The sequence below is a fragment of the Protopterus annectens genome, chromosome 3.part1, assembly GCF_019279795.1.
Source record: "Protopterus annectens isolate FY-2018-M chromosome 3.part1, PAN1.0, whole genome shotgun sequence".
Taxonomy (NCBI): domain Eukaryota; kingdom Metazoa; phylum Chordata; order Ceratodontiformes; family Protopteridae; genus Protopterus; species Protopterus annectens.
Window position 1 is genome coordinate 1818475989 of NC_056732.1, and position 144179 is coordinate 1818620167.

The 144179-nt window shown below is 41.4% G+C and overlaps 1 protein-coding gene across 1 annotated transcript; it reads left to right on the top strand.

Moving 5' to 3' along the window:
* The first annotated feature begins 1670 nt into the window (after positions 1–1670).
* On the top strand, positions 1671–116707 carry LOC122798699 (zinc finger protein 883-like). The gene is made up of 4 exons (XM_044067794.1): positions 1671–1835; positions 29052–29178; positions 67565–67687; positions 114986–116707. The coding sequence occupies exons 1-4, from the start codon at positions 1824–1826 to the stop codon at positions 116641–116643; spliced, it is 1920 nt and encodes a 639-aa protein (XP_043923729.1). The 5' UTR covers positions 1671–1823; the 3' UTR covers positions 116644–116707.
* Positions 116708–144179: the final 27472 nt, after the last annotated feature.

A 144179-nucleotide genomic window follows, 5' to 3' on the forward strand; every position in this document is an offset into this window, starting at 1 on the left:
AACTGAGAAAAGAGATAGAAGGGAAGATAGTGGAACAGGTAAACAGCTTCAAGTATCTGGGAGGGGTAGGTGAGGAGAAGGGCAGTCTGAATGAAGAGGTCAAAGCTAGAATCAGAGGGGCTGCAGCCAACTGCCATAGAGTATCAGGTGTAGTGTATGATCGGAGAATGCCAAAGAAGCTGAAAAGTAAGGTGTACAAGACAGTGGTGTGACCAAGTACTACTGTATGGTGCAGAAACCTGGGCAGTAAAGGCAGAACAGTTGAAGAAGCTAGAGGTGATGGAAATGAAGTGCCTGAGAAAGGTGGTAGGGTGTACACTGTGGGACAGACAAAGAATTGAAGACATAAGAGCAGAAGCCAAAGTAGCTCCAATTGCAGAAAAGATCAAAGAGAACAGATTACGGTGGTTTGGGCACTTGTGTAGAAAAGCAGAAGACAATCTGGTGAGGAAGATTTGGGACAGACAGGAACAAGGTAAGAGGAAGTGAGGATGTCAAGCAAAGAGGTGGATGGATTGTATGAAAGAAGATCTGCGACAGTCAGTCATGAGTGTTGAAGAAGGCAGGAGTGTGGCACTGAATCGAGAGAGTTGGTGACAGTTAACACAATACCATGACCCCATGTAGAAAAATGGGAAAAGGGGGGGCTGCTGCTGCTGATGATGATGATAATCTTTCCCTACATATATCTAGTATCTATATCTATGTCTATCTAGCTATATTCATAGAGCCTATCTGTATATACTTATCTGTGTCCATATATACATACATGTATATCTGTATCTATCTGTATAGTCATAGCTATATACATTCTATGTATTTGGAATTTTATATATATATATATATATATATATATATATATATATATATATATATATATATAAGTATGTATGCATGCACACAAATATGTATGTTTGCATGTGAATATGTGAGTAGTCATTCCGCCAGTATTGATGGATGGGTGGTGAATTACTGGAGCAGTCTTCTTGCAGAATTGATAGTGTCTGAAATACTGGCATAATACAGGAAAGCGTGAAACAGGTGTAAAGCAATGCTTATATGGGATAAATAAAATGATTAATCTGCAGGACAGAGTGAAGGAAAAGACAATGTTCTTAATGCCTGCCTAAATCTAATGTGTCTCTATGATCAGCAGTATTTTATTTTATTTTGAATGCGTTAACCAGGGTAGAACACTAATCCAACTGCAAATGTCTAAGAGAACTTATCCTAAAGTTGCAACTCTTTAATTTTTTTTTTTTTAACCATGGAATATGAAAACAGAACAGGACTCCTCACACATGTTTGTAAACCGTATCTACATTATGACTTTGTGGCACCTAATCAAACTGATTCTAACCTTGTAAAACACCAGAAGCAGAGGTATTAAAAGGCACAACTCTGTGATAAAATAAATGACATAATGGATGCTTGAAAGAAAATGTAAATATGCAGAACACAGACTGTTCTAAACTGTGCGCAGCAGAAACACAGATTCCCTCCCAGTGTGGGAAGAAAGCCTGGTGTTCCAACCTATCTTATAAAATATTTAAATTAACCCCGCCTCCTTTTACTTCTTTTCAGCATTATGTTATGAATATTAATCAGTGAGAATGTTGTCGGGACTCATTTGAGAGATGAACAGGAAGTAAGTGTCAGGTTACTTTGAAGGCAGGCCTGTATGCATATTTGAGAAGATTCAGGGCAACTTGGATTTCTTTGTTTTATTTCTCTGGTTCTTATCCTCAAAATACAGACACTGTCTGTGCAAAAGATTTCAGGATCAGGAATATTTGGATACTTGGAGGCAGAAACTAGTAATTATGAAACTGGAGGTAAGAATGTGTTCTGATGATAAACTTGCTTTCTTTGGAGAGGCATTCTTTGTTCTTCTAATTCAAAACTCTGAGAGATAGTTGGGCTTTTTGTTTTAAATGATGCAGGTTTGTGATGATGAGGGTGGTGTGGAACAGAAACAGGAGAGCATGAAGTTGCACATAAGGAATTTTGAGCTATATGACCCTGCAGAAAGTTTGTGGGAAATAATATTCGTAGTTCTTATAGTCCTGAAGACCTGAAGTATAAAAGACAGCATGCTCTTGTGTTTGTGAATTCTAAAGTTTGTACTGGTGGGGAAAGAACCAGGATTATGAAGTTAAAAGTAAGGTATGCAGCATGCACTGTGAGTTTTAGTTTTAAATGCTTTTCTGTGAATTATTAAGTTATATACTTAGTTTAAGACAGGAGCACAAGGTAATTTAAAACTAAAACTGAACTGTAAAAGTTATGTTCCTGCCGTGTAATATTTAGTGATACCAGAACCATCGCTAGGTCATCTTCAAAGAAGCTTCTCTCTGGTGTAATATACTGCACAACAAACTAAATTCACCTCATGCTAATAACTTCAGCTAAATCTTAAATGATGAAATGTCATATCAGAATTCATTTAATAAATGCTGATACTGCACTCCTGCACCATTAGACATCAGTACTTGCTGATTATTTGTGGCCAGGGGCAGCTGCTCCCTTTAGCTCATCCTAATTACGGCTCTATTTGTTGCACACTGTGTGCACATGTGTATTTACATATATATATATATATATATATATATATATATATATATATATATATATATATAAAGACACACGTGTGTGTGCACCGACAATGGTGTAAACTGTGTGTGGTTGACATCTATTTAGTTAACAACATTTTGTCACCTATACAGTTAGTACGTGTGTGAGATCCTGCAATTCATGAGATTGGGGAATATGCATATTTCCTGATAACTGGATGATGCCAGAGTTGACATGTATATTTATCAGGGAGTGTAGGTAGTGCAGGGTACTTTACTCCCTGCAAAAGATAATGTATATTTTTTTGGGGTTTATATCACATAATCGAAATCCCAAAATATCGAGCACCATAAGCTCGAACTTGGAATTTCGAAATGTGATATAAACGAAAGCTCAGAACAGCAAATTTTGTCCCAGGGAAAAAAAAAATTGCTATTCCAAGAAACACACACAACACAAGCACAACAAAAAATAGCAATCCACACATATACACTTAAAATCCTACTTCTAACCCTACACTAAACCTTACATACATTACTATCTATCCACTTACCTTAACCCAAACCCTAACCCAAGGTCTGTAACTATCGCACACTCACCTTACCCGCTCCCTAACATCTGTAACTATTGCACACTCACCTTACCCACTCCCTTACCCTAAGGTCCGTAACTATCGCACACTCACCTTACCTGCTCCTTAACCCTAAAGTCCCTAACTATCACACACTCATCTTACCCACTCCCTAACGTCCCTAACTATTGCACACTCACCTTACCCGCGCCCTAACGTCCCTAACTATCCCATTCCCACACTCACCTTAACCCGGTCCGTTCGCACACTTACCTTAACCCGGTCAGTAAACTTCGCACCACAGTGGAGAAAATAGCGAAGCGGCAGAAACAGCCCACCAAATTCTTTCCCTAGGAAAGAATTTGATGTTCTGCAGCTTCGCTATTTTCAGCGTTTGCTGTTCTGGGTTTGCTATTATAACATTCGATGATTTACTACTTCGGTGTTATGATATAAATCCATTTTTTTTTTAGTTTAAATTTTGCATGCACTGGGGTTTCTTGGTGCATGTGCAATAATGTGTCAATGTGATGTTTGGTTATATTGACAAAAGTAATTACACCTGCATATATTACAGACACACATATATATATATATATATATATATATATATATATATATATACACACATGCACATAGACACACACACACACACACACACACACACACACATATATACAGAGAGAGAGAAAAAGAGAGAGAGTTTATATATGTGTGTATATATATATATATATATATATATATATATATATATATATATATATATGTGTGTGTGTGTGTGCACATAAAATAATCCAAACATCATAAATATCTACACTTAAAAATATTTATTACAAAAAAAAAATCGAAACTCAAAAATATTGATTGCAAAAAACATGTAAGCACAAATATTGACAAAGTCTAACCACATCCAAATGCAATATTTTTGCAGCTGAGCAAGCCAACTATGCCACCTCCGAGTTTGCACAACAGTGGGGGAAGAGTGTAAACCCTTCCCTGGTGTGAGTTTAATTTTGTATGCTTTGTGTTTAGATAATTTTTTCTGTTGATATTTTTTAGTTTAGATATTTTTGCTGTTGTTAGTATGCTGTTTAGATTAAATAGACCTATTACACCTTATATATGTGTGTGTGTGTATATATATATATATATATATATATATATATATATATATTTTATTTAACATTTGTTTATCAGGAAAGTCCGATTTGGACGGAGCCAGTTTTCAATAGAGGCTCGGGTAGAAATGCTCCAGAAGCTTGTCTTTGGAATGTGGGAAGAAACCGGAGTACCAGGAGAAAACTTATACAAATGCAGGGAGAACATGCAGACTCAACACGAAAGGCACCCCATCTGAGAATCTATCCAGAGAACCTCTTACTGTGAGGTGACAATGCAAATTGCTACACCACTGCACATTCCAATATTTTTTCAATCTGTGAAACTATTACCAGCAGTCAGGATCAAACCTTGTACCTTGTATGTATATGGGTAACTTGTCAAATTCTGTGTATTTTTCAGTTGAAAAGTGATCGAAAGTACGGATGGTGAAGTATGAATGTGTGCAGGTGTGAAGTGATCTATTGAATGATGTTTTAGTTTTTAGTGTGTATGTGATAATTGGTATATATGCACGTGGTATTGTTTGTATTTGGTTAGTATGGCGTGGTGGATGTAAGTTTGATTTGTATTGTCAAAGGAAAAAACTTCAAAGACCAATTCATGTAAGGTTTAAGCATGGCACCCTTTATTAACTTGCAGCAAGGAGACAAAGCATGCAGGCAGAATGATTTGTCTAAATTACTAGTGAGCAGTATGCTACTTTTATACAGTTCTATGAAATGTTACTATTTTATTGTTGACGTAGTTAGACACGGCTTTCTGTATTACTCTACAGAAAATGTTACTTAGATTTTCTGCTGACATGTTTAGATTTAAAACTCACTATGTGTTACATAGAAAATGTTACTTAGATTTCCTGCTGACATAACTGGATTATTGTTGATTTACAAAAACATTTGAGAAAAACAACCCGGCCCACCACAATTTTTTAATTCTTCAATTGTGCAGTTCTAATATATATGTGTTACATTTTGCCTAGATTCAAGGTACATTTCTAGCTTAGGTACAAGTAATGCTGACTACAGTTTATACTTTTAAGCAGCCTTTGTTTTCATTATCAATAGCTTCAGCGCTGTGTACTTTCTCATGGCATAAGCAAAAAATAAATAACTCTTTGTTAAGTCTCATGACACTAGTAGAAATGAAACGCTTCTTATTATTTTCATGACATTAGCAGAAATCAAATGCTTATTGTTAATTTCCATGGCATAAGCAGATCATAGCTGCGCATATTTTCATGACATAAACAGGATTGGAATGTCTCTAGTAGCTGTGCAGATTCATGCAGTGTGAACAGAATAAATGTATTAACCCTTTTAAACCTCAAATGCACTAAGCATGCATATTACTAATACTTATTTTTCTAACATTTCCCCCCTTTTAATACTTTTATTCTACTTTCAAAATAAGCATAAACAGTTTTTTTTTCTTCCCCTAACCTCTTCCTACTCAGGATTTGCAGTTAAGAGAGTCATTCAGTTTAAACTTATGAAAGCATTTTCAATTTTTTAACAATTCTTCAAGTTCAGCACCTTGGTATAAGGTTTCTGAAACTGACATGTCTATAAAATCTTTAATCAGTCTTTTCATGCAGGGGATGTAGCAGCACTCACATACCACCAGCAGGATTATTCCTACACAAATGGTAATCAGAATGTTTATTAGGATACTGCCCCACCCCCCAAACAATCTGTGGAAAAAGTCCGTCAATGGATTTGGACCTGGCTTGATCATAGCCGACACTTGCTGAATTACCTCAAGGTGATTGTCTATCTCGTGTTTGTGGTCAGGAATATATGAACAGCACTCCTCCTGGATTAAAGTGCAAGTACCTCCTCTCGCCACTAGGGTGAAGTCAAGAGCCATGCGGTTTTGAAGCACTACAGTTCTCATGGCAGTCAGTTCATCAGTCACCAATTCTAGAGTGGAAAAGGTTGCATTGCTCATTATTTCAAGAAGTTTAGACAGTTTTCTCAGTTCCCAGATTGATTTTGTTGCTCTATATGCTGGCAGTACACCTGCCCAAGAGATGATGGTATCACTCAAGTCCATATGTGACAGTCCATTTTTCCCTAGGCACACAGCATGATGGTTTTTCCAGCCTGCATTGATTTGCCCCACTGGGTTGACAGGTTTTTTAATTTCTCGTCGAACATTCCGAATTTTCCCCTAAGGTAAAACTACTGTGTGTCGTATGTCCGGAACCAGGTACCCCAAATAACAACTGCCGGACCAATTCTCAGGTAACCACTTATATGCTTTCCTACCACATACAAAGTAGCAATTTTCTACATTGGTAGTAACTTTACTATGTCCTGGCTCTGGATGAAACATTTTTTGCCTTTTAGAAATGCATTCTTTAACTGCTGTTTATATGGGGAATCTTGTGTTTGATCTTCAGGAACCTGCATCCCACAGTGGTTATTAAAACATTTTAATAGTATGGCATAATACCGGTCAGTAGTTTCACCTTTTTGTTGGATGCATTGATTAATTCAAGTCCAGTCTGCCCTAGGCTTCCATTTTTCAGAGATGCGGTCTGTAAGACCTTTTACTCTGTTGTCTAATTTTGCGCTGCTATGTGGGAGGGGTCTTTGTGCAGAGTCACGGGGATTCCAGTTGCCACTAATCATGTGCCAATCTGACCCCACAATTTGTCTAACTACTTTTTCTACCTCTTCTCCATTTAGGTTATAACTCAGCCTCATTCCTTGCAAATCTTCTGAGAATTTTCTAAGATTAACTTTTGGATGGGGAATTTCCTCAGTGGCTTTCCAGATATCTTTTGGAGTCCAAGGTCTATACACTAAAATAGTTGGGTCCTGATTGTCCTGACCTGCCTGAGGGTTGGGTACTTCTATAAGTGGACATATTTCTTCTTCACTCATAGATCGTGAATTTTTAACCATTTGATATAACTCAATGCCTTTATTTGAGTTACCTGCCCTTGTTCGAGACCTGGTCCCGATGGGATCTCTAATAAATGGTTTTATTTTTATAATGCCTCTTTCTTCAGTGACAACAGGATATCGTGGGGGTGGACTACCTTTTCACTTGCTTCATATTCTGGTAAGGGAGGCGGAGGGGCTGATGCTATTACTAAGTTATTGTCCTCCTTATCTAAAAACATTGTTTTTGAATTGTTGTTCTTTTGTTCCCTACGGTTAACTTCCTCAATTCACGTGTGCCTGAGGAGTTCCTAATTTGCGTTGCTTTTTTACCCGACCTTTGGAATCGGTTTTGAGCTGTTTGATAAGTTTGATAAGCAAGGATTTTTTAAATTTTCCGTCAAATTCATATTTATTAACCCATTTTGAATAATATTTAATATTGTCGGCACGCTGCGACTGCATGTATTTTGCGTCTTCTGTTAACGGCGGATTTTGGGGTCTTTTTGTGCAATTATTACCCATTTTGTTCTACCCTTTTGATCGTTACGTAACTTCTTAAAGTGGTACCACTGATTTTGTTATAGTCCCTTCAGAATGACTGCCTACTTATTCTGTTTCTCCTGATCTATGACAAGACAGTAATCTTTTCTGTCCCTGACTTGTAAGCAAAAATCCAGTCTTGACAAAAACAATACAAATCTGGTCCCTGATCTAAAACAGAAAACAGAGAAAAGTAGATTCACCTTACCTGAGCCTACGTGATTGATCACCAATTCGGAGACCCGTCCTTCAGTCGCAGATCAGAAAGTGACTGGCCTCTTTTGTACAACAATTCAGTCCGAGGGCTTTTCAAATAAGAAGAACCGATTTCTTTTTTTCCCCGTACGGTTTCAACCACCTGGCCCATCTGATCCGAGGTGAAGAGAGGGTTCCGGTCCGAAGGACCAGTCTGTCAAAGGAAAAAACTTCAAAGACCAATTCACGTAAGGTTCAAGCATGGCACCCTTTATTAACTTGCATCAAGGAGACAAAGCATGCAGGCAGAATGATTTGTCTAAATTACTAGTGAGCAGTATGCTACTTTTATACAGTTCTATGAAATGTTACTATTTTATTGTTGACGTAGTTAGACACAGCTTTCTGTATTACTCTACAGAAAATGTTACTTAGATTTTCTGCTGACATGTTTAGATTTAAAACTCACTATGTGTTACATAGAAAATGTTACTTAGATTTCCTGCTGACATGACTGGATTATTGTTGATTTACAAAAACATTTGAGAAAAACAACCTGGCCTTGGGGCTTATTTTTAGCCCACCACAATCTTTTAATTCTTCAGCTGTGCAGTTCTAATATATATGTGTTACATTTTGCCTAGATTGAAGGTACATTTCTAGCTTAGGTACAAGTAATGCTGACTACAGTTTATACTTTTAAGCAGCCTTTGTTTTCATTATCAATAGCTTCAGCGCTGTGTACTTTCTCATGGCATAAGCAAAAAATCAATAACTCTTTGTTAAGTCTCATGACACTAGCAGAAATGAAACACTTCTTATTATTTTCATGACATTAGCAGAAATCAAATGCTTCTTGTTAATTTCCATGGCATAAGCAGATCATAGCTGTGCATATTTTCATGACATAAACAGGATTGGAATGTCTCTAGTAGCTGTGCAGATTCATGCAGTGTGAACAGAATAAATGTATTAACCCTTTTAAACCTCAAATACACTAAGCATGCATATTACTTATACATATTTTTCTAACATGTATGTTTATGTTTCTGTGTTTGTTGTGAATGGTCATCATGAGTAGTTGTTTTGCCTGATTGCTGTTTGCAGTGTATTTTGTATTCATGGGACTTTGAAGTTAATTTACATAAGTATGGTAGGAGTTTAGCATAATGGTTAAAGTGTTTACCTTACAAACACAAGGTGCAGGGTTTGATTCTCACATAGGGTAATTGACTAAACTTAAAATGGCCCACAAGGGCAGTTAGCCTAGTACTAATCTAGGCTTGTTTGTACTGAGCTGAACTGAGGTGGGCTACCAGCCACAGTTCTGAGCTGAAATGTTTTAAAGCCATCTGTTCTGCTTGTTCTGGTTTTCCCGCCATGCGGTGTTTAAATAACTGATCTGTTAACTGTTTAAAATATTCTTTAGAGCCTCCTGGCTGGTTGTCTGCTGTTTTAAATGTGTTTTAGTGTCTCACTGCTATTTTCTGCTATGTTGAACATTCTCTAGTGTTTCCTGTTGAAACTAGGGTAGCTAGTAGCTGTAGCATACTCCAGATACAGGCCAATTGTAGTGATTTATTTGTTCTGAGCATGTTTTGCAGGCCATCTTGGATCGGAAGGGGCCTATATGCACTTTTGTGAGAGAATTGTGCTGATTGAGATCTGTCTGATAAAGGGAAGTGAATCTAGGACTTGGAATAATCATCCTCATTAGTCCATTTCAATATTTTTAGATTTCTCTTTTCAGGTTTTTAGCATCTGGTATTTAGGCCCTGCATTTCAGCAGGTTTCTGCTTATTTGCTCATCATGCTGCACCGAGCACTGCCATTGTGTGCCAAAGCCGGCCAATTAAATTCAATACATTTTCTGTAAAACCCAGGTAGAAATATCCATCCACTGAGCTCCTCCATGATCGATTTTGAAAAGCTACTCCTAGAGGCAACAGTCTTCAAGCTAGTATTATGGACAGTTGGACTACATTTGTTTCTTCTGCCAACCTTGTTAACATGGGTCTCTTGAGGCAGTGTAGCAATTGCCACATGTACACAGACAAGCCCCTGCTAATAACACACTCTAGTACAGAGAGCAAGAGATGTATTTATACCAAGAATATAGAATCCATGCTCATTCTCACTCAAAACAGTAACACGGAGAAGGTCAACTCACCCATCACTTCATATGCACATAGTACCACTTCTCATACACATACCACTACTCCTACACATAATACACATCAGACACATAAATCCACATAGGCAGAGGTTCTTTCAAAAAACTTAACAAAACACCAGAGCCCTCTAAAACATGCTGCAACTAACACAGTCCCCACAGCACCCATGATATATAGCAACACCAATGTCTCACCCACCAACCAGTAAGGCTTAACACTCAAAAAACAAGTTTTCTTGTCTTTGGAGACTCAATAGTGAGACACACGGTTGTCCCACTCATCAGATTGGACAAAGAGAAAGTCACGGCCAACTGCCTGTCCAGTGCCAGTATTCTTCAAGTCACCCATACACTCGGGTGTCTCAGCAACAAGTACTGTTATGACTCTGTCATAGTTCATGTTGGTGTGAATGACCTGAGACGTACCTCACTAGATTATATGAAGAGAGACATGATTCAGCTGTCTATGTGTCCCTGGCAGATATATCCCTAGCCTTGAGCAGGATACTACTCTCACCTAGAATGATGCCACAGTATAAAAACAAATGATTGATTTCAATAATTGGCTCAGTTTTTGATGTCATTCAAAGGAGATCCAGTTCCTGTCAGCCTGGGAAGCCACGGTCAACAAACCTCGCTGCTTTGTCAGAGACGGTTTGAACCTGGCACCTCTAGGCTTTCGGCTGCTGGCAAACGCTCTTGTCTCCCCCATAGTGCCTTTTTTAGGCAAGGTCTCAAAAACAACATTACCGATGTGTAATTAACCAATCAGAACAAAATAAAGGGTCTTGTTGCTAAATGCTAGGAGCTTAAACCAAAAACTGCACTACCTAGAAGCATTATCACTACAAGATGTAGATGTCTGTGCAATCACAGAAACCTGGTTCAAGGCCTCATTCTTCATCATTCCCTTTGGCACAAACAATGTCCCTTCAAACTATCAAATCAACAACAATACCCTAAGTACCCATGGAGTGGTAAGGGATCTGAGATCGCAAGTTGACTGTGACCTTAACTTTGACCACAATGTGTCCACTGTAGAAAGGAAAGCTTTCTACGTAGCACACTTGATTAGTAAAGTCATCACCTCGAGAGCAAAAGAAGTTATAACACCTTATACTCAGCACTTATATGTACCATAATTGAGTATAATGCCCCATTCAACATGTACCATACTAAGCACCTGCAGCAATTAGAGAGACCTCAGAGGTTTCTAACAAAGAAGATGAAGGGGCTCCAGCTTGTGCCTTACACAGATTGATTAAAGTCTCTGTCGTCATACTCCGTATCATATAGACTTCTTAGGGGAGAATTATGCCTGGCGTACTGAGCAATTCAAGACCCAAACCTAATGAAATTGCTGCATATCCATAAATCAAATGATACTAGGGCTACCCATTCCAGAGACCTAAATATGGCCTGCAACTAAAATAGAACATGCTGGAGGGACAGATTCATCTCCCAGTGACTGCCATATCTTTGGAACAGGCTATCAATTCATGTGAAACAGAGCACTTCTATAACACTGTTTAAGAGGAACCTGGATGAGTGGATGGGGCACCTTAAAGTGTTATGGAGGATAGCACCCACAACCCTCCTGGACATGGGCAGTCATCACTGAATGCAGTCTTGGGTGTTGACTAGCATTTCTATAACCAAAAAAGAGAAATATCCACTGTAAACCATGTAGCACCAAACTGAAGTCAAATACTTTAATATGGAACTTTGTAGTTTCATATACAAACTTCCTCATGCACATAAACATTTAAAACAGTTACTGCAGCCATTTAAGTAGATAAAATGTTATATGATAAGTTACATGATGAAAGTCACATAATGTAATTACACACTGTGATGTAATTCTCTCAAATAGGACTTTAAAGATACAACTTCATTTAAGCCTGGCAATGTACGCGCCCTATGTTCCAAAATCTATCTATATTCCTCTACTTCAGTACGTTGAACAATATCATTTCCATTTAGGGATTCAATAATTTGAAATAAAATCGTACATTTAAAACAGCGTGTGTTGCCTCTTTTATAAATACGCCTATATAATGCATTTGTGTTTGTTTCCTATTAATTTCGGAGAGATGATTACGAATACAATCTTTCAACCTTCTCTTGGTTTTTCCCACATAATATGCATCACATAACTGGCAAGTAGCTTAAGTATATAATGTTCCTAGAAGCACAATTTCCAAGCACTAGTACATTAAATATTTTGCCAGTGACTGGATGGGTAAAACTTTTCAGTATTAATGCTGGTACTGTGCATGCATTTGCTACATCTATGTGTTCTACTTTATTGGTCTTAAAATATATAATATTTTGAGGTTATTCTTTATAACATAGTTTATTCTTTAAATTAGGACATCTTTTGTAGCCAAAGGTTGGTTTATCACCTGTAGAATTCTTAATCTCTGGTACTAGACAAAATGGACCAGTATTTGTTAATGCTGGCTTTAACAGCCTTTGTATCTTGATTATAAGTTAGCATGCATCTTCTAACTTTATTAACATCATTACTTTGCTGAACTATACCTATATTGTGGGTCTGTTTACAGAAAATTGGTATGATGTCAGCATCACGTTCTTGAATTGTATTATAACCCCTACATATAAAATCATGAGCTGTATTTAATTGTAACAGCATGTTGACCTTTGCCTCTTATCTCTGCAGTAGTGCAATCTCGGAGTTGGTATATTTCCCCCACATAGGTAGGTTTTCTTTGCTTCGGTTTTAGTTTGTTTGCAGGGTTGGCCAAACGGTTACTTGCCTGTAGTGAAATGTCAGTGTTCTGAGCGGTTGGTTTTCTGTCGTTTCATTTTTTTTCATCTCTGTCTTTTGAAAGTCGGTTAAGTGAGCTTTCAGGTTTCTGAAGTAGACCCAAGTAAATACCTTCAGCCACGGTTTGCATAATCACATATAGAGCCTACAGAAAATAAAATTTCAAGTAGAGCAGTATTTTAGCCACTGAACGTCTACCGAACCTGGTAGGATTTATTCTGTGATCGAAAGCAGGAACATTTGTTATTCCTCCTGTGCTATGAACTTACATTTTTAATCTTTTGGCTTTACTCCAAACTCATTTTACCCCCATTATGACTTCTCTAGTTTTTTCCGCTTTCCTCTTTCCTTATTCTCACTGTCTGATCCTCCGTAATTCTCCTTGTTAGTTCCATTACTTACCTTCTGTTACTTACCTTCCATGTTGTCTCTCCATCCCATGAATGATCTGGGGTCCATCCTAAGATCCAGAGTTTAGCTACCAATGTAGAAATCTCATTTTGGCTATATTTCTTGGTGGCATTCATAGCCTCCTTTTAGGCACGGCTTCTCAGCTGATTCATCACAAGTTGTAGCAGATGAAGTTGGTATTTTCTTTTCCTTATTAGCATAGGTTCATAGGAGTGTACTAGGCCAACCACGACTTCTACAGCCCTTGTAAGCCTAGCTGTGCAACTCAAATGTGACCCATAAATCTGATTTATATGAGGTGATTTACCAACTGCCTCTATCCATTTGAGACATAAGTGCCAGACCTCTCTGCTTGAAAGGTGAGCAACATAAAACAATTTTCTTACTACCTTGGATGCATGTTGGTCAAAGGCTAGGCTACTGTCTACATGAGTTCCCAGATCCTGATTAGTGAGCTAAATTTTAGGGATGTTTTATTGATGACTTGGTTACCTGGGGTAGTTTCCAAAATGTACTGGAATGCATTTCTTGGTATTGGGTTTAAGCCATGGCTTTGGCATGAAGCATTTGTCTACATTACACCTTCCTATAGGGTGTTCTCATCTTGGGGGATTCAGTGACTGCTCTCAGTTTGCAAACATCTGTAAACTTGGTTAGCCAGAGTCGATTGTAATCTCCTGGGTCCTATCAGAGAGCCAAATAGCTATCCAGAGTGTTATAAACAGGTTTATTCCTAGTCCCATAAGTATTTCGACAGTGCTTGAGTGAAGTATTTCTTCAAATGTTTTAGCCAGATCTAGGTAGGCAGTTTTCACCATTTTTCCGTCATCCATTGCCTTAGTGACCTTTTCAAAGAAGTCCGCCAGATTCACTAAGCATGACTTTCCTTTGACAAAGCCAAACTGGGATGGATCCAGTGTCTGCAGGTCTCCTATTTCCTTGTTGATAAATTCCATGATAATTCTTTCCATGGGTTTGCAAATAGGAGTAGACAGACTAATGGGTCTGTAGTTTCCAAGATCTGTTAAAGGCCCTCCCTTCCCCTTGAAGGGGGATGACAGTCACAGTCATCCATTCATGTGACACAAAGCCTGTTTTAAGATTGTAGTTAAATGACTCCAAGGGTCCTGATAAATCATATTTTAGACTGTTCAGGAAGCATCCTTGGATGCTTTTGGGATCCATTGAGGCTGCATTCTTGGCTTTAGCAAGTGCAGCCAGTACATACTCTCTTGTTATAGTTGGAGGGGTTAAGTTTCAGTGTATTCCTTGGGAGATGGCCGTGGGTGGGGGTGGGGGGTAAATTTCCAACTAAATTTGTCTGCTAATGGGTTTGCAATATTGCCAAGCTCGGTGAATGTGTCACCATTAACCATAAGTTTCACATGCTGCTGTGAGCTTCCATTGAGGTTTTTGACATGTTGAAAAAGGCCTTATGGTTATCCTTCACCAGGGAGGCTATATTACCCTCAGTTTTGACTTTGCTTGACCTAATTAGCCATCTTAGTTGCCTATTTAGTTTGATTAGAGAGTTTTTATCCTTATGGAAATTAGTTTTTATCTTTATGGGAGTTTCTAAGACAAGTTCAGCATAGGCTGCTGTGTTGTCTGTATTTGGAGGGTCATTGAATTTTGACAGTCACTTAATAAAATGCAATTTGTCTTGGAATAGTTCCTGTTACTGGTTTTAGTGGGATTGCAGAGTTGATTTTGATTTTGAAGGAGACAGCTTTATTGTTGGACCTTATCAGGGAAGACGAGACACTTGGGGGGGTCAGCATTCTCGCTTATCTGTGAGCACAAGGTCCAGTATGTTGGAGCCTCTAGTGGGAGTATTCACTGTTTAGTCAAGGGTGTTTGTATTTATGAAGTCCAAGAAACTCCTTCTCTGTAGATTTGAGGCCATATAGGATTCCCAGTCTATAGGGGGTTAATTAAAGTCTCCCATGAGTAGGGTGTCAGTTTGGAGGGTAAGTGCTTAATCCACATCTTAGTACTGAACATCATTTCTCTACTGATTCACCAGATTACACAGCAGGCGGCTTTTCTTCTCCTCTTCCTCGGTGTTGCTGTCTACCAATGACTCTCTCATTGCTTTACTTTTATTCTCAGCAACCATCTTCCATCCAGCACGTTTACTAAATTCTGTGTTTCTTTTTTATTTTGATCAGCAGCACTCTTCTTTATTTCAGCCTTGTTGTCAGTTTCATTTTCTGCCACAGGCAACACAGGATTTTCTGTTTTCATTTTCTGCATTCAGTTTAACAAATCGTAATTCACTGTGTTTCCTTATGACAGGCAGCATCGTTTATAGAATACACCTGGATTCTGCCATTTTTATAAGCCTCTGATAGTAATAAGAAAGATCTTCCAATGTTCTTTACAGTCTTTTTCTCACTTTGTGACTGCAAAAAATGTTCAGTTTAGCATCAGTTATGATGATCAAATCGTATGAAGTTTCCTGTCCTGTGCATTAATTATGCTTGCATATTCTACTTTCAGACCCTTTCCTTCTGTATAAACCGTAACCACTTTTCTGCTACATGCAGACACTGATATTCTTTATCACACTGAGGATTGCTTTTCACTGGAAACATCAAACTTATGGTGTCTGACTCCATCTGTGTTCACCAAAGATGAACCTTCCACATCTCTGTTCACAGGACTGTTTGCATGATTGTCCCACTTCTGCAGTAACTGGATTTCACATGCAGTATGATCTATTGCTTCAGATGAAAAACTTCTAGAGGAAGTTGCCTGTGTAAGTATTCCATCCATTTTAGTATCGTTTCCACTAACGTATCATCCCTGCCATTTCCATTTAAAACTGTAACTTCCAACTTCATTTTTAGAAGTATTGCCGGACTGTGCCTGTACCCTTCATCATCGCTGATGTGGTCAGCATTGCCCATGTCTGTGCCACTCATTGTACTCCCTGATGTCAGCGCTGTCCGTGTCTGTGCCACTGATCATTATCCCTGATGTGGTTAGCACTGCCCATGTCTGTGCCACTTATCGTCCCTGATGTGGTCAGCACTGCCCGTGTCTGTGCCACTCATCATGATCCACAGAGGTCCTCACTGTGCCTGTGTCCTTCATCACCATCCTCTAATATTGCCAACACTGCCTGTGACCGTCACTCATCATGACCTCCCCAAGGTCATCACTGTGTCTGTGCCCCTCATCTTCATCTCTGATATTGTCAGCATTGCCTGTGTCTGTGTCACTTATCACGATCCACATAGGTCATCAGTGTATCTATGTCCTTCATCACCATCCCCCAGCGTTGTCAACACCATCTGTGTCTGTGTCGATCATCATGATCCCCAGATGTTATCACTGTCTGCCCTTCATTATCATTTTCCAATGTTGTCAGCACCGCCTGTGTCTGTTTCACTTGTCATGATCCACAGAGTTCATCACTGTGCCTTTCATCATCTTCCCTCATGTTGTCAGCACCACCAGTGTCTGTGTCACTCATCACCATTATCCCCTGATGTCAACACTGTCCACATCTGTGCACTTCATTATTATTATCAATGTTGTCAACACTACCTGTGTCTGCGACCTTCATCATCATCCTTGATGTTGTTATCACCACCTGTGTCTGTACCATTTGTCATCATTCCCTGATGTTGTCAGGACCACCAGTGTCTGTGGCACTCATCACCATCCCATGATGTTGTCAGCACCGCCTGTGTCTGTGCCCTTCATTATCATCCTGCAGGGTTGTTAGCACCATCTATGTCTGTATCAATCATCATCCCATGATGTCAGCACCGCCCAGTGTCTGTGTCACTTGTCATCATCTCTTAATGTCAGCATTAGCTGTTTGTGTCCTTCATTGTCTCCTGGTGTTGCAAACACTGCCCATATCTGTGCCCTTCATCATCACCCTTGATGTCAGCACTTAAATTAAATCAAGTAAATAAATATGGTGCAAGTTTATTTTAGTGAATAGTAAGAGGGTGTAAAGTGAGATAAGGGTTGTGTAATATTACACGTTCAAAGTATAAGTATTACTGATGTCAGCACTGAAGTGAATATTATAGTACAGGTTCATAGTCAATACGGATGCACATCTACATCTGCAAAAACAAAAACATCAGAACTACTAGATCTAAAGACCTAAATTTTCTTTGCAACATAAGTAGAGCATGCTGAGGAGACAGATTTGTATCGTGGAAAATTCCCATTCTTTGATCTAGGCTCCCAATTCATGTGAAACAAAGTCCCTCCATAACCCTTTTTTCAGTGTAACTTTGAGCATTGGATGGAAAATCGAAACTTCACTGCTGGTCTGGTGCTTATGTCTCTAATGGACAGAGACAATCAGTAAATCCCGTCATGACCAACAATCACCACTTATATAAGTGTTTAAAAACCTATAACTTGTGGGTCACCTTTGGATTGCACAACTAGACTTATAAAGGCCCTCTTGGTCATTAGCCTAGTAAACAGTAATGAACCTGTGATAGAGACACTGCTTTATAGGCTGTGACTAACAACTTCATGCTACAAGTGGTTAGGAGACAGTGTGGCAGGGACAAGTTCATAACATTTGTGACATCGGTGGTAAACAGTAACAGTATTGCCATACAGGTGTCCAGAGGTATAACGGGTCATTAGCAGTCACTTCATCAGATCTTTATTAAGTGATCATTAGGATTTGTCTTCATGGATTTAACATAACCTGCTATAGACTACTGCAGCCAAAATGGGAGGGTCTCCTAGCCTGTTCTTTCCTGCTAGGATGATAAACTTTTTTGCAGTAGGCTGGATGTTCAACAAGTATTGCATCTTCTTACATTTACTTGCCAGCTGCCACTGAATTCTGCTTTAAGAAATGTTTATATGGCCTCTCACATGTCTATAGTTGTGAGATAGTGCTGGAGTGGGTGAAGCTTTATAATGACACCAATTAAAGGTGCAAGTGGTTGGGAGCCAGTACTATGAGGATGACCTCTATAACATTTCAGATTCATGTAGGTGGTAGGGGTGTTGCAGTGTGGTAGAAGCCTTACATTAGTATAGTTTTGTACAGATTCATGTAGGTGGTAGGGGTGTTACATTGTGGTAGAATCCTTGCATTTTAGCATAGGTTTGTACAGCTTCATGTAGGTGGTAGGGTGTTACATTGTAGTAGAATGTTTGTATTAGTATAGGTATGTGGTATACATGACAGGCTGCTAGTGCTGTGACTGTGGCCTCTGTAGCACTATAGGTTCATAGTATAGGTGGTAGGAAGGTAGTGCGTTATAGAGCCTATGTTATAAAGCAGTTTTTATAGTACAGTTTGTTGGAGTGACCTATCCGATCACCTGTATAGCAAACATTCCAGGTTCATGATACACATGATCGGGAGTTAGTGCTGTGAAAGGTGTCTGTGTCATTTGTGGTTGTTGATCAGGTGGCACAAAAGTAGTAGAATATAGAGAACTGTGAAACCGTACACATGGTAGGGAGGTTGTAAGGGAGCGATGCTATGAAGGGCAGTTTTATATCATTACAGGTTCATGTCGTAAGTAGTAGGAAGTTGTTTACCACAGAAACCTGCATAACATTGTAGATTGATACAACTAGTGATATGGATAAGGTGCTGTGAAGTTGGCTGGTGTAAAATAATAGATGAATTTTACAGGTGGTGGGAGACAGTGTGTGATACAGAGCTTGTTTCACAGTACAGTTTCATGGTATGGATAGAAGGGAGACAAAGTGCTGTAGGGCATGTAAAACAATGCAGGATCATGATACAGGAGGTAGAAAGGTAGTGCAGGGGGTAAGAGCATGGAGATGTGATTGGCATAATGGTTAAGGTTTTAGACTCAAAAACGCAAGGTACAGGTTTTGATTGCAACCTCAAGTTATTGTCTAGGCTTGTAACCATCTGCAAACTGATTGCCTAGTATTTACCCATGAACTTATGGTTGGTTGTGGTTCAGTTGCTAAGGGTATTACATTATCAGGACTTGTATTATATTAGGGGTGGTAATGTGGTGGGGACTTGTTTAACAGTACAGTGTCATGGTACAGGTGTTAGGACAATAATATGATAGTGGACATTTGTATAATTCTGGCTTATGGTACAGTTTGTAGGGTAATAACGTGTTGTGTGTAACAGTACAGGCTCATGGTACAGGTGTTAGGAGAATAATATGATGGGGGGACATTTGTAGAATTCTGGCTCATGGTACAGCTTGTAGGGTAATAACATTGTGTGTGTAACAGTACATGATTATTGTACAGATTCTAATGAGGTAGTGTATTAGGGTGGTCCTTTGTAATGTGTCTGGTTCATGGTGCAAATTATAGGGAGGTAATGTTGTGGAGGATTTTGGAAGAGTATGGGTAGTAAGGGGGTGTTAATAGTTTGGGAGGATCTTTATAATAGTACAGGTTCATTGTGTAGGTGTTGAGGGAATTACATTAAGGGGATCCTAGTAATATAAGGGGAGGTAATGTGGGAAGGCTTGTGTAATGCAAGATCATGCTACAGGTGGTAGAGTAGTAATATGGTGAGAAGCTTATGTAACACTGCAGGGTTGTGGTCAGGAGTAGTATACTGCAGGGTTGTGGTCAGGAGTAGTATAGTGTGGAGGATCCTATCTAGCACTGCAGGGTGGTGGTACAGGTACTCAGAAGTACTATGGTATAGTATAATGTGGAAGATCCTGTGTAATATTGCAGGGTTGTGGTAGTGTAGTATAGAGCTGTGTAACACTACAGGGTTGTGGTGCAGGTGCTCAGAAGTTGTAGGTATAACATTGAAGACCTGTTCTCTAGTAATAGTAGGGAGGAGTTATATTTAATGGTATTTCTTGAGGGGAGGTTGCAGAGAGAGATGGTGTACACCAGTACAGGTACATAGTGCGGGTAGCAGAGACTGCATAAGGTGACTGTGTAACTGTCTGTTCATGGTTTAGGTGATAGTTTACAGCAGTAAGGTACACAGTACAAGCAATATTATACAGCTGTACAGGTACATGGTATATGTGATAGTGTGCAACATTACTGTTACATGGTGGAGATGGCACAGATTTAGTGCAGTAGGGGACGTGTGTAACACTGTTTAAGGTACTGGTGTCAGTATACAGTAGTACAAGTCCATAGAATGGTGATAATGTACACAATACAGGTACATGGTATAGGTGATAGTGTACAGCAGTACAGGTGCATGATATTTGTGATATTGTACAGCAGTATTGGTATATGTTGCAAGTGACACATAGTTTAGTATGGAACCTGTGTGATACAGGTGACAGTCTTCAGCAGTATGGGTGCATGTTACAAGTGCACAGATTAGTGCTTGTGGAAACCTGTGTAACAGTACTAGTTTATGGGCCAGGTGACAGTGTACAGCAGTACAGGTATATGGAACAGGAGATAGGGTACATCAGCACAGATACATGGTGTAGGTGTCAGCGCAGTAGGGAACTTGTTTAACAGTGTTTGTGCATGATACTTGTGACAGTGTACACCAGTACAGATACTTGGTGAGGTAATAGTGTACAGCAGTGAAAGTGCACAGTGCAGATGGTAGACAGCTAGTGCAGTAGGAAACCTGTGTACTAGTGTTTGTTCATGGTACAGGTGCTGATGTACAGCAGTACAGGATGACTTTATATGTGTCACATTGCTAGTGTAATAGGAAAACTCTACAGTAGTGTCTGCTCATGGTACAAGTGATAGGTCTTTGCAGCAGTACATTTACATGGTACAGGTGATAATGTACAGCAGTTCAAGTGCAGAGTATGGGTGGCTGAGTGTACAGAAGGTAAAGTGTAACAGAGTCAGCTCATGGTTCACAGAGTACAGTACAGGTATACAATACAGCTGTTAGTATACAGAAGTACATGCACATGTTACAGGTAATAGTGTACAAGATTGCAGGTATGTGATGGCAGTGCAGTAAGAAGCCTGTATAACTGTTCATAGTACAGGTAATATTGAGGCTTTTTAAGTAGTACAGTTATATGGTGAAGTTGCTTGTGTACCGCAGTACAGGTACAGAGTACAGGTGGCAGTGAGTGCAGTGGGGAGCTTGTGTAACAGAGTCTGTTCATGGTGCAGGTGATGAATTAAATTGAGTCTGTCTGCCCATCCAAAACTGCTTGAGTCATCATAGGCCAAAATCTGAAATATTACCATCACATCACCTACATGCACTGGTGAACTATCCCAGTAAACAAATGCAAGTAAAATAAATAGGTAGTGTACAGCAGTATGGGTACACAATGCAGGTGGTAAAGTTTGTAGCTGCAAATCTGTGTAACAGTGTATGTTTACAGTACAGGGGATAGTGTACAGCTGTACATGTACAGTATATGTTACATGTAAGTGTACAGTAGTACAAATTCTACAGACTTGGTGCAGTAGGGAACCTGTGTAAAAACGTCTGTTCTTGGTACAGGTAATAATGTACAGCAATACAGGCAAATGGTACAGGTGATAGTGCATCATATTACAGGTACATGATGAAGGTGATAGTGTACAGCAGTAGATGTACATGGTGTAGGTGACAGTGCAGTAGGCAGCCTGTGTAATGGTGTTTGATCATGGTACAGGTGATAGTGTACAGTATTATAGGGACATGATGCAAGTGATGGGCAGCAGTACAGCTATGTGATACAGGTGGTAGTGCATTAGGGAACCTGTGTAACAGTTTTTGTTCATGCTAGAGGTGATAGTCTACAGTAGTACAGGTTCATGGTGCTAATGGTATTGTATAGCAGTACAGATAAACAGTGCAGGTGATATGGTACAGATGATAGTGTACAGTAGTAGATGGTCATGGTACAGGTGGAAGTGTATAGTGGTACAGATAGAGTACAGGTGATAAAATAGAGCAGTACAGGTACAAGCTGCATATGGCAGGCAGCACATTAAGGAATATGTGCAATAGTGTTTGGTCATGAGACAGGTGATTATGTACAGCTACATACCTCAGGTGGCAAAGCAGTACAGAATGTCTGTAATAGTGTTTGATCATGATACAAGCAATAGTGTGTCATAGTACAGGTTCATGGAACAGGTAACAGTGTGCTGTAGTGCATGAATGTGATGCAAGTGATAGCACATACACAGTACAGATGGTGCCTTACAGCAGTACAGTTACATAGTGCAGGAGGCAGAGTGTGCAGTAAGAGACCTATTTAACAGTGTCTGTTCAAATCACAAGTGATTGTGTAAGGGTATAGATACAAGGTGGAGGTGGGAAATAACATCATAGGAAGTCATTGTACCACTACAGGTCATTGTACCACTACAGGTTTATTTCACATATGGAAATGGTTTATTGTGCTGTGATATAGCTTTGCAATAGTGTAGCTTCATACTGCAGGTGACAGGGAATACAGTATAAGTGAAATCTTTGAAACAATGTATCTTTATGGTATAGACTATAGGGAGGTAGTGAGACCACTGCAGTAGTACATGCTCATAGTACAGCTGATAGACCCTTGTAGTAGTACAGGTACATGGTACAGGTGTTTATGTTCATCAATACAGATGGAGAATACAAGTGGAGGAGAGTGAATTAAGGAACCTATGCAACCGTGTCTGTGGTGCAAATGATAATGTACAACAGTCCAGGTAATAGGGTACAACACTACAGGTGTACAGTACTGGTGATGGTGTACTGTGTACTTTAGTACATGAACATAGTGCAGTTGATAGTGTGCAACAAGTGCTGATACAAGAGGTAGTGTACAGCAGCACAGGAATATGGTAAGGTGGCACAGTGCACTAAGAGCCTGTGTAATGTTGTCCATGGTGCAGACAATAGTGCAGAGCAATACATGTACCTGGTACAGTAGACTGTGTACAGCAGTATGGGTACATGGTACAAGAAGTAGTGTATAGTAATATAGGTGCATGGCACAGGTGGCAGACTTTGCAGTAGACAGCTTGTAACACTGTGTGTGTGTGTGTGTGTGTGTTCATAGTACAGGTGGTAGTGTACAGCAGTACTAGTACATGGTATAGTCAGCAGTGTACAATGCTATAGACCCATGGTACAGCTGATAGTGTACAGCACTACATGCCCATGGCACAGGAGGTAGTGTGTAGAAGTAAACATACACAATATAGGTGATGGAGAGCAACACTGTAGGTATGTGGTAAAGACAACAGAATTTACACTAGTAAACATAGGTGGCCATTTGTTTTCATGATATAGTTGACCATGTCCAGTATTATAGGTACAGCAGTGTGGTTACATTTGACAGTGTACAGTAGTATAGGTATACGGCACAGGTAGAATGTACTACAGTAGGGCAAGTGTGTAACAGTATTTGTTCATAGTACAGGTGATTGGTCTTTAAAGCAGTAGAGGTACATGGTGGAGGTGGAAGTCAACAGTACATGGTGGAGGTGGAAGTCAACAGTACATGGTGGAGGTGGAAGTCAACAGTACATGGTGGAGGTGGAAGTGAACAGTAATACTGATCTAGATTACACATGGTAGGGATGTAATGAAGTAGGGAACCTGCTTAATAGTGTCTGCTCATGGTATTGGTGATGTTATAGAGCAGAACAGTTACATGGTGCATATGTCATAGACTGCGAATGTGCAATAGTGCAAGTAAATCCATGTTGGTGATTGTGTGTGGCTGTTCATGATGCAGGTGACACAGATGCGATCAATAGTAATAGTGTACAACAGTCCAGGTACATGGTGCAGGTGCCAGATAATGCAGTAGGGGAAACTGTGTAAATGTGTCCATACATGGTACAGAAGATGGTGTACAACAGTGCAGGTACATAGTGCAGGTGGCAGGCAGTAAAGTATGCAACAGGTAGTAGTGCACAATGGTACAGGTAGTAGTCTATATTATTAGGTGTGCAGGTGGCACTGAGTGCAGTAAGAAACCCATACAGGTGGCACAGAGTGGTACGTAGCAGCACTGTTTCATTTTACAGGTACAACAGTACAGGTCCATGGTGCAGGTGTCAGATAATGCAGTAGAGAAGCTGTGTAACAGTGTCTGTTCATGGTACAGGTGATGGTGTACAGCAGTAAAGTTACATGGCACAGGTGGTAATGCACAGTAGTACAGGTACGTGAGACAGATAGGATAGAGCTAGTGCAGTAGGAAGCTTCTGTAACAGTGTTCATAGTATAGCTTATATTATCCAGCAGTACAAGTACATGTTACAGGTGGTAGTGAACAGCACTGCAGGTGCATTGCACAGATGGTAATGTACAGCAGTGTAAATTCATGATGCAGGTGGCAGAGAGTACAGTTGGAAGTCTGTGTAGCAATGTCTGCTTATGGTACAAGTGATTGTTTCCATCTGTACAGGTGCATGATGTAGCTTGATAACATACAGCAGTACAAGTGCATGGTGCAGGTAGCAGAGAGTGCAGTAGTGGCCCTGTGTAACAGTGTGTATTTATGATGCAGTATACAGCAGTACAGGTGTATGTTATATGTTATGATGTGCAACAGCACAGCTACATGGGGAACAGGTGGCACATTGTTAGCACAGTATGAAACCTGTGTATCAGTGTTCAACAGAAGTGCAGTTAGCTATTCTTGCATCTGATTCTTTCCCAAATCCTGAAGCCCCTCTAAACTTTAACTTTAGGAGGAAAAAAAAAACAAACAAAATCTCCTACAGTTTATGGTGCACAAAGACCACCACAATGTTTCAGTTTTAATCACAGATGTAATAACAGCATTCAGGGAGTTGTTGACTGCACACCCTAATACTTTGTGCCCAGGGAGGCTGCTTCATTCACTCCACCCTTGCTATGTATCTGGTGTTCATGATTCAGGTGATGTATCACAGTACAGAAACATAGTACAGGTGATAGTGTGTTGTACTATAGCTATGAGTTGCAGGTGTTAGCGTTTATGCACTTTAGCACCCATGTCCATCACTGATAGGGGCAACAAGTAAATTTTGCAAAGCTTCCTTGTTCTCTCCATCTCTGTTGTTCATATGCAAAATATAAGGGGTAAACTGTACCATAGGAATGTAAGGCTAGGCTTCTTAAGATCCTCAGAGATGAATAGTCTAGTAACCTATACACTATTAGTATCTGTGTTTGTTCATAGTACAGATGGTGGTGTACTGCAGTGCAGGTGCATGGTACAGGTGATGTACTGCAGTGCAGGTGCATGATACAAGTGGTGATGTACTGTAGTGCAGGTTCATGGTACAGGTGATGGTGTACTGCAGTGCAGGTACAGGTGATGGTGTACTGCAGTGCAGATGCATGGTATAGGTGATGGTGTACTGCAGTGCAGGTGCATGGTACAGGTGATGGTGTACTGCAGTGCAGGTACAGGTGATGTACTGCAGTGCAGATTGATGGTGTACGGCAGTGCAGGTGCATGGTACAGGTGATGGTGTACTGCAGTGCAGATGCATGGTACAGGTGATGATGTACTGCAGCGCAGGTATGTGGTACAAGTAATGGTGTACTATAGTGCAGGTGCATGGTGGTGATGTTGTACTGAAATGCAGGTGCATGGTACAGGTGATTGTATACAGCCGTGCAGGTCCATGATACAGGTGGTGCAGAGTTAATGGAGTAATAAACCTATATAATGTTGTCTGTTCATGGTACTGCTGACAGCTATACAGATACATGATAGGTTATATTATAGGAGATCTTTATATTACCACAGATGGATGGCACAAATGAAAGGGGGGTTGTGGATCCTGTAACAGTGCAGCTTTATTGTACATTTGGTGGAGTATAGTATAGTAGATTACAACTTCTGTAACAGTTCAGTTTCATGACTGATACGTAGTGCAGTGGGGCCTTTTCAAGATTTCTGGGTTTTGGTAGGTTGTAATAGTACAGGTAAGGGAAGGTTGCTTTTTGGGGATGCTAAGTAAGGCTAATGTTGGTAGTAATAATGCTAGTGAGGTACTGTAATGGGGGTCCTGCGTAACAGTATAGACTTAAGACAGTTGGAGAAACATTTTGGTGGGCCTTTTTTACCCTTGCAGGTTGTGGGTAAGTTGTTAGGTAGAACTGTCAGGAGGCCTAATTACTGACTAGGGAATGTGGATTAGAATGATGTAGCAGTAGAGATTAAGGTGAGAGTATTAGGACCCCAACATATGTGCTACTCATCATTTGTCTAATGGAGTATTCTGAATTGGTGAACTTTGGTAGGTGGCAGTTTGGAGGGAGGGGATGCTTCTCTTGGCTGCTGTGGATATAAAGCTGCAGTAGTTGTATAAACTGAGGGTTAGCTGGAAGGTAAATTCTCATAAGAAGTATATACTATGAGTTTGTTTCAGGGTCCTCTCTGAGAGGAAGAATAGTTGGTGTTGTAAGTAGCTGAGGATTTAGTTTGTAATCATGTTTCTTATTACTTTGTAGATCCCAGGCAGTGGACAGCAAATGAATATCAGGTAGACAGATCATGACTTAACTCATCTTAGCATTGTATTTATTTATTTTAATTTACCTCCTGTTTATGGCAGTGAAAATGTGTGCAGGCTGAGAATTATGGGAAAGTAACTGCCAAGTTTAGCAATGGGGAACATTATTAAAAAGAGTTTTGTTGGGAAAGAAAGAAAAAGAAAATATGAAGTTTTGTATGGAGGGCCGAGTGCTTATTGCAAGATTTAATAAAATGTAGAACCAGTTTAAGTAGAAACTATGGACTGCTTTCCTTATGTGAGCTTTTATATTTAAAATTGCAATTGTAATTCAGAATAATTTACCCATAGAAAAACGGGTCTACTTTATTCCCGCAAAAGCCGAATTGCTCGAATACAACTCGCACGAATCATAACGAGCCAAACGCATATACGTCGAACACAGTGAACCGTGAAATTCGAAATCTCGATCTCTCATAATTGGCCAACCCCACCGCCTGCAAAATACTACCTACCAAAACACAGTAAAAAACAACACATACACACACTAACCAAAACCCTACTTCTAACTCTAAAGTAAAGCACCAAAATCCTACTTCTAACCCTACACTAAACCTTACATACATTACTATCTATGCACTTACCTTAACCTGCACCCTAACATCCGTAACTATCGCACACTTACCCTACAGAGATATACCAAAGCAAATTAAATAATCCACACACATACATTTAACAAAACCCTAATTCTAATCCTACACTAAACCCTACATACACAATTATCTATGCACTATCCTTAACCCCTCCCAAACCCTAAGGTCCATAACTACCACACACTTACCCTACTGAGCTATACCCAAACAAACTAAATATTACACACACATACACTTAACAAAACCCTACACTAAACTTTACATACATTACCTATCTATTCACTTACCTTAACCCGCACTCTAACCCTAAGGTCCGTAACTATCGCACACTTACCTTAGGGAGCCATTCAGCAGATGGGCCAACTATGTGAATTCGATATTTCCACTTCCGCGGGTTTAATGCATTCGATGTACTCGTGTTTTGGTCATTATGTGTCACGCGAATTGTATTCGAGCGATTTGGCTTTTGCGAGAATGAAGTGGACCCAGAAAAACAACTCCCAGAAATGCTTCCAGAAATTCAAACTTGTATATCCGGTCTAAATACATTTTAATGTGGTGCCAGAAAAGCTCCCAAATTTTTAGAATCTTTGTTGTAAGATGCTGATATTTACATATTATTTTATTTGTGTATATCTAAGCTAGTTAAGTGAACTGGTCTTTCTGTGACATTTTCAACTATATCCCATGCCATGAAAGCAAGTGTAAATACATGCAATATATATGGACAGTTTGTAGAGTTATATTACCTGCCCATCAATAATTACTTTTCTGTTCATTTTAAGCGCATTAGTAATGACTGATCATGTGATCATCTTGGCTGCTAATCCATTATGGAATAAAGTTGATGCTGACCAGGAAGAGTGAGCTATAGTGCTCAGTGGTTGCAATTATTGCAGTGGATTTCTGTGGTTCATTTCCTAGCTGGATTGCTCCCTGTGTGGGATCTGCAGGTTTTCCCTGTGTGTATATTGATCTGGTTTGTCATTTCCCTCCACATTATAAAGTTATGTTCACAGGATAACTGGTGATCCTAGATTGCCTGTAAATATGTGCATGTCTGCATTTAGGAGTTGACTGGCATCCCTTTCAGCACTGTTTGTCTGTCATAAGAGTGTTGCTGCTCCCCTGTGAACCTCAATGAGATAAAGTGGGTGTCAGAATGAATTAATGAAATTGGAAATGAAGAGGACCTGCATTGCGTTTTAGTTTATTGTATTCTTATTTTAAACATTTCCGATTTTGTTGTTTTGTGCAGTGTAACCAGTGTCCCACCAATGAACACATTATTACCACTTCATTGTGTTTTTTGTTCTGTAGAGCACACCTTGCTGCATATCTATAAACACCTCATCATATCACCCTACAGACCCACTTCTCTTTCTTCCAAATACTCAAAACCAATCCTCTGTCTTCATATCTTTACCTAATGTACATACTGTACACGCACTGATTTTTCATATTTTTGTTTTAATATTAACCACATCTTTTCTGTCAGTTTATTTTTTTATTTCTTGCATGCCAAATACTGTCAGTTTCAAATATTCATTGCAGTTCTAATGAATGTTGTAAACATTGTCATTTCAAATTTTTTGTACTTCTAATCAGTGTTGTAAAAGTTGTCAGATTCAAATTTTTATTTACGTTTACTGTACTGAGTAAATATTCTTGGGCTGGGTTTGAAAATGGTCCACTGAGATCAGTAATCTGCATAAGTTAACAAATGTAAACAAATAAGGATGTAATAAAACATTAAATAAGCAAAAAAAATGTCTGCTTTCAGTTGCCAGAAAGATTTGAAGATGTTGCTGTTGAGTTCTCAAGAGAGGAGTGGAACCTACTGAGTGACCAGGAGAAAAATCTACACAAAGAGGTGATGGTACAGAACTACAAAAACATGATTTCTGTAGGTAAGGAGGGTTAGGTGCTGTCATTGTCTGAGGATATAGGTATTTTCATAGTTGCAAAAATACTGGTGTGTGTAAGGAAACTGATTCTGTTGTTTCACTTTTGTTCCTTTCTCTAAGTACAATAAATTCAGTTGATCTTTGTGTCTGCTTCTATTTATCTAGTATTTCATAATGAACAGAGATCCGCGCTTCACACATGCTTTTAGCAAAGTGGTTTAGGAGGTTTAATTTTGTTAACCAACCTGCTCCTAACCAACCATTTTGCTAGTGCTTGTTTGTGAGAGTTAAAATGTTATAGATTCATAGGTTAAACCTCTAATTTGACACCCACGTTGCCAAAGTGGTTAGAAAAACATTCTACCTTGCACACCTCATCATGAAGGGATTCACATCCAGATCCAAGGATGTCATTGTACCCCTATATTCCTCCCTCATCAGACCCATGATTGAGTACAATGCCCCATTTGGTATGTACCTCACCCGGCATTTGCAACAGCTGGAGAGACCACAAAAGTACCTCACCAAGAGGATCAAGGGTCTCCAACATATGTCTTATTCTGCCAGACTAAAGAAACTTCAGCTCTATTCAGTAGCATACCACCTGCTCAGAGGTGATCTCTGCCTGATGTACAAGGCCATGTCCAATCAGGATCTGATGGACATGCTCCACCTCAAAAAATCCAAATCCATCAGGACCATGAGAGCTAAAGACTTAAACCTCAGCACAAGTATGAATAGGATATGCTGGAGGGATAGATTCATAACCCAGAGGCTTGTCATGCTTTGGAACAAGATCCCAGTTCAGATTAGGCAGAGCCCTCACTGACTCTCTTCAAGAGAAATCTTGATGAGTGGATGGGAGATCGTAAGTTTACCCCAGGGGTCACATCTGTGTCACTGCTAGACAGGGGCACAGTAAACTAATTCTATTATATAAGGGGACCTTCATTGTGTCACTTCTAGACAGAGGCACAGTATTCTAAATTTATTCTGTACATTTTTTGTACCATTTCATGGGGTGGCAAAAGCCACATCACTATGGCTAGGCTTACAAATGTCCCAGGGCAGATAGCCTAGTACTATACTATGAAACTATGTGATTTAATGGGTTTACTACGAATAATTATGTCTTGTTCAAGCCATGCATGATTATTTGACCTCAAAATATATAAAACATTTGGAGGTCACACCTTAAAGCTGGGACAGTGAGCTCTTAAAACACAAAAGTCTTGCTAGCTTGGGTACCACTGCAGATTGGTTGCCTGTTTTTGATTTGCTGGATTCTGCGGGAGTGTAAGCTGGATTTTGACTCGTGAGAATAAGGCCTTAAATTCATTAAATAATTGGAGAGTTGCTGAGTCTCATGCATCAACATGGAGCAGCGTAAATAATATTGGGTAGGCAGTGCAAGGTATATAAATGCCACTTCCTTCCCTGTTCCAGGCTAGTTGCACTGTTGTAAGTGATTTTATTAGCCTTAGCAGTTGAACCAGATTTGCATGTTTATTGCTTTATGACCTGAACCCCACTTTTAATACTGGGATTATTTATTGGGATGTATGTTGTTTTTTTTAGAAGATAGCGCATTAAGAAAGCAGCAAGTCCAGATGGGGTTTCACCCTCCTGTTTAAAAATGTGTGTTGATCAACTGGCTCCTGTTTTTTTACCCAGATTTTTAATAAATCATTAGAGCTGTGTGAAGTTCCCTTATGTTTCAAACAAGCCACAATCATTCCAGTAATGAAAAAATCCAGTATAACAGGACTGAATGACTACAGGCCTGTTGCTTTGACATCGATGGTCATAAAGACTTTTGAGAGGCTGATGTTAGCTAACTGGAAGGATATTACAGCTCCCTTGTTGGACCCCTTTCAGTTTGATTATCGAGAGAACTGTTCAATGGGTGATTCAGTTAATATGGGTCTGCACTGTATCTTACAACATCTTGACAACCCAGGGACATATGCAAGGATTCTGTTTGTGGACTTCAGCTCTGCATTTAATACAATATTCCAGAACTTCTTCACTTGAAACTCTCCCAGCTTTCCATTCATGCCTCCACCTGTCAGTGGATTACAAATTTTCTGACCAATAGGAAACAGCAGGTGAAACTGGGGAAATTTATATCTAGCTATTGTATGATCAATACAGATGACCCCAGAGATGTGTGTTCTCCCCACTGCTATTCTCCCTCTACACTAATGACTGCTTCTCTAAGGACCCCACTGTCAAACTTATTAAATATGTGGACGATACAACCATTATTGGGCTCATCAGGAATGGTAATGAGTCTGCATACAGTTGGGAGGTTTATCAGCTGGCCCTTTTGGTGTAGTCAGAATAATCTGGAGCTGAACACTCTTAAAACTGTGGAGATGACAGTGGATTTCAGGAGTAGTACTACAATATTATCCCCCTCTTTATATTTAATACTGCTGTGTCAGTTGTGCAACTTTCATGTTTTTGGGATCTAAAATCTCCCGGGACTTGAAGTTGGAGACCAATGTAGGGTCCACTGTAAAAAAAGGCACAACAGTGAATAAACTTCCTCAGCTGTCACAGAAAGTACAACCTCAACAGGAGCTGTTGATTCAGTTCTACACAGCAGTCATCGAGTCTGTTCTCAGCTCATCCATAAACGGTGTGGCTAGGATCTGTGTCTAAACATGACAAAAATAGGTTACATCAAATAGTCAGGTCTGCTGAAAATGTCACTGGTGCTAGTTTGCCCTCCTACAAAACATGTACTGTTACAGAATTATGAAAAGGCAGGAAAGTCATCACCAACCCTTCACATCCAGACCATCATCTTTTTGAACTGTTGCCATCGGCCAGGTTTTGTAGATTAATATGCATCAAAACAAGCAGCTATATGAAGAGGTTTTTTTTTTTCCTAGGTCATCAGCCTCATAAACGGTTAACTCAGCTTATCAGGCTGGGTATTCTTTTTCCCAAGCCTCTGAGGGTTCTGTAATATTGTTTTTGCATTGCTAATACTTGTTTCTTTCAAAGTTTATTTCAGTATTTTTTGCACTGAGTTGCACTTTGCACCTTGCACATATATGTATATTTACATTTTTGTCTTGTTCTTAATGTATCTCATTTCTCTTGCTTTAATAGCTGTGTGTGTGTCGCTTATTGTAATTCATACTTGTCACTGAAATCAGAGTCAGATTCCTTGTATGTGCGCGCACTTGGCCAATAAATGTGATTCCAATTCTGATTTAGAAAAACTGCGTTTGTTGCTCTAGTGTATTCTGGTGAAACTTGTCCTTTATCGCTATTATGACTAGCTGCACTGAAGCTTGCATCTCAGATAGTATAAATTGTCATATGTTGTTTATTGAGAAGCTACCCTTAAGCTATCTCCAGATACAGCCCTTAACAGGATTTGTTTCTTTTAATTTGGAAGGCTTCCCTTGGAGAATTTGTCTCAAGATGTATTGCTGGGATTAGGCATACAAAGTCATTATTGTGATGTTTGCTTTGGACTTTGAGCAGTATTCCAGTGTACTGTCACCTGAACTGAGACATTGTAGCACATTCTACTCCCACATGGTGGATTTGACCAATCCCTGTTTTTATTTGTAGTGTTTACCAAATCCTCCTTGGACAAGCCTTGTATTACTGTCAAAGTAACTTTCCTCTACACAATCTCCTGTTCATCCCCACAGCAAGTAGAAGCTGTGCCTAGCCACTGTTCTTAAAACAGGATAACCAGCATGTCTGGTTTGCAGAATGGAATGGATGTAACATTTCCTGTCCACTCCACTGCAATAACTTGCCATCCTACCAGTTTACCCGCTGACTGCAGAAAATACTCAGTCATCCTTAACTTCTAGAAGACACCGACTAGAGATAAAGAAAACACAGTATCTCCACATTAGCAGCACTGAGGTCATGGCAAAGTAGCAAACTCTGGCAGGATGTCTACAGAAATGCTGACTTGGCCTAACCTCTGGAAGACACCCGCTACAAGCAAAGAAATAAGAGTGTCTTGCAGGTACCAGAACTGAAGTTGTAGAAAAGTGGCAAACATTGGCCCGTCACCAGCAGTAAGTATAGGTTCTATAGCTCATGATAGCCGGTTTTGGAAATTCATGTTTAATGGCTTCTGTCTTAGTAATGTAAGGCTAGAACAGATGTCTCAACTTCCTCTGAAGCCCATGGATACTCAAGCGATGGTCACAGTACAGTAACATAGTGGATTAAGGTTTCTTTATTTCAGAAATGGGAAGTTGTTGTTCCTGCTTTCATAGCCTCTGTCTACATCAGTAATAAGTTAATGCACTGAAAAACCTACTGACCATCTAGTTCACAGATAGTTTCTCCAAGTGCTGTGTCTTTCCCTGCACAGCAAGTAGGAGACGTTGTACCTGGGTACCATTTTTAAAACAAGATAAATAGACATCCTTGGTTGCACATGCACCATTTCCTCTCCCATTCACTGGGCGTGCCTTCGTTGAAGATTGGACATCGAGCTGGCACCTCGGCATTCTGAAAAATCTAATGTCAATCATTAGCGGACCGGAGTTCCGCTGTGGCGACCCCTAACCGGGAAAAGCCGAAAGACAACAACAACATGAATTGCAATATGTGCTCTTAAACTGACTAGTTCACAGTGTTTTTCTATAATTTTTGGAATCAGCTGGAAGTAATTATAGTTTTATTTTGCCGACAGAACAGTGACTGACATTAATGGTGCATGGCACGCTGTCACTCTTCTGCCGACTTTGAATTGTAAATATTGCTTTAATTTATAATTAGACTGGCCCTGCTGGGTAATATTAGTGTCACTAACTGTATTTTTTAGAAAGACTCTTCAAAGAAGAATGTACAAGGTGAAATCTATTAGCTGCCCTATGTGATAACTTTACGATGACTAGTTTACTCTTTATGTAGGTGATTTTCCCCTACGTAAGGAATTGCAACTACTACCTTGATGATATGTTTAGCATTCTGCTTACAGTATCCCGGAGAGAGTGGCAAGTGCTGTGAGGGAAACTATGTATCATCTGCATGTTTCAACTTGTTAGTATTATCTGGAAGCTGGTTTTCTCCCTATTCTGCTGATTAGCTCAGTAAGTGTATACATTACTAGTTCTATGTTAAACTCTCTTCTAAGAACCTCAGTTTCTTTCACCTTTTTCCTTATAATCACTCACTTATGTAATCCTGCATCCTATTCCACTCTCCTTCCAGTGCCATTCTACCACTTTACCCGCTGACTACAAAAATACTCACTTGTCTCTAACTTCTAAAAGTCACCAACTACAGGTAAAGCACAGTATCTTTGCATTACCATCACTGAGGTCAAGGCAACATAGCAAACTTTGGCCAGCTGCCTACACTGTCTATGTTCTATAGCTCGCGATAGCTGTTTAGGAATTTCCTATCTCCTGCTTTTCCTCTATGGCTCAGGGATACTAAAACTCCATAGCCTGCACCCAGTACAATAACCTAATGGATTAAGATTTTCTTTTCCATATTTCAATAGCAGGACAATCTTGTCCCTACCTTCACAGCCTCTGCCTATACACTGTTGTATTGAAAATTTACTGGTCACCTAGGGAACAGATTTTCTCCAAGTGCTAGGTTTTCGCTTACACAGGGAAAGCCCTGTTCTGTTCTTCCTCTCTGTGCTCAGTCTCACTTTGTTCTTCTACTGTACCCCTGTTCCTGCCCATGACCACTCTAAATGTTCAAACAGGCTGTCTCCACTTTTCACTATTTACCAAACAAATCAGCATACACCAGATTACTTCCCCTGCCCATCTTCCAAAACCTAGACACATTCCGTCACTTTCTTAGCCTAGCAAAAAATTTAACAGGCTTGTATACATAACAAAATGCCAGTTTTTTTGGCTTCCCTTGACTGATGGCCATCTGGCTAATCACTATTTCCCTTGACCATTTCTTCATTATGGGGGAGAGCTAATCATGGCATCACCATGATGCACACATGTACTGGGGAGTAAACACTTCAGGGCTTGTGATAGAATGGGTGTAGCATGTTGCAGCACTAATACTGTTAAGTGATACAATTCCTTTGCCTATGCTGCCTTCTCATTTGATCAGATTTCTTCCATTGGCTGTCCTTTCTCCACTGAGGATGACTTTTTTGGGGGAAATTTTCCTGTGCATCTTGCCCCTCAACCTTTCCCTTGTGGGAAGTGAGGAGCCATTCCCTCTTTACTCCACTCCCTCCGTGGCTGGTTTATCCAGTACCTGGACCAGTTCTTGAACCTGGGTCAACTGGACATAGTCAGGGTTTCATCTAGTAACAGCAGAGAGTCAGTCCCAGGTGTCCCATTTAAAATCCATGCTCCTCTCCATCGTCATCAGCTACCTCCCTTCGGTATTTTCCAAACTCTCATTACTATTCTTTGGGCTGATGCTTTACTTGTTCTTAAATAAACCTCTCCCTCCAAGATATAGTACCTGATTTAAAAACTGGCATCACACAGCTCTGCTCATGCTCCAGACTTGTATACAAATTTGAAAAACAAATTCCATTGTGTTTAGGATTGTGTTTAGGACCCACTAAAAACGTTTCTATTGCTGTTTTCGTGACATCTTTTTTCACCAATGTAATGCTGTCCTAGAATAAACAAGTTAAAATGTATGGGTGTAAGTCTTGTCATTCTCTCTCCTAATCACACTAGCCTAAGGGTCAGTTGCTTAAAAGTCTGGAGATTCATGAAACATTTGAATCCATTGCTTTGAAGATCCTAATCCCTTGAACTCAAATGTCCCCTCCTCTGATATCTCTTTCTCAACTAGAAAATACCTTCTTTCAAATAAATACTAAGAAAAATCTGTCCATTCATTAACCTAGCTGATCCAAAAAACATATCATTGTACCTTCTACAGTACCAGATAATGCAGCTGATGCAATTAGTGCATGAAATAATATGGTTTTATTAAGCAGAAAAAAAGTGATGTTGCAGACTCCTCTTTAGCACAGGTAAAACAACAAAAGTTTTACAGTGTGTCATACCATTTCTTTCACAACACCAGGGTGATTTCACACAGATTTCCTCTGACTGTTTCCTTAGTAAAAAATCGGTAAGCTGCTTTAGGTTCTTCTGGTCTACCTCTCTCATTTGTAGTACCATATGTCAGAACCACAGTTTGAGGCACAAGCTCCCCCTGCATTGAGGGGACCATTTTCTCTCATTACCAGAGCCAGAGTCCTCTTTTTGTGTAACAGAAAAATAGGATAATTTGCTTGTTAACTCTCCATGGGGAGCTTTCTGACTAAAATGGCATTTACATCACTTTGGGTAATCTTAGGTTGAGAACCATTCTTCTGTGTTACATTTGATCCCCCCTCCCAGCTTGAAACCTTCAGTTTCGGGCCCACTAAATGTCTGTGAGTCCTAGACATATCATCTGCTTTGTAGTGGATCAAGTATGACCAATGTTTTACAGTAAATTTAAATGGTTGCAAGGAGGGCACCCACCTACAAATTTAGCGTTTCCATCTTGTCCCTTATGTAGCCACGTTAGGCGGCATGATCTGTGACCAGTGCTAGTCTGTGCCAAGGATGTAGTATTTTTAGTGATGACAATACTCTCCTTGGTCACCAAGCATTCTCTCTCAGTAGTGGAATATGAGGTTTCCGCTCTAACTAGATTGGGATTTAAAAAAAATGTATACATGTCCTTCCCCATCCACGGCCTGTGAAAACACTGCTAATTGTATCCCTGATGTATCAGTATAACCTGTGAAGAATCTGCTGAAATTGGGGCATGCTAAGACAAGTTGTGAGCATAATGCTTTTTTTCAACTGCTTAAAGGCATTGTCTGCCCCTAGTCTCCATTTTGCCTTACTTTAAGGGAATCTTCCCTTTTCTCAAGTCTCTTAACAGGGTATATTATTGTACTGTTAATGCAAAATGGGGAACAATCTTGATAATACCCACCTAACCTGGGCTAATTTCTTATTGCTTACAGCTTTTTCTTTCTGGAGCAAAAAAAAAATTCCGCTACCTGTTGCATGTCCTAAATATTTTAGGTCAATGATGCCTAACTTATTCTTGGAGGGATTGACTGTGGATGTTGCATGCCTCAGTGGCTCTAATGCAGCCTGTACCTTAGCAGGATGGGAGCTCCAATCCTCAAGATTGTATTATGATGTCATCTTAGTAACTAGCAACATATTTGTATGTTATAACATTATTTTAGTAATTGGCAGCACATTTGACATGGGGCTTTTTAATACTCTTCCCATTCATTTTTAAAGGGTTGTAGCGACACCATGTAGTCCAAAAGGAGAATATGCTGGAATAAATCCTGTTCCACTGAAAATGCTGTATTTTCATTGACTTAAGCTGTTTGAGTGATTTTCCAGTACCCCTTAGTAATATCAAATATGATTAAGAATCTTACCTTTCCATACCTCTCAACTTCCTAGTGCAAGTAATATGGACAAACCCAAAAAAGACGGTGAAACAAAGGTTCAGAATCAGGAACAGATTTTAATTATTGCTGTTATAAACTCACAAAAGTTGCTGTAAAAGTATTTGTGCTCTCTACACAACATTTGTGTCGGATTGTGGTGTTCTCTCTCTACATAACATTTGTGTCTGAGTGTGGTGTTCGCTCTGTACACAACATTTGTGTCTGATTGTGGTATTCTATAAGATTTTAAATTACCTTATCTTGGAGAAGAGTGTTGAACCAGATTTGCTGTGCAAGGTAGTTCTGAAAACATATTTTTGTTTCTTACAGAAACTCCCTTGTTAACTTTTTTTTTCCTGTGGCTTAGATAATGCAGTATATCTGACTGCAGACACAGAGATCAGTTTTGTTTCTCCACAAGTTCTGTTCTGTCAGCTTTGTTGTTGCACTAACTGTGAAAATCTGCATTTCTTGCATAGTACAGCTCTGTAATTTACAAAATTCACCTTATCCATTATTTTAAGTGGATCCTGGCATTTAGCCACAAATGTGTTTTCTGCAGTGAGAACCAAAACTTACATCTAGTCGCCAGCTCTGAATTCCCTGTTCTTTGCATTTCTGTTGTGCACCTCTTATTGAATAGCTAGAACCATTCCTTGTGTTTCCATACGATGGGGATCAGCATTTTGTGTTACTTGTAGTTTGGTCAAGTGATCTTTTACACTTGTAAACTAGTTTTTTCTTTTTTCCCAAGTTTCTCTCACAACATCCAACAATCCACAAACTTGCTTGCCACATACCTCAAAATGACTGTACCCTGTGCATGCCTAACCATATACAAATTTTATTAGAGACACTGAAAACGTTTTTGCTGCCCTTTTCAACATAGTTGCCGGAAGCTGTTGAAGACTGGGGGCGGAGGGTGAGAGGGGCACTTAGTGATCTAAAAAGGGAAATTTTTTTATAACTATTTACTGTCACAACATAGGTTCACTTGGAGGAATTTTTAAGCTTAGCAAATTCCCTTTTGGTGCTTGATTCTTGAATTAACATTTTCTGATTGGTCTTACCTATCCCATGGCTGATAATTGTATATTATACCATAGCAATCTCCTCTGCTTTTTTTTAGTGTCTCGCCATGTTAAATGAGTTAAACACCATTGATTTTATTATTTAAGAAAAGTAGTTTAAGTAATAGTTTATAATATCAAGCATTAAATACGCTTGGTATCTGGGTGGTTTTGCGCTCGGTTTTTTTTTGGGCTATCGCTTCCTCTCGACCAAAACCACGCCAACCGTGGGTAAATTTAGCATTACCCACACCCAGGCGTGGGTTATTGCTATATTAGCCCTAGTGAGAATAACTGTGATCATTCCATAGATAATTTGAGGGGACCCATATAAGGGATGCAGCGTTTAAGAACTGCCTCTATCCATTAGTGGCAATGAGGGGCAATACTGGAGCACATTTTTTACAGCCCATCCTTAAATCCAAGTTGCATTTCTGGATTTTATTTTGTTACATTTTATAGCACAATGCACAAACACTAACAGATATCTGTTAAACAAAGCAATACTGTCTCACAATGAAAATAGACTTCATTAAAACTTCTCTGCCCTTGAAATTCCCATTCATTGAAACGGCATTAAAACCCACACCACATCCAAAGAAAATGCATCTGGCCAGCGGTGGATAAAGATTACCTTTGGGCTGTTTTCAAATCAGATGCCCCTTGCGCACAAAAAAACAAGAAACATGCATGCGTTCTTTGATACACCTTCCTGACTTTATTAAATTATATTCCTTGTATAATACAGCACACTTGTTAGACTTAAGTTAGAGTGTATTTTAAATTTTTATTGTATGAACATTTTTCCAGTAGGCAATGAAGCAAAATGCATGCACCAAGAACGATAAAACTGCCCTATTCAGAACATTTCCATGTAACAGTCTACTTTTACACACAATATATGTATATATATATATATATATATATATATATCTATATCTATATATAAAAATACATAATCACAGTAGTGTAAGCCGTAGGCATGTTGCACAGCTTCTTGCACTTATTTTCAATTGGGGGGGGGGGGGCAAAAGGCCAAACATCAGGGACACATTTCAAACATTGCTTGTATAATTTTGGAAAGTTGCTTGCATAAAATGTTATGTTACCACTGTACATTTCACTGCCAAGTCTTGAACCCAAACCCTGTGCACTACAGTCAGAGCAACATACCACTAAGCTAAATCAGTAGTTTCCTGAACGACAGGAAGAAAAACTTAAATGGTTATCATTTACTGAAATTCGGTTCTCACTTATCACCATAGCTCTCAACCTCCTAGCACAAAAATACAGAACAAAGCTAATAATGGGGGAATACAGCCCCAAAATAGGGACACATTTCAAATACTGATCTTATAAACTTTGAAAATTGCTAGCATAAAAGATTTTGTTTTACTGCTCCTGAAAACCAGAGATTTAATGAGAAAAAGAACAAAACAAAAATGTGAGGCATACATTCACAAGTGATGGTGGCTAGGGACTTTAGGCTCTTTTTTACCTGCATCCAAGGTGCAGGGTTTGAGACTGTATACCTCTAGCCACCAGATGTATCCTGTTGGGGGTGTTTTCTCTCTCACACACACACAGCCCTGTCAGTCAAACTTCAGTTCACGTTACTACTTATAATCTGATCTGTGGAGTTTTATCTTTAGAGCAGTTCAGTTTCAGCAAGTAGCAGGGAATGAGTAAAGAAAACGAAAGAAAAAGAAATGAAAAGTTTTCCGTTTACTAATTTCATGGGTCTTGGTTTAAAATGGATTAGAGGAGCACACACATGAATCTGTAGCTCTTTCCTTACACAGTAGAGCCTGTTATAGTATGCAATTCAGTTGCTTACTTTTATAACTTGTAGCTTTGCTTGTTTCAACTTTTTGACTATCACAGCCATCAGGAAGCTAGCCAAGAGCAGGAACGGTGATATAAAAATGCAAATTAGTTTTGTCAAGCATCACTTCAGTTTGAAAATAAAAAGTGTATTCACTAGAGGTTAACTTTGGGTTGGGCAGAACTAGGTAGATTACTGTCACAGGACACCTTCAGCTTTTTGCTGACAAGTTGTTTGACACTAAGACCATCATGACTAAAAGATTGTCAACATCTTGTAATGATAATTTGACTCCTACAAGAGGGAAAGTTGAGTGCTGCCATAAAGAAATTACCTTCAGCTCGGACGGCGGTACGAAGGAATCTGAATCTGTGGATCTGCAGTTAAAGGAGAAAATAAATCCTTCTGCCATAAAGAAGCCTGCCCAAACGGAGAAAATAAATCCTTCTGCCATAAAGAAGCCCGTCCGAATGGTAAATCCTCCTGCAAACATCCTGTATTTAAACAGGTGCGTGGCATGCTGATGCAATTGCTCACGTTATGAGTTATTTGGGATGTTGCAAGTGCTGCAAAAGTGTGGGGGGGTGCCCCTCTCTCTATGGTTCCGGCGCCCATGCTTTTCAAGCACTTTCATGCTCACCTCCCAAATCAAGCAGGGACATACATGATAACCCATCCAAACATCAAGACAAACTTTAAAGATGGCCAAAGTAGTTCTTTGTTTGACCTGTAGTAGTAATTGTCCTGTTGGTGAGAATACCGTGAGTTAGGATTCTGTCCCTCCAGTTAGTTTAATAGTTGGTGTATATTTAGATCCATAGTGTAAGAGTTTGCAGAGTTACTAGATTTGTAAGGAAATAGGAGGCCAAATATGACTGGTTCTTTCTTGACTTGAAAAGCAAGACATAGGTCACCTTGGAGCACCTGACAGGCATAGGTCACCTTGGAGCACCTGATAGGCTACCGAGTAAAAGGAGAATGTTCATCATATATGGCCACTGTTGTAGTAGCCTTAGATATATGGGTTATATCCTACCAAGGGTAACACATCTGACCAGCTTTCAAAGCTTCAGGGCACCTTCCAAGTGCTCATGCTGAAATGGCAGCTCGAGCTGAGCTGATTACAAAGACAGGTTTGAGCACCAAGCCCCTCAGAGCTTTCCTGTCATTGACGAGAACACTGCTTTGTGAGTTTTCGAGGACTGACAGTCCGCTTATGCTGTACCTTTGCTAGGCAGATAAGTTACCTTTTGGGAAGAACCTTCCACATTTAAAAAAACAGTTGTTGCTTTATTGTACTTTCCTGTTTTGGAAAGTTATTTTTAAGCTAGGAGTTGTGTTTTAAAGGATGGTCGTGAGACTTAATTGTACTTTTAAACAGGAGCTCACTTTATCCTGTCAGTTTAAAAGTTGTTTAAAGTAACTGAAAACCATTTTTTTCCTGTGAGCAAATTGTGTTGATTTCACTTTTTGGAGCTGAAAAAATTGTTTTAAAGTGCTTTTTACTGTATTTTACATAAAAAAAGTGACTTTTAAAGACTTTAAATTTTTACTGGCTTATTCTGCTGGTTTCTCTGGGAAAGAGGCACCATTTTCAGCTTGACCACAGAACAAACTACCAGTACCATGGTCAGTCTATCTTCCAGCCACAAAATGAAACAGATAAGCAAACAGCCTTTGTCACCACAGCAGGTTAGCAGTTTGCCTCAGCCACAGGTGGGTGACTCTGCTGTGGCCATAGATTGTTCCTCAGACCAATCATCTTTTACCACGGATCCCTCTGGTGTAGCACCTACAACCACTATTGACCAGGAGTTAGCCACTTGCTTTGTGACTGTTGAGGTCCCCTCAATGGGGAATGGAGAGACACTTTTGTCCGTCATAGGAGACGGAATAGGGATGACTTCCCTGTTTGGTCAAAATGTTGTGCCCATCCCTGGGGAAGCTGGTGCTGATACTGCCATTAATAACACTGTTGGCCCCATTTTTCCTTTCGAAAAGAAACAGAAAACTAAACCTGCATCTACTCCTCCTCAAATTTCCTTAGACATGAGTCAGTTTACTGAGTAGGTGGGAGGTTGGCATAATGGTTAAGGTGTTTTTACCTTGCAGACACAAGGCACAGGGTTTGATTCTCACATGGGGCAATTGGCTAGGCTTAAAATGGCCCATAAGGGCAGTTGGCTTATTACTAATATATGGACCATACTATGGACTGGCTCAGGGTTTATTTCAAGCTATTGATCCTTCTTATAAGGTGGTTTCTGCTAAAAGAAAGAGGTATACTTCTTTTCCTGAAGACATTCACGATTATGAATCTGGACAGGAAGAGGAATTGTTAGATACAAGGTTTTCTGCTCAATTTTCTGATTCCACTCAGACGAGAACTTAGTTTCTGATTCTATCTGTGGTGGTTTCTTTTTCTCTGAGAACATTTCCAGAATGTGCCAGTGCTTTCAGTGGGAGAACACAGAGGTTTCTCAGTCACTTAGAAAATGCTATGAACTGTTACAAAAGTAATTTCCAGAACCTTCACTCATTCCTCTTTCAGCTTTGGAGGATGTGTGTGTCACTGCTTGTATTTTTCCTGATCTTCAGCTTGCTATCCCTAAAAAGTCAAATAGAATGTTTAAAGTTCCTTAGTCTTTTAAATGGTTATACATTCTTCACAAACCTGACCTAGCAGCTATAGCTTTAGATAATCCTACTGCTGCTAAACACTTAGTTAATTCTAATATTACTGTTTCTGACAAGGATGGAAGATTATTCAGTAGTATGGAAAAAAGTGTATGCTTCTGCAACTTTGATTTTCAGAATTTTGAGTTGTCAGGCTCATATGTTAAAGTTTATTCTGATTAGTTGTGAAAATGTGAAATTATGATAATTGTTTTGTCTGCAGCTTCTTCTTGTGAGGAAAAATCTGCTTTAAGTCACAGTTCATTGTTGTACAGAGTTTATATGACTCTGATACCTTTCCATGGCTATGGCCTCTGGTGCTGTTTTGAGGAGGTTTGCCTGGCTGCCTTCTCAGAACCTCCTAGATGATTAAAAATGAGATTTTAAATTCTCCTTTTGTATAGGGATTTAGATTTAGGTTCTTCAACTGCACAAGTTATCAAAAAGTGTGATGAAAAGGGTAAGTTGATATAGGGAATCTCTAAGACGTTTCAGGCCTCTTTTTCCAAATTTTCTAAGGGATTCTGTAACTCCTCATCCAGTTTTGGAAAAAAAACAAAGTAGTGTCTCAACAAAATGCTGCTGGTAAACAGACATTTAAGAAGAAATGGCAGAGGGGTACCGAAAATAATTCAGGAACCTCCCTATACCAAGAACAGTCTAACAAGTTAGAATGACTATTTAAGGGACCTTGTTCCCACCCCCACTAGCAGTCACTTTTCCATTGCAGAAAGTCTGAATCTCCACTTTTCTCTTTGGCAACATTCTCAGCCAAATGGATTCTGACGATCATTCATCAAGGTTACAAAGGGCAGTGGGAGGAAATCCCTCCTTTCCAGAGGGTAATTCTTCATCCACTAGACCAGATTCTCTTATTTCCACTTGCCCTTTCATCTTATGCTATCCCAGTGTGTGATGGAACTAGTTCCTCTTTCACAGTTTAGGAAAGGTTTTTATTCAGGAATGTTTTTAGTGCTAAAGAAATAAGATGCTAGGAGACCATATCTGGAGCTTTATTTCATAAACTTGCTTATAATAGTGCCAGATTTCAAAATGTTGTAACTTCACAATCTGTTACCATTTCTTCTTCATTTACGTTTATCTGTTTATCCAGGCTTCAGACATTTCTTAAGGTTTTGTGTGCCTGGATCACATTTCTCTGATGTACCTCTTGGACTATCTATTGCGCCAAGAGTGTTTGCAAAGTGTCTAGCCCCACTTACAGCTTATTGTTCCTTATTTAGACAACTTGCTCACCTTTGCAGAGTCGTTAAGTGTCAGGAATCTCTCACTTAGGTACAAGACCTCTTACACATGTTGAGACTCAAGACAGCATGTGCAAAGGGAGTCAAAAAAGGCTTCTGAATGTTGTCTTGAGTCGCAGCATGTGAGACCCATAATTGTGAAATATTCTATCACAGTGTCCAAATTCTGAATGGAGAACCTTCAGAATGGATCTAGATGTAGATCTACTTTTTCCATGGAAGAAAAGCTCTTTGAAGTGAGGTATCTAGCTGGCAACCCAGGGTTGCTCCTGTTTCTGCCTGAAAATCCTGATATTTTATGACTTTGTGTGTCTGTGTGCGCAAGACACTGTAGTCACTGGGTATGGCAATTTTCAATGATCAATGCTACTTCTGTCTTCTTTCTTGGACCACTATATCCAGTTTTCTAGCATCTATCTTTTCAGCTGTTGGTAATGGATGATCCCATGTGATATAGACTTCATCATTTTCTATGACGCTTTGTGGCTAATGTTTCCAGTGTTTTTCAGCCACTTAATACATTAATGTTTGCACAATCTCCAGTGCAACAGTCTTGCCACATTGTTATGCCTTTCAGTATACAGTCCTCCTGCCATCTGTATGTCGCAACCAGCAGTAGGGTGTGCAACTGTTTCCAATTCTGTTTTACAAAGCCTAAATTTGTCTGTTTCTCCCACATGTTCAATGGACTTTGTAAACCAACATGTACATAGCCCACTGTCTTGTGCTGCCAATATTAACCTTTCATCTCATGGTTTGAATTCACCTCTCCTTAACCATTCCTGCATTCATTCCTGCTACATGAGGTTCTTCCAGAAGTTTCCTGTACTTGCAACTATATTTATGCATTTTCCACATTTCTTGCCTTCTCATGTGGTCCTTCGCCCTTATATTCTTTCTTTTGTTTTTTGGCACATTCAGTTGCTGCCTGATTTTTATCTACTTCTGGTTTGATTTCCATTCCTGCTTGATGCTGATATGCTTCTGGTAGACTAAGCAGGGAAGTCATCTTAGATTTATTCTCCTCCTGTTTTTAAACTTTCACTACATTTGGGTCTTGTGAGGTCAGCAGATATGTGTGGAGTCCCACGATTGCAGATCAGCATATGTAATCAATTTCAAGGAGGTCCATCCCTCCTTCAGAGCGGGGAATATGTAATCTTGGCATGCACTGATTTTTATAAATCATTTGGTGAGCATGAAGCATCCTTCTTGTTTTTCTATCTAACCTATCCAAGACATTTTGGGGCCAGTCAGTCACTCCAAAACTCTAAGTTAGGACAGGAAGAGCAAATTGGTTTATAACTTGGATTTTGTTCCTAGATGTCAGTGCTGTTTTCAGGATTAATTTAAGTCTTCTAAAGTACTCCTTACTAAGTTTTATTCACAACTGTTCATGTTTTATTGTTGATCCTTCATCAGTCCAAAAATATTTATATAATCTCTCATGCACAAGTTCTTTTATATGACATTCTTGTCCCAAACTGATGTTTTCTTGGTGCTGCAGTTTTTCTGCTTTAAAGGTTGCTTTTGCACATTTATCAAGACCAAATGACATTCTTTTATCATCTTAAAAAGTTTTGACAACTTGCATTTGTGCTTTCAGTTCCTCATCTGATGAGCTATACATTTTTAAATCATTGACAAAGAGAAGGTGAGAAATGTTTACACTATGTTGTTTTCTAGAAGCCAAATTACAGCCATGGCCTAAGCTGTTAAGTAGATAGCTTAATGGGTTAAGGGCAAGGCAGAATAGCAGTGGTGATAGTCACCCTGGAATATCCCCCTTTGAATTTTTATCCCTGGAATAATAATTTGTCCTTTATCATGTCTTAATTGCAAAGTGGTCCGCCACTATTTCATGGTTACTGTAATGTAGTCAATCAGTGTAGGGGTGTTTCTTATACATTTTTAAGTACTCTTTTAGGGTTTATATTATAACATCGAAGTAGTAAAATATCGAATGTTATAATATAGAACCCAAAACAGCGAACGCTGAAAATAGCAAAGCTGCGGAACATCAAATTCTTTCCTAGGGAAAGAATTCAGTGGGCTGTTTCTGCCGCTTCACTATTTCTCCACTGTGGTGCGAAGGTTACGGACCAGGTTAAGGTGAGTATGGGAATGGGATAGTTAGGGGCCTTAGGGTTAGGGAGCAGGTAAGGTGAGTGTGCGATAGTTATGGACCTTAGGGTTAGGGTTTGGGTTAAGGTAAGTGGATAGATAGTAGTGTATGTACGGTTTAGTGTAGGGTTAGAAGTAGGATTTTAAGTGTATATGTGTGGATTACTTTTTTTGGTGTGCTTGTGTTGTGCGTGTGTTTCTCGGATCAGCAAATTTTTTCCCTTGGAAAGAATTCGCTGTTCTGAGATTTCAATTATATCACATTTCGACATTCCAAGTTCGAGCTTATGGTGTTCGATATTTTGGGATTTCAATTATGTGGTATACACTCCTCTTTTATCCATGAATTTGGAATACTATCATGCTTTTTTGTAGTCTATCCATGCCATACTTAAATTCTTCCCCTTTTTACAGTTCTTCAGTAAGACTTTAACAACAAATGATCCTTTGTCCCATATGACTTTCTTTTATTGCCCTTTTGTTCTATTGCCATAATTGAGTTTTTATCTAAATGACTATAACCTATGTCGGCATCAATTCCTGTCTATAGTCTGTACGTCGTCAGAAGGCAAGTTATTGGCCTATAATTTTTAGGGTAACTTGCAGGTTCACTCTTAAGTAGGAGCATTGTGTTTCCTGTTAGCCAGGTTGATGTCTGTTCAGGGTGCACATAAGTAGTTCTTACTCATGGCTAAATCTTTGTGCAAAGATGCTAATACTTTTCATCAGAAGTTAGGTACTGCATCTGGGCCTGGGGTTTTCCAATTAGAGGCTTTTCTTAACTTTGTTTCATTCTCTCTGGCTGTTACTTCATCCCATTTCATATCTTTAAACTTCTTCTGTCGATTTAACATCTTTGTTATGTTTTACAAGATCTTCATAGATAGATACATTTTGGATTTTGGAGAACTATCTGTTCTTTTTTTGGTGGTCTTTCAATTCCTTTTACTTTGTTTCCCAATTCTCTATAAAACTTTTTTGGGTCATCAGTAAATTGCTTATTTTGTACTTTTCCTTTATATTTATCTGCATATTTTATAAGTTTTTCCGCCTGTGCTGAGATTTTTAGTTTATTTGCGATAGTGCATGATAAATCCTGGTCTGTTCTAATACTGTGCTTTACTTTTATCACATCTATCTTTGTTGATCTGTTCCCTCTTCTCTACTCTTCTGGCAGTGACACTTCTTGTCTTAGTTGCTTTATAGTTTTCTCTATTCGATACTTCCATGATGGTATTCGATTCTTCCCCTTTCTCTCTCTCACTACTCTGTGTTCTTGTGGTAGAACTTTATCCGTTATTAATTTAGCTGCACAGTAATATATCCTGTTTACTTCTGTTATATTGCATGGATCTCTGTGAACAGTCCTAATTGCTGTGTTCATTTGTTTTATCAAACGTCTGACTTTTTGGGTTTGCTGACCTTATGCAGTCTCTTTATTGATCTTAATATGTCTATTTAGCTCTATTAAGTCAAGCAACTCTTCTCTTAGCCCGTTTTCTTCTAAACTGAGTGTATATTTTTGTTTTCCATTTCCTGCAGGCATTCTATAGAAAGTTCTGTTGCATCTTCCTGTGGCACATTCTCTTCAATTTCATCCTGTGCCATCCGTTGCTCTGTCATATGAGAAGTCACTGGGTCTATCACTCGTCAACATTAACTGGGTCAGAGTTTCCAGTTTCCTGTTCCTTCCATTGCTGTCTAGCTTCAAGTGAACATTTATGCTGGTTTCCTATGGAGGGCTCCAAAATATCTTCATATGGCACCTGACCAATTGCTTCCCATTCCAGTGGTTTCCCCTTAGTTTGGAGGTCCATTGCTCTAGCCTGTTGTGGTGCTTTCTGAATTCGATTTTCTACACTGAACCCTTCACTTTGCAGGTATTCCATAACTTCACTTTCTATTTCTTTAACTTCTGCATTACTAATCTCCTTTTTCTCTTTGTCTTCTTATTTTTGTATTGTAAAGTTGCCCATGTCTGGATTCCTTTGCCTGTATTTCTCATCAAGTATCTTTGGTGCTGCTCTTTTTGCATTGGTTAGTTTTGCTTTCTCCTTTGCATAAATATTACACCATATTTAATCTCTTTTTCTTTCCCATGTCCATATTTCTTCTTCAGATGTCTCCTGATCTTCTGCTTTTTCCTTATTTGGGGACTCACTCCATCATGCTGTGATGTAACCTGTGTTAGACCTTCTACAGCAAATCCTTCACTTCGCAGGCACTTTATAACTTCAACTTCTATTTTTAACTTCTACTTTACTAATCTTCTTTTCTACATTCCCTCTTTGTGATATTTTTTTATTGTGAAATTTTCCATGTCTGGATGCCTTTGCCTGTATTTCTCTATATCTTTGGGGCTGCCTTCTTTATGTCGATTAATTTGACTTTCGCCTTTGCATAAATATTGCACCATATCAAATCTCTCTTTGTCTCCCATGTCCATATTTCTTTTTTAAACTTTTCAAAAATATCTAGATTTTGTTTATATTTTCACACTTCCTCAGATGCTTCTTTTTCCAAACAGATCAAAGTTTCGTGTTCTATGTACTGTTTTTCACAAATCTGTTATATTAATGACCACAGATTTTTTATTTGAAGCTTCTGACAGTTTTTCTTGTGGAAGTATTTTTCTTTCCTCTGATTTCTCTCATAATCTTTTTGTATATCGTGTATCTGGAAATTTTGGGCTTTTTGCATAATAGTGACAATACATCATTTCTTTCTTATCCTCAATAGTCCACTCTATCGTCTTTATGGCTCTTCTTTGGCCTATCAGTTTTTGTGGACTACTCCTCCCTTCTACAATAGGGGTGCCATCATACCCCTGGCAAGACTCCACATGAGAAAGATGCAATGCATCTGAAGTCTCTTTGGTTTCAACACCAACATCCTTTGTCTTTTCAAATGCTAATGTTGGGTTTTGTCAGAAGAGAAAACACTTGGTGGAGACAGCAAATGTCCCTAAATTCAGGTCTTCCCTTGTCCCTCCCTGCTCCAATGCAGTCAGTCACCACAGATATCTCGGACTTTGCTTGGGGAGCAGTTTCAGGAGGAATTAAGTGCAAGATGTGTGGAACCCAAAAGACAGATGCAAGCACAGAAATATTAAAGAGATGCTTACCCTGATCCCTCCCCCTCTTGTTTTTTGTTGTGTTTTTTATGCCAGGGCATGAATAACCTTTCTTTGTTGTTCCTAGCACTATCCTTTCAGAGCTCAGTCTCCCTGTCTCTCTCTCTCTCTCTCTCTGTTGGCACCCAAACCTGTCTAATGCTGACTGATCACATGGAAGGTGCCCTGATGCTTTGGAAGCGGGGTGGCTGTTATATCCCTGGCTAAGGCTACTGCCGCAGTGATCATTGAAACATCTACTGTTATGGTAAGTTTACTTCTACAGCTGTACTCTAATGCCCTCATTATTACCCAGAGTAATCACTCGGGGCACACACTTACCACCAGAGTACATGCTTCATCTTAGCTGGGCAGTGAGGTTGTATACAGGCTAAAACCCAAGCTGTATGTATACGTCCTAAAACATATTTTGTATCTGCCTTCTCACCCCTCCGTTTTAAAGAACTCCAGCTCCATTTATACAACCTTTAGCATATATATATATTCAGTCTTTCATTCTGGAATAGGATTTCACTAGATTGGAAATCTGCAGGTGTAATCCTTCTATCCAAATCGAATAATCTTTTCCTCCTCAATCATTTTAACAAGGTTCTGAAATTCTCGCCACTTGCTAAAACATTTGAAAAGTTTCTATACAAACACATTCTGAGTTTCCCTACGGATTTCAAGATCCCTTCTTCACACCGACATGGTTCCAGACCAGGGTATGACACATAAGCTATCACCTGAAGAACAGTAGCTACACTCCGGCATGGTTCCAGACCAGGGTATGACACATAAGCTATCACATGAAGAACAGTAGCTACACTCCGGCATGGTTCCAGACCAGGGTATGACACACAAGCTATCACCTGAAGAACAGTAGCTACACTCTGGCATGGTTCCAGACCAGGGTATGACACATTTAGCTACTGTTCTTCAGGTGATAGCTTCACTCCGGCATGGTTCCAGACCAGGGTGTGACACATTAGCTACAGGGTATGACACATTAGCTACTGTTCTTCAGGTGATAGCTTCACTCCGGCATGGTTCCAGACCAGTGTATAACACATTAGCTACTGTTCTACAGGTGATAGCTTCACTCTGGCATGGTTCCAGACCAGGGTATAACACATTAGCTACTGTTCTACAGGTGATAGCTTCACTCCGTCATAGTTCCAGACCAGGGTATGACACATTAGCTACTGTTCTTCAGGTGATAGCTTCACTCTGTCATGGTTCCAGACCAGGGTATAACACATTAGCTACTGTTCTACAGGTGATAGCTTCACTCCGGCATGGTTCCAGACCAGGGTATGACACATTAGCTACTGTTCTTCAGGTGATAGCTTCACTCCGGCATGGTTCCAGACCAGGGTATAACACATTAGCTACTGTTCTACAGGTGATAGCTTCACTCCGGCATGGTTCCAGACCAGGGTATAACACATTAGCTACTGTTCTACAGGTGATAGCTTCACTCCGGCATAGTTCCAGACCAAGGTATGACACATTAGCTACTGTTCTTCAGGTGATAGCTTCACTCCGGCATGGTTTCAGACCAGGGTATGACACATTAGCTACTGTTCTTCAGGTTATAGCTTCACTCCGGCATGGTTCCAGATAAGGGTATGACACATTAGTTACTGTTTTTCAGGTGATAGCTTCACTCTGGCATGGTTCCAGACCAGGATATGACACATTATCTACTGTTCTTCAGGTGATAGCTATTATATACAAAACTATGTCTGGTGGTTACTAAACAGGGAGACTGTTTATTTGTATAAATAGTTCCAGTAATATACTTGATCAGTCTTTATTTCTCGACTAACTGCATACCACTGGATTGTTTAAAATCTCTTTTGTGGATTTTTAACAAGGTTACACACCAAAAACCCTAGCCCAGTTTTTTTGTCCTCCCATGATTGTTACCCATTTGGCCAGATTGCCACAGCCCTTACCCATTTCTTCCTTATGTGGAAGAGTTGCTTACAGCATGGACTTAATGCAGGCACCTCACAGGGATGTTTTGTTGACCATTCTAACCCTACATATTACTTACAGCATATCCTTCGTCCAGGCACCTCACAGGAATGTTTGCGCTGTGACCGTACTGACCCTATGTGTTACATACCGCATGGCCTTCATCAAGCACCTGCAAACAGGAAAATAACAAGTGAGTACTGACTGGATGTCCAGGTGAAAACCAAACTTCAGAAGTTTGGTTTTCATCAAGCACCTCACAGGAACGTTTCAGCTGCATGTTACTTAATCCATGGCTTTCATCTGGGCACTTCATGCAGATGTCAGTGCTGTGACCATACTAATCCCTACATGTTGTGCGAACACTTGAAGTGTAGAAATACATTGGGTTCCGCATGGTGCCATCACTCACTTTTGTAAGTGAATACAGTCCATTTAGTGACCCTGCCCCTTCCCTGTTGATTGATCAGATCACTTACACTAGCTTTCCTGTCTTATAGGGATCAGTTAGTGGGATCAGTTAGTGGGAGATGCAATGTGCCCCTGAACATCTGTCTCCCTGGTAGAGGTGAGCAGGCATCAAGTTTTCACTCTATTCTCTCCTTGGCCTGCACACCCAATACCTGCACCATTACTTGGTCAAGTCATGTACTCATAGTTAAGGCCCCATTCAACCACTCCTTAGTAAGGTCCAGTTTTCTAGTACACACACACACACACACACACACACACACACACACACACACACACACACACACACACACACACACACACACACACACACTCACTCACACACTCTGTGTGTGTGTGTGTGTGTGTGTGTGTGTGTGTGTGTGTGTGTGTCTCTCTCTCTCTCTCTCTCTCTAGTCACATTTTTCTCATAAGTCCATTTTAGGACATGCACACTTCTCAATCTTCACCAGCAACGTCCTTTCAGACTTCCACAGTCATTGCCAGTCTCTGTGCTGATAATTTACATGGAGACATGGTCAACCATGAACGTCTCATTCTTTCACTAAACTCTATTTCCCTCAACAAGCCTGCTATCCAGTGGTTCCAGTCCTACCTGACTGGTAGACAGCAGGCGGTACTATGGCAGGGCAAACTCTCCAGCCAGTTACCTCTCACACTTGGTGTCCCTCAAGGGTCCATACTAGGTCCACTACTCTTCTCTATTTTTATCAACAACCTCCACACTGCTATCCCTAAAGCCACCTGCATCCAATATGCAGATGATTCCACTCTCATCTGCTCAGCCACCTCCCCATCTAACTTGCAAATCGTAACCCAAAATACATTTAACACTATTGAGAACTGGCTCACCAATCAATGCCTACTTCTGAACCCCAATAAAACTAAACTTCTACTCTTCTCTGCCACTAGTAGATCCACCACACTTTCATTCTCTGTCACATCTAACAATGGTACCATTATTTCCCCAGATAATCACACCAAACTACTAGGGGTTATCATAGACAATAATCTCAAATTTGACCTACAGGTCAACAAAACCATACAGACCATCAATAAGAAGCTTGGATCACTGTATAGAAATAAGACATTTTTAACCCCACTGGCTAGGACTGCAATCGCCCGATCACACCTACTCTCTTATATGCCTCGCCTGTACTCTCAAACCTCAACAGATCCAAACTAGGTAAGCTGTCCCATAGCTACAATCATATTGCCAGATTCGCCACTGGCTCCACCTATAGAACCCACCACTGCCAGAACCTTAAACAACTAGAGTGGCTAGAACTGCTCAGCTTAATTCAATTCAGTCAACTCTTAATAGCGCACAAAATTTTGTACCACCCTGAGGATACCCCCTCACTTAAAAATATTATTAAGCCATATAGCAATCTAAGATCCCTACGGTCAGCCGATAAACTACTGGTCCAAACCCGCAAAGCTAATAACTCTGCTGGTGAGTCCCTGTTTGCCAACTTCATTGGCAAAACCTGGAATTCGTTGCCAAACTGTATAACCCTACAATCCTCCAAAAGTCTCTTCAAAAAAAAAACTCTAAACAGTATCTCAAAGTGAATTGGCTATGCCCATGTACCAACCTTGATTAAGCATATTTTGCAATTATCATAACTTGTAACTACATCACCAAGCTCTGCTTCCAATCTGATGTATCTTACTTTTAATTGTCTGTCCATGACAATTGTGAGTCCCTACTAGGGAACACTACTAACCCATTGTATATAATCACTTTGTTTTTATAATTGTTTGCTAACTTCTGTGTAATCTATGTAAGTTTTTTCTTTGTGGAGCTTTTCTCCCCGGGCCTCCACTGAAAATGGACATGTATCCAGTCAGACTATCCCAGTAAACAAATGTAAAATAAATAAATAAATACATAAGCAACTGGTACACTCTGGGGCATGTGTACCAGCTGTGAAATACTGTGCCCCAGTAAAAAAAAAAAAAATCCAGTGATTTTACGATATGTTTATTTCCCCTGATCATAGTAATAGGACAAGGGTTGTCAACCCCGTCCTGCTACTAGCAATCTAAATAACTGAGATTGGTTGCCCTTAGCAACCTATACTTTTGCACAATACTACAAAATAATACCAATGTGCAAGGACAGAGCTACAACTCCTGACATTTGCCGTATTACTGCTGTGGGGCAACATTGTCCTTAGTATAATAAAGAAGGGATTATTGATGCACAGCCACCATGGGGGAGGGGGCTGCATAAAAAGGCTATTGTTGTCCTTGCTGCATAATTGACAACACTTAGGGCTGCAAAGTGCTACAACTTACCAAGCTACAATTTGGCTTGTGCTTTAAAAAGTTCTAGAATTGTAGTCCTTAGAAGTGACAAAGAAAGTCTGCATTCACATATTTCATATAAAAGAATGAAGTGTATCCCTTTGCATGGCGCTCAACATCAGAGTGCAGAATAAGGTGTGCAGATCTTGGCTTTAGTAACACAACGGTAACGTGTTTTGCCAGTGTACCTCTGTCTATGTGAGCTGCATTCAGAACTTTATTTGCTTTACCGTACATCTGTACATTTGATTTGTTACTGTTTTAACTTTCTGGTGCGTTGAGCAAGGGAGGAAAGCATCTGACCAATGTGTTTTTGTGATGACTTCTGGGACAGTAAAGGCTTTTACATTTATCATTTATTGCATGCATACATCTCCTTCTGACCACTATATACCCCACGTGATATGAAATAGATGTACTGTACAAATGGAGAGGTAGCCTTAAACTTGTCTTCACTGCAAGTGCATAATTTTCTGGCACCCTCAAGATTAATATGTGATACACTTATTTTGATGTATTGTTTTTGCTGGCAGAATACTTTTTCCCAAAACAGGTGGCATAATAACCATTGGGTGACAAAAATGTTAAGAAATTCTACACCTGAACAGGTTTTCTGTCTGATGACCTAGCTCATGTTTTTTTTTTTTTTTTTTTTTTTTTTTTTACTGGTGTGACAAAGTTTTGTTTAGGGGTAATCATGTACTGTATAACAGTCAAATCTAAACAGCATGAATAATGTGTTACAGAAACAGGTAGACAGAAAAGGGCTCCCTGGCACATCTAGCTTTTCAGATATTTTTAATTTGTATTTACAGACTTTTAAGGATACCTAGTGACTGTGTGACTGACTAAATCTATCACGCATCTGTGTTATGGGGTTGATTCCTACATTCCTTTTTGTGTAACAACTGCCATGGTCGGTGTATAACAACCGCCATGGTCGGTTTTCATGATGCCATCGCCACTTCTTCATTACCTTCAGTCTGCAGTTCTGCTTTTCCTTTAAAAAAGTTCATGCCATCATGTCGGTATTGCAGTCTCTGAAAAGCTTGTACGTTTCTGTACTGCCTCCTCCTTTGTACATGCCATCATGTCGGTATTGCCCTCTCTGAAAAGCTTGTACGTTTCTGTACTGCCTCCTCCTTTGTACATGCCATCATGTCGGTAGTGCCCTCTCTGAAAAGCTTGTGTGTTTTTGTACTGCCTCCTCCTTTGTACATGCCATCATGTCGGTATTGCCCTCTCTGAAAAGCTTGTATGTTTCTGTACTGCCTCCTCCTTTACTACCTCCTCCTTTGTACATGCCATCATGTCGGTACTGCCCTCTCTGAAAAGCTTGTATGTTTCTGTACTGCCTCCTCCTTTACTGCCTCCTCCTTTGTACATGCCATCATGTCGGTATTTCCCTCTCTGAAAAGCTTGTACGTTTCTGTACTGCCTCCTCCTTTGTACATGCCATCATGTCGGTATTTCCCTCTCTGAAAAGCTTGTACATTTCTGTACTGCCTCCTCCTTTGTACATGCCATCATGTCGGTATTGCCCTCTCTGAAAAGCTTGTACATTTCTGTACTGCCTCTTCCTTTGTTTTCCTTTGTGAGACACTTTGTGGTAGTTAGCATGCTTTCAATATATTAGGTCAATTAAACTTTACAGCATGAAGATGATGTCACCGTACAAATATACTTTGGCAAATAAGAAAAACACAAGAAATGGTAAAAGGTGTTTTCCCAAAAGTTACCCTAAGCATGTGAAGTTGAATATTTGCTGTTCTAAATTGCACTTTTTACGACCATGTTTATATTGTTTGCCTTGAATAGGCTGGTTTAAAATGAAACAATGCATATTTTTTCCACAGGGTTTGAATCTTTTCACCTTCACTTGCCTACTGTGGGACCTTAAATAAGTTACTTAACAAGACTGTGGTTTGGAGCAATTTGGAATTTAGGATAGGCTACTAAATGGTCTCCTCTACTGCATGCTTAGTAACTACATATGAAACTATGAATGCGTTTTACCTTTATGTGTGATCTCTAGCTGTTAGGACATTGTGTTTTGATATTTATTAAGTGTTCATGACATTAATACCTCTACATAAGGTTCATAGGTTGATACTAGGCTATCAGCCCTAGAGCCTATACAAGCCTAGCCATAACAGTTCCCTGGCTATTTCTTCTCACACTATTTACTTCCCTGGACCCCTGTCTAGCAGGGCGACTGACATGATCCCCAGGGTGAATTTCCTTTCTCCCATCCAATTGTCAAGGTTCCTTTTGAAGAGGGCCAAAGAGGCACTCTGCTTGACATGTATGGGCAATCTATTCCAGAGTCTGGGGAGTCTCTGAGTCAGGAACCTATCCCTCCAGCATGTTTTGTTTATTGTGATAACAAGGTTTAGATCCCTGGAGTGTGTGGCTCTGAGGGATTGGGATTTCTTTTAAGTGTAGCATGTCCAACAGCTCTGGGTTTGACATGGCCTTGTATGTTAAGCAGAGATCGCCTCTGAGTAGACGATATGCGACAGAGTATAGCTGGAGTTTTTTAAAGCAGTCATCGTAGGGCTTCTGCTTTAGGCCTGTGATTCTTTTAGTGAGGTATTTCTGTGGCCTTTCCAGTTGTTGCAGAAGTCTTGAGAGGTACATACCAAATGGGGCGTTGTATTCTATAATGGTTCTAATGAGGGATGAGTACAGTGGGACAATGACCTCCTTTTTTCTGGATGAAAAGCCCTTAGTGATGAGGTGTGCCACATAGAAGGATTTCCTGACTGTTGTGGCGATGTGGTTATTGAAGGTGAGACCACTGTCCACCTGCGTCCCTTAGTCTCTTATCACACTTTTGGTGTTTAGTGTACTGCCACCTATATGGTAATTCACGGGTACATAATAAACAGCTTCAAAGAACTGGATTCACGAAACGGAACCAACACGAATATAATAAGATGAAGCAAGTACTAGTTTAATTAAATGAAACGCTTTTCGTCGCCTTCATAAGGCAACTTCCTCAGATAATACACATCTACAAAACACTCTTTAAATAGTAAGATACTGGTCACATGACTATGTCTAGCCAGTACATTGGTGCTACAGGCGACAGGATATTTTATTACAAAAATAAACTTTTTGAGCACATAAAACAAGTGTAGTCTCTATTGTTATACTTTAGATTAAAGAATAATTCCACCTCTATTCAAAAAATGTTAAGTTAAAACAAATATTAAGAAGTGAACTAAAATATGATTAATGCTTATGTATACAAAAATATATATAAATTAAAAACTGTTCTGTTATAACAGTGTATCTAAAATGTACATCGATAGTAAAACATATAAATAGTTTACAGATTTATCTTCTGTCTAAGCTTTTTAGTTTCAACAAACAAGTTATGTTACAGTGGTCGTTTAAACCAGGTGAAACAAAAGCATTTGTTCTGATTTGCCATGATAACTCTCTGTTGTCTAATAGCAAGCTATAAGGACCACCTCGAATACTAGATTGAATAAAATCAATTACTTTAAAAGTGCATGTCATTTTTACCTGTATTGATGGCATAAATATGTTTGTAAATCGGCAATCAAAGAACAGTAAACAAACCAAAACCCCACTATATTCATACAATAGGGAATGTCAAGAAAATTCAATTTGCAAGTTTTGTTTGGAAACTCTGAACATTTTGTCTCTTCCTTTCGTGTATCCAGTACATACAACCCCCCACTTCACCCACTGTTAAACATGTTCGAAAATATTACTGAATTAGACTTAAGGTTTTTCTATAACTCTAACGAGTTATTTAGAAACAAGTTTTGTACCTCTAATACTACACATGATGAGGATGTAGCTTTTAACTTGCTTAAATCTTTACATGTGAGATCAATCAAACCAGATAAGGGGGAGGTTTAGCTGTATTTGATACTAGTGACTATAGTACTAGAGTACACAAATTGCTTGACTGTGAAGCATATGATAAAGCTTCAATTAACGAAGTCAATATTGCTTATCAGCGTATAAAAGGCTACATAAATGATTTGTTCATAGAAGCAAAAATCGACATGAACTTATATAATTATATGACCACATTATGGCCGCGAATCCCGATTTTATTCGCAGTCCCAAAAATTCACAAAAGTTTAACAAACCCACCTTTTAGACCATTAATTGATGGACGAGGGTCAATCACATATCCCTGTGCTAAGGTTGTAGATAGCATTTTGAAAAAATATTTGTCGAGTGAAACCCAAGTCTGTAAAGACTCTTGGGCATTCCTACACAACATTAATGAGTTACAGTTTGATGTTTATAACAACTTCTTGACTATAGATGTGAAAGAGTTATACACATCAATTCCTCACTTGGAAGGTATGGAATGGGTTAGTTTATTTTTACATGATAAAAGAGCTGCTAGCCAAGAAATATATTTAGTGGAAATATTATTGGACATTATTTTAACTAACAACTATTTTGCTTTCCAAAATGACTTATATTTACAAAAACAAGGGGTGGCCATGGGCTCCCCCTGTGGTGCCAGCTTTGCTAATACTGTGATGGTTTATTGGGAGAAAAATTACATCTTCAACAATACCACTTACATGCCAAGTATTAAGTTTTACACCCGATTCTTGGACAATATTTTTATTTTGTTTAAAGGCAATTTAGACCAAGCTTATTCTTTACTTGAATATTTCAACAGTTCTACTAGATTTCTTAAATTTACTTTCAACTTCCAGACTTTTTGTATAGAATACCTTGACATCTGGTTAATTAAAGATGTTACTAACAGTAAATACATCTCAAAAATATACAGAAAGGACACATACTGTAACGCATTTTTACACTATACAAGTTCACATCCTCTAGCACAAAAAAGGTCTATTGTTAAAGGCCAACTTATCAGAGCAGCTAGAATGGTGTCTAACAACCATGACTTTTTAGATGAATGCAACTTCCTTGCAGGGATGTTTGAGCAGAGGGGTTATCCTAGTTTGTTGATAGAAAAAATAATACATGAAGTACATCAGAAAAGACTTAAAGGACTCATTAAACCTATTATCAACAAACATGAAAGCCTCGACAATTATGAACATAGATCTTATAGTCCCAACAGTGATACATTTAATCTTGATAGAAATTTTAACACACCTCAGTTCAATAGATTTGAATGTAGTTTTATAACTCAATTTAGTGTTGACAGTACAACAGTCAGAACTATAATATATAAGAACTGGGGACTTCTTAGATTAGATTAAACATTAATGGAAATCTTTGAAGATTTTCCAAAAATAGTTTTTAGAAAAGGTAGAAGTTTAAAGACTTTATTTGAATCCCCTGGTGATAGGAGACCCTTCAACCTTACAGGCATGTCTACCTGTGGAGCTTGTAACATGTGTAAGCATATTTCCACAGGCAGAGTTGTCAGTATTAATGACACAAAATACCAACTTAAACATAATGCAAACTGTAATTCTAAAATGGTGGTGTATGTCGCTGTGTTCCTCATGTAAGGGCTTTACATTGGAAAACAGAGCGAAAAATGAAAGAGCGAATTTACAAACATATTTATGCCATCAATACAGGTAAAAATGACAACGCCCTTGCTAGGCATAATATGAGATATCCAGGACATAAATTCACTTTTAAAGTAATTGATTTTATTCAATCTAGTATTCGAGGTGGTCCTTATAGCTTGCTATTAGACAATAGAGAGTTATCATGGCAAATCAGAACAAATGCTTTTGTTTCACCTGGTTTAAACGACCACTGTAACATAACTTGTTTGTTGAAACTAAAAAGTTTAGACAGAAGATAAATCTGGAACAAGGAGAAGCAACAAAGTCGCTGAATGGAGCTCCAGTCAAAATCAAACCAAAATACAAACAAGAAACTGGAGATCAAACCACGATGCTCACAAGCCAAGTATCATAAAAATCCAATCTGTAAACTATTTATATGTTATTTATATGTTTTACTATCGATGTACATTTTAGATACACTGTTATAACAGAAGAAGTTTTTAATTTATATATATTTTTGTATACATAAGCATTAATCATATTTTAGTTCACTTCTTAATCTTTGTTTTAACTTAACATTTTTTGAATAGAGGTGGAATTATTCTTTAATCTAAAGTATAACAATAGAGACTATACTTGTTTTATGTGCTCTAAAAGTTTATTTTTGTAATAAAATATCCGGTCGCCTGTAGCACCAATGTACTGGCTAGACATAGTCATGTGACCAGTATCTTACTATTTAAAGAGTGTTTTGTAGATGTGTATTATCTGAGGAAGTTGCCTTATGAAGGCGACGAAAAGCGTTTCATTTAATTAAACTAGTACTTGCTTCATCTTATTATATTCGTGTTGGTTCCGTTTCGTGAATCCAGTTCTTTGAAGCTGTTTATTATTTTCCAGTTCAATTTGTTTGGCTTCTAATTCACGGGTACATGTTTTTTCCCAAAGGGGATAACTATACATTTCTTGGCATTGAGCTTGAGCCTATGGCTCTGGCACCAAGCATCTGTTTCTTTAAGGCCCTTTTGTAGAGTACCACATCATTTGGGGATTCAATAATGGCTCCCAGTTTGCAGTCATCTGCAAACTTTGTTAGCCAGAATCCCTTAGTGTTAGCCTGTACTTCAGAGAAGTAGATGCCAAACAAGAGTGGTCCCAGGACTGAACCCTGAGGTACTTCACTTGTCACTTGTCTGGAGCTGGATTTGGAGTTGGCTACTTTTACATTGTGGGTTCTATCAGTAAGCCAGTTAGCAACCCATTGGGTGACGTAGGGATTAATGTCCAGCTTAGTAAGTTTATCTATGATTCCAGAGTGGGGGATGGTGTCAAAGGCCTTGGCAAGGTCTAGATAGGCTGTGTGGATCACCTTACCCTTGTCCATGGCTCTGGAGACTGATTCGAAAAAGTCAACCAGGTTCAGGAGACAAGATCGCCCTTCCCGAACCCAAACTGGGTGGGGTCCAGTGTTTGAAGGTTGCCAATGTCTTTGTTTATAAGTTCCATGATAATACGCTCCATGGCCTTGCAGATAAGGCTCATCAGACTGATGGGACGGTAGTTTCTGGGATCCAAGGTGGATCCCCCCTTGTGGAGTGGGATAACTAGCTCTGCGCCACTCAGTGGGCACGAAACCTGAGGTGAGGTTGCTCTGTATGCATCTTCACAAACCCTGATTTGATTATTGCTCCTTGTATGTGTTCTCACATGCTGTATTCTGCATATTTGGAGTTTTCAGGAATTCAGATGTTAAACCTACATAATAATAGTAAGCAAAAGTTCATGTTGCATAATTTATCCCTCATGTAAAGTACACAGATGTCTCCCTGAGTAATGCTAACAGTATGAATCTTATCCTGGAAGTATTTCCAGTCATCAACTCTGCATTTTTTTTTCAGTTTTATATCGATATTTCTGCATATTCTGACTTGGGTTGTGGCAGAAAAGGATCATAGTCCACCTATGTTGTTAACAAAAGTAACTAAAATAAAGTAACATTTTTGTTTGGAATACATTTTCCCTAAATAACACCACTGTTTCAGGTATTAATTCTGTCATTGTGAAAGTATTTGTACCTCACCTTGGGAGACAAATGTTCATGTTATAGAATCTAGTGCTACATAAAAAATATTTTATGAATGCTTGTATGCTTAACGTGAATGGTTGTATGCTTAACGTGAACGGTTATATGCTTAACGTGAACGGTTGTATGCTTAACGTGAATGGTTGTATGCTTAACGTGAATGGTTGTATGCTTTACAGCTAATTGAAATTGACTAATTTCAAGGCTTTGGTAAGAACAATTACCCAAAAAGGACTAAAATATTGTTACGTTTAGCCTTGAATTAGGTTCATAGGTTCATACTAGGCTATCTGCCCAAGGGCATTTATAAGCCTAGCCCATAGTTATTTGGCTTTCGCCACCCCTTTAGTTTGAATAAAACTATGCCTATTATTTTGCTGTGCCTCTGTCAAGCAGTGACACTGAAGTAATCCCTGGGGTATATCTGCGATCTCCCATCCATTGGTCAAGATTCCACTTGAACAAGGCCAGCGAGGTGCTCTGCCTCACATGTACTGGGATTTTGTTCCACAGCATAGGGAGTCTCTGGGTGATGAATCTGTCCCTCCAGCACGTTCTATTAATAACCGTGTCAAGGTTTAAGTCTCCGCCTTGTGGTTCTGAGGGATCTAGATTTTTTGAGGTGAAGCATATTCATCAAATCAGGGTTTGACATAGCCTTATATGTCAGGCACAGGTCACCTCTGAGCAAGCGGTATGAGACTGAATAGAGCTGGAGTTCTTTCAGTCGGGCAGCATAAGACATATTTTTGAGACCCTTTATCCTTTTGGTGAAGAACTTTTGGGGCCTTTCCAGCTGCTGCAGGTGTCGGGTCAGATACATTCCGAGTGGGGCATTGTACTCAATCATAGGTCTAATGAGTGATGAGTACAGGGGGACGATGACTTCCCTTGATCTAGATGTGAATCCCTTCATGATCAGGTGGGCAATGTAGAAGGTTTTCCTAACTAATTTAGCAACATGAGTGTCAAACGAAAGGCTACTGTCAACCTGGGTCCCCAGATCCCTAATGACTTCTTCTGTGCTCAGTGGATTGCCACCTATATGGTAGCTAGGGGTAACCTTGTTTTTCCCGAAGGGTATGACTATGCATTTCTTGGCATTTAACTTAAGGCCATGGCTCTGGCACCAGTTATCCGTTTCTGTGAGGCCCTTCTGAAGGATATTGTGTCAGATGTGTTTTCGACTATGGCGCCCAGTTTGCAGTCATCTGCAAACTTTGTCAGCCATAACCCTCGCTTGTACTTCAGAAAAGTAGATGCCGAACAAGAGTGGACCCAGGACTGAGCCCTGTGGGACACCACTTGTGACAGGCTTTGAGTCTGACATGGCTCCAGCAACTCTGACCCTGTGGGTTCTGTCACTTAGCCAGTTTGCAACCCATCTTGTGATGTATGGGTTTACATTCAAGCTGATGAGTTTTTCGATGATACCTGAGTGGGGTATTGTGTCTAAGGCCTTTGCCAGGTCAAGGTAGGCTGTATAGACTGCCTTTCCCTCATCAATGGCCTTGGTGACTGTCTCGAAAAAGTCAACCAAGTTTAAAAGGCATGATCTGCCTTTGACAAAGCCAAACTGGGTTGGATCCAAAGTCTGCAAGTTCCTATGTCTTTATTTATGAGTTCCATTATGATCCTCTCCATGGCTTTGCAGATAAGGCTTGTCAAGCTAATGGGACGGTAATTTCCAGGGTCGGTGGAGGCACCGCCCTTGTGAAGTGGGACCACAGTCGCCGCCACTCCTTGGGTGCGTATCCTGAGGTGAGGCTAAGATTAAACAGCTGTCCTAACTGCGGGTTTAATTCCTCATTGAGTTCGTGGAGCACACAGCCGGGGACACCATCCGGTCCCATGGATGCTGTGTTTTTGCTTTGGAGAGAGCAGTTCTCACCTGTTGGACATGTTTGGGGCTACAATCCTGTGGTATAGATATCTCTCCTTTTGGGGAGGGGAAGAAGTTTGCACTGAACCTGTCAGCCAGTATGTTGGCAATGTGTGTAGGTTCAGTAATCTTCACATCATTTTGAACTAATTCTGAGCATATCTGGGAGTTTCCTCCTAGGTTTCTAACATAGCTAAAGAAGGCCTTATGATTGTCTTTTGAGTCCTTGGCGATTTTTCTCTCAAAATTTGCCTTGGATGATTTTATGAGAGCTCTTAGTTTTACTTATAATGATCAAAGGTGTCTTACCTTTCCAGGATTTTGCTCTATCTTGTAGTAGCTTCCTCCTTTTGTTGTAGAGCTTGTTTATGGCTGGGGTCCACCAGACTGGACGCTTGCCTTTGGTACAAAGAGTCTTAGTTTTGTTTGGGATTGCCTGATCCATGCAGTCCTGTAGGTGCTGGTAGAAGGCATTTGTAAGTGATTCAGCGGTTTGAGTAATGTTTACCACTGGCTCAGGGGCCTTAAAGGAGTCCACACTAGTTTTTAGAAGTGTGAAGTCGGCTTTTGAGAAGTTTTTCACTGTGGTCTATTTTATTTCAGGTGGGCGGGATGAGGACCTCCAGCGAGATTAGTTTATGATCTGATCTCACCAGTGAGGGGTATACTTCCGGTGTTGAACATTGTGATCCCATGTTCATGATGATGAGATCAAGTATGTTTTCTCCTCTTGTGGGGATGGTGACTAGTTGTTCCATGGCATTTGAGTTTATGAACTCCAGGAACCTTTGGGCTAGAGTGTTTGGGCTTGAGTAGTGTTCCCAGTCTATATTAGGGTAGTTGAAGTCACCTAGTATGATGGTGTTTGAGATACATTTATCCCTCCAATGTTTTCAGGAAGGCCATGTGAGGTTCCTGAGTTTGAGAGGGTGGCCTGTAACATGCTACAAATTGCAGAGCAGTCTTGCCTATGGTTAATTGCACCTGGATGGTCTCCGATGCATCGTGCGTTGCCACCAACCTTGAGGTGTGGGTGTCCTTTATGAATATGGACACCCTCCTTTCTTGGTGTTGTCCGGATTTTGGGGCGAACGCATGATATGAGGTGAAACCTGATAGTGCTGGGGTGCTCTCAGGAGCCTTGAACGAGGTTTCTGTGACAGCACAGACATCGATGTTCTCCATACTGAGAAGGGCCTCGAGTGCGTGCATCTTGAGATTGAGACTTCTGGCATTGAGCAGCATTACCCTTAGTTTTTTACTTTTTGTGTTCTAGGGTGGTAGGTTTAGAATTTGAGCCTTGCCTAAAAAGGCACTATGGGGTGGCAAGAGCCTTTGCCAATATCCGGAAGCCTAGGGGTGACAGGTGCAAGCCGCCCCTGAAGCAGCGTGGCTTGTCCAGCATGTCATCCCAGGCAGACAGACATTGGATCCTTTGAATGACACCAGAATTTAAGCCAATTATTAAAGCTGATCATCTTATCACTGTATTGTGGCATCATTCTAGGTGAAGGCAGGATACTGCTCAAGGTCAGGGTCATACCTGCCTGGGCTACATAATCAGAGAGCTCCTCAATGTCCCTTTTCATGTAGTCCAAGGAGGTACGTCTCAGGTCGTTGACACCAGCGTGGACAATGACTGAGTCGTACTTGTACCTGCTGTTGAGAGACCTGAGTGCTTGCGTTATGTGGCAGATTCTAGCGCCTGACAGGCAGCTTACTGTGACCTTCTCCTTACTCAGTCTGGTGAGCGGAGTGTGTCTGACTATGGAGTCACCTATGACAAGTATGTTTGGTGTTGTATTTGGCCTTAAGGGCAGTGACTGCTTTGCACACTGATTTTGTTGTTTATGTGTTGTTTGTGTGGTGTATTGAGTTTGCAGTTGCTTGGGTGTCTGCTTTGGAGGCCTCTGCTGTTTAGGTAAATTTTTACTCAGAGCCTCGAGTATGTCTTAGTGTGTTTATGTGTTTGATTCAGTGGTGTGGTTGAGTTATGTGAGACTGGTATTGTGGTGTGTGTAGTTGCCTTCTCCTCCTGCCTGGTCTTGCCAGTCCTGAGTTGAGAGAGCTCAGCCTCCAGTCTGGCTAAATAGCTGCATCTCTCACAAGTGTTAGTGTTACGTGGGAGGAGGAGAGGGTTGTCCGTGTACATGAGGCAATTGTAACATTGTCTCAGAATTCCCAGATTCACCAACTGGGCAGGAGAGGACGCCAGCATCTGACCCTTCGACATGCTAGAAAGAATTATGAGTTGGTATGAGACAGAAAAGTAGTGGGCTTAGCAGGAAGTGGGCACTCCTGGGGGTTTTACTAGTGAGAGATTTGTATAATCTTGACCTGCAAAGAGAATGCTTATAAGACAAGGGATATGCTTATAAGACAAGTGCTGAGCTTTTTGAGAAGAAAAAGCTATTTGGAACAAGTGCTGCACTTTTTAGTGTAGGTGTAAACTGTTTAGGTTCCTAACAGAGCAGTTCTAAAGGAAAAATTGAAGAACAGACTTTCTGGAGCCAGAAAGAGTTTAACCTTGTTTAACCGGGCGCTGACCGATGCTGCTCTAGTGGCAACTCCGCTGCATCAGCGCTAAAACGCTAAAGCGTGCTTGATAGCAGGGCTGTAAAGAAGCAGGAATTGACCCAAAAGGGACAATAAAACTACAGTTTCAAGTCAGTAACCACCTCTACGGGGGGGCAGGGAAGCTGCTCAGTGTTAGTCACTGCCACTGATCAACAGAGAGACCCTCCTTCAGCCCAAGCAAAAATGGCTCACAGAAACTTTCAAACAGTTCAGGAACAGCAAGCCTGTAACTGAGCTTTGGAAAAAGCAAGTTTTTTTTTTTTGTTTTTGTTTTTTACAGAGATAGCAGAGGTTCACGAGTAATATCAAGTTATAACAGTGCAGTAAATGACCCCACACAAGAGTGCTAGGTCAAGGACAGAAAATATGCAAGTTTTAAGAAAAAAACGATTTAAAATTAAGTGCAAACAGGAAATTCAGCAAACAGCTTTTGGTTGTGCTCTAAATACAGCTACTAATACAGAAATCAAGTTTAACAAGCCAGAAAATGCTCAAGCTAGGCAGCTATGCAGAAAAACTTAGCAAATAAACAGAGAAAAAATACTTAAAATCTCAAAAGTGGCTCCCTTCTTCTCTCAGCGTTCATTTCCTTCTTTAATTTTCTGTATGTTGTCTTACTGTTTGCTTTTTATTTAAAGATTTTTTTGTCTTTATGTTTTGTTTTCATTTTATTTTTACTGTAGTGGATGTAATTTAATCTGCCTTTTTTTCTGGCTTGAGTCGCTCTCCTCTTAGGAAGAAAGAGAGTGAGGGTGATGGGATATCCAATAAATAACGTATAAGGAAAGAACTAAATGTTCCTGAAATTCATTGCCAAGAAAGTAGCCGGTGTTGATTAATACTTTCATATAGAAAAAGCAAAAGGGTAAGAATGTGAAAAGTATGTTAAGTGAAATGCTGTAATAATATTCATTCCAAGAGATAATAAAGTAATGTAGAACACCACCATTTGTTTCTAGAGGTAGCCCATGTTTATTCATGAAGTGCTTGCTTTGTTGTTGTGTGTGTATTCTTATAAGTTTCCTGTGGGTATAGATAAACCATACTAAACATAGTTCATATCAGTAACAGTTTGTGATGGTTTTATTTTGCAGGATATAACATCCCAGTGGAGGAAGTTTGGACCCTTATTATGAAAGATGAAACGGTTCCATCTGTTGATACTGAAGAAGGAATGGTGATGCCACAAAAGCAGCGTCCTGGTTATGGGTTTAACAGTAAGTACATGATCAGATAGGTAACTCTTTGGATTTCTCCCCATTTGTAGCTGAACAGTTTAGGAACTCTGAAGGAGTACAATATGGAGTGAGGCTAGTAGGGATGAGTGCACAACTCCAGCAAAACTCTGAAGGTTTCATGGTCAGATGCAGTTTACTGGAACCAGATGGAATAAGGGTTTCCCTGAAATATACTGTGCAAAGTCCAGTAGTCCCACAAAGGATGCTCTTTTCCATTTACTGTGGCCATTTTTTGAATGTTTACTTCCTTACATGGGAGATATGTTAATCAAATAAAGCAACTATGTTTGGGTGGTGTTGAGCAGGACAGGAAAGGTTACTGGACTACTGAAAGGTACATCACTGAAGGATGGGAGGGTGACAGACTGAGACTTACCACAGAACATGATGTGGTACTGAAGGCTGGGGGTGAGCAGTACTACAGAACATGATGTGGTACTGAAGGCTGGGGGTGAGCAGTACTACAGAACATGGTGTGGTACTGAAGGCAGGGGTGAGCAGTACTACAGAACATGGTGTACAGAACATGGTGTGGTACTGAGAACATGGTGAGTGGTACTGAAGGCTGGGAGTGGGCAGTACTACAGAACATGGTGTGGTACTGAAGGCTGGGGGTGAGCAATACTACAGAACATGGTGTGGTACTGAGCAGTACTACAAAACATGGTGTGGTACTGAAGGCAGGGGTGAGCAGTACTACAGAACATGGTGTGCTACTAAAGGCAGGGGGTGAGCAGTACTACAGAACATGGTGTGCTACTGAAGACTAGGAGTGAGCAGTACTACAGAACATGGTGTGATACTGAAGGCAGGGGGTGAGCAGTACTACAGAGCATGGTGTGGTGCTGAAGACTGAGGGTGAGCAGTATTACAGAACATGGTGTGGTACTGAAAACTGAGGGTGAGCAGTACCACAGAACAGAGCAGTACTACAGAACATGGTGTGGTACAGAAGGCTGGGGGTGAGCAGTACTACAGAACATGATGTGGTACTGAAGGCTGGGGGTGAGCAGTACTACAGAACATGATGTGGTACTGAAGGCTGGGGGTGAGCAGTACTACAGAACATGGTGTGGTACTGAAGGCAGGGGGTGAGCAGTACTACAGAACATGGTGTGGTACTGAAGACTGAGGGTGAGCAGTACTACAGAACATGGTGTGGTACTGAAGACTGAGGGTGAGCAGTACCACAGAACATGGAGTGGTACTGAAGGCTGGGAGTGAGCAGTACTACAGAACATGGTGTGGTACTGAAGAACATGGTGAAAGAATATGTTGAATACTACAGAACATGGTGTGGTACTGAACAGAACATGGTGAGGTGAGCAGTACTACAGAACACGGTCTGGCACTGAACGCTGGGGTGAAGAACATGGTGTGGGGTTGAGCAGTACTGCAGAACATGGTATGGTACTGAAGGCTGGAGTGAGAAGTACTGCAGAATATGGTGTGGTACTGAAGGCTGGGGGTGAACAGTCCTACAGAACATGGTGTGATAGTGAAGACGTACTGGAGGCTGGGAATGAGCAGTACTGCAGAACATGGTGTGGTACTGAAGGCTGAGGGTGAGCAGTAATGTAGAACATGGTGTTGTACTGATGGCTGGCAGTGAGCAGTACTACAGAACATGGTGTGATACTGAAGGCTATGGGTGAGCAGTACTACAGAACATGGTGTGGTACTGAAGGCTGGGGTGAGCAGTACTGCAGAACATAGTGTGGTACTGAAGGCTGGGGTGAAAAGTACTGCAGAACATGGTGTGGTACTGAAGGCTGGAGGTGAACAATACTGCAGAAGATGGTGTGGTACTGAAGGCTGGGGATGAGCAGTACTCCAGAATATGGTGCAGTACTGGAGGCTGGGAGTGAGCAGTACTACAGAACATGGTGTGGTACTGAAGGCTGGGGGTGAGTGGTACTGCAAAACATGGTGTGGTACTAAAGACTGGGGGAGTGGTACTGCAGAACTTGGTGTGGTGTTGAAGGCTGGGGGTAAGTAGTACTGCAGAACATAGTGTGGTACTGAAGGCTGGGGGTGAGCAGTACTACAGAACACGGTGTAGTGTTGAAGGTCATGGATGAGCAGTATTGCAGAACATGGTGTGGTACTGAAGGGTGAGGGTGAGCAATACTGCAGAACATGGTGTGGTACTGAAGGCTGGGGGTGAGTAGTACTACAGAACCTGGTGTGGTACTGACGGTTGAGGTGAGCGATACTGCAGAACATGGTGTGGTACTGAAGGCTGGGGTGAGCAGTACTGCAGAACATGGTGTGGTACTGAAGGCTGGGAGTGAGCAGTACTACAGAACATGGTGTGGTACTGAAGGAACATGGTGTGGTACTGAAGGCTGGGGGTGAGCAGTACTACAGAAGATGGTGTGGTACTGAAGTCAGGGGGTGAGCAGTACTACAGAACATGGTGTGGTATTGAAGGCTGGGGGTGAGCAGTACTACAGAACATGGTGTGGTACTGAAGTCAGGGGGTGAGCAGTACTACAGAACCTGGTGTGGTACTGAAGGTTGAGGTGAGAGGTACTGCAGAACATGGTGTGGTACTGAAGGCTGGGGTGAGCAGTACTGCAGAACATGGTTTGGTACTGAAGGCTGGGGTGAGCAGTACTGCAGAACATGGTGTGTTACTGAAGGCTGGGGTGAGCAGTACTACAGAAGATGGTGTGGTACTGAATGCTGAGGGTGAGCAGTACTGCAGAACACAGTGTGGTACTGAAGGCTTAGCGTCCGCAGTACTACTGAACATGGTGTGTGTGTGTGTGTGTGTGTGTGTGTGTGTGTGTGTGTGTGTGTGTGTGTGTGTGTGTGTGTGTGTGTGTGTGTGTATGAGATACCTACAGTTGGTCGACTAACACGATTATCAACATCCTGAAAGTAAACCATTGTAATTCAAAAACAGAAATGTCAGCTTCCTAGTATGCATGTACTAAGGAAGAATCTCGGTGCATGCACCTTTTAAAACATCATTTTTTGCAGGAAGCGGCACTGCACATACATACAGACGTGCACACAGACACACACACACACACACACACACACACACACACACACACACACACACACACACACACACACACACACACACACACACACACACACAGCTAGAGTATTCCTCTTCCCAGAGATTCTCGATCTCACACACCTGTCTACTATCTGTACAGTCTGCCAAATGCAGTCAATTAAACAGATGGCAGCCAAACTCCCTGTCAACCAAACCAATGGAACCCATATATGTATGTGTGTGTGTGTGTGTGTGTGTGTGTGTGTGTGTGTGTGTGTGTGTGTGTGTGTGTGTATATATATATATATATATATATATATATATATATAGAGAGAGAGAGAGAGAGAGAGATCTTCTTTAAAATGGTGCAAGTCTTTGCCTGCTCTGTTCCATGAATGAACTGGTCCTGGATAATATGGCATTGGTTGTTATGGCATGCATTGCAAATAGCACAAATCTGCAATCAGCATTCCGGCCCAGTAGATTATGTATTTTGTTTTTTAGTCATTCATTCATTTATTTATTTAGTTTTATGATTCATGCATTTTTGTCATGCATTTAATGTTTCCACATGATTTGAAAATATTATTTTGTCAGAGTTTAAGATTTGAGTACATCTTATTACTCAAGTGAAATAAAAATAAGACTGAAGGGCTGGTATTCAGAAGGACATAGTGCAGTCTGCAAATCCGTTTCTAGCTGGTGCAAAAGCATGTGTATATGAGCACACTTGTGTAATGTGAGTGTCTGTGTGTGTTTGTAGTGGTTATTAAACACCTAAAAACACTCGCAAAACAGTGTAAAGGATATTATTAAAAACAAACTAATCATAAATGGCTGCTAAATGAGAATATTAACATCTGAATTAGAGCTTTTGTTCACTTTAATAGTGAATGTTGAACTTCTTCAGAAATATCAAAGCAACAAACAACCATGAATTTAAAATACCTTGTAAAAGTCACATGTTTGAATGCAACCAGTAAGTTATTGTGAGTAATGATAATAAAAGTCATTTAACGAAACAAATGTAATACATAAAAAAAAAATCGATAAAATTATATAAGAAAAGCTTGCAAAAACCCAGCTTGGACACTGAATGATAATCTTGGTTCCCTTGCTTCTCTACTGGGTTTGGTGGGATTCCATAACTAGCAAAGATAGACCGATGGAACCCACCTAGTGAAGGGGCTCACTAAGGTACCTCCACAGTGGTGGCATCAGGAAGAAGGAGCTATAGAGGGGCTGAGGATCTAAATCAGAAGAAAGTTGGACTAAAAAATCAAGTAATACCTCTAAAATCAGAATTGTCTTGTACAAATACATTCCAACTATGACTTGCAATGGTTGTTGGTCTGCTGTTTCTAGTCAAACTCAAGATTGCACATTTTTTGACATCCATGCACTATTGCCAAAATTATCTTTTCTGTGTGACAGTAACTTTTTGGGTATCTGTTATGTTTTGACCCAAAGAACTGGTCAGATTTTTGTAGGGTCACAGTGACTGGAATTTACCTGCAACAACAGGGTTATTCATATCGTAGTATTATCACCCTGATTAATCTATAACCCACTTCTTGAATATTCAGTTTTTTTTCTCCTGCTCATAATCCCCATTTCTAGGGAACATCTTGCTCACTCAACTTTCTTAGAGACACGGCTCTCTTGTGTATAAACGTTGCGTGGCTATCTCTAACATGTTATGTATAAACATTGCAAGTTACAACATTATTCCAAACAAACTTTCTAATGCCTGTTTGCCTTCTTGCTCTGGCATTGGCACAACCCACACTTCATGATCTGTATGTTATGTGTGTAATACCTGCACTACATGAAATGCATATATTGTGTGTCTTACATGTAGAGTGTGTCAGAGTTGTTCTACATGAAATACATGTAGTGTGTAGTGTGTCATAGTTGTTCTACATGAAATACATGTAGTGTGTGTCATACCTGAAATACATGTAGTGCATGTCATACCTGCATTACATGAAATGCATGCAGTGTGCCATACCTGCACTACAAGAAATGTGTAGTGCCTGTCATACCTGCACTATGTGAATTGCATGTAGTGCCTGTCGTACCTGCACTACATGAAGTGCGTGCAGTCCCTGTCATACTTGCACTATACAAAGTTCATGCAGTGCCTGTAGTACTTGCACTACACAAAGTGCATGCAGTGCCTGTCATACCTGCACTACACAAAATGCATGCAGTGCCTAAGTGCTTGCAGTGTCTGTTGTACCTGCACTACATGAAGTGCTTGCAGTGCTTGTTGTACCTGCACTACATGAACTGCGTGCAGTGTCTGTCATACCTGCATTACACGAAGTGCATGCATTGCCTATTGCATCTGCACTACACAAAATGCTTGCAGTGTCTGTCATACCTGCACTACACAAAGTGCGTGCAGTGTCTGTCGTACCTGTACTACACAAATTGTGTTCAGTGTCTGTCGTACCTGCACTACACAAAGTGCATGCAGTGTCTGTCCTACCTGCAGTACACAAAGTGCATGCAGTGTCTGTCATACCTGCACTACACAAAGTGTGTCTAGTGCCTGTTGTATTTCCACTACACAAAGTGTGTGCAGTGCCTGTCATATCTGCACTACATGAAGTGCTTGCAGTGCCTGTTATACCTGAACTACACAAAGTGCATGTAGTACATGTTATGCTGTACAAGCAGACTCTAAACAGGAACTTCAGCAAATGAAGGGGTTGTGGAATGCAAAACTGAAAGCACAATGGGTGAAACTGAGTACAGACAAGACAGTTGTCATGGCAGCAAATGAGGGAAATGAGAAGAAGCTGAGATCATAGATCATCATAGGATCATAGGACGTTACTAGGCTATTGGCCCTGAGGCCCTTACAAGCCTAGCCAAGAATGTAGCCCATGTTCCAACATCAGCACCCTATGCCACTGTCAAGCAGGGACACAGGTGGAATCCCAGGGGTGTATTTTCTGTTCCTCATCCAGCTATCCAGGTTGTGCTTAAAAAGGTTTAATGAGGTAAAAATAACTGCTGTCACTCAGTTCCCTAGATAACTGTGTTCTTGCTTTTCTGTCTGTAGCCTGCCATACCAGAAACGCCTCAACTTTTGACTTGGTGGCAGAAGTTTTCCCTTGCTTTAAAACACCATTGATAAGTTACCTCTAGCAAGACCTGATAAAACATATAAAAATGCAACAGTCAGTTTAACATTCTATCCTCCTTTGTTTCAGAAAAGTGGAACATGAGATGAAGTCATTGAAGACAAAAATCTTGTTTTAATAACTAATTATTCCCACCTGCTCTCAGTGCACACTCAAGCTCATAGCCACTAAGCAGCAACAGTGCTCTTCCTGAAGGACACAAGTCTGAATTAAAACAACCTTATGAAAGTAGCAAAAACTGATTGCCTAGATTATAGGTTCATAGGAGGTTACTAGACTAGAGGCCCTAGAACCCTTACAAGCCTAGCTATGTTAATTCCTAGTTGTCCCAATTCTCCTTGGTTAGATGGATGTAATTTACAGGGCAAGTCTATGACCAGCACTGACTACCCCTGTCCATGAGGGACATGGGTGCCACCCACTGGGTGAATTTGCACTCTCCCAACCATTTGTCTAGGTTGAGTTTGTATAGGGTGATGAGCTCTACTTCGTGTGAATTGGAAGTTTATTCCAGAGGAGCATCAATCTTTGGGAAATGTATCTGTCTCTCCAGCATGTTCTATTAATGCCACAGGCTTGGTTAAGATCCCTAGGTTGAGTGACGCTTGTGCCATTTGACTTGCAGATATGCAGCATTTCCATTAGGGCAGGATTGGAGATTGTCCTATAGGCAAGGCACAAGTTGCCTTTCAGCAGCCTATAAAATACAGAGCAGAGTGACAGGGCTTTTCAGTCTAACCACATAAGTCATGGTTTACAGGCCCTGTATTTTCTTGGTGGGAAACCTTTCTGGTCTCACCAGCTGCTGCAAGTGTCTAGTGGGGTACATGCAAAAGGGAGCACTGTACACTATTAATCCTCTGATGAGGGTCGAGTACAGTGAAGTTACAACAGTCTTAGACCTAGATGTGATGCCCTTACTTATGAGATGCACACCGCAGAAGGTTTTTCTTTACCACTATGGAAACTTGGTGGTCGAAGTTCAGATTGCTATTCCCAGATCTCACACCACTGGATTTGAACTTAGGGGGTGCTGTCAATATTATAATTATCAGGGAATTCCACTTTGCCAAAGGGGATAACAATGCACTTTTTTTGCATTTGGTGCCAAAGCCATGGTATAAAACTAATCATTTGTCTGTTAGACCCTCCTGTAATATGTTAACATCATTGGGGGACTTAATGACTGCAGCCAATTTGCAATTATAAGAACTGAGAGAGAATTTAAAACAGTGGAACAGTTTTACTTCTTTAAGTATCTGGGAGGGGTGGTTGAGGAGAAGGGATCTATTAATGAGAAGGTCAAATCAAAAATCGGAGAGGCTGTAACCATTTGACATAGTGTGTCAGGGTTAATGTGTGACAGAAGAATATCAAAGAATCTGGAATGTAAGGTGTACAAAACAGTGGTGTGACCTATACAACCATATGGCACAGAAACCTGGGCAGTATAGGCAGTGCAGATTAAGAAGTTAGAGGTGATGGACATGAAGTGCCTGAGATGGGTGGCAGGGTGCACAGTGTGGGACAGAGGAACAAATGACTGAGCTGGGGCCAGACTACATCCAATTAAAGAGACGATCAAAGAGAACAGATTACAGTCATTCAGGCACATGTGCATGAAAGCAAAGGATGAGTTCATGAAGAAGATTTAAAAGAGACATGAAGAAGGCAGCAGGAAGTGAAAACATCCTGTAAAGAAATGGATGGACTACGTGAGACAAGGCCTGCAGTAGTCAGGCAAGACTGTCAAAGAACGTAGGACTGTGGCACTGAATCAACAGAGCTGGCAACAATGTGGAAAAGGGGGGCTGATGATGATGATGAAATACATATAGTGTTTATAGTAGTTGCTCTACATGAAATACATGTAAAGCATAAAAAAGACTGAATTTTATGAAATTATATCCAAAATGGTCACCTCTACCCTCAGGTCAGATGTGATAGTGCCATCGGACCAGATGGGATACCAGAGGACCTAATATGTGCAATCAAAAATAACCTAGTATACTCCCTGGTGAGCATTCTTATTAGAGAATTAAAACGGTCTGTACTCCTGATATCTGTAAGGAACTTATTATGGTGCAAATTTACAGTGGAGACATCCCCTCCCCCACAGACCCAGTAATTACAAAATTACCATCCAAATAGGTGTATTTTGCAGAGAGATTAAAAGTCATCGTGGAACATGAACAAAGAGAGGAAGTAAACCTCCTTGTCTATGACATAACCCATGATAGTTTTGTCAAAGGCAGATCTTGTTTGCTTAACGTCATCATTTTTTTCAGTAGTAAGATTATTGCCACGAATTAATGTTTTTTTCTCTCCAAGCAGCTTTACCTTGATGACTGAAGGATTCAACACTATGCACCATAATGGACTCACAAATTTGACAACCTGAAGCTAAATGAAGTGTTAAAAGCTTTGGCCCATAGCTGGCTTCATGACTGTGCCCCTCAAAACTATGTCCTAAAACTTCTGGGTTTTGACATTATTTCTCAGATGTCATAACTGATATTGTTTATCAAGCCAAATATGCAAATGACTAGAAATTTGTAGGATTGTTCTTAACTTTACTGACACTGCCTCCCTTCAGATAACACTTAACAATAAACATGAATGGCACAACAGAAATATTCTCGACTTTTGTATTAAAACATATAGTGTAATGGAATTTGGCAAAACTGCCCCACCAGATTTATTCACTACTGATGGGTAACAGATAAGTTTACTGTATAGTAAAAGATGCTGGAGTCCTTTTAGATGATGCCTTTTCATCTGATATCTATATAGCTGCTACTAGAGGCAGGCCATCTGAGTTTGTCCACTTGATCCTCCATGAAGTTGAGAACTAAGTCAGGCAATTAATTGTCCCATTTTATGCAGATTGCATTATACAAGTTATAGAGAGCTGTACAATGTATCCTTTGTCACATTCCATCCAATGCTGTTGGAGAAGGTGTGAAGATGCTTCAGAAAGAAAAAGAAAAGGTTTTCTGGCTGGTCTTGTACAGAAAGACTATAGCAGTTCTCTTCTCTGTATCATGTTACCTTCTTACATGAGTCATAGGGAGTATTAATGGACATATTACCTCTTAAGTAGCTTTGCCTGAATACCTCCCTGCTGGTGGCATGAACACAAATGAATACTCGGCCTCATTAAAAATTACTATCAGCTGTACTGTGAAACATGTGAACTTCATAGCTCAAATTCTACATGTATGGAATAAACTCCTATTATCAGTTAAACTCAACTTACCAATTCAGGCATTCTAAAAGAAATTGGATGACCACATGGGGGCATGCTGGTTCAAACATGAACTCCAGGGCATCATACTCTTTGGTAACCAGTAGGAAGTGAGTTTGTGTGTATGATACCTGTACTAAGTCAAGTACATGTAGTGCATGTAATATCTGTACTGTATGAAATGTATGTAGTGTGTGCATTACCTTTACTATATGACATTCAGAGTGTTTGTCATATTTAATACCTGCACTTCATGAAATACATGTAGTGTGTGTGCACTACCTGTATTGTATGAAATTCATGTAGTGACTGTAATACCTGCACTGTATGAAATGCAGATAGTGCTTGCAATACCAGAACTGTATGACATGCATGTAGTATGTGCAATAAAATACCTGCACTGGATTACATGCATGTAGTGTGTGCAATACCCACACTGGATGACATGCATGTAGTGTGTGCAATACCTGCACTGGATGACATGCTTGTAGTGTATGCAATACCTGCACTGGATGAGGTGCTTGTAGTGTGTGCCACACCCAGACTGGATGACATGCATGTAGTGTGTGCAATACCCACACTGGATGACATGCATGTAGTGTGTGCAATACCTACACTGGATGACATGCTTTGTAGTGTGTGCCACACCCACCCAGGATGATGTGCATGTAGTGTGTGCAATACCCACACTGGATAACATGCATGCATGTAGTGTGTGCAATAACCGCACAGGATGATGTTCTTTTAGTGTGTGCCGCACCCACACTGGATGACGTGCATGTAGTGTGTGCAATACCTGCACTGGATGACGTGCATGTAGTGTGTGCAGTACCAGCACTGGATGACATGCATGTAGTGTACACAGTGCCTGCACTGGATGACATGCATGCCATGCCATGTGTGCAATATCCGCATTAGATGACATGCACATAGTGTGTGCAATACCCACACTGGGTGATATGCTTGTATTGTGTGCAATAACTGCACTGGATGATGTGCATGTAGTGTGTGCAATACCTGCACTGGATGACGTGCTTGTACTGTGTGCAATACCCACACTGGATGACATGCATGTAGTGTGTGCAATACCCACACTGGATGACACACATATAGTGTACACAATACTTGCACTGGATGATGTGCATGCCATGTGTGCAATACCCGCAGACGATGACATACATGTAGTGTGTGCAATACCCACACTGGGTGATGTGCTTGTAGTGTGTGTAACACCCGCACTGGATGAAATGCATGTAGTGTGTGCAATACCTATGCTGGATGACATGCATGTAGTGTGTGCAATACCTGCTCTGGATGATGTGCGCATGTACTGTGTGCAGTGCCTGCACTTCATGAAATACGTGTGTGTGTGTGTGTGTGTGTGTGTGTGTGTGTGTGTGTGTGTGTGTGTGTGTGTAGTACCTGCACTGTATGAAATGCACGTATTGTGTGTGCAATACCTGTACTGTATGAGGTGCTTGCAGTGTGCACAATACCTGTAGCGTATGACATGCATGTAATGCGTGCAATACCTGCACTGTATGAAATGCATGTAGTGCATGAAATACCTGTAGTGTATGATGTGCATGTAGTCTGTGCAGTACCTGCACTGAATGATGTGCATGTAGTATGTGCAATACCTGCAATAGATGATGTGCATGTAGTGTGTGCAATACCTGCTCTGGATGATGTGCATGTACTGTGAGCAGTACCTGTACTTCATGAAATACATGTAGTGTTTGTGCATTACCTGTGCTGTATGAGATGCATGTAGTGTGCATGGTACCTGTACTGTATGAAATGTATGCGTGAAATACCTGCACTGTATGAAATGCATATAGTGCATGCAATACCTGCACTGTGTGAAATGCATATAGTGCGTGCAACACCTGCACTGTATGAAATGCATGTAGTGTGTGCAATACATGCACTGTATGAAATGCATGTAGTGTGTGCAATACCTGTACTGCATGAAATGCATGTAGTGCGTGCAATACCTGTACTGTATGAAATGCATGTAGTGCATGTAATACCTGCACTGTATGAAATGCATGTAGTGCATGCATTACCTGCACTGTATGAAATGCATGTAGTGTGTGCATTACCTGCACTGTATGAAATGCATGTAGTGCGTGCAATACCTGTACTGTATGACATGCATGTAGTGTGTGTTGTTAAAGTTATACTACACTATTCAGGTAGTCTGTACCTTTACTCAATGAATACACTGAGACAGTTCTGCTATTAAAACATTCATTTTACTGCACGTGAGGTTTACAGCTAGCTTAACAATGAAAGGTATATACATCAAAAACAAACTTCAGCTTACAGTTTTAGGTTTGCAAGAATAGAATAATCAAAGTTGCTGATACAAAAGAAAAAGTCCCAATCTTTATGTCTTTTCTGCCTGCATCAGCAGTTTAGAGAATTTGCCAGAATAATAAGTCTTTCCCTTGAAGCTGGTCTGTTGACAGTTTGTTTTCCATATTTTAAACATTCTGTTCCTGAAAAATAACTTTTTTGTCCTTGGCCTATCTTTGCGTATCATGTTGACGAGACACAGCTGCATACAAGACTTCGTCTTGACCTGCTTGTAGATAAAAAAATTTTACAAAGCTGCATAGGTTATAAGAGATAAAATATTTTACTTCTGATTCTTATTAACAATGAATGCCAAGCTGTATAGTTTTGCCAAGTTAGGTAACTGAGTTCCAGCTGAGTGCACTCTACACACTGAAATGCAGAACATTTATTTCCCATTTTCAGAAAAATCCATATACTGTCTGCCTACCTTTTTACAGGTAGAAGGGATTTTAACCAAATGGTCTGTATAAACAGAGGTATGTTTACCTGTTTATATTGATAAAACATATGCCCAATGTATGCTGCCTGTAATGACTGTGGTTGTTGTTCTTCTTTTGACTTTTCCCGGTTAGGGGTCGCCACAGCGGAACTCCCATCCGCTAATGATTGGCAGTAGATTTTTACGGTGCCAGCTCAATGCCCAACCTTCAATGAAGGCACGCCCTACGCATGTCTTTTGAACACCACTTGACCACTGGGAGGACATGCAGACTCCACACAGAAGGCACTCCAGCCGAGAATCGAATGGGAGAACCTCTTGCTGTGAGGCAACAATGCTACTGCTGCACCACCATGGCTACGACTGTGGTATTAGTACATATTACAGAAACTCGAGTAGTAAAATTTAGTTGTATTTTTGTATTATTGGGAGGAATATTAATTCCCTGTATAGTATGATTACCACACTTCTTCACATAGGTGAACATTAGCCGTTGTATTGATGTTGGATATTTCTTTGAATTTTCTCCTTTTCCCAAATAAAATCTAGGAAATTGACAACATTTAATAGAAACTTTGCAATCAAATTCAAGGGTTACCTTAGGACTATTTGGTGGAATGTAATAATGACCCCTAACCCCGGACCAAAAGGTAACGTTATTGGAAATCTTTATGTACCCGAAGATACAAGTAACATTATATGGACAAGTACAGTTGTCCTGCTGTCTTTGCCCACAAAAATGATTTATCTTTGAGCATTTACTCCAACCTAGCTTTAGAGTATTATTGTCATTGTTTATTTTTCAAACTTGCATTTCTCTTGTTTGATACCCTACCCCAAGGGCTCCAATGAGTTCAGTCAGTACAATAACAAACAGAATCTTCATTATGTACAATAATATAGCCTTTCCATGTAAGTGGTATTAATCTGAAAAGTTGTTTTGACAGATGCTTTTTTAACTGTTTTAGACTTGGCATTTACCGTGAGTCTACAACCCCCCCCCCCCCCACAAAACATGAAGTCACTTAATGACCTTCAACTGATCTCTGTGAACAAGGATCGTTTTGTTCTTTTTTTTCCTTTAACTTTGTACACTAGAGGTCCTAGCTGAGCAATTATTTCAAAAGGTCCTTGGCCAATTACTATCCCATGTACCGTCTGTCTGGAACATCTTGATTAATACCTGTGTCCCTGAGGGAAGGATTTTTTCTGGCATAACAGGATCCTTTGACCGTAAATTGAATGCTTGCATTTCTGATAGGCTTCGACACAATTTATAAATATCTTTTAACCATTGTTGATGCTGTGCAATTTCTAATAATGGTCTGTTTGTACTAACAGTAGGATCGAATGGCAGTTGTAAAGGCATTTTTTTACCTTTCATGACTTCAAAAGGTGAGATCCCTGTTTTACTGTGTGGAGTTGCTCTGACACAAAGCAAGATTTCAGGCAAATGTTTTACCCAATTTACGCCCTTTTCCAAGCAGGCTTTCTTAAGGCGTTTCTTAACATTCTTTCAACTATCTCATTAGACTGGGGATGGTAAGGAACATGAAATCGTTGCTGGATACCAAGCAAATCACACAAAGCTTTCATCAGTTTACTGACAAATTGTGGCCCATTATCAGATTTGATAACTAGTGGCCATTCCCAATGACAAAAAATGTTTTTCCATAAGGCTTCTGCTGTAGCCTTAGCCATTATTGTTTTTGTAGGAATTGCTTCTACCCATTTTGAAAAATCATCAACTACCACTAGAAGATACCTGTACCCACCTTTAGCTGGGGGTAATGGACCTGCAAAGTCAATTTGGATGGCATGCCAAGGTCCATCCGCTGTAGTTACCCTTAGTTAGTAACTGTGGCTTTTACAATTGAGCATTAACCTGCAAGCATATTAAGTATTCAGCATGCACTAAATCACAGATTTCCTTTAACTGTGGATGCCAGTAATTGTTCTTTACAATGGGCCAAAACTTTTGTGTACCCAAATGTCCTAATACCTAATGATTAAATTTCACTAACTGTCGTGCCTGTTGGTACTGTATATAAGGAAGATTAGAACCGTCTTCAAAACATCTTGCATAATATTGCCCTAGACTTTCTCTCCTATAAGAGTACATTTTTCCAACTTTCCATGCAGTCCAAACTTAGTTTGGATCTGCAGCAAATCATGCTGCAAATTCTGAACTGAAAATGTCTGTATGGCATGTACTGCAGTGGTTTTATCTGGTACTAGAAAGGAGTTCTGTAGGATACAGCTGCATTCCTTCCTTTGCTGCCTTTTTTGCTATCTGATCAGCATATTTAACTGAAAAATGTCATTTGTAGCTTTTTGATGAGCTTTTACCTTTAAGATACTGTAGCAACCCACAAAGGACTGACTATGAACCAAATTCCAAATACTCTGTAACACAGAAGCATGCTTGAGTGGTTTGCCCATATTATCAACAAACCCTCTCCTTGCCAATGTAGACATATGCAGCCGCAGAGAATTAATTATGTATGCACTGTCTGAAAAAATATTGACAGGTGGAAAATGCTGTAACACATAAAGAACTGCTTCCAGTTCTGCTCGCTGAGCAGACCTGTGTCCCGGTAACTGAATTAGAGTCGGCTGTCCCACAGAAGGGTTTTCTGGTACTACTGCAAATCCAGTCCGATATTGTCCATTGTCCCAAAATCGAGCACCGTCAACAAAGATGGATGGCCTGTCTTCCTGAAAATCAGGAGATAGAATGGGCTTTTCTGGATTTGAAATGTGCCTAATGCATTTGTGTAGTTTTTCTTCATATCCCATGAAGTTAGATAAGTAATACTTATCTCCTGCCTTTATTGTAACTTGCTTGACACTAAATAATGCCAACCATTTTGCAAACACTGCTTGACTGACGTTGTCAATCAGTTTATTTAGCCGAGTCTCATTTACCAAAGTCTGTATGGCATAATGCGGTGTCTGTACTTTAATTTCTTTCGAAAAAGCTTTTAGGTATTCAGTTTGTCTTAAACCCCAATAAATGGCCAAAAGTTGCTGAATGCACGGATGGTATCCCCTCTCAGCACGTGTCATCTTCCTACTATAAAATGTAATGGGGCATAAAATCTTTTCCATTCTACAATCAGAGCCTTGAGGCCACTCCTGTAAAAGCACAACAGAGAGTGTGTTGGGTCCAGCCGCTGCCTGTAACACAAAGGGACGTGTTAGACTTGGAGCTACTAATTCTGTAGCCTTGGCTAATGCTGCCTTCACAAAAAGCCATATTTTCCTTTGTTCCCCACTCCAGAAAGGGTAATTCTTTCTGGCTAGAAAGCATGTCATACAGAGGAGCTGCCATGCTGGCATAATCTGCTATAAATTCACGATTTGTAATTCATGGTACCCAGAAATTTGTGCAAATCCGGAATGGTAACCGGTTTATCCATTTGCAAAATTCCCTGCACCCTGTCTGAACAAGGAGTATGCCCAGAAGGACGTAAAATAGTACCTAGAAATTTTACTTCAGATGACATGAATTGTACCTTTTTACTTTTAACCTTAAACCCTGCCTCCTGCAGTGTTTGAAGGACCTGTGTCACTTTAGCTAAATGCTGTTCTTTTGTTTCAGACTGTATTAGTTATGTCATCAATATAATGCAGAACAGAATCATCAGATTCTAGACCTTGTAGTATTCGTCCAACTATTTGGTGAAATATAAACGGACTGTTTTGAAACCCCTGCGGTAACTGCGCCATGACATACTGTTCATTTTGAAAAGTAAAGGCAAACCTTTGCCAATCTTTTTCCTGCAGTGGTACTGCAAAGAATCTATTAGCTAAGTCTATGACCGTAAACCACTGACTTTGTGGTTTTATTCTTGCTGCTAGCTCTGGGACCCCTGGAATCAGATGAGCCTGGGGAGTCGTGAATTGGTTCACTTTTTGCAAATCAATAACCAATCGGTAAGTGCCATCTTTCTTTTTAACTGGCCATATGGGTGAATTTGTAGGGCTATTTCCCTTTTGAATTATTCCCACATCAAGCCGTCATTGTATGCAATTTTGCATGTCTGTCTCTGCTTCCTTTGTGATCGGATACTGTTTTTGAAACAGTGGAATAAAGTCTATGTCCTTCAAGGATGCATCTGCAGTCATAACATATGGGTTGTCCTGCCTCAGGCAGCCCTTCAGTCGGCCGGATTCCAAAGTCTGGGTCTGGCCTCGGCTGATGTCGCACTTTCCCCGACGTCAGAGCTTCTGGGGTATAAAGGCAGCAGCCGACGCCATTTTCCCCAGTCTTTCTTGCCGCGCGGTGCCTGAAGCAGAAGCTGTTCGCAAGTGCCGGTCGGTCAGATCCAGAGATTTCAGCTGCCGAAGACTTCGAAAAAAGCTAAGTACCCCGTTGGGGACTCTTTCTTGCCTCAGCCGATGTCAGACAAAGTAAATAATTGTTTAACTTGTGGGAAACAAATACCTCATAAGGATTTCCATTCTTACTGCCTTCCTTGTTTAGGCCCAGACCACGACGTATCAGCTTGTTTAGCCTGTGCTTCCTTCAACCGACGGACTCTCAGACGTCGGTCGGAGTTTGCAGAGGAGTTTTTTGGAACTGATTTTGCTTGTAAAATGCCGTCGGAGACTCGACCACGATATGGTCAAAAACGCAAGGAAAGGACCGACACCGCGGCCCGCCGTTCGCTGAAACCACGGCTAGGCCTACCGCGAGTGTCTCAGTTTCGCTGAAATCGAGTCCACGGCTATTCCTACTACCGAACCATACCTCCGACCACCGAGGCCAGAGAGGCCCCGGCTGAGTCGGCTTCAGAACTGCTAGTGTTCAGGATTTGTCTGACACCATACCTTTGGACATTTCTACTCCTGCACGGGGCAGCTAGGCCCCAGCTTCTATGTCTATTAAGGCCTTCTCCAGGGCTAAAGCTGCCAAACTTTCAAAAGCTTTGCCTGCCAAATCTACATCCCAGAGGCCTTCCTCTAGTTCTCAGATCCTCAGTCTTGCTGAGGACCTTATCTCCTTAATTAGGGGTTCTCAACCTCACCCAGACAGGGCCTCCCAGCCTCCTCCAGACAAAAGGCCCAGGGCTGACCCCTCTGAACCTCACTCCTCAGATTACTCCACGGATGGATCTGATTTGTCAGACCACCAGGAAGGGGTCTACTTGCCTTATGAGGATTCAGATGCAGAAGAATCTATCCCTTCAGCCTCCCCCCCCTGAAGAATTTTCCTTTGGGGAGACTTTGCACTCCATGAGAGAACACTTTCAATGGCAGGGTCAGGATTTCTCTGATTCTAGAAAAAGATTAAGGACCTTTTTGCATTTGCCCCAGCATAGGCCCTTAGCTATACCTCCGGTTCTAACTGTAATTGATGATGTGTACAATGATGTCAGTACTGCACCTGATTCTCTTCCTCCGGCCCCCGCCAAACCTGACAGATATTACAGGGTCCCGGATTCTTACTTCCACCTGTATAAAGCCCATGCTGCAGACCCAGAAACTATTTCTCAGGGCCCTAAAGGGGTTGCAGCCGCTACTGCCAAAAATCCCCTACCCTCTGAAAGAGAGTCTAGAGCATTAGAGAGATGGGGAAAAAAGGTTTATACATTTGCTACTCTTTCTGCCAGGGCATTCAGTTCCATATGATACAGTACCAAGAATTTTTGTTAGATCAGCTAAATAAGAAACTTTCTTCACCTGAACCCTTAGACCGTAAATCCCTTCAGGATTTGGTACACAACTCACAACAGGTCAGTAATCATTTCTTAAGATGTGGCTATGATGCACTGGAGGCTTCATTTAGATCAGCTATGACTGGGGCAGTAATTCGTAGGCATGCCTGGCTGAAGGAGCAATCTTTGCCAGACCAGGTCAAGGCTAAACTCCTCGATGCTCCAATGGAGAAACAGCATTTATTTGGCTCCTGCACAGGAGATTCTAAAGAAGGTTGAAGAAAAAGCAAAATCTGTGCAAACAGTTAAAGATTTCCTGCAAGTTCAACCTCCGAGGTTCAGTAGAAACTGGCCTACAACGAATTGGTCCTTTCCAGATTCCTCCAGAGCACAGAGAGGCAGAAACAGGCGCCCTAGAGGCAGAGGTCAATCCAAGGGCCCCTACAGAGGCCGTCAGTGGCAGCCTGCCAACCAGAGGAGTAGTGCAACAGCTACAACTACTACCACTACTACAGGACAGACAGAATGACTTGACTCTGATTCCGCCTACCAGGGATCAACTGGAAGCACCCTTGGAAAGCTGGCTTTATTCTCAGAAACTGGCATTGCATTACAAAGGATACATGGACATTGCAAATAATAGACAAAGGATACAGGTTTCACTTCCATACTTTGCCAAAAGAGGAATGCCAAACCTTCCACCAAACCAGAAGCCAGAGGCTTTAAGACAAATCAGCAAGTTACTTCAGATGAAAGCTATAGAAAGGGTACCATCTACAGAACAAGGCCAAGGATTTTACTCCAGACTATTCCTTGTGCCAAGAAAAGAAAACCAATGGAGGCCTATACTCGACCTGTCCGCACTGAACACTTATCTCATTGTGCCAAAATTCAAAATGCTGACCCTACAGCAACTTCTTCCCATGTTGGGCAAGGAGTCGTGGCTGGTGACTCTAGATCTCAAGGAGGCATACCTGCATGTCCCTATCCGACCAGATTGCAGAAAGCACCTCAGATTTCTTGCAGGATCAGAGCATTATCAATTCTCAGCATTGCCCTTTGACTTATCTACTGCGCCCAGAGTATTCACAAAATGCCTGGCATCAGTAATTGCACACTGCAGACTTCAGGGAATTCAAATTTATCCATACCTGGACGACTGCCTAATACAAGCGGACAACAAGAAAAAATTGTTAAAGGACTTGGCCTATGCCATACACCTGCTACAGACCTTGGGATACACAGTCAACATCCAAAAGTCAAGACTAGTACCATCCCAAAGGATAACCTTTTTGGGTGCGGATCTGGACACAATCACCCAGATGGCTTTTCTCACAGAAGAAAACAAAAACAACTTCCAGATTACTTCATGATTCTGACAAGACAAACTCAGCTTACTGCAAGGAAAGTCCTGCAGGCCCTGGGTTACATGGCATCCTGCATAATTTTAATCCCACATGCCAGGTTGCATATGAGGAAATTACAATGGTACCTAAGGAATGTATGGTCTCAACACAGTCACAGTCTAGAAACCATGATACCAATCATTCTATGCCTTCAAAAGGAATTCCTATGGTGGGCTCAGGCCTGCCAGTCCAACAGAGGGTTGCCTTTCAACAAACCAAAAACAAGCCAAACCATCACCACGGACGCCTCAGACCGAGGATGGGGAGCACACATGGAGGACAAATGTATCCAAGGCCTATGGCCTCAAGGGCAGCTAAGCATGCACATAAACCAAAAGGAAATTCTGGCAGTGAGGCATGCAATCGAGGCATTCAGACCCTTCCTCCAACAAGGACATCTGTTAATAAGGACAGACAACACCACGGTCATGTGGTACATAAACAAACAGGGAGGCACACATTCCTACCCTCTATGCCGGATGGCTATGAATCTGTGGAACCTATGTCTGAATCTCAATATCCAGCTGCAGGCCAAATTCGTACCAGGAAAAGAAAATGCACTAGCAGACAGCTTAAGCAGAACTACCATGGATGCACACGAATGGACGCTGCACCCAGACATCTTCAAACTTATAACAAAGACATGGGGAATGCCAGAGATAGATCTGTTCGCCTCCCCACTCAACCACCAACTGAAGACATTCTGCTCAAGGACATACCACCCACAAGCATGGAAGGTGGACTCTCTCTTTCAGCTGGAATGCCCTAACAGTATATGCCTTTCCACCTCTCCCATTGATGTACAAGGTTCTACTGAAGATCAGGGAGGAACAGCCAAAAGTGATACTAATAGCTCCGGACTGGCCAAGACAACACTGGTACCCACTACTGAGAAGCATGTCTCAGGCAAATTCATGGCCTCTTCCTCAATGGCCTCTTCTTCTAACGCAGAACAATTTCAAGACCCTGCATCCCAACTTGAAAACATTACGGCTAACTGCCTGGAAAATTCCCTAAAACCCAACCAAACTGTTTTATCTCAGAGGGTGAAGGACATTATCCTGGAGGCTCGCAGACCTTCCACAAGGAAGACATACTCTGCTAAATGGAAGAGATTTCTTATTTGGAGCACATCAAAGGGCACAGATGTCACAGTGGCAAACCTAGCACACATCCTTGAATACTTAGCAGAATTGTTCCACAATGGCCTGTCTTATTCTTCCATTAAGATTCATGCTTCAGCAATATCAGCAGAATACAATATGGATCCACCTCTCTTCTCACACCCTCTTCTCAGGCAATTTTTGAGAGGGATCAAAAATGTTAAACCTCCAAGAAGACCCCCTCTACCTGCATGGGATCTCAATTTTGTGCTGGAAAAACTGACTCTACCTCCCTTTGAACCAGCAGCATCAGCAGACCTACAGTTCTTATCTTGGAAAACTGCTTTCCTTCTAGCAATCACTTCAGCAAGAAGAGTATCTGAGTTACAGGCATTAATGGCAGTGCAGCCTTTTCTTATCTTTCACCAGGATAGAGTGTCACTAAAAACCAATCCTACTTTCATGCCAAAGGTGGTATCTAGGGTATCCTTGAACCAAGCTATTCACTTGCCAACGTTCTTCCCTAACCCACAGAACAAAGGGGAAAAACTTTTGCACACCTTGGATATACACAGACAACTACGCTACTATTTGGACAGAACAAAAACTAGCAGAAAAACTGACCAACTTTTTGTAGCATATGCAACAGGGGTGCAAGGAAGAGCAATTTCCAAACAGACAATTTCAAAATGGATAGGAAATTGCATTTGCTTTTGTTACTCCTTTCATGGAAAGACAGTTCCTGAAAATATCAGGCCTCACTCCACAAGGGCCACAGCCACCACTACAGCTTTCCTACGAGGGGTGGCTACCAAGGACATTTTAGAAGCTGCTACTTGGAGCTCTGTGCATACATTTGCCAAGCATTACAATCTACCTTTATACTCCAGATCCCGAGCAGGGTTTGCAACTGCAGTACTGCAGGATCTTAACTACACCATCCTTCTCTTAGTACCCCTCCCCAGATTGGCTATGGTATTCTACCCATATGTTATGACTGCAGATGCATCCTTGAAGGACATAGTACAGTTTTGTACCTACCATAAATGTAGATGTCCGATAGGTATGCATCTGCAGTCAGGATTACCCACCCTCCTTCCCCTCTGTGGTATTCCTAGGGTGCTTACCCCTCTTTCAGCTAGCTGGGGGAATCTATTATGGTGTATTTGTTTGTTTATACATGTATATAATTTGCAAATGTTTGGAACTTTTCAGCATTTATCCAAATTTAGCCTTCCTAGAGGGCACCTGGCATCTGGGGCAAGAAAAACTAAGGAAAATGGCGTCGGCTGCTGCCTTTATACCCCAGAAGCTCTGACGTCGGGGAAAGTGCAACACCAGCCGAGGCCAGACCCAGACTTTGGAATCCGGCCGACCGAAGGGCTGCCTGAGGCAGGACAACCCATATGTTATGACTGCAGATGCATACCTATCGGACATCTACATTTATGGTAGGTACAAAACTGTACTTTGTCACTACCTACAGAAACTGCTTCCAGTAGCTTCCCGCAGTCTGTGGGCCCTTGAGACCACAACATAGGGAACTGTTGTTTTACCTTTAACCATACTTCATTTTCAGTAGAGCTGACAATACGGCCCTATTCAGAACTGTTTGATACATGTATTGCCTCAAGTCATACATAAAATGGGACCTTGTCCTTGCCATATAATACCATTAGGAAGGTCTATGACAATTCACAATTTGGACAATATATCCATTCCCAAGATTGTGGAGGTGCAAGAATTATGCATCTAAAATACCCCTTTCACTGGTTCCCCTTGATTGGAGAATTGCACTTGTACAGTTTTACTACCTATGGCTAGACATCCAGAGCCATTAAAACCTGAAATACATGTACGTTTAGACAAGTCAGGGGGCAAATGCCTACTTGTCACTGAGACGGCCGCTCCTGTATCTAGAAGAACATCTTCCCACAGGTTCCACTCTACCCAAATGTTGATAAGTGGTCGTCCATCTTTCCCTTTTTTGAAGTTAGTCAAGAAAGAGACTTTGGTAGGGGGGGTCACACCCCTATAGTAGATCTACTTCCCACCCCGAATCTTTGGTGGTATTGGACTTCAAAGGACATAATTGCAGTGTTTCTTCGACCTCTTCACATTCAACATAAGAAGATCGATTAAGTTCATGATGCAAGGCTATTTGCTGCTGATAATTAGGATTTACTGGACCCTCAGGAACAAAGCCAGAAGAAACAGTTGCATCCTGTGTGAAAACAATATTACTTTGTACATTGACACTAGGTGCCACACCATCCCCTTGCTGTACTGGGAATACTGACTGTTGAATGTTTGTGGTATGTAGGGGTTGTTGCTGTAGTCCCCTATTACTCGCTGTCACATATTGCTGTGAAGTATACTGCTGTGTTTGTACTTCTGGCTGCATTACCTGTTGCTATTGTGGTACACGTGGCTTATCAAAATTTTTCACGGTAAGAAACTTACCCTTTGCCTCTTGTTCCTGGCACCATCTGCAATAATATTTACAATCATTTTTAGTATGACCTACCTGTTTACAGGAATAACAAATAGGCTGTCTCTTTGGAGGACCCCCTATAGATTGAGTAACTTGAGAAGTTAACTGAGTGGTTGGGGGAGCTGATGCTGCCTGTTGTTGCCCCTGTATAATTTGCCCTTGATGTGGCTGTCCTACTACCTGCTGTGGGACTTGCTGTCCTTGATTAATCCATCTCCCATGCCCCCTTCCCCTTACTTCACTAACAATGAGTGCAGAATGGGGAGTGTAAATCTTTTGCTTATGAATAGCATTATCTTTACACATAATACATGCTTGCAACAATTTATCTACTAACTCTTGTGAGTGTGTTTGAAGATTCCTCATAAATATCTGAAGTAGTTAACTTTATTTGATCAGCAACCTGTGGGTATCGGATCCGATTCGGATCCGAGCCGGCAGCTTTCCTAGCAAAAGGTCCAAGCTCCTCCCTCTACCCATAATGCCCTGCTACCTCCCTCTAGTCCTCAGATCTCGTTTGCCGTGGCTTCTTGAAGCATCTGAGAACGAGCTCCTAGCATTGGGTTTGTGAGTTGGAAAGCTATTCAAACTTTTTTTTTCCCTTAAAAATCTCTTTAAACTTGTGTGTGTGGTACCTTTTCCTCCCTTAAGCTATTTTGGTAGTTTTTCGCGTTAGCTTTAGTTTAGATATTATTTTCCCCTCCCCCCTTTTGTCTGTGTGTGAAGGTGTGTACATGTGGGCCTGTTCTTTTCTAAAATGTCTGAAGGCCTAAAAGCAATTTTTTCTAAATGCTCCAAGTGTGGCCATAAGCTGCCCCCAGCCGATGGCCACACTCGGTGCGTTATTTGCCTGGGCGTGGACCACCTTTTGTCGGGCTGCACTATCTGTGCAGCCTTCAACCCCAGGGCTTTGAGGGATAGGAGGACCAAGCTAATCCTTGCGGGCCTTTTGCCCCCTGATTCAGCTTCGTCCTCCTCCCCCTCTGTGGTGCCAGCCGGCACTGTGGCTGCTCCACCGACTGTTCCTGCTACCCTGGCTGGGACTCAAGCTCCGTCTTCTGCTCAGGAGGAAAGGGACACCAGAAAAAAGGACAAGAAAGACAAGGAGCGTGATAGGGACAGACATCGTAGCCACAAGAGGCGGGCCGATTCAGTCCCCTCGGCCCCGCCGTCTAAGCAGCTCGCCTCCCCCTTAAGGTCTCCGGGTCTTCCCCCTCCCAGCTTCGTTCTCCGTGTTTCTCCCTGGAGCTGGAGGAGGAGACCCAGTCACCTTCGAGGTCGTTTAGGCGGCCTTCCCGGCCAGCCTCGACAGCCTCATCCAGGTCAACCAGAAGTATATCTGATGCGGACATGGGATGATGCATCGATTTCTTCAGGCCCAGCTGCAGATGGGAGTGCTCTTGCCCCCCCCCCCCCCAGGGGGAGCTCGACCCCATTTTTTGCCCTCATTGCTCCTTCTCCGACCCACTATCAGGGTTCGGAGCTGTCGGATCCAGGTAGCTTTGGAGCCGGGGTGATGTCGGCGTCAACAGTGTTTCCTACTTCAGCGCCGACTGCACCTTCGAGTTTGTTGGGTACTTTTTCGGATCCGAGCTCTCGGGGCCATGAGCTGAGCGTCGGATCCAGAGGGGTCAGTGTGCCGTCGGCTCCTTTGAGGTCAGAGCACACCGTTCTTTCGGATCCAATCAGGTCATCTCCGGTGCCAATCCACACGCCGGATCCGAGGGGGCTGCTTTCTGATCCTAGGGAGAGCAGCTCACCCTCTGCATTCGACATCGTGGAGAGGGTCCTTTCGAGGGATTCGAGGGCCCAGGTTCTTGCTATGGATCCACCTGCCATTCCCTCTCAGATGGGACTGTCTTCCATCATCCGGCCCCAGGGACAGCCTGCGCCTACGTCCCAGATGGTTCCTGTAGAGGAACAGGACATTGTTGGTGAGCCCTCCTCGGACAGCCCCCCCGAGGAGGTTCCTCACAAACGAAAGTGTAAGAGGAGGCACTTGGACTCACCCGAGTCCCTCACAGAAGACACTGACTTGGAGGAAGGGGAAGGTTCCCCCAGGTCACCCCCCGAGGACATCTCCTTTGGAGACATTATGGAAATGCTTCATATTAGAGGGGGGTGGTCAGCCCAAAAGCCTTCCTCGGATGAGTCTGTGTTTCTGGAGATGTTCAACACAGGCCCATCTACCTCTTGGGTGTCCCCTCCCGCCGATCCCCTGGTGGACCTCATAACTACCAGGGCATGGAAGAAGCTGGACACTGTGGAGCCAATGCCCAAGAGACCGGACAGGATTCTCAGCCCCCCCACAGACAGGACAGTTTGGAGCAAGGGTGCCCCAGTAGATGCCATGGTGGTGGCGGCTGCCACCAAGAAGGAATTGGCACAGGAGAGTTCCTCGGTACATCCTCCAGACAAGGAGTCTCGGACGATGGACCACCTCAGAAAGCGGATGTTCGCTTCAGCGACCTTCTCTGTCAGGTCGCTGAACTATATGGCACATGTAGTTTGGCTCCAGTGGGACCTAATCAAAGAGTACACTGGGTCACCCCCAGAGTCCATGTCGGCCGAGGATAAACGGACCTTCTCGGCTCGAATGGCCACTCTTAAGTCTATCACAAACACCTCTATGCGGCTTCTCTCCCATGCCACGGAGGGAGCAGCTAGAGCCAGCGGAGCAGGCATTGTCTTACAACGACAGACCTGGCTCCGTCTCTGCAACTTTGCGGAACCCTTCAAGGCGTCCTTTGCGAATGCCCCTTTTGACGGTTCTATGCTTTTCGGCAAACCCATCCGCCATAAGCTACTGCAGAGCGAGAAGGACGGGAAGATGTTGTCTGCGGTCGGGATCTGCTTCTCGGCTCCTCAGAGGTCCTTCTCCAGGAACCAAAGAGGACAGAAGAAGATGTGGTTCCGGAAATCCCAACAATCCCGTTTCGTTCCGGACCCCTCGTCCTTCAGAGGCAGAGGAGGGCAGGGTGGACTCCGGCCCAGAGGCAGAGGGGGGCCGAAGAATTTCAGGTCGAGGGAACCCTTTTCCTTTCGAACCGTGCAGCAACCATGAGGGGTTGCCTGACTGCTCCTCTCTGGAGGCAGTCGGGGGCGCTTCTCAGAGCATCTAGCACATTGGGAGTCCATTAAGTCAGATCGCTAGGTGCTCCGGATCATATCCAGAGGTTACTCAATTCCATTCCTAAGTTCTCCTCCCCGGTCGGGGCACCTCCCTGATGTCCCATCCAATCAGAGGGAGGTAGCAGCCTTCAAAATAAAGGAGCTACTAAGAAAAAGAGCCATCCAGCATGTCCCCCCGGTCAATCCAGATCAGGCTTTTACTCCAGGTTCTTTTTGGTGCCAAAAAAGACGGGGGACTTGCGGCCAATTCTCGATCTGTCCACACTGAACCTGTCAGTCGACAAAGAAAAGTTCCAGATGGTCACCATTCAATCCATTCTCCCACTTTTACAGGAGAATGACTGGATGTGCTCCATAGACCTCAAGGATGTGTACTATCACGTTCTAATGGAGAGGCGATCCAGGAGTTTTCTCCACTTTCAGCTGGGAGCCAGCCATTATTAGTTCAGGGTCCTACCCTTCGGTCTCACCACAGCCCCCTGGGTGTTCACCAAGGTCATGGCAGTTGTAGCGGCCCACCTGAGGCTTCAGGGAATACAGGTTTTTCCTTCCCTGGATGACTGGCTCCTAGCCACGCCCCCACCAGGCATCTACTATGTTCAGCCAGGGACTATTTCCTACATCTCGCCCACCATCTAGGGATCACGATCAACCACAAGAAATCCTCCCTTCAGCCTACTCAGATCTTGGATTTTATAGGGGCCAGGATAGACACAATTCAGTCCAAAGTCTTTCTGATGACGGACAGACTCCGCAACCTAAACCTCCACGTTTTGGCTCTTCTACAGTTCTCGGCCCCTCCAGCAGAATTAGTCCTGAGGGCTCTGGGGTCCATGGCAGCGGCCATCAACCTGTCACCGCTCACACGTTTGAATATGAGAATTCTTCAATGGACCTTACAGGTCCAGTGGTCCATCCTACGACATCCTTTGTCTTCCCCTATTCCCCTCAGCAGGGTTTGCAGGGAATCTCTACTTTGGTGGCTCCATTCCAGGCACCTCTGGGAAGGGTGCCTCTTCTCCATGTCCCCACCCCAAGTCACAGTGACCACGGACACGTCTTGCCTCGGGTGGGGGGGGGGACATTGCATGGGCAGAACCGTCCAAGGCACGTGGACTCACACAGAGACCTTTTTGCATATCAGTGTTCTGGGGATGAGGGCGGTGCTTCTAGTGTTGCAGGCTCTCCATGCCCTTCTTCCTCTAGGGACTATTGCAATTCAAACAGACAACATGTCAGTGGTCTGGTACATCAACAAGCAGGGGGGAACCAGATCTTACCCACTTTGCCGAGAGGCCATGAGAGTGTGGGAATGGGCAATATCCACCAACCACTTTCTCATAGCAACGCACATACCGGGTCGGTCAAACATTCTAGCGGACAAGCTGAGTCGAACTATCCTCTCACCTTACGACCCCTTAGTAGCGAAACAGATCTTCCTAAGATGGGGTCAACCTTGCTGCAATCTGTTCGCGTCGCCTTCGAACGCAAAGTGCAGCGAGTTTTTCGCTGTAATTCCCCCACCAGGGGAAACCCCCAGAGACGCTGTGGTTCATGCTTGGCCATCCGGTCTTCTTTATGCTTATCCTCCTCTTCCGTTGATGACAAAATTCTTGCAGAAAGCTCGTCGGTTGGGGAACAGAGTTATCCTCGTAACCCCATTCTGGCCTCGTCAAACCTGGTTCCCATGCCTACGGTCTCATCTAGTGCATCCTCCCTGGATCTTAGATCCCATTCCGGATCTGATTTTTCATCCCTTGGGATTGAGGACCCCCGACCTGGACAACCTCAAGCTCTCGGCTTGGTTGATCCAGTTCCCTTAATGGCTAGGATTCCCAGTATCTCATCCTCAGTTAAGGCCATCCTGGTGGCTGCTCATAAGCCTTCTACCAGGAAAGTCTACAAGAGTAAATGGAAGCGTTTTACTATCTGGGCGGAGCATAGGAATTTGGATCCTTTTACGGCTCCTATTCCAGCAGTCCTCGACTTTCTATCCCACATTTTTCATCAGGGGGCTAGTTCTTCAACTGTTAAAGTTCAATTGGCAGCTATTTCCCACTTCCACATTGGAAACAAATTTGGCCCCCTAGCTTCCTCTAAGATCTGCAAGACCTTCCTGAAAAGTACCTTTCTTTTAAGACCCCCTGTTAAGGATGCAGCTCCTCCATGGGATTTAACCCTAGTTCTCCAGGCTCTGACTGGTCCCCCCTTTGAGCCTGCAGCTTCGGTCGACTTAAATTATGTATCTTGAAAAACTGCCTTCCTGATTGCTATTATCTCAGCTAGAAGAATATCGGAGCTTCAGGCTCCTTGTTGTAAGTCTCCATACATCATTTTTCATAAAGACAGTTTCCCTCAGGACTAATCCCTCCTTTCTGCCTAAAGTGGCTTCTGAAGCCAACATCAACCAATCCATCAATCTGCCTGTCTTCTTTCCTAATTATTGCAACAAAGGAGAGTATAGACTTCATTGTCTGGATGTACATAGACAGTTGTGATTTTACTTGCACAGAACGGCTGTTTTTCGAAAATCGGAACAACTCTTTGTCTCATTTGCTAAGTCCTATTTGGGTAAACCAGTGACAAAGGTAACCTTAGCTAGGTGGATTTCCCAATGCATTCTTCTCGCATACAGAAGCTCTGGTCGACCTGAGCCCGTTCGGGTTCGGGCACATTCTACCCGTTCTGTGGCTACTTCTGCTGCCTTCTGGTCGAGTGTCCCTTTGGATGACATTTGTTCAGCAGCTACTTGGGCTTCCTCTCATACTTTCATTACACATTATAAATTGGATCTGATATCCAGAGGAAGGGCATCTTTTGGCTCTGCAGTGCTCCGGAATATCCTTCCATGAGGACCTCCCAAGTTGTTGGTAGCTGGGGACTCTGTCTCACAGGTTGCTGATCAAATTAAGTTAACTACTTCAGATAAAGAAGTTATGTACTCACCATAATGTTCCATCTGAGTAGGTAACTTCATTTGTCAGCAACCAACCCTCCCTCCATCCCCCCTGACCTGTAGTTCATCCTTGAAGGATTATTGTGTTTCACTTCCCAGATGACATCAGGTTAGGATGTTCAGGTGTTTTTTCTGTTTGTTATTGTAGTATTCTGTGATACTATGGCAAACTCGATCTGAGGACTAGAGGGAGGTAGCAGGGCATTATGGGTAGGGGAGGAGCTTGGAGCTCGGATCTTTTGCTAGGAAAGCTGCCGGCTCGGATCCGAATCAGATCCGATACCCACAGGTTGCTGACAAATGAAGTTACCTACTCAGATGGAACGTTATGGTGAGTACATAACTTCTTTTCAATATCCCCTGGGAAACCTTCCAAATGGTTCAAAAAGGAGCGCATAACAGCTTTTTGAAAATTGACATCTTTCATATCTTTTTCATCACTGCCATTGACTATCATATATGCCAGATGATAATGTTCTGCTTGTTCTTCTAAAGAGTCACAAACTGTCATTTGAAACTGATCTAAAAGTGTTGGTGTGAGATATGGCCCCACAGTGTATGCTAACAATACTGCTGTCATTCTTAGGTGTTTAGTTTGTATTGGATGCTGCTTTTTGCTGAATATAAGCCATAAAACATTGTGGAATAAAATTCCAGAAACAACGTTCAAGTGTATCATTCATACAATGTCTAAGCTTCAAACGTAATCATGTTATTAAAAATACCCTTCTATTCATCCCACTTAGGGAGAGTTTCTAACATCCTAGACTGATGACTTGTAACAGTAGATCTGAAGTAGTTAACTTAATTTGGTCTGCAACCTGTGGGATACAGATCTGTTCTCAGATCCGAGCCGGCAATTTTACAAAGCTTAGATCCGAGCTCCTAGCTCCTCCCCTTACCCATAATCTCCTGCCAACCCTGACTGACCCCAGATCTAGTTTGCCGCGCTTCTGAACAGCAGCTAGATTGCGAGCTCCTGGTCTTTTGGTCAGATAAGTCCTTGTATCTTAAATTTTTCTCTTTAAACTTGTGTGAGTGTGTTGTGTTGGTTAGGTTTCCCTTATTATAACTTTATTTTATATAACCTCTTTAAATTTTTTTAATCAAATTTTCCTCCCCATCCCTCGCTGGTTGTAGTCTGTGTGTGTGTTTAGTGTGTTTGGGGCCTACTGAGTGAGTTTTCTTTTAGCTAATATGTCTGAGGCCCCAAAACCAATATTTTCTAAGTGCACCGAGTGTAGCCATAAGCTCTCCCCAGCGGATGGCCACACTCGGTGTGTCCGGTGCCTTGGGGTTGAACACCTCTCCTCTGGGTGTTCTATCTGCGTGGCGTTCAACCCCAGGGCACTGAAGGACCGTAGGTTGAAGCTGATCCTAGCGGGACTCTTGCCCCCGGATTTGGCTTCAGCCTCCGGTGCTTCTGTGGCCTCCTCCCAGGCTTCTGTGGCGGCCACTCCTGCCTCTCTCCCCCTTCTGTGCCGGAGGAGAGGGAGGCCAGGAAAGACAAAAGGAAGGAGAAGCACCACAAGCGGCGGGCCGAGGCCTCCGCTTCGGCCCCCCCGGCTAAGCGGGCTTCTCCCTCCAGGGCTTCTAGGTCCCCTCCTTCTCGGCTCCAGTCTCCATGCTTCTCACCGGGACTCGAGGAGGAGGAGACCCGATCTCCATCGAGGTCATCGAGGCGGTACTCCCGGCCAGCCTCGGTGGCCTCGTCGAGATCCACCCGTAGCCTTTCGGATGCAGATTTGGACCGGATGATGCGAAGGTTCATCCAGGCCCAACTGCAGATGGGAGTGCTCCTGCCCCCCCCCTTTCTGGGGGGGAGCTCAACACCCTTCTTTGCCCCGATAGCTCCTTCTCCGACCCGCTTCCTGGGTTCGGAGCGCTCGGAGCCGGGCAACGTTGGAGCCGGGGGTGGGTCGGCTCTGACTCTTCCTTCGAGTCTGTCATATCCTTCCTTGTCGGATCCGAGCTCTCGGAGCCGTGGTCTGAGCTTCGGATCCGAGGGGGTTGGTGTGCCTTCAGCTCCATCCAGGTCTGAGCACACTGGTCCTTCAGATCCGATGCTCTCAGTGCTGGTTCCGAACCATCCATCGGATCCGGGCAAGGGTCTGCTCTTGGATCCCAGAGAGAGCGGCTCTCCCTCGGCCTTCGATGTGGTGGAGAGGGCTCTGTTGAGTGCATCCAGGCCCCCGGTCCTTGCTTCGGCTCCGTCCCGCACTCCAACTCAGTTGGGTCAGACTTCCATCACCCAGCCACAGGGACAGCCTGCTTTGACGTCTCAGGTCGTTCCCCTGGAACAAAATGTGGCTGGTGAGACATCCTCGGACAGCCCCCCCAAGGATGTTCCTCACAAGCGAAAGTGCAAGAGGAGGCACGTGGACTCCCCCGAGTCCTTGACAGAAGACACGGATTTGGATGAGGGGGAAGGCTCCCCAAGGTCACCCCCAGAGGATGTCTCCTTTGGAGACATCATGGAAATGCTTAGGATTGGGGGGGTGGTCTGCCCCCAAGGCTTCCTCAGACGAATCCGTGTTCCTGGAGGCGTTCGAAGCAGGCCCATCTACCTCTAGGGTGCCCACTCTGGCCAACCCCTTAGTGGACCTTATTACCACTAGGGTGTGGAAGGAGCTGGAAACTGTGGAGCCAGTTCCCAAACGTCCAGACAGAATCCTAAGCCCCCCCACTGAGAAGTCCCATTGGAGCAAGGGACCCCCCGTAGATGCCATGTTGGTGGCGGCAGCCACCAAGAGGGTGTTAGCCCAAGAGAGTCCCTCGGTCTATCCCCCGAGCAAGGAGTCTCGCTCGATGGACCGTCTTGGGAAGCGGGTCTTTAGTTCAGCGACCTTCGCTGTAAGGTCCCTGAACTACATGGCACATGTGATTCGGTTGCAGCGAGACCTTATTAGAGTACGCTGCATCGCCCCCCGTGTCCATGTCAGCGGAGGACAAACAGTTATACTCCACTCGCATGGCAACTCTTAGGTCTATATCCAACACCTCTATGCGGCTTGTATCCCACGCTACAGAGGGAGCCGCTAGAGCCAGCGGAGCGGTCCTAGTTATGAGGCGTCAGGCCTGGCTCCGACATTGTGATTTCGCGGAACCCTTCAAGGCGTCCTTTGCGAATGCCCCCTTTGATGGTTCTGCCTTATTTGGCAAGACAGTTCGCGAGACTTTAGTCCAGAGCGAAAAGGACGAGAAGACGTTGGCTGCTGTTGGAGTCCGCTTCTCTGCTCCCCAGAGGTCCTTCTCCAGGAACCAAAAGGGACAGAAGAAGATGTGGTTCAGAAAGTCGCAACAGTCCCAGTCCGCTCCGGACTCCCAGTCCTTCCGTGGCAGAGGAGGACAGGGTGGACGCCGCCCTAGAGGCAGAGGGGGCCCGAAAAACTTTGGGTCCAGAGAAACCTTCTCTGATCAGCCCACGCAGCAACCCTGAGGGGTTGCCCTACTGCTCCACTCTGGAGGCAGTCAGGGGCCACTTCTCGAGGCACCTGGCAGCTTGGGAGTCCATTACAACAGACCGCTGGGTGCTTTGTATCATATCCAGAGGATACAGAATTCCCCTTTCTTAGATTCCCTACACTCCTGAACACCTCCCCGATGTTCCACCCAATCAGAGGGAGGCTGCAGCTGCAGAGGTTTGGCAGCTTTTAGAAAAAGGAGCTGTCCAGCGCATCCCCCCAGACCAGTCCAGATCAGGTTACTACTCAAGGTTCTTTTTGGTGCCAAAAAAGATGGGGGACCTAAGGCCCATCCTCGATCTTTCCCTACTAAACCTGTCAGTAACCAAAGAAAAGTTTTGGATTGTCACTCTTCAATCTATTCTCCCCCTCTTGCGGGAGAACGACTGGATGTGCTCGATAGACCTCAAGGACGCGTACTACCACATATTGATGGACGTACGATCCAGGAGGTTTCTCCACTTCCGGCTGAGAGCCAGTCATTATCAATTCAGGGTCCTTCCCTTCGGTCTCACCTCAGCCCCGAGGGTGTTCACCAAGGTGTTAGCAGTGATAGCGGCCCACCTGAGACTCCAGGGAATGCAGGTTTTCCCGTACCTGGACGACTGGCTTCTCACCGCCCCAACAAGACATCTACTATGCTTAACCAGGGACTACTTCCTCAACCTTGCTCTGCAACTAGGGATCACTATAAACTCAGACAAATCCTCTCTCACCCCAACTCAGGTGATAGATTTTATCGGGGCCAGACTGGACACCAACAGGCAGCTAGTCTTCTTAACTCCCGACCGGTTGCACACTTCGAGGGCACATGTGCGGACCATCTTTCAATCTTCAAAACCTCCGGCAGGATTGGTTCTGAGGGCCCTGGGGTCCATGGCAGCCGCAATAAACCTTCTTCCCATGGCATGTCTGAACATGAGGATTTTACAGTGGACTCTCCAAGTCCAATGGTCCCTTCATCAGTACCCCTTGAGTCACCCCATTTCTCTCAGCAGGGCCTGCAAGAGGGCTCTCGTTTGGTGGCTTCAGTCGCCGGACCTCCAGGCGGGACACCCCTTTGCCATGGCCCCCCCTCTCACCACGGTGACCACGGACAACTCTCGTCTTGTGTGGGGGGGCATTATTCAGGCAGGATGGTCCAAGGCACGTGGAAGGATTCGGAGACCTTATTGCACATAAATGTTCTAGGGATGAGGGCAGTGCTGTTGTCGTTGCAAGCACTTCAGAGCCTTCTGCCTGTAGGAACACATGCAATCCAGACAGACAGAATGTCTGTGGTATGGTATATCAACAAACAAGGGGGAACCAGGTCTTACCCACTCTGTCGAGAAGCCATGAGAGTGTGGGAATGGGCGATCTCCACCAACCGCTTTCTCATTGCAACACGGACGGACCAACATCCTGGCGGACAGACTGAGTCACACCATCCTTTCACCTTACGAGTGGTCCCTCAATCCTCGAGTAGCGAGTCAAATTTTTGCCATTTGGGGCAGCCCTGTTGTGATCTTTTTGCATCTCCCTCAAACACGAAATGCAACGATTACTTTGCTCTCATTCCCCCTGCCGGGGAAGCCCCAAGGGACACCTTGGTGCATGCTTGGCCACCCGGTCTTCTCTATGTCTACCCTCCTCTTCCCCTCATGCTGAAACTTCTTCAGAAAACCAGTCGGTTGGGGAGCAGGATGATCCTCATTGCCCCATTCTGGCCTCACCAAGCTTGGTTCCCTTACCTCTGGTCTCATCGAGTGAATCCGCCCTGGGGCTCCCACTTCCCGACCTGGCCAGCCTCAAGCTTACGGCTTGGCTGCTCCAGTTCCACTTGTAGCTAGGACTCCCGGTATCTCTTCTCCAGTTAAAACTATCCTAGTAGCAGCGCACAAGCCCTCTACTAGGCAGGTCTATGGTAGTAAATGGAAGCGTTTCTCTATCTGGGCAGAACGCCATAATTTGGATCCTTTTACAGCCCCCTTGCCTGCGGTGCTGGACTTTCTTTCAGGTCTTTTTAATGGCGGAGCTAGCTGTTCTACGGTTAAGGTTCAGTTAGCAGCTATCTCTCATTATCACGTAGGTACTGAAATGGATCGTTTGATTACTACAAAATTGTGCAAAACGTTCCTAAAGGGCACCTTTCTTCTTAGACCTCCAATAAAGGAAGCGGTACCTCCATGGGATTTGACCTTGGTATTACAAGCCCTGACAGCCCCTCCCTTCAAACCGGCGTCTTCAGTAGACCTCAAATATTTGTCTTGGAAAACAGCCTTTCTTGTGGCTATTACTTCAGCCAGGAGAGTATCTGAATTGCAAGCTCTTTCTGTGAAACCCCCATACTTAGCCTTTCACAAGGATCGGGTTTACCACAGGACCAATTCCCTCCTTCCTCCCGAAGGTAGTTTCTGAATCTAATATTAACCAATCTATCAATTTGCCGGTCTTCAGAACAAAGGGGAGTACAGACTACATTCTTTGGACGTGCACAGACAACTTAGATTTTACATTCATAGGACATCTGATCATAGACAATCCGACCAGTTGTTCGTCTCCTTTGCCAAATTTAATCTAGGTAAACCAGTCTCGAAAGTTTCCTTATTGAGATGGATTTCACAGTGTATCATTACAGCGTATCAAAATTCCGGCAGGCCCGCACCTCAAGGAGTTCATGCCCATTCAACTAGGGCTATGGCTACATCTGCCGCCTTTAAATCCAGGGTTTCCTTGGATGATATCTGTTCAGCAGCCACTTGGGCCTCATCTCATACCTTCATCAATCATTATAAATTGGACATTACCTCCAGAGGGAGAACTTCTTTTGGCTCCGCAGTGCTCCGGAATATCCTTCCATGAAGGCCGCCCAAGGTTTAGATAGCTGGGGACTCTGTCCCACAGGTTGCAGACCAAATGAAGTTAACTACTTCAGATTAAGAAGTTATGTACTCACCATAACGTTCCATCTGAGTAGGTAAACTTCATTTGTCTGCAACCGTTCCCCCCCTCCGTCCCCCTGACCTTCAGATGTGTTTCATGTCTTATAGTGATGTACCATTTCTGATAATGTAGTTAGTTATCCACTATAGTGCTTGCGGGCAAACTTAATCTGAGGTCAGTCAGGGTTGGCAGGGGATTATGGGCAAGGGGAGGAGCTAGGAGCTCGGATCTAAGCTTTGTAAAATTGCCGGCTCGGATCCGAGATCGGATCCGTATCCCACAGGTTGCAGACAAATAAAGTTTACCTACTCAGATGGAACATTATGGTGAGTACATAACTTCTTATTTCTAATGTTTTAGATTGATATTCCTCTAACAGGGCTTGTAATTTTAAAAGGTCTTGATTAGCTAAGTCTATTGCTCTAGCAGCTTCAGATTCCTGTGTCTCCAACTGAGCTCGTAATGTTTTTGTTTCCTCCCTAGCAGCAGTTAAGTCATGCTGTGCGTCAGCCAGCTGCTTGTCCTATTTTTCTTGCAAACAGACAATTTTACTCATTAACCCTTCTATCATACCAATAGCTTTACTGTAAAGGTCTTAATTTCAGCCTGTGAGACTTTCAAAAACTGAGAAAATTCTTTTATACATTCAGCAGTGTCAGCATGCAGTTTACCAGATGCATTCCATTTATATTTATATTTATATTGAAACTGTATATGTATGATATTCAATTTAATTATTATAATTATTTCTATTTAATATTTTACAATTGAATATCATATATATAAAGTTTCGCTCTATACTTATACTATCTAACTAATATAAATTTAGATAGTCTCATAAAATTCCAATTTGTATTAACATTAACATGGGGGAAAGATAAAATTTTTCAAACAGTCAAAATAGTAGTATTAGGCATGCATGTGTTTTATGAGTCATGTGTTTTTTTTTGAAGTGAAGAAAAGTTATAAAAGGAAGTGATGTGTTTTAACAGATTGTCATGGCTTGTCCAAGAGTCGTATTTGCACTTGTTCTGGAGTGACCTGAGTGCTTGTGTCATGTGGCGGATCCTGGCACCCAACAGGCAGCTAACAGTTACCTTCTTCTTGTTCAGCCTAGTGAGTGGGACGTCAGTGTGCCTGACTACAGAGTCACCTATTACTAGTATGTTGGGTATGTTATTTTGCCTTAAGGGCTGTGATTGCATAGCACACTGGTTTTGTGAAGCATGTGTTTCATGGTTTGTGTTGAGGGGGTGGAGGTTGCCTGGATGTCTGCTTTGGACGTCTCTGTTGCTTTTGCAGCTTTTATTTAGAGTCTCCAAGTATGTTTTTGTGTATTTATGTGTGTTTTTGCCGGTGCTGGTTTCATAGGTCTATGTGAGACTGGTGGTGTGATGCAAGTAATTCCCTTCTCCTCTTGACTGCCTGGTCCAGTCTTGGGTTGAGAAAGCTTAGCCTCCAGTTTGGCTGTATAATTGCATCTCTCGCATGTGTTAGTGTTTGGTGGTAGGTGGAGAGGGTTGTCTGTGTACATGAGGCAGTTGTAACATTGCCTCAGAATGCCTAGATTCACCAGTTGGAAAGGAGAGCACACCTTAAACTGTCCTTTGGACATGCCTGGATAGGTATCCTGAAACTTTAATTTTGGAACTTTTACATGAAGTTCAGTATAAAAGACGAAAAGGGTTATATAAACCCATTTTGTGTACACATCAGGTGGGAGACATGGGAGTGACATGTTTAGAATCCTCCTATGACAACACTTCAGACACCATGGGAATGGGGTATGATGCTATTACACAGAATATATAACAAAGAGATTACTCTGTGAGTTTTATTACCCCTTTTAATATAGATGCTTATGGAATTAAGAACATTTTGTGTAGGAATTGGAACCTCTTACTCACTGACAAGGCACTTGAAGAAAAAATAGGTGTCAAACCAAACTTGATATTCAAGAGGGGTAGGAACATGAAAGCTATACTGGAGGGGCACATGCACAAAGCATACAAAATGCCAGGTATGTTTAAATGTGACTTATGCAAATTTTGTAAATTTATGTCTCCTGGGACCACTTTTTTGGTGAGTGATAGGACCTATAGGACTGACAGAGGGTTTAACCGTAACTCAAAATCTGTAGTGTACTTAGCTCAGTGCCAAACTTGTCCAGAATTCTACGTCAGTAAAGCCAACAGAATGCTCAGAGAAAGGGTGTGTGAGCATATATCGAATATTAATAAAGGGAAAGTGGAGAATACCTTGGCTAGGTACCCGGATCATATCTTTCTCTTTAGAATGATCGGACAAGTTGTACCTGATACTAGAGGGGGCCCTTACCAGTTAGTACTGGAAAAACATTAACTGTTATGGCAGCTCCGTTTAGATGCAAGTAGGCCACCAGGTCTAAATGAAGTAAGATTTATAACTTGTATTTTAAAACTAAGAAGTTTGTCTAGATGAGACAGACCCTTTGAGCTACATTTAGTAATAAAAGAAATTGACGTGAGCAGATTTTATGTATATTACGAAGGATGTTTACATACACTTGTGTAGCTAACTTGTCATACAATAATTTTTTAACAAACATAATTTTTAGAATGTATTTCCTGCTGCAGGCATTATGTTTATTGTTGGATATAAAGGTTTTAATTATATGTAGTTGCTTATGCAAGAATTGGTAGGATGTTTTTGTATGAAGAAAAACTAAAAAAGTTGGTTTGGTGTGACCTTTGAGTTGATCAATTAAGTAATTAACTTGTAATTAAACAGATGGGAGGGTGTATCATTCACTATATAAGGCATGAATTTTATCTGCGGTTTGTCTGATGAAGTCTGGCTACCAAGCCGGATGAAAAGCGCTTCACGTGTATTGTTTGTTTTATATAGTTTTATTTTTTTCATATTAAAAGTATGGAGTTCAGTTATTTGCCTCTCAGTGGTCTTTGTTCGCAGTTGTATAGGACAATGTTTTTATACCTTGGATTCTCCTGGTAAGTAATCTTTGTAGACATTCCAACTGTTGCATATGTCTGCTTGGGTACATGCCGAAGTGCGTAAACAACCTGAGACGTACCTCCCTGGACTACATGAAAAGAGACATAGAGGAGCTCTCTGATTATGTAGCCCAGGCCGGTATGACCCTGACCCTGAGCAGCATCTTACCCTCACCAAGAATGATGCCACAGTACAAAGACAAAATGATCAGTTTTAACAATTGGCTTAATTACTGGTGTCATTCTAAGGGGATCCAGTGTCTGTCTGCTTGGGATGACATGCTTGACAAGCCACGCTGCTTTGCAAGGGATGGTTTGCACCTGTCACCCCTGGGCTTCCGGATATTGGCCAAGGCTCTTGCCACCCCCATAGTGCCTTTTTTAGGCAAGGCTCAAATGACAAACCTACCTCCCTAGAAAACACAAGTGGAAAAAAACTAAGGGTAATGCTGCTCAATGCCAGAAGTCTAAACCTCAAGATGCATGCCCTCGAAGCCCTTCTCAGTATGGAGAACATCGATGTCTGTGCAGTGACTGAAACCTGGTTCAAGGCTCCTGAGAGCACCCCAGCACTATCAGGTTTTACCTCATATCATGCTTTCCGCCCCAAAACTTGGACAGAACCACAAAAGGAGGGGAGTATCCATTTTCATCAAAGATACCCACACCTCCAGGTTAGTAAGCATCGGAGACTATCCAGGTGCAACTAACCATAGGCAAAACTGCCTTGCAGTTTGTAGCATGCTATAGACCACCCTCTCAAACTCAGGAACCCCACACAGCCTTCCTGAAGACACTGGAGAGTATGAATGTCTCTCCAAATACCATCATTTTGGGAGACTTCAACTACCCAAACATAGACTGGGAACATTACTCAAGCCCCAACACTCTAGCCCAAAGGTTCTTAGAATTCATAAACTCAAATGCAATGGAACAACTAGTCACCATTCCCACAAGAGGAGACAATATACTAGACCTGATCATCACAAACATAGGGACAAAATGCTCCACACCGGAAGTACATCCCTCTTTGGTAAGATCAGACCATAAATTAATCTCACTGGAAATCCACATCCCGCCCCCACCCCTGCACAAAAGACCACAGTGAAGAACTTCTCAAAAGCAAACTTCACACTTCTTAAGACTGAAGTGGTATCTTTCAAGGCCCCTGGGCCAGTGGAAACCACAACCCACACTGCTGAATCACTTGCAAATGCCTTCTATGGGCACCTTCAAGAATGCATGGATCATGCAATCCCAAATAAAACCAAGACCCATTCCCCCAAAGGCAGGCGACCGGTCTGGTGGACCCCAGCCATAAACAAACTTTACAACAGAAGGAGGAAGCTACTACATGACAGAGCAAAATCCCTAAAAGGAAAGGCATCTCTGATCAGTACTAGCAAAAAACGATCACTCATAAAATCATCCAAGGCCAACTTTGAGAGAAAAATCGCAAATGACACAAAAGACAATCACAAGGCCTTCTTTAGCTATGTTAGAAACCTGGGTGGAAACTCCCAGATATGCTCAGAGTTAGTCCAAAATGACACAAAATACACTGAACCCACTGACATTGCCAACATTCTGGCAGACAGGTTCAGTGCAAATTTCTCCTCCCTCCCCCAAAAGGAGAAATAACTATCCCAGCAGAGTGTAGCCTCCCTAACATCTCAGATGCCCAGGTGAGAGCCACCCTCTAAAGCTAAAAACACAGCATCAATGGGACCGGATGGTGTCCCGGCTGTGTGCTACATGAACTCCAAGAGGAACTAAACCCACACACAAGGCTGCTGTTTAATCTTAGCCTTACCACAGGATCCAAAGAGTGGCGTACGGCAACAGTGGTCCCACTTCACAAAGGCGGTGCTTTTACGGACCCTGGAAATTACCGCCCCATAAGCCTGACGAGCCTGGTCTGCAAAGCTATGGAGAGGATCATTATGGAACTCATAAACAAAGACATTGGGGACCTACAGACATTGGATCCTACCCAATTTGGCTTTGTCAAGGGCAGATCCTGCCTTCTGAACTTGGTCGACTTTTTGAAACAGTCACTAAGGCCATTGATGAGGGTAAGGCAGTTCACACAGCCTACCTTGACCTTGCAAAAGCCTTTGACACAATACCCCACTCGGGCATCATAGACAAACTCACCAGCTTAAATGTAAACCCATATGTCACAAGATGGGTTGCAAACTGGCTCAAGGACAGAACCCACAGGGTCAGAGTTGCTGGAGCTATGTCAGACTCTAAGCCAGTCACAAGCGGTGTCCCACAGGGCTCAGTCCTGGGACCCCTCTTGTTCGGCATTTATTTTTCCGAGGTACAGGCAAACATAGGAGGATTGTGGCTGACAAAGTTCGCAGATGACTGCAAACTGGGCGCCATAATTGATACTCCAGCGGACACAAACATCCTTCAGATAGGCCTCATAGAAATGGATAATTGGTGCCAGAGTCATGGCCTTAAGCTAAACGCCAAAAAGTGTATAGTCATACCCTTTGGGAAAAATAAGGTACTGACAAATTACCACATAGGCGGTAATCCATTAATTACGGAAGAGGTAATCAGGGACCTAGGGACCCAGGTTGACAGTAACCTCTCATTTGACACTCACATTGCCAAAGTGGTTAGGAAGACCTTCTATATTGCCCACCTTATCATGAAGGGTTTCACATCTAGATCAAGAGAGGTTATTGTGCCCCTGTACTCTTCTCTTATCAGGCCAATGATTGAGTACAATGCCCCATTTGGGATGTATCTCACCCGACACCTGCAGCAGTTGGAAAGACCCCAAAAGTTCCTCACCAAGAGGATAAAGGGTCTTAAACATATGTCATATGCTGCCCGACTGAAAAAACTCCAGCTCTATTCAGTCGCATACCGCCTACTCAGAGGTGATCTGTGCTTGACGTACAAGGCCATGTACAATCCTGAATTAATGAACATGCTCCACCTCAGAAAATCCAAATCCATCAGAGCCACGAGAACAAGTGACTTAAACCTCAACACAGAAATAAATAGAACGTGCTGGAGGGACAGATTCATAACCCAGAGGCTCCCTACACTCTGGAACAGAATCCCAGTCCATGTTAGGCAGAGCCCCTCACTGACTCTATTCAAGAGAAATCTCGACGAGTGGATGGGAGATCGTAGGTTTACCCCGGGGGTCATCTCTTTGTCACTACTAGACAGAGGCATAGTAAACTAAACCCTAAAAGGGCGTAGTATTCTCATCCTAAGGGGTGGTGTAAGCCACATACACTCTGGCTAGGCTTATAAATGCCCTAGGGCAGATAGCCTAGTACGAACCTATGAACCTATGAACCTAAAAGATGGGTCTGATAAAGACCACATAAAGCGACACTATGACTTCCTCAGAACTGGAAGCCATGTCGTTTTATAAGCTGAGCAACATAGAATGATTTTCTTACTACCTTGGCCTCATGTTAGAAAAGGCCAGATTAGTGTCCATATATGTTCCCAGATCCCTGTCTACTGGGTCAACTCTTAGGGGTGTCTTATCGATGGAATAATTAGCCTGGCTGGCAGTTTTCCTAGAAGACATTATAATGCATTTCTTGGCAATGAGTTTTAGTCTGTGACTTTGGCACTGGTCATTATACACCCTGCTATAAGATGCTTGACTCTGGGATAGCAGCCATCTGTGAATCAGTGAAAAGATCCTTGACATTAGCCTTTACCTCTGAGAAGTAGATACCAAATAGGAGTGGTCCCAGCACGGAGCCTTGAGTTACCCTGCTGGTGATAGGTCTCTTAGTGGAGGTGATGTCACCAATCCTGACTTCCTGGGTCCTGCTTGTGAGCCAGCTGGCAGTCCACGAAGTTATGTAGGGGTTTATGCCCCATTTGCTGAGTTTGTCAACTATACCTGATTGGGGTCACCTTAGCCAGGTCCACAGGTAGGTGGTATTCACAGTTTTACCCTTATCCATTGCCTTTATGACCTTCTCAAAGAAGTCCACCAAGTTTAGCAGGCCTGATCTTCCCTTGACAAAGCCAATCTGTTTTGGGTCCAGTGTCTGAAGGTTGCCTGTGTCTTTGTTAATTATGTCCATGATTATTCATTCCATGGCTTTCCATTTTAGACTAGTCAGACTAAGAACTCTTTAGTTTCCAGGCTCTATTGATGGTCCACCCTTGTGAAGTGGGATAAAAAGTTGCAGTCATCCAATCTCATGGTACAAAACCTGTTTTCAGGCTGTAGTTGAAAAATTACTCAAGTTGTCTGGGCCCATTGAAGCTATGTTTTTGGCCTTAGCAAACTCTGCCAGGACCTGCTCCCTGTTAATAGCTGGGAGGGTTATACTAGTAGGTAGTTATATACCCTATTAACGTAAGGATTCCACCAGTGTGGTTTGTTTTGGACTTACTTATAAGAGGTACAGGAGTCTTTGTACATCCATTAAAGTTTTAGCCAGTATTTGGAAGCCAAGTTGAGGCAGGTGCAGACCATCCTTTGCAATGCAACATGGTCTGTTAATCATGGTCCTTCCATTCTGACAATATTGAATCCCTCTAGAATTACACCAGAAACTAAACCAGTTATGTTTTGTTCATGCTGTGACATCATCCCTGCTAAAGGTAGAATAGTGTTCAATGCATGAAACATACCTGCCTGAGACTCCTGTAGAGAGATCAAACATGTCTCTCTATATATAGTCCAGAGAAGTACTTCTCAGGTTGTTAACTCCCTCATGGACTATGATAGAATCATACTGATACCCGAGATCTAGTGACTTAAGTGAATGCTTAGCATGGCAGATTCTGGCTCCAGATAAGCAACTAACTGTTATTTACCTCTTGGTCAGTCTGGTGAGTGGGACATATTTGTGTCATATAATGGAGTCCTGAGTAATGTTTTGGTTTGCCTCAAGGGGTTTGCTTTTGGGGTTCCACTGGGTATAGGAGTATGTGTGGTGTTTGATGTTTGTTTTTAGTGAATGCATTTTAGCTTGCTGAGGATAGGTGTGTGTGTGTGTGTGTGGTGTGTGTGTGTGGTGTGTGTGTGGTGTGTGTGTAGTGTGTGTGTGTTGTGTGTGTTCTTGGCAGCCATGTGTGTATGTGAGATTTTTGCCTTCAGTGAAATTGTGTATGTGCATCTCTCGCATAAGGATTAAATGGTCATCTGTGAACATGAGACGATTGCTACATTGTCTTAGGATGCCTATATCTACCCAGGTGGCTATGGAGACATTTGGAAATTGCGTTTCCATGTTGTCCAGACCTGTATTTAGATGGGATACTGTAGGCTGTGGACTGGGTTATACAGTGGTCTCCTTGGGTGATCTCTGTGGTTTGGCACTACGGTAGGTTAGGTTCATAGGTAAGTACTTGGCTAACTGTTCTTGGGGACCATTTTAAGCCTTGCTAATTTCCCTTGATGAGAGTCAAACCTTGTACCTCTTTGTGCTCAGTAAACATGTTAACCATTACACCAAACAGCAGCCTAAAATAATCAAACCCTGTATCTTGTGTCTATGAGGTAAACACAGTAACCAATATGTCAAACCCCAGCCCATGGTTTAGTATCATGATGGCAGCTATTTCAAGACAGGCTGTGACTTAAGAAGGCAAAGCATTGGACAGCAGAACTAATACTGTTAAATGAGAGTATAGCAACAGACATGAGATCTGATATGGTGAAACCAGTAATAACATATTATTCTTTATATCTTTTGCAGTTAAGAATATGTTCTGTCCTTTCAACATGAGTAGGTACAGTACATAACTTAATACATTTGTTTGTGTTACTGTACTAGAATAAAAACCAAATTAAAAAAATAAAGACCATAAATACATATTTGCAGAACTGTTGATGGGCTTCATTAACAGCGTTTATGCTGTAGGCTATGACTAGTCTTTAAATAATCATTTTCTGCAGTCCCGTTTACACTAGTTTTAAATAACATTTCTTCTTTGCACCCCCACATTCTGATAATATAAGAAACCCCTCAAGCTTTGCTGTCAAACAAAACATTATTGATTATCACATACCTACTGCTGTAGAAAATATATCATATGCATTTGCAGCACACCCACTGTTCAGTAATTTACAGGAAAGATTGTATATGATAAGGCTTATTCTAGAAACATTTTTATATGCATTATTGCCTCACAGTGCTTGGGTCTCCAGTTTATTTTGTCATCTATTATGTGGTCTTTTGTGCAGGAGTGTCAGTGTGTCAATGGTAATTTTAGAGAGTGCCATTTCAGTGATAATGTTTCACCAAAAGCACTTTCACTGGTAATGGAGACCTCAGAGTTGGTAAAGGCTTGCCCCACTTAAAAAAATTCCTCCAGATTTTGGCAAAACATTTGTTGAGGTTTTATGTTCAGGGAATGTGTCCTTTTGTGCACAGTTTACTGTCATACTCTAAGTCCTTGTGGGTTTCCCTTGGGTGCCCCATTTTCCTTCCATATCCCAAATAAATGATGTAGGGGGACTGCTGTCCTCCAAATTCCACAAATGTGTGCATATTATGCATGCATGAATGAATGTTTGTGTCTGCATCTTGTAATAGCTAACATCCCATCAGGGACTGAGTAATGAGATGCATTCCAGCTGACAAGCAACTGTGAATTGAGTTAAGAGGGTTATCAGAGTGAATGAATGCTATAATTCTTCATGTAAGTGACACAAGTTCAACTTGTATGTCCAGATTTCTTCAGAATATTATTCAGGATATTATCTGTAGTATTTCAATACTGCTTCTAAATTTCTCCATAATATATCACTGCATATTTTACTTTCAACAACAGGAATTACAATTATCATGTTCATTATGTGTACTTTGTGACATTTACTATTAACGTAACAGTAAGCCACAGTTATCACCATTTATTGGTACTTCTATTAATGCAGCAGTGTATCATCAATTTTATAAAGCTGTCCTCAGAACACGGCTAAGAGAGTTTCAGTATTTCCAATGCAAAATGCAGTACTGGACACACACTTAAATATTTTAACTATTTCTTTCTACTGTGCATCACTCTCTTCTCTCAAAATCAAGATTACAGAAAAGCAGTCCTGAGAAGAAACATGTAACATATCAAATTTTCTACAGCTTTAGTCCTAACTGGCTGCATGGAGTTACTCTTGTCCCTGGGGTCTAAACATTTTCATAGGAAGTAAGGAGCTTCTGCTATGTCCAAATTTTAACACAAATATTTCCACCAGTATCCTGCTTTAGGACTGTCCTCAGTAGCAAAGATTTCCTCGTAAGGGACGTCATTCGACAAGTATTCTGTGATAAGAAAACCTGAGCACAACTTAACTACAGAATGTTACATTTCATTGTTAAGATTGTGATTAGATTTGATAGTGATGTTTAACATGCAAACTAGCTGCTCTAACCTTGTCTCTACACAATGTCTTTGTTTTAGCCACACACTAAGTTACGGGTTTCAGTTGTAAGTGAAGTTTTATAGATAAAACTGCAGCAGCGATTGTTATGATGAGCACTGTGCAATTGTGTGAGTGGAACATTGCATGGATGCGTGAGCACATGTGCCATAAATCCCTGGAACAGTCTAGGCTTTCTACTGCCAACTGCCTGGCATATTTAGTTACCTCATGATAGTCAGAAGACTATTAAAACTAAAAGTGGTGCCACCCTTCTACTTCGGAAGTTTTTTTTATTTATATAATCAGGTAAGCCCACTGGATACAAGTGTCTCTTTTCAAGAGTAACCTGGGAGGATGGCCTGTTTAAGTGACTTATTAAGAGACAAATCAATGATAAGGGAAACTAACCCTGGACTATAAGAAGTAGCCTGTTAGGAACTCTTAGGCCTAAATGTCTGAGTTGACTGAGGACTTAGTTTTAGCCTCATCTCCAGGACCTGTGAGCACACTTCCTGATTGCCATCTCAGTCACCCAAAGTAGAACTGAAGATGGCATGTGCTGTTCTCATCTTTGTACTGTACATCCTACTGGTCTCTGTCTCATGGGTTGATTCTAACCCCTCACAGGTCATGCCCAGAGCTGTAGAAGTCAGGCTGGGTGGTCGAATGTCTGCATATGGCCTACCTGCCATTCATTACAAAGATGCTACAGCGGTAATCCTTTACACTTGCACATCTAATCTTCTAGCATGCTTCTGTTACTGTATTTTTATTGGTGACATACTTTAAAATTTTATCCAACAATAGTTCATTTTTTTATTTAAATTGGAACATAAGCAGTGTTTATTGAATTGTATACTGGCATAATTTTATCCAACAATAGGTTCATAGGTTGATACTAGGCTATCTGCCCTAGGGCATTTATAAGCCTAGCCAGAGTGTGTTTGGCTTTCGCCACCCTTTTAGATTAGTTGACTGTGCCTCTGTATAGTAGGTCACAGAAGGTAGCCCTTTTAATGTTAGTTTACTGTACCTCTGTCAAGCAGGGACACAGAAGAGATCCCAGGGGTAAACTTACGATCTCCCATCCACTCGTCAAGATTTCTCTTGAAGAGGGTCAGTGAGGGGCTCTGCTTAACATGGATTGGGATTTTGTTCCAGAGTGAGGGGAGCCTCTGGGATACGAATCTGTCCCTCCAGCATGTCCTATTTATTTCTGTGCTGAGGTTCAAGTCCCTGGAGCGTGTAGCACTAAGGGATTTGGATTTCCTGAGGTGAAGCATGTCCATTAATTCTGCATTGGACATGGCTTTATACGTCAGACACAGATCGCCTCTGAGTAGGCGGTATGCAACTGAGTAGAGCTGGAGTTTCTTTAGCAGAGCTGCATAGGGCATCTGTTTGAGTTAATTTTTTTATTTAAATTGGAACATAAGTAGTGTTTATTGAATTGTATACTGGCATACATTTCAGCCTGTCACACTTCAAGTAAGAAAATAAACCTTTACTGTAGATCATCATTTTCTGACGCACTGATTTTTTTTCTTTAAGTCAACAGGAATGCAAAGTTCAGAGAGTTTCATCGTCGACAGTTATTGCATGGAAAGTATGAAGATCCTAAAAGCCAAAAAGCTTTGCAGGAAAAGCTGTGTGGAACAAGAGACGACTTTCTACAGACTGGAAAACAATATCATAACTGTGTGGAAAGCACTAATAGTGTTATTTGGAAAACTGAACTAGAAATGTGTCGGAAATCTCATTGTGAGGAAAAGCCATACAAATGGCTTAATTGCAGTAGCAGTTTTACTCTCCCTCATGACCTGTTAATTAATCCTGGGAAAAGTCAAAATAATACCTTTGAAGCACATGAAAAAGATTTCAGCAGTAAGAAACGTTATCAATGTGCCACATATGTCAGTGAGAGAAACTATAAACGCCACACATGTACCATATGTAGCAAAGATTTCAGATCAAAAACAAGCCTGACCAGGCATCAGTCCGTCCACACAAAACAAAAGCCATATCAGTGTGCTATATGTGACAAAACATTTACGCAGAAGTCTAGTATGAAACAGCATCAATATATCCACACTAAACAAAAACCATACAAATGTTCTGTATGTGACAAGAGTTTCACACAGAAAAGTAACATGATTAAGCATCAGTATATCCACACTCAAAAACCATATAAATGTGCTGTGTGTGGCAAGAATTTTTCACAAAAGAGTAAAATGATACAACATCAGCTTACTCATGTGGGACAAAAGCCCTATAAGTGCACCATATGTGACAAAGAATTTAGATATAAGAACATGATAGCAAGGCATCAGATGATCCACACAGGTCAGAAACCCTATAAATGTGTGACTTGTGGCAAAGGTTTTACACAAAAGGGTTCCCTGAGGAAACATCATTATATCCACAGTGGTGACAAGCCATACAAATGCACTTTGTGTGACAAGAGTTTTAGGCATAAGAGTTCTGTAGTTACTCATCAGAGTACCCACACAGGGCAAAAACCGTATAAATGCATAATATGTGACAAGAGATTCAGTCGGAAAAGAAATAAAGTAATGCATCAGCTGCTTCACAGTGGACAGGCACCATATAAGTGTACTAAGTGTGAGAAGGGGTTTACAGATAAGGGAAGCTTGAGACGGCATCAGATTGTTCACTCTGAGCAGAAGCCATATAACTGCACCTTGTGTGATAAGAGTTTCAGGAGGAAAATTAATTTAATAAATCATCAGAGCATCCACATGAAATCAAAGCCACATAAATGTGCCACATGTGGCAAGGGTTTTATGCTGAAGTCTAGCATGGAAAAACATGAGTATATTCACAGTGAGCAAAAACCATATAAATGTTCTACATGTAACAAGAGTTTTGCACAGAAAGGTAACCTGGCACAGCATCAGTATGTCCACAGTGAACAAAAACCATATACATGTGCTGTATGTGGTAAGGGTTTGGCAAGCAAAAGAAGTTTCCTAGTACATGAAATAACTCACACTGGACTGAAACCATATAAATGTTCTACCTGTGACAAAAGTTTTAGACATAAGTCAAGCATGGAAAAACATAAACTTCTTCACACTGAGCAAAAACCATATAAATGTGCTATATGTGACATGAGTTTTACATGGAAGCCAGCCTTCATAAAACATGAATACATCCACACGGAACAAAATATCCGAATGGAGAAATAAGTCCGCAAGTAAAGGAGAGTATTATTAATGAAACTGAATTCATCCTCAAGTCTTGGTGGAGGTGGACCCTGTTTTCACAAAATCTCACTAAGGCAACACTGATATATGGACTGTATTTATATAGCATATGTCATGGACAGAAGTAGGTTAAAAATTAAAAAAGAGAGCTGGGTGCACAAGACCCAGGATGAAAAAGTGCCTAATCCTGGTAGGCACACTGGTGCTAGGACTGTAAAAGATGACTGTGTAGAATCCTCAAAATATGGAAACATTCTTGCAATGGGACCAGGCCAGGCCCAGGGGGAGGATGGCCCCCTGTTGTGGAAGGAAGTATCAATCCACAAAAATCACAAAAAACTGATAGGCCAAAGAAGAGCCATAGAGATGATAAAGTGGACTACTGAGGAAAATTGCATATTTTACTATTCTGAAAAAAGCCCAGAATTTCCAGACACAAGATATATGAAATGATTAAGAGAGAAATTAGAGGAGAGAAAAATACTTTCACAGGAAAAACTGTCAGAAGCCTCAAATAAAAATTTGCATTCATTAATACAACATATTTGTGAAAAACAGTATATAGATCAAGAAACATTGATCTGTTTAGAAAAAGAAGCATCTGAGGAAGTGAGAAAATATAAAGAGCAAAACCTAGAGATATTTGAAAAGTATAAAAAAGAAATATGGACATGGGAAAGAGAGATATTTGATATGATGCAATATTTATGCAAAGGAGAAAGCCAAATTAATCAATATAAAGAAGGCAGCCCCAAGGATATTCAAAGAGAAATACAGGCAAAGGCATCTGGATATGGAAAATTTCACAATAAAAAAAATCACAAAGATGGAATGCGGAAAAAAAGATTATTAAAGTAGAAGTTAAAAAATAGAAGTTGAATTTATGGAGTGCATGCAAAGTAAAGGACTTGGCGTAGAAGGTCTAACACAGGTTACATCACAACGTGATGGAGTGAGTCCCCAAAGTAAAGAGAAGCAGGAAGATCAGGAGTCATCTGAAGAAGAACTATGAACATGGGAAAGAACAAGAGATTTAATATGGTGTAATATTTATGCAAAGGAGAAAGCAAAACTAACCATTACAAAAAGAGTAGCACCAAAGATATGTGAAGAGAAATACAGGCAAAAGAATCCAGATTTGGAAAAGTTTACAGTATAAAAAGTAAGAAGACAAAGAGGAAAAGTAGAAAAGGAGATTAGTAATGGAGAAGTTAAAGAAACAGAAATTGGAGTACCTGCAAAGTGAAGGATTTAGTGTAGAAAATCTAATGCAGAAAGCACCACAACAGGATAGAGCAATGGATATCCAAAATAAGGGGAAACCAATGGAACAGGAAGCAATTGGTCAGGTGCCATATCAAGATATTTTAGAGCCTTCCACAGGAAACCAGTATAAATATTCACCTGAAGCTAGACAGCAAGGGAAGGAACAAGAAATTGTGGAAACTGATGCAGTCAATATTGAGGAGTGATAGGCCAGTGAGTTCCCAGAGCAATGGATGGCACAGGATGAAATTGAAAAGAAGGTGCCACAGGAAGATATTATAGAACTTTCTGTAGAATGCCCGCAGGAAATGGAAAACAAGGGATGTGCCCTCAGTTGGGAAGAAAATGAGCTAAGAGAATAGTTGCTTGATTTAACAGACATGGATGGATATATTAAGATCAATGAAAGCAATAGACTGCAGAAGGTCAATAAAACCCCAAAAGTCAAAAGTCTGATAAAACAATTAGGCCTGTCCATAGAGATCCATGCAATGTAACAGAAGTAAACAGCATATATATTACAGTGCAGCTAAATTAATAACTGATAAAGTTCTACCACAAGAACACAGGGTAGTGAAAGAAAGCAAGGGGAGAAATCGAATACCATCATGGAAGTATTGAATAGAGAAAACTATAAAGCAATTAAGACAAGAAGCGTTACTGTTAGAAGATTATAGAAGTGGGAAAAGATCAACAAAAATACTTAGAAAGATAGATGTGATAGAAGTAATGTGCAGTATTAGAACAGACCAGGATTTATCATACACTATTGCAAATAAACTAAACATTTCAGCACTGGTGGAAAAACTTAGAAGATACACAGATAAATATAAAGGAAATATACAAAATAATGTATTGATGACCAAAAAATGTTTCATAGAGAATTGGGAAACAAGGTAAAGGAACTGAAAGACTGCCAAAACAAGAAGAAATAGATAAGCTTTGGAGAAGTATCTGTGAAGATCCTGTGGAACATAACAAAGATGCTAAATTGATAGAAGAAGTAAAAGAAAGAATAAGAAGTTTAAAGGTACACGATATGAAATGGAATTAAGAAACAGCCAGAGAGATTGAAACAAAGTTAAGAAAAGCCTCTTAACTGGAAAACCCCAGGCCCAGATGCAGTACCTAACTTTTGGTTAAAAGTGTTAACATCTTTGCATAAAGATTTAGCCATGAGTAAGAACTATTTATATGTGCACCCTGAACAGACACCAACCTGGCTAACAACAGGTAAAGCAATGCTCCTACTTAAGAGCGAACCTGCAAGCTACGCTAAAAATTATAGACCAATAATCCGGTGATGTATAAACTATACACTGGAACTGATGCTGACAGAGTTTATAGCCATTTACAAGAATATTCAATTATGGCAGTAGAACAAAAGGGCAATAAAAGAAAGTCATATGGAACAAAGAATCATTTGTTGTTAAATAAAGTCATACTGGAGAACTGTAAACAGGGGAAAAATTTAAGTATGGCATGGATTGACTACAAGAAAAGCATTTGATAGTATCCCACGTTCATGGATGAAAGAGTGCTTAAAAATGTATAAGATACACTCGACACTGATCGACTCCATTAAAGACCATAAAACAGTGGCAGACCACTTTGCAGTTAAGTTGTGATAAAGGACAAATGTATTATCCCAGGGATAAAAATTCAAAGGGTGGTATTTCAGGGTGACTCTTTGTCACCGCTGCTATTCTGCCTTGCCATTAACCCATTAAGCTGTTTACTTAACAGGTTAGACCATGGCTATAATTTGGCTCCTAGAAAACAACAAAGTGTAAAGACTTTTCGTCTTCTCTTTGTCGATGATTGATTTAAAACTGTATAGCTCATCAGATGGGGAACTGAAAGCACAGCTGCAGGTTGTCAAAACTTTTTCAGATAATATAAGGATGTCATTTGGTCTTGATAAATGTGCAAAAGCAACCTTTATAGCAGGAAAACTGCAGCACCAGGAAAATATCAGTTTGGGACAATAATGTGATAATAAAAGAACCTGAGCAAGAGGGAATGTATAAATATTTGGGAACTGATGAAGGATCAGCAATAAAACTTGAACAAATGCGAATAAAACTTAGTAAGGAATACTTTAGAAGACTTAAATTAATTATGAAAACAGCATTGACATCTAGGAACAAAATCCAAGCTATACACCAGTTTGCTCGTCCTGTCCTAACTTACAGTTTTGGAGTGATTGAGTGGCCCTAAACCGTGTTGGATAGATTAGATAGGAAAACAAGAAGGATGCTTCATGCTCACTAAATGATTTATAAAAATCATTGTATACCAACATTATATATTCACCGTTCTGAAGGAGGGATGGGCCCCCCTGAAATTGATTATATGTACAGATCTGCAGTCATGGGACTCAACACATACTTGCTGACCTCATAAGACCCAAACATAGTGAAAGTTTTAAAACATGAGGAGAATAAATCTAAAATGACTTCTCTACTTAATTTAGCAGAAGCACATTGGCATCAAGCAGGAATGGAAATAAAACCAGAAGTAGATAAAAATCAGGCAGCAACTGAATATGCTAAAAAACAAAAGAAAGAATATAAGTTGAAAGACCAGATGAAAAGGCAAGAAATGGGGAAAAAGCATAAATATAGTTGCAAGCATAGAAAACATTTGGAAGAACCTCATGTTGATCAGGAACAAATGCAGGAATGGTTAAGGGGAGGCACATTCAAACCAAGAGATGAAAAGTTAATAATGGCAGCCTAAGACAGTGGGCTATATACATGCTGGTTTACAAAGTCTATTGAACATGTTGGAGAAACAGACAAATGTAGGTTTTGTACAACTGAATTGGAAACAGTCGCACACCTTGTTGCTGGTTGTGACGTACTAATGGCAGAAGGACTGTATACTGAAAGGCATAACAATGTGGCAAGTCATTTGCACTGGAGATTGTGCAAACATGGTATTGAAGTGGCTGAAAAACACTGGAAACATGATCCACAAAGCATCATAGAAAATGATGAAGTTTATATCACTTGGGATCACCCATTACCAACAGTTCAAAAGGTGGATGCTAGAAAACTGGATATAGTGTTCCAAGAAAAGAAGACAAAAGTAGCATTGATCACTGAAATCACGACACCCAGAGACTACAGTGTCTTGCATAGAGAGAGAGAGAGAGACGATCATAAAATATCAGAATCTGCAGGCAAAAACGACAGCAATGTGGAAGAAAGATACCCAGACAGTTCCAATAGTAGTAGGAGCAATGAGTCTTATAGAAAGAATCTACAATCGTATTTAAATAAGTTACCAATCCATATAACCCCGTATGAATTGCAGGAGTCGTCATTACTGGGCACATTGCGAGTGCTGAGAAGAGCACTTTTGGCTGACATCAAAGAGTGAAACAATACTAATTTCATGAACTTTAATCTACTTTGACTTAGGAATAGGGTCCATTCCCATCATGATATTAGAAACCCAAAAGACTTGGAGAAATTAAAAAGAAGGAAAACAAAAACCTTTCAAATGTGTTGTATTTGACAAGGGTTTTGTACAACAAGGTAACATGATACAACATCAGTATGTTCACACATAACAAAAAACATATAAATGTGTTGTATGTGACATGAGTTTTACAAAGAAAGCTAACAAGATAAAGGATCAATACATCCACATTAACCAAAACCAATAGAAATGTGTTACTTGTGAGAGGGTCTTTGCACACAAGGCTCAAATGATGCTACATCAGTCTGCCCATTGGAGATGGAATTAGTGCAAAACAGAAATTAGATGTTGGTTAGAACTGAGTTCATGCTGAAGCCCTGGTAGGTACCTTCACATGGTGGACCCCATTATTTACTAAATCTCACCAAGGCAAAGCTGATATGTAGACTGTTGTATATGTTATGGAGAAAAACTAATATAAAGATGAGTTGGGTGCATTTATCACAGGATACAAAGTGCCCAAACCTGGCAAAGTCATAAGGACTAACACTGGTAAAAAATAGTCAAAACTCCTCTGGTGTTGAGAAGATCTTGACATAGTGTTAGGTTGTGATCTAAGAGTAACTGATCCAAGAGACCCAGCTGTAGCAACAGAAAAGTGACTGGTAAGCCAAGCAGGAGGCTTGGGAACAATGAGACGGATGCTTGAGGACAACAAAAAAAAGTATTTTATTATTTTTATGCAATAAATCTGGAATTCCCCAAAGGAGATACACTGCAAGAATAAGGGGAAAATAGCAAAGAGAAAAATGATGAAATGGAAAATATATCTGACATTACAGACACCAACCGATACTGTTAAATGAATGAGTGAAAATAAAAGGGTTTGTGGATAAGAAACCATTGAGTGAATTAGAAAAATAAGCAGACATGGAGGTATTTAGAAAGAATAAAAAAGACCACAGGTATTTGGAACCTCAAATAAAGATAAATGTAACTGGGAGAAGAAGAGAGACCTTGTATGTTTCAAGTCATACTCAGAAAAGAAAGCAACGTAACTAATCATTCTAAAGCAAAGTCAAAAGTATTTGAAGATTTTATATATATATAGGCAAAGATACCCAAACATAGTAGATATTACAAAAGTAGAATAGCAGCAGGGAAGTTTAATGTAAAGAAAAGTAAGAAGTTCAATGATACAGAAAAAAGTGATAGCTCAGCTAAGAAGTAGGGGATTTAAATAGGAAACTCCAGGTACAAATGCTACTCCAAAATGGCTGTTCTCTAAAACTAGTAGAGGCTTAAGAAATGACATGAAGTAGAACATTTTAGCAGTAAAAAAAATGGTTCAATAATTCAGTGAATGCTAAAAGTAATGAAGATATTTCACAAAATAAAATCTTAGGAAGTTCTCCTGGTGAGTCATTAAGACAAAACAAGATATGTGTATGCAGAGAAAGAAAGAACAGGAAACACAAAATGTAGAAAAAGTTCTTAACCATGAAGAGAATAATTTAAAGGATAACCTTTTGGATTTATTAGAAATAGAGGAATACAGCAATATATATGGGAGAGTGAGACTACCAAGTGAATAAGACAGGGATTATCAAAAAACTAATAAACCAGTTTAATACGGTAACTGGAATTATAAAGAGATGCACATACTAACAGAAATTATATAATATATTATGCAGTGAAACTAGTAATACACAAAACATTAGCAAGAAAGCAAAAAGTAATAAAAGAAATTAAAGGAACAAATAAATCACCACCATAGAAACACCAGTTAGAAACAGTGAAACAGATTCATAGGTAGGTACTAGGCTATTGGCCCAAGGGCCTAAGTAAGCCTAGCCAACAAGGTTCCCTGGCTTACACCACCCAAGAAAGTAATTTCCTGTGCCCCTGTTGAGCAGAGCCACAGAAGTGATCCCTGGGGTGTATTTCCTATTTACCGTCCACTCATCAAGATTTTTCTTGAAGAGTGCTAATGAGGAACTGTGCTTGGCATAGATGGGTAGCTTATTCCAGAGTATAGGAATTCTCTGGGACAGGAATCTATCCCTCCAGCATGTCATGTTTATTGTGGTGACAAGGTTTAGGTCCCTAGAGCATGTAGCTCAGGGGGATTGGGATTTCTTTAGGTGTAGCATGTCCAACATCTCTGGGTTTAACCATAGCTTTATATGTTAGGCAGAGATCTCCTTGGAGTAGGCGATATGCTACAGAGTAAAGCTGGAGTTTTTTGAGACGGTCAGTGTAGGGCATCTGTTTGAGGACAGTAATCCTCTTTAAAAAGAAAGCAGCATTATTGGAAGAGCATAAAAATAAACTTGTTCTTTAATAAAGTTTGAAAAGTAAATGAAATAAAATGAGCAGAATATCTAAAAAGATCAAGATTTGAGTTGTACCATTTTTAACAGCAAGTCAAAAATTTCTGCACAGGTCAAAGAAACTCAAGAGATACACTGAGAAATGTAAGGATATAAAACAAGCAGTTTAGGGATGACTCAAATAAGTTTTACAGGGAGCTAGGAAAGAAAACAACAGTAATTGACACACCACCTAGAACAGAAGAAAGTAATAAATTCTGGAGAAATATCTATGAGGACCCAGCTGAACCGAACAGGAATGCTGAATGGATAACAAGAGTAAAATAAGAATAAGCCGTTATAATATAGAGGCTATAGACTGGAATGAAGTAACTACCAAGATGGAGAGAAGTTAAGAAGGGCACCCAGTTGGAGATCAGATGCAGTACCCAACTTTTAGTTAAAGGTATTAAAATCTTTGCACTGTGTTTTAGCCCAGAATAAAAAACGAGTACATGCACAACCTGAAATGATACCAGCCTGGTGTCTAACTATAGGGAAAACCATGCTTGTACTTAAAAGTGAACTGCAAACTGCCTTAAGAACAATTGACCAACAACTTGTCTCCCAACAACATACAAGCTAAATACAGGAGCTGATGCAGGCAGAATATACAGTAGTCTACAAACAATTCAATCATGGCATTTGAACAGAAGGGAAATAAAATGGATTTATATGGAACTAAGGATCATCCTGTAGAAGGAGCAGGAATCTTACTACAACATAAATAATTACAAAAAAGTATTTGACAGAATTCCATACTCCCAGATTATGGAATCCTTACAGATGTACATAATCCGTGACACATTAATAAATTGTATTGCATTTACCATGCAAAAGTGGCAAAAACACTTTGCAGTTTAACCATAAAAAAGGCAAAGTACTACCAAGGTGTGAGAATCCAGCATGAAATAATCTGTGTGATTATTTTTTGTCAACATTACCATTTTGCCTTACCCTCAGTCATGAAATTCAGTCTGACTCCAAGAAAGCCAACCCATCAAAAGATATCTTATCTGCTTTGAATGGCCTAAAACTGTACAGTTTAATGGATAAACACCTGAAACAACAGCTATAAGTAATTAAAACCATCTCAAATGACATAAGATTGTAACTGATATCAACAAATATACAACAGCAATATTTAATAGATGAAGCTTGAGGAATTGTGGAAAATATTGAAACTAGGGGTTGGAATGTAATATAAAAGAACTTGATCAAGAGAGTATGTAAATATCTGGTAATGCATGAAGAGGCAGAAACAGCTTGAACAAGTCACGATAAAGCTTAGTAAGGAATATTTTAGAAGACTAAACTTAATACTGAAGACTGCTTTGACGGCTAGGAGTAAATCAGAAATGGGGGTTTTCTTTACCGAAACAAGAAGTTTCTCTCCACTGAAGCCAAGATTACTCTCTCTCATGCTTACATTCTACCCAGTCTAATGTATAACTCCCAAATTCTCACAAATCTCAACTCCTCAATCCTGACCAAATTAGAGTCTACTTAACAACAAGGTAGCTAGATTCGCTGTTCAACAAACTTACAAATCTCATCACTGTCTCTGTAAAACACCTCAACTGGCTTGAATTACCCCACCAGCTTCTCCTCTCTCGGCTCCAGATCATTCACTCTATCCTATACCAGCCTTCCTACTGTCTGACATTATCTTCCCTCATCTCCCGTTATTCTCCCATTAGACCTCTCCGGAGCTCTAACTAAGACCTGCTACAAATCTACAAACCCAAGACCAAATCTGGGTGCAACATTTATAGCTATCACCCTACTATTGCTTGGAACAGACTCCCACTAGAAATCAGGACCCTCACACATCCTAAACAATTTAAGACAGCCACCAAAGAGTACCTTAAAAGTCACTGGTCTTGCCACTATACTCTCCCTCCCTAAACATCCCTCTTATCCAGATGACAACCTCCTGCCTTCAACGTTTTCTTTTCCCAAGCTCTCTCTAACCTTCTTCAACTAATCCAACTGTCTTCCATAACCTAAAATGCTAACACCTTAGAGAAACATTCAGTAGTAGATGACTTGCCTAACTGCAACTGACAATATGATTTGCACTGTGTTTTGTAACCTCTTGTGTCAACATTTATTTTGCTCATATGACATACTGTTATTTTCTATTGTATTGTCTTTTAAGAATTCTGAATTTACTTTTGTTTAATGCTTCTGTTATATGACAATTGTATAATATGTGGAGCTTTTCTCCCTGAGCCTCCACTGAAAAAGGGCTCCTCAGCTCAGTCAGACATACCTGGTCAACAAATGTAAAATAAAAATAAATAAAGTTGAAGCTGTAAAGCAGCTTACTCTCCTTGTTTTAACTTACAGCTTTGATGTGACTGTCAGGCCCTAAAAAGAGCTGGATACACTGGATAGCAAAACCAATATTTGCAATGATTTTTTTTATCCCTCCTTGAATGTGACTACATATACAGGTCTGTGATTGTGGGATTGCATACTTATTTAATGGCATCATCAGATCCAGACATACTGAAAGTTCTAAACCATAAAGAAGGCAAGTCTAAGGTGACATCTTTGCTTTGGTTAGCATAAGCCTTTAGGAAAGAAACAGGCATGGATCATGACACTGTTAAACATTTGGCATTGTATATGCAACGTTGTGCCAGTTATGTTCTGCATTTTATATTGGCAAGATGAAGTGTAAGCTAAGAGATCAAGTTTATGAGTATACCTATGACATCAGGAAAAATAAAGAATACAACACCTTAGCTAAACATCTGAATTAATTTCCTGGTCATTGTTTTAAATGTGTAGTTATTGAGACAGTTTGGAGAAATATTTCAGGTGTGACGAGTTCTAAAAAATGTGAAATAATCAGTTAACACACAGTCTACAGACATCATATAAATGTATTTATTTAATCATTAACAGAGCAGATGGACTGGACTTAGAAACATTTTAGTAATGATACAGGTTCTGTTGCACAGAACAGTCCTTGTAATATGGTTCAATTTTAGACAAAAAAATGTGTATAAACAAATATAATCTCCAGTTGCTGGAGAAGTACAGATAGTTTTAGGTGCCATTGTTACATCATTTAATATTCCATAATGTTTCCATTCAGGTAAGATAGTGAGGTGTAGCTTGCCAAGTGGTACACCATCAGTAGTGAAAGAGAAGGTAACTATGTTAAGCTGTATATTTACAGTAGTTCTCAGTTTATGAGGCAGCATGTGAAAGTAATCAATATGTAGCTACATGGTTTTGGTTACCCATTGTCTGTGGAGCAAGTACATGTGTAGGAGTCCTTTTCGTGTTAAGGAGTTTTTCCTTGAATTGTTGTAAGTAGTTATATCTCTGATTTGAGCTGACATATTGATTCCAGTTTGATGGAATAATTTTATTTATTTATTTATTTAGCTTTTGTTTACAGGAGAAAGTCCAACTTGGAACGAGCCAATTTTCAGCAGAAGCCCAGGGAGAAACACTACAAACACGTGTTTGGAATGTGGGAGGAAACTGGAGTACCTGGTGGAAACCCAAGCAAAAGCAGGGAGGACATGCAGACTCCACACAGAAGGCACCCTGGCTGAGAATCAAACTGAAGAACCTCTTGCTGTGAGGTGGCGACATTAACTGTTGCACAACTGCACCCTCCAATTTTACAGAATGATTGATCAATCTACATTCTAATATTTAACTCAAGTACAACAGTCAATAATGCTTTCCCACTCCGGTATGGTAAAACTAAGAACCCTACACAATCAAAACACATTAATAAAGCACATCTCAAAACACAGGAAAAACAGGTTTACTTCTGCAATATGATTTAATGAATTAAAACATAAGTTATAGTCCAAAACTCTGATTTTTGCTTGTATAAGGTACATATAAACTGTAAAGTGGCCTGGAGGAGATTGGTGGTGTATGCTGAGTATAGTAAGATGCCATGACTGTATGCATATCCTAAGATTCACTGTTTTGATGTTAGTATTGCACTGTTTGTCTATTGGAACTTTCATGCTATGAGTGTATATACAAGATTCACCGTTAATTAGTGTTTGCATTGCATTGTGTGTCTGTTGGAGTATTTCTCCCCAGGTCTTCACTGAATTCATATACACATACCAATCAACTCTCCTCCCCACCACACCCTCTCCAAAATCAAATCCTACCTAAAATACCTATCCCTACTACTACATACATATCCTACCTACAACTTTACTAATACACCACCTCTACAAACAACATGCCTTAAACACTCAAGCACTTTCTCCTTATCCTCCTTAAACATCCCTACTACTACACACACACTTACTCCTATGAATATCTTAACCTGAACCAAACTCTTACATTAGCCAAACATACGCGGTTCTCTAAACACCACTCAAATATGCTAATGTTTGATATTTTTTTTGTAGTATCTAAGACTTGAGCTATTTCTCCTCATCCCTTGTCTGAACTTTGTTTGTCTGTCTTTTATTGAGACTATTCCATGACCATATAGATGTAATTTGTTTTTCACCTGAGTACATTATTATATTTGTTTGTTTGTTTTTTTTTTTACTACTTCTAATCTGTAGTGTCTTTAGTCTGATAGTGGAGTTTTTTCTCCTCGGCCTCTGCTGAAAATGGACATGTATCCAGCCAGACTAGCCCGGTTAACAAATGTAAAATAAAATAAATAAATAATAAAAAAAGATGGAAATTTTACTTTTTCAGCCAGACCATCCCAGTAAACAAATGTTAAATAAATTATTAGGAGAGATTATTCTCTTCTGGGTAAACCAAAAAATAAAGCACTATTGTTGCTCGTCCCAAAACATTCTTTTATTATTACAAAAATTAAGCGCTTTCGTCAATCCACTTTCACTTCATCAGAATTAACCTGAACAACAATTAAAAAACATATTTTATACAATCAACTTGCCAATGATTGGTTAAACATTTACCAATAATAAACAAGCTTTTAAAACAATTAATATTTAAAAGAATACCAAATAATATCTGGTTAAAAAAGGGAAATATTTTTCTGAAAAGAATACATTTCAAGCACGGTTCCAAATCCAGAAGGAGGTTTATATATATATGTTTTCCTTTCGTAATGCTAAACTACTTTGAAAAGTTTTTTGTTTTAAAAACAAAAAAGAACTTTTGTGGCAATTGAGGTTAGCAGCAAATTTCCCCTGGTTTAAATGATTATTTAAGCTTGTTACCTCTTCTTAAGGAAAAAGCAGAGCATATTTAAATGCATCTTGTAGCAAGTATGTTTGTGTTTAGGTCAGTTTTTCATATGTTTTGTTACAGAACATGAGAGTTATAGGGCATAATAGAGAGAGGACATAATAGAAGAAGTAGATTTTTTTGGTATGGAGATTATCATGAAATGTTGAACCTGGTGGGATGACGGATGTGGTGAGAAAGAGATTATAAATATGTGCTAATAGCTTGGTTAATGACTTTGCAGCCACTGTTAAACATACTGGATGAACACTGCTTAATTAGTTTATTAAGTCTTACTGGAATTCTTTCACTCCTTTATCTGTTTATAGAAGCAGATCATAATGTTAGGTAAGACGTATCTCAGGGAATGACGAATGTTTGCTGAACAGGTGAGCATCTGAAAGGTGTATGACTATAATAAGATGTGCATGAACTGTGTACATTTGACCTTGCATAACCTGAGGTGATATTGTTGTGTATTTCTAGGGAAAAGGTGGGGATTAGTTGTTTTATGTGCTGACAAATTTTATCAGTCCAGTGTATCTACCTTATTCTCCTAAGACTCTGAAGTGCTTCTGATTTCTAGAGAAGTGTGCCAAAAAAGCAGAGTTTTGAATGTGGGTACAGCTTGGAATAGGAGATGATCACTTATGTTCCTGGGTAAGCATTTAATACCTGTCAGTCTGCTTGGTATGTTTACTACATGACAAGTGGTTTACAGGTAGTTATCTACAATAGAGTATGTCCCGACTTTGGAGTAGGATCCATTCCTCTGACAGTATTAAAATGGTAAACATTTAGAGAAACTTAAAAGGCAGAAACCCTATAAATGTACTATAGTAGGTGTGACAGAACTTTTGTAAAGAAATGCAGTATGATAAAATATCACATGTGAAGTTGTTCTCTCGCCTTCATTCTCACCAATGGGTTCGGAGCAGATCCTCAGCTCCTACTCGGCCAAATACGAAAGCTGAAGGTCTTCAAGCAGCTCATGGCCTACTCCCTATCCCATGATGCAGTGGTGCTCCCCCCAGATCTCGTTTGCCTCTGCAACAGATCGGGAGTTCTTCGACAGCTCTGGCCAGTATAAGTGAAATTTCATTTTAATTCTTTATATTTCTCTATTTCCTCAGTATCTCTAATAATTATTGGTATTTCTAGCTATTTCTTAGCTTCTAGTGAGTTCTAGTATTAGGTAGTTTTAAACTTAGAGTGTGCATTATTGTTATTAGTGACCGTCTTTTTTTCTAGGCCAGTTTCTCACAATTCGTTTAATTTAAAGAGTTGTTTAGTTAGAGTTTTCTCCCTACCCTTATAGCGTGTGCTGTAGTATTAGAATTAGAGTGGGTTAAGCTTGAGCCCGGATTTTTTTTAGGGCAATAGTTGGTTATTCTCTGTGTGTTGTTGTGTTAGAAACTGGAAGAGTTAGAGCCCTGTTTTTTTTATTAGGGCTATCTTTATATATATATATATATATATATATATATATATATATATATATAAACTATTATATGCTTCTTAATAGTTAGACATATAGTGTGTGCTGTAGTGCTTAAAAATTGTAGGAATTAGAGCCCTGATTTTTCTTATTAGAGCTATCCTATATATAGTATTGTGTGCTTTCTTCATATAGTGTATTTTTGCCTGTTAACAGTTACATTCTTGTATAGCCATGTCTCAACAAGAGAAAGCTAAGTCTGGATTCAAGAAGTGTCCTAAATGTGGGCAAAAAATGTCAATTATAGATGGGCACAGAGAGTGCGTTTATTGTTTAGGTGAGGTCCACCTACAGAAGAATTGTGCCATCTGTCATTTGTTCAGCTCTCGCGTTCTTCATGAACGTAAGAGCAAATTAATAGCCAGGAGATTATTGAAGTCCTCTTTCCAGGAATCCTTAGATAAGGACAAACTGGACAAACCTGCAAAATCCTCCAAGACTTTGTCTTCTAGCTCATCTTCTGGGTCGGTGGCGAAAAAGGGTTCATCCACCTCCAAACCGATTTGGTCTACCACCTCGGCTCCATTGCTTATGGAACAGGAGGTGGTTGTTAGTAGGAGCTGGTCCCCGGTACTGGAGTTGGTATCTCCTACTCTCAAGTCTCCAATCCTGCAATCAGCGGCCTCTTCTATTGCTTCTTCCCGGTCCTCAAGACTATCTGATAAGGATGTGGATCATGTGGTGCAGAGGCTTCTGCAGACACAGGCACTAGCAAAAATTTTGTCAGGGCTGACCCCTGGGGCTTCGGAACAGACTTGGACCCAGCCCATTTCTACTGTTCCTCCTCCGATTCAATCTGAAGTTTCAGAGCTGGAGTGTTCGGAACTGATGATTGCGGAACCGCCGGAGCCGACACCCATTCCAGACCTATCGGTTCCGACTGCTCTGACTTCTTTGGTGCCGATCTTAGAGTCTGGGAGCCGACACTCACTGGTCGGGTGCAGAGAGGAGAGTTGTACCAACCTGTCGATTCCGACTTTGCCTCTTGGGGCTTCAGCTCGGGTGAGTTCGGCACCTACCTCAGGCTCGGAGCCCATCACTTCGGTGATTGTGGAGTTTGCCTGTTTTTACGGATCCAGGTCTCTCTTCGGATCGGAACAGGGGGGGGCCTTCAATGTCTTGAGGAGAGCATTGTTTCCTCAGGCATCCACATCATCGGTACCAGCAACCTCCTCCCTCAAAATCGTAGAGACCCAGAGCCTTAGGTCACCCCATTGGTTGAGCCCTGCTCTTCCGGGACCACCCCAGAAGCTCCCACTGAAAAGGTTCCCAGGAAGAAGCTTTGCAAGAGGAAGTATCTGGATTTCCCCACAGGAATCCATCACATTGGATACTGACTTAGATGAGTCAGAAGGGTCCCCCTCTGAAGATATGTCTTACAGTGATATCTTGGAAATACTGAAGCAGAGGGGTGGATGGAAGCCCATGAACCCTACTGATGATGAGTCAGTACTCCTGAAGCTTTTTGGGTCTCAACCCTCCACCTCTTGGGTGACTCTGCCTTTTGATGAGCTGATAGACCTTCTTTCTCGAAGGGTGTGGGTGTCCCCAAATACCATGGAACCTGTCCCTCTGAGGCCTAACAAATTCATAACATCACCCCAGGACAAGACTTTCTTTACCAGAGGAGTACCCTTTGATGCTGTGGTGGTGGTGGCAGCCACCAAAACGGAGTTGTCACAGACCTCTTCATCTGTTCATCCTCCTATTAGGGATTCTAGGATCATGGACAGATACAGAAAGTGCATGTTTAGTTCAGTGGCCTTTGCTCTTCAATCCCTGAACTATCTTACACATTTTACTAGACTACACAGAGATCTCCTTAAGGAATTGTGAGGTACTCTATAGGGTGCAGTAGCTGTGGGGTCTCAGACAAGGTAACCTCCCAGCTTGCTACCGTAAATTCCCTCATAAACTCTTCCATTTGGCTAATTTCATATGCAGCTGAACGAATAGAGTGGTGGGTACAGGACTTGCTCTTAGGAAACACTTCTGGATGTGCTTGTGTTCCTTTGCGGAGCCCTATAAGTCATCCTTTGTTAACACATCCTTTGATGGTTCATCCCTTTTTAGACCAAAGGTTTAAGGAAACTCTTACCAGGGGTGAGCAAGATGGAAAGACTCTTTCTGCCGTAGGAGTCCATTTTTCCACCCCTACTAGACCTTATCCTAAAGGTTGGAAAAGTGGAAAGATGTGGATGTTCATCGTGTTTCACTGCTGCAGTCATTACACTTGGGTTATCCTGCCGTCAGGCCTTCCCGCAGTCTGCCAGAGTTCCAAAGTCTTGGTCCGGCGTCGGTTGCTGTCGCTTCTTCCCTGATGTCAGTGCACCAGGGGTATATAAGATGCAGCCGATGCCATTTTCTTCAGTCTTTCTTGCCATGTGGTGCCCGAAGCAAAAGCAGTTCTCAAGTGCTGGTCGGCCGACTCCTGAGATTTTCAATTCGAATTTCAGAACCGAAGTCTTTAATAAAGCTAAGTACCCTGTTGGGGAAACTTTTTCTTGCCTCAGACTGATGTCAAGTAAAAGTTAATAATTGTATTTCTTGTGGGAAGCAAATACCTCATAAGGATTTTCATTCTTACTGTATTCCATAGCTAGGCCCAGACCACGACGTCACTAGTTGTTGGTTTTGTGCTAGATTTAACAAGCGCACTATTAAACATTGGTTTGACTTTGCTTGCCATTACTTTGGCCGAAGGTTCAATTATACCATGCCGTCGGAACAACCGACAACCGGAATACACAAAAAATGCAAAGACAAGGATAAGGACAGGCATCCGAGGCCCAAAACTGACAATGAAGCCTCTTCTAGGCTAGTCGCCGGTTCTCAGTGAGGTGCTTACACAGCCCCTGACACTCGCTACCTCAGAGCCACAGGCCGCCTCCAACTCCCACGTGGAGATGTCTAGGCCTCTGGAAACTCAAGGTATTGGGCCTATGAAAACTAACCCCTCAGATGGGTTCGGAGCCGCTGAGCAGGCATCGGCTTCTGAGGATGTTTTCAGACCTTCACAGCTTACCATCAAAACTACAGCCAAGTCTAAAACTCCATTAAAGACAAAGAAGCAAGTACAGCAATCACCTGGACAGGCCTCCATGCCTAAAAAATAGATGCTCAAAATGTCCGAAGACTTAATTACTCTGATCAGGGGTTCCCATCTCCCTCCTGATAAAAGGCCTAGGCAGGATACAGACTATGATTCCTCTGACCAGGTTTCCTTTTCTTCTGATTCCTCTTCAGACCAGGGATATTCCTTACCCCCCCCATGAGGATTCTGATGCTGAACAATCAATTCCTTCAGCCTCTCCTCCTGAGGATTACTCTTTTGGGGAAACTTTACATACCATGAGGGAGCATTTCCATTGGGAGGGCCAGGATTACTCAGAATCCAAGAAAAGGCTCAGAGACTTTCTTTTATTGCCTCAGCACAGGCCCCTTGCTATTCCACCAGTGTTAGATATTGTGGATGATATGTTCTCTGAATCCAGTATAAATCCTGATTCTTTGCCCCTGCTCCAGTCAAGCCAGATAGGTACTACAGAGTCCCTGACTCTCACAAATTTCTTTATAAAAACCCTGTTGCTGACCCAGAAACTATTTCCCAGGGTCCCAAAGGGGTAAAGGCTTCCACGGCTAAAAATCCAGTTCCCTCTGACAGGGATTCTAGAGCATTAGACAGATGGGGGAAGAAATTTTACACTTCTGCAACTTTAGCAGTGAGGGCTTTAAATTGCCAGTTTCACATACTTAAATACCAACAATATTTAATGTCTCTGTTAAAACAGAAAATGCTTACAAGTTCAGAACATCCTGACTACAAGGAAATGCAGGATTTACTGCATGCAGCTGAACAAGTGGGAAAACATAATCTGCAATGTGGCTTTGATTCATTAGAGGCTTTTTGTAGAGCAGCTGTTACATGATCTGTGATTCAAAGGCATGCTTGGTTAAAAGAACAAGGTTTACCAGATCATGTTAAGGCAAAATTATTGGATGCTCCTTTACAGCAGGATATTTTATTTGGTGTTAAGGCAGAAGAGGTGTTAAAGAAAATGGAGGATAAGGCAAAATCTATGCAAACAGTGAAGGATTTCTTACAGGTACAGCCACCTTGATTTAGCAGAAATTGGCCTTCAAAAAAATTGGTCCTTTCCAGTGTCAGACAGACCACAGAGGCAGATACAGACGCCCAAGAGGCAGATCTCAGCCCCAAGGCTCTTACAGACCATGACAGTGGGGTGTTTCAACCCTAAAAGGAGGGGAAGACAAGTCACAACCTTATAGGAAACAGTCCCAATGACTTCCCCCTTCACATGCCTAGCACTTACCTTTTAGCAGCTCCCTTAGTAGGAAAACTAGCACTTTTTTCACAAAATTGGCATGTAATAACCCAAGACAAATGGGTTCTGAATATTGTGTCTCAAGGTTACAGGTTCCACGTTCACACTTTACCAAGGCTAAAAGGAATGCCAGACCTGCCATAAAATCAATGGGCAGAGGCACAAATTACAGCCCTCATGGACATGAGAGCTATTCAAAAAGTGCCACAACAGGAACAAGGACAAGGATTTTACTCAAGACTTTTCCTGGTCCCCAGAAAGGACAATGCCTGGAGACCCATACTGGACCTTTCTACTTTAAATATTTACCTGGATGTTGTGAAATTCAAAATGTTGACACTACAGCAGCTTCTTCCCATGCTGGGCAAGAAGGCTTGGCTTGTTACTTTGGACCTCAAAGAGGCATACCTGCATGTCCCTATCAGACAACATTGCAGAAGATACCTCAGATTCATAGCTGGTTCAGTGCATTACAAATTCTCTGCACTGCCCTTTGGCTTATCTACTGCACCCAGGGTCTTCACAAAATGCCTGGCACCAGTAATTGCATTTTACAGACAAAAAGGAATAGATATTTGGTAGTTTCTTGTTCCTTTATTATTTATTAAATATATTTAAACTTCTTATTGTGGCTGGTCTTTTTTTTAGAAAATATTTAAGCTTTGAGAGTATTTGCATATATTTATTTGGTGACAGCTCTGGTCACTCCAGAAGTCTTGCTGCTTGGTGAACATTACCATTTGTATTAATATTGACTTGTGCACAGTATAATTGGCTACCATTGTAAGAGCCTTAAAGTAGCTGACAGAGGTTCTGGTGGTAGTGATAACTATCTTGTAGTCTCAGCAGAAGGGAGCACAACAGGTGAATCTGTGCCAGCCTTTCCCAGGATCTTGTGTGTGTACAGATTAAATCCCAAACAATGTGTGTGTCAGCTGCTTGGAGCAGGGACTCAGATCACTGGTTTCACAGAGAAGGTGTGGGAGGACTTAGCTTGGAACCCCAGCTAAGTTCTCACCTCTAAGCTGTGCCAGTGGGGAGTCTTACTGGGGGTCTGGACAGATATACAGAAGAACTATCCCCCAGACTAATTATGTTCCCTGGGTGCTCTTAGTTAAAATTGTGCTTGATGCATAGAGGTCTGCATCTGGAAATACTGAGTATACCCAAATGTATTCCAAGTGAACATCTCTCTCCAGTGTTAGTGGTGAGGTTTCAGGCTCCTTGATTACTGGCCCAGTGTGTGGATGTCACATATTGGTGGCAGTGGTGGGATATTGAACTTCTGTAGTCTGTGAGCAGTTGTCACTAAAGGTATACTCTCAAGCAGCCACAAGGTGAACACTCAGAGTTTCATATCAGAACAATTTTATTCATTTATTATTTTTTTCTTAGTTTAGTCAGGGAAAGCAGGCAAAAATATGTCAGCAGAGGATTATGGAAAGCTGCCAAAGAGCCAGTTGGCCAAGATGTGTGACGCCAAAGGACTGGTGTATGCCAACCTTACTAAAGAGGAAATGATTTCGGCCTTAGTCACAGCTCAGACCAGCATCCAGGAGGATAACCAGTCTGGTGATGGGAATATAAAGTTCTCAGAAACAGGACAGGTCAACTTTACCTCAGAGGACTTAAAAATCTGTCTGGAGTTAGAGAGACATGTACTGGAGGCCAAACGTTTGGAATTAGAATCAGCAGAGAGACGGTGGTGTTTAGAGACTGAAGAAAAGGAGAAACAGATGAAATCAGAATCAACAGAGAGATTGCAGCATTTGGATAATGAAGAAAATGAGAGGCAGCATCAACATGAGAGAGAGATGCTGATTCTTTGCCATGGTCATGGAGGTAATGGGGAAGGGAGTAGCTGAACCCCAGAACCAATAAAGGTCAGTAAATATCTTCCACAGTTTACAGAGGGTAATAATTTTGATAGTTTTATTCATATATTTGAAATTTGAAAGAGTATGTAAACAGTATAGCATTGACAAAGGCTCTGGGTATGGTTCCTGACCCCCTTACTCCATGGTAAAGCTGTAACTCCTGTTTCTAAAATGTCTGATATTGAGTAAACTATGAAAAGTCAAATGTTGTGTACACATGAAGCTTACAGAAAAAAAGTTTTCTGAGAATAGACCCAATGCAGATTAAAGTGTGTGTGATTATATTGCTGAGTTAAGCACTTATTGTTATAGCTGGGTGAGCGGTTGTCAGGTTACCACTTTTAAAGGGCTGGGAGACCTTTTGGTGAGGGAACAAGCCCTTAGCACTTTGCCTGAGGATATGAGAATCTGGTTGGCAGGCTGAGAGTGCAACTCTGCAGATGAACTGGGGAAAAAGGGTGATCTCTACTTAGCAAGCAGGGCATCACTGCAAAGGAAAGGGATACCCAGTGCTGCACATGGATATAATGGAACTCATGGTGATTGAATATGATTTAGTGAGCAATGCAGTAATCGCTGTTGTATTTGTTTCTTAATGAATATAACTGATGTCATGAACACTGCAGTAACAGATAGTGTATATATGCAGTACTCGCTGGTTAAGTCATGTGTTTATAATTAATTGTGTATATAAAACTGCATTTTAGCCAACAATAATTGCTAATTCCAAGATATAGCCGAGCCTCTTACTGCTAGTGAAAGCAAAGCATTTCTGTTTATCATATGTATTTTACACCTTTGCTAAATGATTTAAATAGTACAAGGCACTGAATTATGTTTTTTTGCTGACACTAAGATAAGTAATGCTCTGTTCTCCCTTTTTCCTGTGCCTAGACTCCCAATCCCGGCTCTAACTTTTTCTATTCATCTGCCTTTTATTGTAGAACTCTAGAGCCCTAACCTGCTGAATCTACTGTGTTCATCCTCTGCGGCTTGCCTGTCCTGCTGTTATCAAACACCAGAGTCTATCACCGCTCGCAAGCAGTCAACAGCCAATCTAATTGTATGTCTTCCTATTTGTTATACGTTCCACTAGAGAGTACATTTTCTTGGTAAGCAGCTGAGTTTATGGACCCCCCCCCACCCATTTTGCCCTACTGTATTAAGTTCTGCCCATTGGGTTCTATGCTCTTTTTCTCACTCTTTCCCGACCCCTCCCCAGAGATATACTACTCTTGTATCTAAAGATTAAAAGGGAAGTCCACCTTGACCTTGCACCTACAGACCTAAGCAATCTCCCACAAACCCCTGAATCTCCTAGCCCTGAGAGTTGTACTTTTTCTAACATGTTGAATACCTCCTTTACCAAATTTAAACTGCATTTTCTAACAGGTTGAATACCTCCTTTAACAGATTTTAAAGTCTCAAATGACTGACTGTTTTATTTGTCTGCATCAGCTTATCTTTCTGGTCCTGGCTCAACCCACTCCATTTGCCCTCACTACACTCGGGCTCACTCTGCTCCCCTACCCTACCCCCATTTTCACCCACCACTTTCATTACATTTATACCCACCTATACTCCTCCCATCATTAGGTCCCATCCAATCACAGTACTTCCCTCCCATCCCCACTACAATTGCATTGCATTTCAGCTAAACTCCTCCCATCAACTCCCATCCAATCTCAATACTCTCCACTACCTCATACATTACTCTGTACAACTCATATACTAGCACTCACATCCCTCCCTTCTCCACTAACAACCCTCTTTTCTCCTCCACTTATAGGTTCATAGTTAGGTAATAGGCTATTGGCCCTGGGGCCTATACAAGCCAAGCCAAAAAGGTATCCTGGCTTTTGCCACCCAAGAAAATTATTTTCCTGTGCCACTGTTGAGCAGAGCCACAGAGGTGATTCCCAGGGTGAATTTCCTATTTCCCATCCAATCATCAAAATTTTTATTGAAGAGTGCTAATGAGGAGCTTTGTTTGATATAGATAGGTAGTTTATTCCAGAGTATGGGAAGTCTCTGGGACAGGAATCTATCCCTCCAGCATGTTCTGTTTATTGTGGTGACAAGGTTTAGGTCCCTAGAGCATGTAGCTCGGAGGGATTGGGATTTCTTTAAGTGGAGCATGTCCAACAGCTCTGGGTTTGACATAGCTTTGTATGTTAGGCAGAGATCACCTCTGAGTAGGCGATATGCGATGGAGTAAAGCTGGAGTTTTTTGAGATGGTCTGCTTAGGGCATCTGTTTGAGGCCAGTAATCCTCTTTGTGAGGTATTTCTGTGGCCTTTCCAGTTGTTGTAGATGTCTTGTGAGGTACATACCAAAAGGGCGTTGTACTCTATAATGGGTCTAATGAGTGATGAGTAGAGGGGAACAATGACCTCTTTTTTTCTGGATGAGAAACCTGATGAGGTGTGCCACGCAGAAGAATTTCCTGACTACTGTGACAGTGTGATTATCAAAGGAGAGACTACTGTCCACCTGTGTCCCAAGGTCTCTTATCACACTTTTGATGTTAAGTATACTACCGCCTATGTTGTAGTTCATGGGTACAGAGTTTTTACCAAAGGGGATGACAATGCACTTTTTGGCATTGAGCTTGAGGCCATGGCTTTGACACCAGGCATCTGTCTCACTGAGGCCCTTTTGTAGGATGTCCACATCGTTAGGAGTTTTGATTATGGCTCCTAGTTTGCAGTCATCTGCGAACTTCGTTAGCCAAAGACCTTCTGTGTTAGCCTGTACATCAGAGAAGTAGATACCAAACAGGAGAGGACCCAGGACTGAACCCTGTGGTACTCCACATGTCACTGGTCTGAAGTCGGATTTGGAGTCTGCTATTTTCACAGTGCAGGTTCTGTCAGTGAGCCAGTTGGCAACCCATCTTGTGACATAGGGATTTATACCTAGTTTAGTGAGTTTATCTATAATTCCTGAGTGGGGGGTGGTGTCAAAAGCCTTGGCAAGATCTAGATAGGCTGTGTGAACCACCTTGCCCTTGTCTAGCTTTGGTGACTGCTTCAAAGAAGTCTATCAGGTTTAGGAGACATGATCTGCCTTTTACAAACCCGAACTGGGTGGGATCCAGAGTTTGGAGATTACCAATGTCTTTGTTTATAAGTTCCATGATGATACGTTCCATGGCCTTGCAGACCAGGCTCATCAGGCTAATGGGGCGGTAGTTCCCAGGGTCTGTGGTGGCTCCCCTCTTGTGTAGTGGGATAACTGTTGCTGTGCGCCATTCAGCAGGCACAAAGCCTAAAGTGAGGCTATGATTGAACATGGTACTTAGGTGGGGTGCCAGTTCATTCTGTAGTTCATGTAGAACGCAGCCTGAGATGTTGTCTGGCCCCATGGATGCTGTGTTCTTGGCTTTGGAGAGTGTGTGTTTTTACCTGTGCAGCCGTGATTACAGGAACTTTGCATTCTTCCAGTATAGAGACGGGCTCTTTAGGGGGTGAGAGGGGTGTAAAGTTAGCACTGAACCTATCTGCTAGGATGTTGACAATATCAGTCAGGTCTGTATATTTAGTGCCATTGTGCTGTAACTCCAAGCAGAACTGAGTGTTGCCATTCAGATTCTTGACATAGCTATAGAGTGCTTTGTGATTGTCTTTAGAATCAGTGGCGATTTTGTTTTCATAAATAGCTTTGGAGGATTTTATCAGGGATTGCAGCTTCTTACTGAGGCCGACCAGGGAGCTCCTCCACTCGTGGGATTTTACTCTCTTTTGTAAGAGTTTCTTCCTTCTGTTGTACAGTTTGTTTATGGCAGGGGACCACCAGATTGGCTTCCTTTTTTGGAGGATAGCGTCTTGGTTCTGTTTGGGATAGCACGATCCGTGCACTCATGTAAGTGCTTATAAAGTGCAATTGTGTAGGATTCAGTAGTCGTAACTGCATTGTCCATCTGCATGGGTGTCATGAAGTTTTTACCATGATTTCCTTAATGGGGGGTAAAGGCAGGGTGTGGATATCTAGGGTAATTAGCTTATGGTCAGATCAGACCAATGAGGCATTGACTTCAGGTGTGGAACACCGGTCACTCATATTGCTAATGACTAGATCTAGGATATTGTTGACCCTGGTGGGGGTGTGGATAAGCTGATCCATGGCATTGGAGTGTATGAATTCCAGAAAGCGTTGAGCGAAGGAGTTGGTACATGAGTAGTTTCCCCAGTTAATGGTGGGGTAGTTGAAATCACCCATTATTAGGGTGCTTGGTTGAACCCTAACATTTTCCAGTACATCAAGAAAAGAGGAGTGGGAATCCTGGGGCATGGTGGGTGATCTGTAGCAAGCTACCATTTGGATTGCAGTTTTGCCCAGAGTTAGTTGCACTTGGATAACCTCGGCTGCATTATGCTGAGCAACTAGCCTGGAGGTGTGGATATCCTTAATGAATATGGATACACCCCCACCTTTGGTGTCCTTTGGTGTTCTGGTCCAGGTTACATGGCCGAAATGTGTGGTATGAGTTATAGCCTGGTAGTGCAGTGGTGCTGTCTGGAGCCTTGAACCAGGTCTCAGTCACTGCACAGATATCGATGTTCTCCATTTTAAGGAGTGCCTCGAGTGAGTGCATTTTGAGATTTAGACTTCTGGCATTGAGTAGCATCACCCTCAGTTTTTGCTTGCCTGTTCCTGTTACGGTGGTGAATTTGTCATTTAATATCTTTATTACTATACTGCCTATACTAACTACATTTCACATCATATCATTATTAGAATATCTCTTATTCCTACTACACCTATCACTGTACAACCTTTACTACCTACCATCACTATCTAAATCCTCTCTATCACCCACCTTTCCAAAATGTCACCTAAATATAAACCAACACCTTACCTTGTCTTACTACCTTTAACCCTACTACAACTCACCCTGTTGGAATTCATGACTATTAACCACATACCCTCACCAACAACCTCCATTCATAAACTAACACCCATATCCTTCTCTGACATCTCACCTAGCCTATACCCTACAGATAGCATCCTCTGCTTTAAACAAAAACTTCTACCCATAAAAGACAATGTTAACATAAACCACACCCCCTACCTTCACCAAAAAATAAAAAAGAGGCAAGAGCTAATCCCATCCTACTAAAATACTCCAAGCTAATCAAGTGGGGATATTTATCCCAACCCTGGTCCCTCCTCCCAAACACACACCACCCCTATAAGTCTCTAAACCTAACTATGATTAACTAGCAAAGCATTAGAAACAAAATCCCAGACTTCCATGCTTGGATAACACACAATAGACCCGACAATATTTCCACTACAGAAACATGGCTAAAACCATACCTCAGAAGCTCAGAATTCCTTCCCCCTGGCTTTGCTTGCCTGTGCAAGGACAGACCCCAAAAAAGGGTGGTGGGGTAGCCCTGATCTACCCTAACACATTCAATATAGTCCCCTACAACACACCTATACCCAACTTTGCCACAGCAGAAATCTTGATAGCCTTCCTAAAAATCAATGAAAACAAAAACCTCTGTATCATTACTCTGTATATCCCTCTGGCAATAATATCCCCACACTAGAGGAAATCCTAGCCTGGACTTCCAACAACATACATACAGAAAGAATAATTCTGGGAGATGTTAATGTAAATTGGTTAGATTTCTCACAGCAACACCCACCCCCCCACCAACATTAACCTACATAACTACAGCCAGGTAATTGCTGACATTACAAGACCCAACAAAGACAACAGTCATGGAACAATCTTAGACTGGATCATGGTCTCTGACCCTAATAAAATCACCATTGCAGGAACCCTCCCTAACAGAATCAGCGACCACCTACCAGACTTTATAATACACAAAACTACAACTGCATTAAACAAACATCGATTCAAACATACTAGAGCCCTATCACAATTTTCCCCCACAACCTTTAATGATGCCCTACAAAGCATTAACTGGAAACCTTTAAAAATACTCAATCTAGACAACACAGTACAATGCTTCAATTCCTCATTCCTTAATATTTTGGATAGCCTTACACCCCCGACTAAAACACGTAAAATCCGTCGATGCCCCATGGCTCTCTAAAGCTACCAACAGAACATGGCCACCAAGGATAAAGCCTGGAAACTTTGGCAAAAGCACAAAAAGTCCTCTAACCTTATAACCATCAAACACCTCTGCACAATGGTACCTCCTACTCTGAGCCAACAGATATTGCCAGCATACTGGCTGACAGATTCAGTGCCAACTTTACCCCTCTCTCTCCCCCCAATGGACCAATCACAACACCGGAGAAATGCCAGGCACCCAGCATTACTGCAGCACAGGTTAAATCTGCATTGTTCAAGGCCAAGAATACAGCTTCCATGGGACCCACCAATATCCCTGGATGTGTTCTACATGAACTACAAAGTGAACTGACGCCACATCTGTGTGCCCTGTTCAATCACAGCCTCACCTCAGGTTTTGTCCCTACCAAATGGCACACTGCTACAGTCATCCCTCTCCATAAAGGGGGAGCGACTACAGACCCTGGGAATTATTGCCCCATTAGCCTGATGAGCCTGATATGTAAGGCTATGGAGCGCATTATCATGGACCTAATTAACAAGGATATAGGGAATCTCCAAACTCTAGATCCCATGCAATTTGGTTTTGTGAAAGGTAGATCATGCCTGCTCAACCTGGTTGACTTCTTTGAGTCAGTCACCAGAGCTGTGGATGAGGGCAAGGCAGTTCATCTCGATCTGGCCAAGGCCTTTGATACCATTCCCCACTCAGGAATTATTGATAAACTCACCAAACTAGGCATCAACCCCTATATCACTAGGTGGGTTGCAAATTGGCTCACAGATAGAACCCACAGTGGGAAAGTAGCAGACTCTAAGTCAGACTGTCAAACAGTCATGAGTGGAATCCCACAGGGATTGGTCCTGGGTCGTCTCCTGTTTGGCATCGACTTCTCAGAAGTCCAGGCCAACATGGAGGGACTCTGGCTGACCACGTTCATAAATGACTGCAAGCTAGGAAACATTATTAACTCCCCAAGTGATGTAGAAATCCTATAGAAAGGCCTCACTGAGACCAATGACTGTTGTTGAAACCATGGCCTTAAGCTTAATTCCAAAAAATGCATCATCATCCCCTTTGGGAAAAACTCAGTTCCCAATAATTACCACATTGATGGGAGCCCACTAAACACTGAAGGCGTTATAACAGATCTGGAGACACAGGTCGACAGCAACCTCTTCTTCAACCACCACATTGCCACTGTGGTCGGAAAGTCCTTCTAAATGGCACATCTCATTACCAAGGTTTTTGTATCCAGGAAGAAAGGGGTCATCATCTCTCTCTACTCTTCCCTCGTTAGGCCAATCATTGAGTATAATGCCCCATTTGGCATGTACCTCACTAGACACATGCAAAAGCTGGAAGGACAACAAGAGTACCTCATGAAGAGGATCTTAGGCCTTAAACACATGTCCTACATGGACAGACTCAAAAAACTCCAGCTATTCTCTGTCTCATGTCAT

Excerpts from the sequence above, each read along its gene's own strand:
- LOC122798699 (XM_044067794.1), top strand. Across the intron at positions 29,179-67,564 it reads CAAAAACATGATTTCTGTAG|GATATAACATCCCAGTGGAG; the intron begins GTAAGGAGGGTT and ends TTTATTTTGCAG. Across the intron at positions 67,688-114,985 it reads TCCTGGTTATGGGTTTAACA|TCAACAGGAATGCAAAGTTC; the intron begins GTAAGTACATGA and ends TTTTTCTTTAAG.